Source organism: Pseudorasbora parva, chromosome 19 (assembly GCF_024679245.1).
Source record: "Pseudorasbora parva isolate DD20220531a chromosome 19, ASM2467924v1, whole genome shotgun sequence".
Lineage (NCBI taxonomy): Eukaryota > Metazoa > Chordata > Actinopteri > Cypriniformes > Gobionidae > Pseudorasbora > Pseudorasbora parva.
This window is the reverse complement of record NC_090190.1, coordinates 33959200-34103378: the sequence shown is the minus strand read 5'-3', so window position 1 is coordinate 34103378 and position 144179 is coordinate 33959200. Positions and strand designations below refer to the sequence as shown.

Sequence of the window (144179 nt, the reverse complement as noted above, 5' to 3'; positions counted from 1 at the left end):
AAAGATGTATGCAAAAGAGAATGCAAACAATATGCAATATTTTGTGTTTCCTTATTAATATATCCTTACTTTTTGAGTCAATAACACAACTGCTGCTGTTCATTTTGATAATGTCCCTCAAACAGAGAATGGAGGTTTGAAGTAACTATTATTTTTGCACTTAAATAAAAAAGAGGTTCACATACAGGTACACACATATTCTTCTATATCAACACTTTTGTCATGATGAGACATGAAGTCCATTGACATGAAGCCTAAACTGAACTTCAATCCATACAAAAGAGAGAAAAATGAAACATGTTTCGTGTTCTATTATATAATTATTTATTACAAGTTCATAAAATACTTTAGAATAAACAGTGCAATGTAATTACTGAAATGTACAATGGAACCTTAAGCCAATTTTTTTGCATTTAATTGTCCAGTTAACTAAAACATAATAATTAGCCTAAATTGTTGTGAGTTGGATTCTTTACAGTGCAATTATGAAATGTGTTTAGTGTTGGGTAATGGAACTATCACTTAATAAACTGGTGGCATTTAAAATAAGGGATGCCTAGGACAGAAATTAAAAACCACTGTACAGTAACTCTACCTCCTGTACTTTATGATGTTATAAAGGGTTGTCACCAGCATTCATACAGATACTGCTGAGTGTGAGAGCTTGTGATTTCAGTGCACAGTAAGTACTCATGACAAACTGTTTTGGCTTTATGGTTCTATTCATGTCCTTATTTGTCAAGTTGTAGTGAGCTGTAAACTAATCATCATATACATTCTTTTATAATATAAATGATATGTGTAATTTATATTTAATTAAATCATAAATATAATATAAATACACAAAACTGGATATTCTTATTACAGTTAAGACACGGTCTTAATTTAAATCATGCACCACAAACCTGATGGGAGCAGTTCTAGTGGAAGACAATAATTTAAAACCTTCAGATAACACATCTCTGTAAGTTAAACCCAAATCATGATTTACTTTATGCAATGTATTACTATATTATCATTATACAGTTTTTTTCCCCTCAGTTGAATTAACAATTAAGTTCTCCAAACTAAAATAAGTGCTCTCAAAATGATTAACATGACACAGGAAACACATTATAGTTCCCTTTTTTCGAGGGAACTCGCACTGCGTCGTTGAGTGATGACACTCTGGGGAACGCCCCCAGTGTGACGGCTCTGAAGTATGAATGAAATCAGCCACCAATCTGATTGGTGCAACGTCATGACGTCGTAGGTGACGGCTTACGCGGAAGCTATAGGCGGAAGGCGCCGTCTCATACAACAGACAGTCTTTGCTCTTCAGCGAGGCGCTCTGTGTTGATATTGTTTGTCTATTTACTGTTGTCTGTCACCAATATTAACAGAAAGCATGGCAAGCGAGCAATTTAGACGGTGTGTGCACCCGTGCCCGCGCTTCATTACGGGCTCGGACACACACCAGCTGTGTGTGCAGTGTCTCTGGGCGCAGCACGCTCAGAAGGCGCTTGAGGGTGCTGCCTGCAGCAAGTGTGAGAGGCTGCTGCTCCGGGCGCTGCGCTCACGGCTGGCCGTTTTCACTGAGAGCGGCCAGGCTTGCGAGCCCCGTGGATCTGGTCCCGCGTCTGTTGAGGCAGCGCGGCGGCGTAGATCCTGGGGCTCACAACTGGATCTCGCGACGGGAGGCGGGTATGCTGAGGCATCTTCCTACTCCTCGTCTGAAGATTCAGACGTTCTTCTGCCTCGTGAGGAAGCACGCGCCGCGGCATCTTCCCACGAGGGTGATAACCCAGTGCTGATGCTGTCTGATTCCGAGGGATCAGATCAGTTCAGCCTGGAGGCGGGCGGAGTGCAGGTGAATTCACCTCTTCACTCCCCCGCTCAAGAAGAGCTTGTGGACGTGCTGACACGCGCTGTGGCCAAACTCAACATCGACTGGCCACAGGAAGAGGTGGAAGTTCAGCCTGTGAGCAGGTTGGACGGACGCTTCTTCAAAAAGCATGCCGCCACGCAGGGGCTTGCCGTTTTTCCCGGCTTTACACAACGAGTTGTGTAAATCTTGGGGAAAACCGTACTCGGCGCGCCTATCGAACCCCCCAGTTCTTGATTTTGGGTGTGTCGTGGGTGCGTCCGAGCCTGGCTACGGGACGCTGCCTCGCGTCAAGGAGGCGTTAGCGAGCTATCTGTCTCCCGAAGCAGCAGCGTCCCTGAAAGCCCCTGTTCTGCCCACCAAGCCATGCAGGGACACGTCGTCCCTGGTGGGCAGGTCGTATCGAGCGGCTGGGAGAGCTGGTAGCTGCTTGCACACCATGGCGGTCCTGCAGGCCTACCAAGCTGAGCTCCTTAAAGAGCTCGATGAGGGAGATGGTCCGTCCCCGGGCGACATTACAGAGCTGCGGAAAGCAACTGACTTGTCTCTCCACGTCACCAAAGAGACGGCCCGTGCTATCGGCCGCTCTATGGCTGGCTTGGTGTGCGTGGAGAGGCACCTCTGGTTAAACCTATCGGGGATGAAGGAGAAGGAGAAATCCTTTCTTCTGGATTCCTCGATAGCCCCTGTGGGTCTCTTCGGCGACGCAGTAAATAGCGTCGTCGAGAGATTCCAGGAGGTGAGGAAGCAGTCGGCGGCTTTCCGGCAGTATCTCCCTCGCCGCCAGGGGCCTCCTGTAGCCAGCAGGGAGGTCTCTAGTGGCTAGTCCCGGCCGTCCACCAGCGCCGCTCACAGGCAGGCGCAGAAGGAGAGCGCCGCTTCCCACGCCCCTCCCGAGGGAGCTTGGCAAAGGAGGCGGCGTTCTCGCCAGAAGTCTTCTAAGCCTAATGCTGCGTTCACACCGCACGCGAATGACGCGATTCGCGCGAGTGATTTACATGTTAAGTCAATGCAGAGACGCGAATAGGCATTCTGCGGCGCGAATCAGGCGGCGTAAATGGCGCGATTCGCGCGAATGAAGCGGCAATGATCACGCGAATTGAGCGTTTTGAACTCTTTGAATCGCTCAAATTGAAAAATCTGAACTTTGGCGGATATTCGCGCCGCGTTGACCAATGAGGAGCCTGCTTACTGCTGTCACGTGGTGAAGTGACGGATGGGAAACCCATAGGGGAAAAATGACTAGCAGAACCCCCTCCCATGACGCGAATTCGCGTCTGTTGTGTAGTGAATGTCACACGCGAATGAAGCGAATTTGACGCGCGAATGAAGCGAAAGGATTCAAAATGTTCACACGTCCAACTTCGCGCGAATAGCGCGATTTATTCGCGTCATTCGCGTGCGGTGTGAACGCAGCATAAGGGCGATTTAAGAGATGTCCTTCAGGCGAAGAAGGCTTCTGGCAAGCGGTCCTAGCTGCGGTGGGACTGCTCAGAGCTGGCCCTCCCGGGGGCGGACAACCGAGGTCGTTCCGAATCCGCAGCTCTGGAGAAATCGATGCTGTGCTCCCGCCGTTAACAACGCTTTGGGCCTCATCGATTTCCCACGTACGTACGCCGTTCCAGCCGCCTCGAAATCGACCTGCGGCGGGGCAGCGAATGCGTGTGCACACCGAAAATCCTCCCCGACTAAGCTCTGCCGGGCGGCCGCTTCAGGGGGTCGGGCAGGAGGTTCAGTGGGTACCATAGACCAGCCTCGAGAGGCTGGTTCCCCTAGTAGAATATATCGGCGCATGGTCATGCCTCCCGAATATCTCTGCCTGGGTCCTGAGTACAGTGGGAAGGGGGTACAGACTGCAGTTCAGAGCTCCACCACCAAAATTCAGCGGTGTGGTCTGAACTGTGGTCCCCCCGGCCCAGAGGCAGGTTATGGAACAAGAAGTGCAATCTCTGCTGGTCAAGGAGGCTATAGAACCTGTTCCTCCGCCAGACAGGGAGTCAGGGTTTTACAGCCGCTACTTCATTGTTCCTAAAAAGGGTGGGGGCCTGCATCCAATATTAGATCTGAGGTACTTAAACCGGTCTCTGAGGAGATTCAGGTTCAAGATGGTCACGATTCAAGCAATAGTGACCTTGATCCAGTTCGAGGACTGGTTCGTCACGATAGATCTAAAGGACGCATATTTTCATGTCTCCATCCTTTCTGCCCACAGGAAGTTCCTGAGGTTCGCTCTTTCGGGGGCGAAACGTACCAATATCGGGTGCTTCCTTTCGGTCTAGCTCTTTCCCCTCGCACCTTTACCAAGTGCATGGATGCAGCTCTGGCCCCGATGAGGCTCCAGGGCATCCGTGTACTGAATTACATCGACAACTGGCTCATAATGGCTCAGTCGCTCGAGATGTCGTTTTAGCCCATCTCAGGTGCTTGGGGCTGAGACTAAACACGAGCAAAAGCGTGTTAGTACTCGCCCAGAGGACTACGTTCCTCGGTGTAGTATGGGACTCGACCACAATGCGGGCGAGCATGTCCCCCGCACGGGTTGGGACCATACTGGCGGAGGTCTCAGGGATGAAGCTAGGCCACAGCCGCACTGTGAAGCAGTTTCAGAGACTGCTGGGCCTCATGACAGCAGCGTCCAACGTGATTCCGTTCGGCCTGCTATACATGAGGCCCCTCCAGTGGTGGCTGGGAACCAGGGGGTTCTCCTCGAGGGGAAAACCTTTCCGTATGATCAGCACATGCCTTTGTTCCCTCATCATATGGAAAAATCCGAGGTTCCTGTCCCAAGGGCCAGTGTTAGGATCGTTATGTTGCAGGAAGATCCTTTTAACAGACGCCTCCCTCACAGGCTGGGGCGCGGTCATGGAAGAACGGTTCACGAGAGGTCTGTGGGGACCCCAGCATTCCTCCTGGCACATAAATTGCTTGGAAATGTTGGCGGTTTACAAAGCTCTGAGGAGCTTTCTCCCGGACCTCCACGGCCACCATGTCCTGGTACGATCCGACAGCATGTCAGTAGTATCGTATCTGAATCACCAGGGGGGTCTGAGGTCGCGCCCACTATGCAGGTTGGCGCATCAGATCCTCCTGTGGTCCCAGGGGAAACTGTCGTCTCTCAGAGCGATGTACGTCCCAGGGGACCAGAACCAGGGAGCGGACGTCCTGTCGAGGCAGGGGCTGAGGCCCGGGGAGTGGCGGCTCCACCCCGAGGTGGTGGAGGCCATGTGCGAGAGGTTCGGCCCGGTGGAAGTGGATCTGTTTGCATCTCTAGAAACGACCTACTGCCCGCTTTGATTCGCCCTCAGGCATCCGGTTGCATCTCTAGAAACGACCCACTGCCCGCTGTGGTTCACCCTCAGGCATCCGGCCCCGCTGGGGCTGGATGCCATGACACAGACGTGGTCGAGGCAGCGTCTGTATGCATTTCCCCCGATCGTTCTGCTCCCGGGAGTTCTAGAGCGAGTCTGCCGGGAGGGCATCAGCCTCCTATTAGTAGCACCCGGTGGCCGACCCGAGTTTGGTTCTCCGACATTGTGGCACTGCTAGATGGCCCCCCATGGCAGGTGTAGAGAATGGAGGGTGGACCCAGTTAACTGCGCTGTGGCCTCAGTGCTGGAGTTCCTCCAAGACCGTTTCTCCGCCGGTCTGACCCCATCCACTCTGAAGGTGTACTTTTTCTTCAGGCATTTCATCCTCTGCTTCACGCGACGGCTGAGGAAGCTAGACTGCACCTGCTCTGCCCTGTTAGGGCATTGAGGATTTATTTAGACAGGTCAGCCCATTGGAGCAAGTCGGACCAGCTTTTGGTGTGCTTTGGCCCCCCTAAGAAAGGGTTGCCTGCGGCGAGACAGACTATTAGTAACTGGATCGTCCAGGCTATAGCCACGGCTTATCGGTTGCACAATTTGCCTTCACCCATAGCCGTGAGGGCTCACTCTACGAGGGGTTTGGCCTCCTCGGTGGCCCTCCTTTCGGGAGCCTCACTTAATAAGATTTGTGAGGCAGCGGGGTGGGCTAACCCGCACACCTTTATCAGGTTTTATAAGCTGGACCTCCCGTGACCTAGAGTGCTTGCATCCTGAGTGTGCCTGAAGTGTCAGCTTCACACCAGGATGGACGTGCTTCGGTGTGGCATAGTGGGTATTCGTTCCCCAGAGTGTCGTCACTCGACGACGCAGTGCGAGTTCCCTCGACAATGGGAACGTCTCGGGTTACTTTTGTAACCCTTGTTCCCTGAGAGGGAACGAGACACTGCGTCTCATCGCCACACCTTCACGTAGAGTGCTCGCTTCATCGCAAAGGCTGTCTGTTGTATGAGACAGCGCCTTCTTATAGCTTCCGCGTACGCCATCACCTACTACGTCATGACGTTGCACCAATCAGATTGTTGGCTGATTTCATTCATACTTCAGAGCCGTCACGCTGGGGGCGTTCCCCAGAGTGTCATCACTCGACGACGCAGGGTCTCGTTCCCTCTCATGGAACAAGGGTTACAAAAGTAACCCGAGACGTTTTCCAAAACCAATTGTATATTAATAATACAATAATATAATGCATGAGTTCATACTAATATTTAGAGGGATAGTTCACCCAAAAACTAAAATTTTGTCATCATTTACTCACCCTCAAGTTGTTCCAAACCTGTATAAGTTTCTTTGTTTTGCTGAACACAAAAGAAGATATTTGGAAGAATGTTTAACCAAGCAGAGAGAACAACCATTGACTACCATAGGAGGAAAAAAAATACTATGGTAGTCAATGGTTGCCCTATTTGCTTGGTTACAAACGTTCTTCTAAATATCTTCTATTGTGTTCAGCAGAAGAAAGAAACTCATACATGTTTGGAACAACGTGAACCATTTTTGGATGAACTATATCCCTTTAATATATTCTATGGAACCATTTCTACCGAGTGTATTGTGATAAGTACTTTAGAATAGCTTACAGGCAATGCTCTAAACCATATTAAAAAAATCTAATTAAAAAATAAACAGATCATGGAAAATGTTTAACAGCAATGGGTGATTACCCTTTCACCAATCAACTACAGATTCAAACATACAACTAGATACTAGACAAACATATGAAACAAATGGATAATCTTACAAACATAAGAAAACAAATTAAACTAAACTAGAGACATTCTTTCAAACACAGACTAGACATAAGCACATTCAAACATTACTTCAAGTTCACTGTATTCTACTGAAAAGACTACTTGACATCTTGTGCTAATGAAGCTGTAAGAGCACTTTCTGGAATGCCGTGAATATAAGCTCACCCAGCTCACCCTCGCAATCATCTCGTAGGTTATCCTAAAGTAGTGCACATAAAAATAAATTAAAAAAACATTAAAAAAAAACATTTTGCTACCACAAATGTAAAATTTTCTGAAAAATAAATCAAAATAGAATGCTCCGCGAGCACTTCCTGCCCACAGCATTTCCACTAACGTTAGCTTTATCTCGCGCGGCACAGACGGTTAAGGAGGCATCAATTAAAAAATATATATTTCATACACATACTCCCAAGATCCAAACTGAACACATTTATATAAGACAAACGAGTAACTTAAGTTGCAACATATTGTTACATAGAACATACTCAGAAACGCTATATCGCAATCGTACGTTCAAAAGTTCGGTTAATTTAGATTTCATTAGAATTTATGTTCACAGACAACATCAATTAACTCATAAACAACTAAAACACACGTCCACAAGGTACATTTTCGAGTATAGTAATTAAAACAAACTTCCAACCTACCTTTTTCATCCGAGTCCCGAGAGAGAAAAAAATGGCGGCCGAACAGAACATTTTCCAATTTTCAGACAGGCTCGTGCGTCATGACGTCAGAAAAAAACGTCTGACGCGGGTGTCCTTAAAGGGAAATCTTACTTTGGGTGAAAGTGACATTTTAAAGGGAAATCATACTTTGGGTGAAAGTGAGATTTTTAATCGATCTGAATTTCTATGCGTTCAAGTTGAAAGAGTGTACAATTATACTTTGAGTGAAAGTGAGATTTTGAATCTATCTGAATTTCTATGTGTTTAAGTTGAAAAAGTGTACAATAATCCATTACAATTAGGAAAGCAGAAATACCAAGTAAATAGACTCAAATAGTTGTAGTAATCCAACTTTCACCCAGGTTCACTTTTTACAGTGTAATGAGCACAGAAGTAAACACTTCATCTAGATAGAACATCACTTTATCTGGGTTGCAAAGTTGGGCACCACATTAAAATGTAATAGTTAAAAGGCCCAGTTTATATCTTTGCTTATATTTTGAATCTGTTCATATTTTTCCACTGGTCTTAAACAACAGAGGGTGGTGGAAAAGCAGTTTGTTGTGGTTTTCATGCTCGCAACCTCAGCCTCAGGGAAAATGCAAAGATGTATGCAAAAGAGAATGCAAACAATATGCAATATTTTGTGTTTCCTTATTAATATATCCTTACTTTTTGAGTCAATAACACAACTGCTGCTGTTCATTTTGATAATGTCCCTCAAACAGAGAATGGAGGTTTGAAGTAACTATTATTTTTGCACTTAAATAAAAAAGAGGTTCACATACAGGTACACACATATTCTTCTATATCAACACTTTTGTCATGATGAGACATGAAGTCCATTGACATGAAGCCTAAACTGAACTTCAATCCATACAAAAGAGAGAAAAATGAAACATGTTTCGTGTTCTATTATATAATTATTTATTACAAGTTCATAAAATACTTTAGAATAAACAGTGCAATGTAATTACTGAAATGTACAATGGAACCTTAAGCCAATTTTTTTGCATTTAATTGTCCAGTTAACTAAAACATAATAATTAGCCTAAATTGTTGTGAGTTGGATTCTTTACAGTGCAATTATGAAATGTGTTTAGTGTTGGGTAATGGAACTATCACTTAATAAACTGGTGGCATTTAAAATAAGGGATGCCTAGGACAGAAATTAAAAACCACTGTACAGTAACTCTACCTCCTGTACTTTATGATGTTATAAAGGGTTGTCACCAGCATTCATACAGATACTGCTGAGTGTGAGAGCTTGTGATTTCAGTGCACAGTAAGTACTCATGACAAACTGTTTTGGCTTTATGGTTCTATTCATGTCCTTATTTGTCAAGTTGTAGTGAGCTGTAAACTAATCATCATATACATTCTTTTATAATATAAATGATATGTGTAATTTATATTTAATTAAATCATAAATATAATATAAATACACAAAACTGGATATTCTTATTACAGTTAAGACACGGTCTTAATTTAAATCATGCACCACAAACCTGATGGGAGCAGTTCTAGTGGAAGACAATAATTTAAAACCTTCAGATAACACATCTCTGTAAGTTAAACCCAAATCATGATTTACTGTATGCAATGTATTACTATATTATCATTATACAGTTTTTTTCCCCTCAGTTGAATTAACAATTAAGTTCTCCAAACTAAAATAAGTGCTCTCAAAATGATTAACATGACACAGGAAACACATTATAGTTCCCTTTTTTCGAGGGAACTCGCACTGCGTCGTTGAGTGACGACACTCTGGGGAACGCCCCCAGTGTGACGGCTCTGAAGTATGAATGAAATCAGCCACCAATCTGATTGGTGCAACGTCATGACGTCGTAGGTGACGGCTTACGCGGAAGCTATAGGCGGAAGGCGCCGTCTCATACAACAGACAGTCTTTGCTCTTCAGCGAGGCGCTCTGTGTTGATATTGTTTGTCTATTTACTGTTGTCTGTCACCAATATTAACAGAAAGCATGGCAAGCGAGCAATTTAGACGGTGTGTGCACCCGTGCCCGCGCTTCATTACGGGCTCGGACACACACCAGCTGTGTGTGCAGTGTCTCTGGGCGCAGCACGCTCAGAAGGCGCTTGAGGGTGCTGCCTGCAGCAAGTGTGAGAGGCTGCTGCTCCGGGCGCTGCGCTCACGGCTGGCCGTTTTCACTGAGAGCGGCCAGGCTTGCGAGCCCCGTGGATCTGGTCCCGCGTCTGTTGAGGCAGCGCGGCGGCGTAGATCCTGGGGCTCACAACTGGATCTCGCGACGGGAGGCGGGTATGCTGAGGCATCTTCCTACTCCTCGTCTGAAGATTCAGACGTTCTTCTGCCTCGTGAGGAAGCACGCGCCGCGGCATCTTCCCACGAGGGTGATAACCCAGTGCTGATGCTGTCTGATTCCGAGGGATCAGATCAGTTCAGCCTGGAGGCGGGCGGAGTGCAGGTGAATTCACCTCTTCACTCCCCCGCTCAAGAAGAGCTTGTGGACGTGCTGACACGCGCTGTGGCCAAACTCAACATCGACTGGCCACAGGAAGAGGTGGAAGTTCAGCCTGTGAGCAGGTTGGACGGACGCTTCTTCAAAAAGCATGCCGCCACGCAGGGGCTTGCCGTTTTTCCCGGCTTTACACAACGAGTTGTGTAAATCTTGGGGAAAACCGTACTCGGCGCGCCTATCGAACCCCCCAGTTCTTGATTTTGGGTGTGTCGTGGGTGCGTCCGAGCCTGGCTACGGGACGCTGCCTCGCGTCAAGGAGGCGTTAGCGAGCTATCTGTCTCCCGAAGCAGCAGCGTCCCTGAAAGCCCCTGTTCTGCCCACCAAGCCATGCAGGGACACGTCGTCCCTGGTGGGCAGGTCGTATCGAGCGGCTGGGAGAGCTGGTAGCTGCTTGCACACCATGGCGGTCCTGCAGGCCTACCAAGCTGAGCTCCTTAAAGAGCTCGATGAGGGAGATGGTCCGTCCCCGGGCGACATTACAGAGCTGCGGAAAGCAACTGACTTGTCTCTCCACGTCACCAAAGAGACGGCCCGTGCTATCGGCCGCTCTATGGCTGGCTTGGTGTGCGTGGAGAGGCACCTCTGGTTAAACCTATCGGGGATGAAGGAGAAGGAGAAATCCTTTCTTCTGGATTCCTCGATAGCCCCTGTGGGTCTCTTCGGCGACGCAGTAAATAGCGTCGTCGAGAGATTCCAGGAGGTGAGGAAGCAGTCGGCGGCTTTCCGGCAGTATCTCCCTCGCCGCCAGGGGCCTCCTGTAGCCAGCAGGGAGGTCTCTAGTGGCTAGTCCCGGCCGTCCACCAGCGCCGCTCACAGGCAGGCGCAGAAGGAGAGCGCCGCTTCCCACGCCCCTCCCGAGGGAGCTTGGCAAAGGAGGCGGCGTTCTCGCCAGAAGTCTTCTAAGCCTAATGCTGCGTTCACACCGCACGCGAATGACGTGATTCGCGCGAGTGATTTACATGTTAAGTCAATGCAGAGACGCGAATAGGCATTCTGCGGCGCGAATCAGGCGGCGTAAATGGCGCGATTCGCGCGAATGAAGCGGCAATGATCACGCGAATTGAGCGTTTTGAACTCTTTGAATCGCTCAAATTGAAAAATCTGAACTTTGGCGGATATTCGCGCCGCGTTGACCAATGAGGAGCCTGCTTACTGCTGTCACGTGGTGAAGTGACGGATGGGAAACCCATAGGGGAAAAATGACTAGCAGAACCCCCTCCCATGACGCGAATTCGCGTCTGTTGTGTAGTGAATGTCACACGCGAATGAAGTGAATTTGACGCGCGAATGAAGCGAAAGGATTCAAAATGTTCACACGTCCAACTTCGCGCGAATAGCGCGATTTATTCGCGTCATTCGCGTGCGGTGTGAACGCAGCATAAGGGCGATTTAAGAGATGTCCTTCAGGCGAAGAAGGCTTCTGGCAAGCGGTCCTAGCTGCGGTGGGACTGCTCAGAGCTGGCCCTCCCGGGGGCGGACAACCGAGGTCGTTCCGAATCCGCAGCTCTGGAGAAATCGATGCTGTGCTCCCGCCGTTAACAACGCTTTGGGCCTCATCGATTTCCCACGTACGTACGCCGTTCCAGCCGCCTCGAAATCGACCTGCGGCGGGGCAGCGAATGCGTGTGCACACCGAAAATCCTCCCCGACTAAGCTCTGCCGGGCGGCCGCTTCAGGGGGTCGGGCAGGAGGTTCAGTGGGTACCATAGACCAGCCTCGAGAGGCTGGTTCCCCTAGTAGAATATATCGGCGCATGGTCATGCCTCCCGAATATCTCTGCCTGGGTCCTGAGTACAGTGGGAAGGGGGTACAGACTGCAGTTCAGAGCTCCACCACCAAAATTCAGCGGTGTGGTCTGAACTGTGGTCCCCCCGGCCCAGAGGCAGGTTATGGAACAAGAAGTGCAATCTCTGCTGGTCAAGGAGGCTATAGAACCTGTTCCTCCGCCAGACAGGGAGTCAGGGTTTTACAGCCGCTACTTCATTGTTCCTAAAAAGGGTGGGGGCCTGCATCCAATATTAGATCTGAGGTACTTAAACCGGTCTCTGAGGAGATTCAGGTTCAAGATGGTCACGATTCAAGCAATAGTGACCTTGATCATGTTCGAGGACTGGTTCGTCACGATAGATCTAAAGGACGCATATTTTCATGTCTCCATCCTTTCTGCCCACAGGAAGTTCCTGAGGTTCGCTCTTTCGGGGGCGAAACGTACCAATATCGGGTGCTTCCTTTCGGTCTAGCTCTTTCCCCTCGCACCTTTACCAAGTGCATGGATGCAGCTCTGGCCCCGATGAGGCTCCAGGGCATCCGTGTACTGAATTACATCGACAACTGGCTCATAATGGCTCAGTCGCTCGAGATGTCGTTTTAGCCCATCTCAGGTGCTTGGGGCTGAGACTAAACACGAGCAAAAGCGTGTTAGTACTCGCCCAGAGGACTACGTTCCTCGGTGTAGTATGGGACTCGACCACAATGCGGGCGAGCATGTCCCCCGCACGGGTTGGGACCATACTGGCGGAGGTCTCAGGGATGAAGCTAGGCCACAGCCGCACTGTGAAGCAGTTTCAGAGACTGCTGGGCCTCATGACAGCAGCGTCCAACGTGATTCCGTTCGGCCTGCTATACATGAGGCCCCTCCAGTGGTGGCTGGGAACCAGGGGGTTCTCCTCGAGGGGCAAACCTTTCCGTATGATCAGCACATGCCTTTGTTCCCTCATCATATGGAAAAATCCGAGGTTCCTGTCCCAAGGGCCAGTGTTAGGATCGTTATGTTGCAGGAAGATCCTTTTAACAGACGCCTCCCTCACAGGCTGGGGCGCGGTCATGGAAGAACGGTTCACGAGAGGTCTGTGGGGACCCCAGCATTCCTCCTGGCACATAAATTGCTTGGAAATGTTGGCGGTTTACAAAGCTCTGAGGAGCTTTCTCCCGGACCTCCACGGCCACCATGTCCTGGTACGATCCGACAGCATGTCAGTAGTATCGTATCTGAATCACCAGGGGGGTCTGAGGTCGCGCCCACTATGCAGGTTGGCGCATCAGATCCTCCTGTGGTCCCAGGGGAAACTGTCGTCTCTCAGAGCGATGTACGTCCCAGGGGACCAGAACCAGGGAGCGGACGTCCTGTCGAGGCAGGGGCTGAGGCCCGGGGAGTGGCGGCTCCACCCCGAGGTGGTGGAGGCCATGTGCGAGAGGTTCGGCCCGGTGGAAGTGGATCTGTTTGCATCTCTAGAAACGACCTACTGCCCGCTTTGATTCGCCCTCAGGCATCCGGTTGCATCTCTAGAAACGACCCACTGCCCGCTGTGGTTCACCCTCAGGCATCCGGCCCCGCTGGGGCTGGATGCCATGACACAGACGTGGTCGAGGCAGCGTCTGTATGCATTTCCCCCGATCGTTCTGCTCCCGGGAGTTCTAGAGCGAGTCTGCCGGGAGGGCATCAGCCTCCTATTAGTAGCACCCGGTGGCCGACCCGAGTTTGGTTCTCCGACATTGTGGCACTGCTAGATGGCCCCCCATGGCAGGTGTAGAGAATGGAGGGTGGACCCAGTTAACTGCGCTGTGGCCTCAGTGCTGGAGTTCCTCCAAGACCGTTTCTCCGCCGGTCTGACCCCATCCACTCTGAAGGTGTACTTTTTCTTCAGGCATTTCATCCTCTGCTTCACGCGACGGCTGAGGAAGCTAGACTGCACCTGCTCTGCCCTGTTAGGGCATTGAGGATTTATTTAGACAGGTCAGCCCATTGGAGCAAGTCGGACCAGCTTTTGGTGTGCTTTGGCCCCCCTAAGAAAGGGTTGCCTGCGGCGAGACAGACTATTAGTAACTGGATCGTCCAGGCTATAGCCACGGCTTATCGGTTGCACAATTTGCCTTCACCCATAGCCGTGAGGGCTCACTCTACGAGGGGTTTGGCCTCCTCGGTGGCCCTCCTTTCGGGAGCCTCACTTAATAAGATTTGTGAGGCAGCGGGGTGGGCTAACCCGCACACCTTTATCAGGTTTTATAAGCTGGACCTCCCGTGACCTAGAGTGCTTGCATCCTGAGTGTGCCTGAAGTGTCAGCTTCACACCAGGATGGACGTGCTTCGGTGTGGCATAGTGGGTATTCGTTCCCCAGAGTGTCGTCACTCGACGACGCAGTGCGAGTTCCCTCGACAATGGGAACGTCTCGGGTTACTTTTGTAACCCTTGTTCCCTGAGAGGGAACGAGACACTGCGTCTCATCGCCACACCTTCACGTAGAGTGCTCGCTTCATCGCAAAGGCTGTCTGTTGTATGAGACAGCGCCTTCTTATAGCTTCCGCGTACGCCATCACCTACTACGTCATGACGTTGCACCAATCAGATTGTTGGCTGATTTCATTCATACTTCAGAGCCGTCACGCTGGGGGCGTTCCCCAGAGTGTCATCACTCGACGACGCAGGGTCTCGTTCCCTCTCATGGAACAAGGGTTACAAAAGTAACCCGAGACGTTTTCCAAAACCAATTGTATATTAATAATACAATAATATAATGCATGAGTTCATACTAATATTTAGAGGGATAGTTCACCCAAAAACTAAAATTTTGTCATCATTTACTCACCCTCAAGTTGTTCCAAACCTGTATAAGTTTCTTTGTTTTGCTGAACACAAAAGAAGATATTTGGAAGAATGTTTAACCAAGCAGAGAGAACAACCATTGACTACCATAGGAGGAAAAAAAATACTATGGTAGTCAATGGTTGCCCTATTTGCTTGGTTACAAACGTTCTTCTAAATATCTTCTATTGTGTTCAGCAGAAGAAAGAAACTCATACATGTTTGGAACAACGTGAACCATTTTTGGATGAACTATATCCCTTTAATATATTCTATGGAACCATTTCTACCGAGTGTATTGTGATAAGTACTTTAGAATAGCTTACAGGCAATGCTCTAAACCATATTAAAAAAATCTAATTAAAAAATAAACAGATCATGGAAAATGTTTAACAGCAATGGGTGATTACCCTTTCACCAATCAACTACAGATTCAAACATACAACTAGATACTAGACAAACATATGAAACAAATGGATAATCTTACAAACATAAGAAAACAAATTAAACTAAACTAGAGACATTCTTTCAAACACAGACTAGACATAAGCACATTCAAACATTACTTCAAGTTCACTGTATTCTACTGAAAAGACTACTTGACATCTTGTGCTAATGAAGCTGTAAGAGCACTTTCTGGAATGCCGTGAATATAAGCTCACCCAGCTCACCCTCGCAATCATCTCGTAGGTTATCCTAAAGTAGTGCACATAAAAATAAATTAAAAAAACATTAAAAAAAAACATTTTGCTACCACAAATGTAAAATTTTCTGAAAAATAAATCAAAATAGAATGCTCCGCGAGCACTTCCTGCCCACAGCATTTCCACTAACGTTAGCTTTATCTCGCGCGGCACAGACGGTTAAGGAGGCATCAATTAAAAAATATATATTTCATACACATACTCCCAAGATCCAAACTGAACACATTTATATAAGACAAACGAGTAACTTAAGTTACAACATATTGTTACATAGAACATACTCAGAAACGCTATATCGCAATCGTACGTTCAAAAGTTCGGTTAATTTAGATTTCATTAGAATTTATGTTCACAGACAACATCAATTAACTCATAAACAACTAAAACACACGTCCACAAGGTACATTTTCGAGTATAGTAATTAAAACAAACTTCCAACCTACCTTTTTCATCCGAGTCCCGAGAGAGAAAAAAATGGCGGCCGAACAGAACATTTTCCAATTTTCAGACAGGCTCGTGCGTCATGACGTCAGAAAAAAACGTCTGACGCGGGTGTCCTTAAAGGGAAATCTTACTTTGGGTGAAAGTGACATTTTAAAGGGAAATCATACTTTGGGTGAAAGTGAGATTTTTAATCGATCTGAATTTCTATGCGTTCAAGTTGAAAGAGTGTACAATTATACTTTGAGTGAAAGTGAGATTTTGAATCTATCTGAATTTCTATGTGTTTAAGTTGAAAAAGTGTACAATAATCCATTACAATTAGGAAAGCAGAAATACCAAGTAAATAGACTCAAATAGTTGTAGTAATCCAACTTTCACCCAGGTTCACTTTTTACAGTGTAATGAGCACAGAAGTAAACACTTCATCTAGATAGAACATCACTTTATCTGGGTTGCAAAGTTGGGCACCACATTAAAATGTAATAGTTAAAAGGCCCAGTTTATATCTTTGCTTATATTTTGAATCTGTTCATATTTTTCCACTGGTCTTAAACAACAGAGGGTGGTGGAAAAGCAGTTTGTTGTGGTTTTCATGCTCGCAACCTCAGCCTCAGGGAAAATGCAAAGATGTATGCAAAAGAGAATGCAAACAATATGCAATATTTTGTGTTTCCTTATTAATATATCCTTACTTTTTGAGTCAATAACACAACTGCTGCTGTTCATTTTGATAATGTCCCTCAACAGAGATTTGAGGTTTGAAGTAACTATTATTTTTGCACTTAAATAAAAAAGAGGTTCACATACAGGTACACACATATTCTTCTATATCAACACTTTTGTCATGATGAGACATGAAGTCCATTGACATGAAGCCTAAACTGAACTTCAATCCATACAAAAGAGAGAAAAATGAAACATGTTTCGTGTTCTATTATATAATTATTTATTACAAGTTCATAAAATACTTTAGAATAAACAGTGCAATGTAATTACTGAAATGTACAATGGAACCTTAAGCCAATTTTTTTGCATTTAATTGTCCAGTTAACTAAAACATAATAATTAGCCTAAATTGTTGTGAGTTGGATTCTTTACAGTGCAATTATGAAATGTGTTTAGTGTTGGGTAATGGAACTATCACTTAATAAACTGGTGGCATTTAAAATAAGGGATGCCTAGGACAGAAATTAAAAACCACTGTACAGTAACTCTACCTCCTGTACTTTATGATGTTATAAAGGGTTGTCACCAGCATTCATACAGATACTGCTGAGTGTGAGAGCTTGTGATTTCAGTGCACAGTAAGTACTCATGACAAACTGTTTTGGCTTTATGGTTCTATTCATGTCCTTATTTGTCAAGTTGTAGTGAGCTGTAAACTAATCATCATATACATTCTTTTATAATATAAATGATATGTGTAATTTATATTTAATTAAATCATAAATATAATATAAATACACAAAACTGGATATTCTTATTACAGTTAAGACACGGTCTTAATTTAAATCATGCACCACAAACCTGATGGGAGCAGTTCTAGTGGAAGACAGTAATTAAAACCTTCAGATAACACATCTCTGTAAGTTAAACCCAAATCATGATTTACTGTATGCAATGTATTACTATATTATCATTATACAGTTTTTTTTCCCTCAGTTGAATTAACAATTAAGTTCTCCAAACTAAAATAAGTGCTCTCAAAATGATTAACATGACACAGGAAACACATTATAGTTCCCTTTTTTCGAGGGAACTCGCACTGCGTCGTTGAGTGACGACACTCTGGGGAACGCCCCCAGTGTGACGGCTCTGAAGTATGAATGAAATCAGCCACCAATCTGATTGGTGCAACGTCATGACGTCGTAGGTGACGGCTTACGCGGAAGCTATAGGCGGAAGGCGCCGTCTCATACAACAGACAGTCTTTGCTCTTCAGCGAGGCGCTCTGTGTTGATATTGTTTGTCTATTTACTGTTGTCTGTCACCAATATTAACAGAAAGCATGGCAAGCGAGCAATTTAGACGGTGTGTGCACCCGTGCCCGCGCTTCATTACGGGCTCGGACACACACCAGCTGTGTGTGCAGTGTCTCTGGGCGCAGCACGCTCAGAAGGCGCTTGAGGGTGCTGCCTGCAGCAAGTGTGAGAGGCTGCTGCTCCGGGCGCTGCGCTCACGGCTGGCCGTTTTCACTGAGAGCGGCCAGGCTTGCGAGCCCCGTGGATCTGGTCCCGCGTCTGTTGAGGCAGCGCGGCGGCGTAGATCCTGGGGCTCACAACTGGATCTCGCGACGGGAGGCGGGTATGCTGAGGCATCTTCCTACTCCTCGTCCGAAGATTCAGACGTTCTTCTGCCTCGTGAGGAAGCACGCGCCGCGGCATCTTCCCACGAGGGTGATAACCCAGTGCTGATGCTGTCTGATTCCGAGGGATCAGATCAGTTCAGCCTGGAGGCGGGCGGAGTGCAGGTGAATTCACCTCTTCACTCCCCCGCTCAAGAAGAGCTTGTGGACGTGCTGACACGCGCTGTGGCCAAACTCAACATCGACTGGCCACAGGAAGAGGTGGAAGTTCAGCCTGTGAGCAGGTTGGACGGACGCTTCTTCAAAAAGCATGCCGCCACGCAGGGGCTTGCCGTTTTTCCCGGCTTTACACAACGAGTTGTGTAAATCTTGGGGAAAACCGTACTCGGCGCGCCTATCGAACCCCCCAGTTCTTGATTTTGGGTGTGTCGTGGGTGCGTCCGAGCCTGGCTACGGGACGCTGCCTCGCGTCAAGGAGGCGTTAGCGAGCTATCTGTCTCCCGAAGCAGCAGCGTCCCTGAAAGCCCCTGTTCTGCCCACCAAGCCATGCAGGGACACGTCGTCCCTGGTGGGCAGGTCGTATCGAGCGGCTGGGAGAGCTGGTAGCTGCTTGCACACCATGGCGGTCCTGCAGGCCTACCAAGCTGAGCTCCTTAAAGAGCTCGATGAGGGAGATGGTCCGTCCCCGGACGACATTACAGAGCTGCGGAAAGCAACTGACTTGTCTCTCCACGTCACCAAAGAGACGGCCCGTGCTATCGGCCGCTCTATGGCTGGCTTGGTGTGCGTGGAGAGGCACCTCTGGTTAAACCTATCGGGGATGAAGGAGAAGGAGAAATCCTTTCTTCTGGATTCCTCGATAGCCCCTGTGGGTCTCTTCGGCGACGCAGTAAATAGCGTCGTCGAGAGATTCCAGGAGGTGAGGAAGCAGTCGGCGGCTTTCCGGCAGTATCTCCCTCGCCGCCAGGGGCCTCCTGTAGCCAGCAGGGAGGTCTCTAGTGGCTAGTCCCGGCCGTCCACCAGCGCCGCTCACAGGCAGGCGCAGAAGGAGAGCGCCGCTTCCCACGCCTCTCCCGAGGGAGCTTGGCAAAGGAGGCGGCGTTCTCGCCAGAAGTCTTCTAAGCCTAATGCTGCGTTCACACCGCACGCGAATGACGCGATTCGCGCGAGTGATTTACATGTTAAGTCAATGCAGAGACGCGAATAGGCATTCTGCGGCGCGAATCAGGCGGCGTAAATGGCGCGATTCGCGCGAATGAAGCGGCAATGATCACGCGAATTGAGCGTTTTGAACTCTTTGAATCGCTCAAATTGAAAAATCTGAACTTTGGCGGATATTCGCGCCGCGTTGACCAATGAGGAGCCTGCTTACTGCTGTCACGTGGTGAAGTGACGGATGGGAAACCCATAGGGGAAAAATGACTAGCAGAACCCCCTCCCATGACGCGAATTCGCGTCTGTTGTGTAGTGAATGTCACACGCGAATGAAGCGAATTTGACGCGCGAATGAAGCGAAAGGATTCAAAATGTTCACACGTCCAACTTCGCGCGAATAGCGCGATTTATTCGCGTCATTCGCGTGCGGTGTGAACGCAGCATAAGGGCGATTTAAGAGATGTCCTTCAGGCGAAGAAGGCTTCTGGCAAGCGGTCCTAGCTGCGGTGGGACTGCTCAGAGCTGGCCCTCCCGGGGGCGGACAACCGAGGTCGTTCCGAATCCGCAGCTCTGGAGAAATCGATGCTGTGCTCCCGCCATTAACAACGCTTTGGGCCTCATCGATTTCCCACGTACGTACGCCGTTCCAGCCGCCTCGAAATCGACCTGCGGCGGGGCAGCGAATGCGTGTGCACACCGAAAATCCTCCCCGACTAAGCTCTGCCGGGCGGCCGCTTCAGGGGGTCGGGCAGGAGGTTCAGTGGGTACCATAGACCAGCCTCGAGAGGCTGGTTCCCCTAGTAGAATATATCGGCGCATGGTCATGCCTCCCGAATATCTCTGCCTGGGTCCTGAGTACAGTGGGAAGGGGGTACAGACTGCAGTTCAGAGCTCCACCACCAAAATTCAGCGGTGTGGTCTGAACTGTGGTCCCCCCGGCCCAGAGGCAGGTTATGGAACAAGAAGTGCAATCTCTGCTGGTCAAGGAGGCTATAGAACCTGTTCCTCCGCCAGACAGGGAGTCAGGGTTTTACAGCCGCTACTTCATTGTTCCTAAAAAGGGTGGGGGCCTGCATCCAATATTAGATCTGAGGTACTTAAACCGGTCTCTGAGGAGATTCAGGTTCAAGATGGTCACGATTCAAGCAATAGTGACCTTGATCCAGTTCGAGGACTGGTTCGTCACGATAGATCTAAAGGACGCATATTTTCATGTCTCCATCCTTTCTGCCCACAGGAAGTTCCTGAGGTTCGCTCTTTCGGGGGCGAAACGTACCAATATCGGGTGCTTCCTTTCGGTCTAGCTCTTTCCCCTCGCACCTTTACCAAGTGCATGGATGCAGCTCTGGCCCCGATGAGGCTCCAGGGCATCCGTGTACTGAATTACATCGACAACTGGCTCATAATGGCTCAGTCGCTCGAGATGTCGTTTTAGCCCATCTCAGGTGCTTGGGGCTGAGACTAAACACGAGCAAAAGCGTGTTAGTACTCGCCCAGAGGACTACGTTCCTCGGTGTAGTATGGGACTCGACCACAATGCGGGCGAGCATGTCCCCCGCACGGGTTGGGACCATACTGGCGGAGGTCTCAGGGATGAAGCTAGGCCACAGCCGCACTGTGAAGCAGTTTCAGAGACTGCTGGGCCTCATGACAGCAGCGTCCAACGTGATTCCGTTCGGCCTGCTATACATGAGGCCCCTCCAGTGGTGGCTGGGAACCAGGGGGTTCTCCTCGAGGGGAAAACCTTTCCGTATGATCAGCACATGCCTTTGTTCCCTCATCATATGGAAAAATCCGAGGTTCCTGTCCCAAGGGCCAGTGTTAGGATCGTTATGTTGCAGGAAGATCCTTTTAACAGACGCCTCCCTCACAGGCTGGGGCGCGGTCATGGAAGAACGGTTCACGAGAGGTCTGTGGGGACCCCAGCATTCCTCCTGGCACATAAATTGCTTGGAAATGTTGGCGGTTTACAAAGCTCTGAGGAGCTTTCTCCCGGACCTCCACGGCCACCATGTCCTGGTACGATCCGACAGCATGTCAGTAGTATCGTATCTGAATCACCAGGGGGGTCTGAGGTCGCGCCCACTATGCAGGTTGGCGCATCAGATCCTCCTGTGGTCCCAGGGGAAACTGTCGTCTCTCAGAGCGATGTACGTCCCAGGGGACCAGAACCAGGGAGCGGACGTCCTGTCGAGGCAGGGGCTGAGGCCCGGGGAGTGGCGGCTCCACCCCGAGGTGGTGGAGGCCATGTGCGAGAGGTTCGGCCCGGTGGAAGTGGATCTGTTTGCATCTCTAGAAACGACCTACTGCCCGCTTTGATTCGCCCTCAGGCATCCGGTTGCATCTCTAGAAACGACCCACTGCCCGCTGTGGTTCACCCTCAGGCATCCGGCCCCGCTGGGGCTGGATGCCATGACACAGACGTGGTCGAGGCAGCGTCTGTATGCATTTCCCCCGATCGTTCTGCTCCCGGGAGTTCTAGAGCGAGTCTGCCGGGAGGGCATCAGCCTCCTATTAGTAGCACCCCGGTGGCCGACCCGAGTTTGGTTCTCCGACATTGTGGCACTGCTAGATGGCCCCCCATGGCAGGTCCCTCTGAGGAGGGATCTGCTGTCTCAGGCAGGGGGAATGATATTCCACCCCAGGCCCGAGCTGTGGGACCTCTGGGTCTGGCCCTTGAGGGGACCCAGTACCTAGGGGATGGCCTGCCACAAGAGGTCATAGAGACCATTCTTAGCTCTAGTGCCCCCTCTACGAGGAAGCTGTATAGCCTTAAGTGGAATGTCTTCACTAGCTGGTGTAGAGAATGGAGGGTGGACCCAGTTAACTGCTCTGTGGCCTCAGTGCTGGAGTTCCTCCAAGACCGTTTCTCCGCCGGTCTGACCCCATCCACTCTGAAGGTGTACTTTTTCTTCAGGCATTTCATCCTCTGCTTCACGCGACGGCTGAGGAAGCTAGACTGCACCTGCTCTGCCCTGTTAGGGCATTGAGGATTTATTTAGACAGGTCAGCCCATTGGAGCAAGTCGGACCAGCTTTTGGTGTGCTTTGGCCCCCCTAAGAAAGGGTTGCCTGCGGCGAGACAGACTATTAGTAACTGGATCGTCCAGGCTATAGCCACGGCTTATCGGTTGCACAATTTGCCTTCACCCATAGCCGTGAGGGCTCACTCTACGAGGGGTTTGGCCTCCTCGGTGGCCCTCCTTTCGGGAGCCTCACTTAATAAGATTTGTGAGGCAGCGGGGTGGGCTAACCCGCACACCTTTATCAGGTTTTATAAGCTGGACCTCCCGTGACCTAGAGTGCTTGCATCCTGAGTGTGCCTGAAGTGTCAGCTTCACACCAGGATGGATGTGCTTCGGTGTGGCATAGTGGGTATTCGTTCCCCAGAGTGTCGTCACTCGACGACGCAGTGCGAGTTCCCTCGACAATGGGAACGTCTCGGGTTACTTTTGTAACCCTTGTTCCCTGAGAGGGAACGAGACACTGCGTCTCGTCGCCACACCTTCACGTAGAGTGCTCGCTTCATCGCAAAGGCTTGTCTGTTGTATGAGACAGCGCCTTCTTATAGCTTCCGCGTACGCCATCACCTACTACGTCATGACGTTGCACCAATCAGATTGTTGGCTGATTTCATTCATACTTCAGAGCCGTCAAGCTGGGGGCGTTCCCCAGAGTGTCGTCACTCGACGACGCAGGGTCTCGTTCCCTCTCATGGAACAAGGGTTACAAAAGTAACCCGAGACGTTTTCCAAAACCAATTGTATATTAATAATACAATAATATAATGCATGAGTTTATACTAATATTTAGAGGGATAGTTCACCCAAAAACTAAAATTTTGTCATCATTTACTCACCCTCAAGTTGTTCCAAACCTGTATAAGTTTCTTTGTTTTGCTGAACACAAAAGAAGATATTTGGAAGAATGTTTAACCAAGCAGAGAGAACAACCATTGACTACCATAGGAGGAAAAAAAATACTATGGTAGTCAATGGTTGCCCTATTTGCTTGGTTACAAACGTTCTTCTAAATATCTTCTATTGTGTTCAACAGAACAAAGAAACTTATACAGGTTTGGAACAACTTGAGAGTAAGTAAAGAATGTGTTTGGATGTGTAAGTAAATTATTTTGAAACTATTTATCTTAGTCTGGACAAAGGTGTAAAGCTGAACAAGAAAAAAACATTACATTTTATTAAATAAATGTACATAGCTTACAATACACTTAAAACTAAATTGATATAGTTTTTTTTTCTTACTAGCAAGAAATTGCGTATTCAACTATCATTTCAAGAAATGGCAAGTAACACATTGAATTAATTTGTATTTTATTTATTTATTTATTTTAAAGAAAAGCTGGGGACCGTATTCACAAAAAATCTTAAAGGGTCAGTTCACCCAAAAATGAAAATTATGTCATTAATGACTCACCCTCATGTCGTTCCACACCGGTAAGACCTCCGTTCATCTTCCGAACACATTGTCCATTTCCAGAAAGGGTCCATACATTTTGGTCCAAAAGTAACAAAAACTATGACTTTATTCAGCATTGTCTTCTCTTCCGGGTCTGTTGTTATCCGTGGTCATGACTCCAGAGTTATTAATGACATCAATTTCATTTTTGGGTGAACTAACCCTTTAAGGCTAAAAGTAGCTCCTCACTTAGTGAGGAACTCTTAAAAATAATGGGCATGTCAGTTAAGTTTAGGACTCCTAAATTTTTGCTCTAAAAGTATTTCACTAAGCATTTTAGTGCTAAAACGATCTCCTAAATCTGTGAAATGTTAGGAGTAGTCAAGAGGACTCAAATCACAAACAATCCTAACGGCTGTTGCGGACATTTCTCCACTTTCTCTCTTCCACTTCGCTTCCTGTCTACTCACAGTCCTATCATAATAAAAAGGCAAAAACGACAATAATAATATTTATTTATTAAATAAAAAAATAAAATAAATAAATAATGTCTGATTACCTGTGTCAGTTGTTTCACGTGTTCACACTTACAAATGATCGGATAGAGTAAAAGAGTAAAATAAGCTATTTGGCATGCTGTCCGAGGGGATTGAGGCTCCGAGCTCAGAATTTAGCCCAAACCTGGAGTAACCTACTTCCTCGTATCCCCGTGGCTGGGCCAAAAGTGAGGAGTCAGGGGTGTGGAGGGATGCAGAAAGCAGTCGAGGTAACTAGGCGAGTCAAGTGTATACTCGAGCTGATTAGATAGTGCTCTCTACCTAAATAATAAAGAATAAAACTTTATTTATAAAACATAATTTATATTCTGCAGTCTCTCCAGATGAAGACATATGAAGCTGACATATTTTATCTAAACATATTTTTAATTAGTGACACTTAGCTTTAAAATCTTTATTTGATATATCAAAACAATTATTTTAAAATCTCTATGAATATGGTAACATGATAACTCATTCTACACTATTTCTATGATTAAATCACTGACAGAGACCCACCCCCTATCAGCCAATCACTCTGGGCATAGTTAGTAAGCGTGATGATGACATTATCCATTGCAACGAGGTCAACCGCGTCCTTTCTCTAAGCCTAAGACTTCTCTCTATTCCTTAGTAAAAGTTACTCTTAGCAGCTTTGTGAATAGGTTTTAAGAGGAAACTCTTAACTAAGAACTTTTACTGCTATTTAGTAGAACTCTTAGTGTTAAGATAAAATGTTTTGTGAATATGGCCCCTGATTAATATTTTCTGGTAAAATATACAGGTCCTTCTCCAAAAATTAGCATATTGTGATAAAGTTCTTTATTTTCCATAATGTAATGATAAATATTAAACTTTCATATATTTTAGACTCATTGCACACCAACTGAAATATTTCAGGTCTTTTATTGTTTTAATACTGATGATTTTGGCATACATCTCATGAAAACGTCTCAGGTTACGTATGTAACCCTAGTTCCCTGAGGGAACGAGACGCTGCGTCGAAACACTGTGAGAACGCCTCTGCGTTAATGCGTCGTGAAGCGCCTGTAGAACCATTCCATCGGAAAAAAGATAGATCGTCGGCGTGATGACGTCATCGACCGGAAGCTATAAAACGTCCGTGAAAACAAACAGGAACTAACTTCTGATAAAGCCTGAAGTAAGTGATCACGGACACGCCGGGAGTATGGCAGAGCGACGCAGCGTCTCGTTCCCTCAGGGAACTAGGGTTACATACGTAACCTGAGACGTTCCCTTTCGGGGAACTCGAGCTGCGTCGAAACGCTGTGAGAACGCTTATACCCACATCGCCATAGGACCAAGTGTCTCGTATGTGTGAAGCCGAAGCACACACGGTTACGAGAGTACCTGTGCCCAAACTGCAGATGCCAGGTCTAGTTCATAGAATCTGACGAAGGTTAAAGGAGACGACCATCCGGCCGCGTTACAAATATCGTGGAGGGAAGCCCCCGACAAAAGTGCTTTTGAAGCAGCCATACCCCTGGTTGAATGCGCCCGGACAGCCAGTGGAGACGGCTGCCCGGCCGCCTCATAAGCAAGTGAGATGTTCTCGACCACCCACTTGCTCATCCTCTGCTTAGATACTGGGGCCCCTTTCTTAGGGGGCCCGATACAGACAAACAGCTGATCAGTTTTCCTCCACAGGGCAGCTCTGTGGACATAAGTATCTAGCGCCCTAACAGGGCACAGCAGATTCAATCTTTCCTGGTCTGACGTCGTGAAAGGAGGAGGACAGAACGCCTGCAGAGTGATGGGGCCCCGTGGGCTCGTAGGAACCTTGGGGACATAACCCGGCCTGGGATGCAGAAATGCTTTCACCATCCCAGGCGCAAACTCTAGACATGAGGGCCCTACAGACAGGGACTGAATATCTCCTATTCTCTTTAGAGATGAAATAGCCAACAAAAATACCGTCTTGAGGGTAAGGAACTTATCCGAAACCTCTTCCAAGGGTTCGAATGGAGGCTCGGACAAGCCCCGTAAAACAATGGCTAAGTCCCATGCTGGGACCCTCGAGTGCGTCACAGGCCTCAACCTTAAAGTGCCACGGAGGAAACGTGTAATCAGAGGGTGTCTTCCCAAAGACACTCCACCGAAAGGGACGTGGAAGGCACCCAAGGCCGCCACGTACACCTTTATTGTGGAGGGGGTCAACCCTGCCGAGAACCTTGCCTGCAGAAACTCCAGCACTGTACCAACCGGGCAGTTAACTGGGTCCCACTGGCGTTCTCTGCACCATGCTGAGAAAAGTTTCCATTTCAGAGCGTACAGTTTCCTCGTGGACGGAGCTCTGGAGTGAAGGATGGTCTCTACGACCTCGGCCGAGAGACCTTCCTCTATGAGCCTAGCCCCCTCAGAGGCCAGGCCCACAGTTTCCACATCTCCGGGCGTGGGTGCAGGAATCTCCCGCCCGCCTGAGAGAGTAGATCCCTCCTGGTCGGAATCTCCATCGGAGAGCCTTCCAGGAGAGATATCAGGTCCGAGAACCATACTCGGGTCGGCCAGTACGGAGCCACTAGAAGTACCTGGGCCCCGTCCCGGCGTACCCTCTCCAGAACTCCTGGAAGCAGGACAATCGGGGGGAAGGCGTACAGAGGTAGCCTCGGCCACTCCTGTACCATGGCATCCAACCCCAGCGGGGCTGGATGGGTCAGAGAAAACCACTGCGGGCAGTGGGAATTCTCAGCCGAAGCAAATAGGTCTATTTCCGCTTTCCCATAAACCTTCCATAGGAGCTCCACCACCTCTGGGTGGAGTCTCCATTCCCCGGGCCTCGGCCCCTGTCTCGACAGGCTGTCTGCTTCCTGATTTAGGACCCCGGGGATATATACTGCCCTGATTGACAGCAATTTCCCCTGGGCCCACAGGAGGATCCGATGTGCCAATTTGTCCAAAGGACGGGGCCTCAGACCCCCCTGGTGATTTATGTAGGCGACCACCGACGTGTTGTCTGTCCTGACTAACACATGGTGGCCCCTGAGGTCGGGCAGGAACTGTTTCAATGCAAGAAACACTGCGAGCATCTCTAGCCGATTTATGTGCCAGTGCCGCTGATGTTCCTGCCATAGACCCTGGGACGAGCGACCACTCATGGTCGCCCCCCAGCCCGTGAGAGAGGCGTCTGTCGTTAGCATTACGCGACGAACATGAGCCCCCAACACGGGACCCTGAGATAAAAACCCCGGTTTTTTCCACATGACCAGAGCACGTAGGCATCGCCGCGTGACTTTGATCGTGCGGAGCGGATTTCCCCTCGGGGAGAACCCTTTCGTTTTGAGCCACCACTGCAGTGGCCTCATGTACAGTAGGCCAAAAGGTATCACGTTGGACGCTGCTGCCATGAGACCTAACAGTTTCTGGAACTGTTTCACAGTGACGGCCCGGCCTAGCTTCTGCTCTTTGACGGCTGCCAGGACCGATGCTATGCGTGTTGGCGATAATTGCGCCCGCATAATTACCGAATCCCAGTTCACACCTAGAAAAGTGGTTCTCTGAGCCGGAGAAAGCACACTCTTCTTGGCGTTCAGCCTCAACCCCAGCTTCGACATGTGGGCGAGAACAGCATCTCGATGCTGAACCGCCATCTGTTCTGTATTTGCTAGAATCAGCCAGTCGTCGATATAGTTCAGTATGCGGATGCCCTGTAGACGCAGCGGCGCCAGAGCTGCATCCACACACTTGGTGAACGTGCGGGGTGACAGTGCTAGACCGAAGGGAAGTACACGATATTGGTATGCCTCTCCCCCGAAGGCAAACCTCAGGAACTTCCTGTGATGTGGAAGGATGGAGACATGAAAATACGCATCTTTGAGGTCTATGGTGACAAACCAATCCTCCGATTTGACCTGCGCTACAATCTGTCTGAGTGTAAGCATCTTGAATTTGAGCTTGGCCACCGAGCGATTCAATAGCCGCAGATCTAATATCGGGCATAAGCCCCCATCCTTCTTCGGCACGATGAAGTAACGGCTGTAAAAGCCAGACTCCCTGCTGGGAGGGGGAACCCTCTCTATAGCCCCTTTTTGCAGGAGTGTCTCTACTTCTTGTGCCATTACCAGAGCCTGCTCCGGGCCCACCTCTGTAGGTAGGACACCGCAGAAAGGAGGTGGCTGACTTCTGAACTGAATGGCGTACCCCTTTTCTATTATCTGCAGGACCCAATGAGATATATTTGATAGACGTTTCCACTCGTCTAGAAAATCTACTAAGGGAACCAGCCTCTCGAGGCTGGCCTCTGGTGTATTTTGAGCAACAAGCACAGTGCCCTGAAGCGGCGGACCGGCAGGGAACGACTGACTTGACTGCTCGGGGGCCCCCCGAAGGGGGTGCGGACCACCCTCGGGTGGCCCGCGGAGACCGACTGCGCCCCGACATTGCGGCGGGGTTGGCAGCGCGGCCCCCCGAGGGTGCCGTAGGGAAGCGGGTACCGTTGGCAGGGGTAAACACCGCTTCCCTACGGGGGGAACCACCCTCAGCGTCCTGGCGCTTCTGGCGTCAGGAACGCTTTGACGAGGCCTTCTTGGCGATCAGGACTGTCCGCAGATCAGCCCTGCCCCTCGAAGGCCTCGCCTGAGAGCGCCGCCCCTCGTCCCCGCGCTGAGGGGGAGCTCGAGCGGCGACGCTCTGCTTTTGTGGCGCCCTGTGAGCGGAGCTCGTACTCGGCTTGGGCTGCCTGATGTCAGCGGCAGCCCCAGGGACCTGGACCCGGAGAGGGAGAAACTGCTTTAGCGCCGCAGCTTGCTTCTTTGACTCCTGGAACCTCTCGGTGACAGTGTGTACTGCGTCACCGAAGAGGCCACCAGGAGACAGCGGCGCGTCGAGCAGGAAGCTTTTCTCCCTCTCCTTGATTTCAGTGGGGTTGAGCCATAAATGCCTCTCCGTAGCCACCAAAGCTGCCATAGAGCGGCCAACACATCTGGCCGTCTCCTTGGTGGCCCGGAGAGCAAGATCAGCTGATGTTCTGAGCTCATTTATAATATCTCCCCCCACTTCATCACGTCCATCTAAGTCCCTGAGCAGGTCAGCCTGATAAGCCTGCATTATAGCCATAGTATGCAGGAATGCAGCAGCCTGACCTGCCGCCGAGTACGCTTTGCCCACCAGTGCCGACGTTGTTTTTAATGGTCTGGTGGGCAAAGTCGGGGCCTTCAGGGACGATGCCGAGGAAGGCGAGAGATGGCTCGCGAGCGTCTCTTCTACCTTTGGCATCGCCCCATAACCGTAGTGCTTCAGCCCCGTGATATTGCTATAGACCGAAGTCTGAGGGCTGAACACACGGTATGATGCCGGTCTCCTCCATGACTTTGCCACCTCGGTGTGCAAATCATGGAAGAACGGCAGGCCCCGTCGCTGAGGTTCTGAAGCGCGAGCGGGCAGGAATCTTTCATCTAATTTACTAGATTTTCTTCTTCCTGCCTCAGATCTTTCTATGGGCCAGTCAATATTTAGTCTGGCCACAGCTCGCGTTAAAACCTCAACCAGCCCCTCATTTGCAGGGGACTGAAGTGGCGAATCTTCAGTCGCGATGCTCTCAACGTCCACCTCCTCGGAGCTGGATAGTTGGAGCACCGGCGACTCTCTCGGGGGGGAAGAAACCGCCATGCGTGCTTCCATGCCCCGAGAAGAGCCGCTGGATGGAGCAGGTGAGGGCAGAGATAAGGCAGCGCCCGTCTCTAACCCCTCTGCAACATCCAATTGTGATCCCCACGACTGCAGCCTTCGCTCCGCCTCGGCGGAAGCGGGACCAGAGCCGCGGGGAACACGAGCCGAGGCACCCTCCTCGAAGAGTGCCCGGCGGGAGCGCAGCGTTCTCAGTGGCATACGCTCACAGTGCTCGCAAGCAGCCCCCTCGAGGACTGCCTGGGCATGCTGCGCTCCCAAGCAGGCTACACAAAGAGAGTGTGTATCCCCGCTCGTGATGTAGCGTGAGCAGGGATGAACACACCTCTTAAAGCTGCTTTCACTCGCCATTTTACTCTATCTATTTTATTTTCTCTTTGTTTGTTAATATATATACTGCAATATTTAACAAAAGGGTGGAAAATCTCTGGATATAGACAGACAAAAACACCAAATAGACAGACAGGTTCACACAGATCGCTTGCTGAAGGCTCAGAAGCTAGTTCCTGATTGTTTTCACGGACGTTTTATAGCTTCCGGTCGATGACGTCATCACGCCGACGATCGATCTTTTTTCCGATGGAATGGTTCTACAGGCGCTTCACGACGCATTAACGCAGAGGCGTTCTCACAGCGTTTCGACGCAGCTCGAGTTCCCCGAAAGGGAACCCCAAATTCCTATCTCAAAAAATTAGCATATCATGAAAAGATTCTCTAAATGAGCTATTAACCTAATCATCTGAATCAACTAATTAACTCTAAACACCTGTAAAAGATTCCTGAGGCTTTTAAAAAAACCCAGCCTGGTTCATTACTCAAAACCTCAATCATGGGTAAGACTGCTGACCTGACTGCTGTCCAGAAGGCCATCATTGACACCCTCAAGCGAGAGGGTAAGACACAGAAAGAAATTTCTGAACGAATAGGGTGTTCCCAGAGTGCTGTATCAAGGCACCTCAGTGGGAAGTCTATGGGAAGGAAAAAGTGTGGCAAAAAACGCTGCACAACGAGAAGAGGTGACCGGACTCTGAGGAAGATTGTGGATAAGGACCGATTCCAGACCTTGGGGGACCTGCAGAAGCAGTGGACTGAGTCCGGAGTAGAAACAGCCAGAGCCACCGTGCACAGGCGTGTGCAGGAAATGGGTTACAGGTGCCGCATTCCCCAGGTCAAGCCACTTTTGGGCTACAGAGAAGCAGCACAGGACTGTTGCTCAGTGGTCCAAAGTACTTTTTTCGGATCAAAACAAATTTTGCATGTCATTCGGAAATCAAGGTGCTAGAGTCTGGAGGAAGACTGGGGAGAAGGAAATGCCAAAATGCCTGAAGTCCAGTGTCAAGTCCCCAAAGTCATTGATGGTCTGGGGTGCCATGTCAGCTGCTGGTGTTGGTCCACTGTGTTTTATCAAGGGCAGGGTCAATGCAGCTAGCTATCAGGAGATTTCGGAGCACTGCATTCTTCCATCTGCTGAAAAGCTTTATGGAGATGAAGATTTCGTTTTTCAGCACGACCTGACACCTGCTCAGTGCCAAAACCACTGGTAAATGGTTTACTGACCATGGTATTACTGTGCTCAATTGGCCTGCCAACTCTCCTGACCTGAACCCCATAGAAAATCTGTGGGATATTGAGAAGAGAAAGTTGAGAGACGCAAGACCCAACACTCTGGATAAGCTTAAGGCCGCTATCGAAGCATCCTGGGCCTCCATACCACCTCAGCAGTGCCACAGGCTGATTGCCTCCATGCCACGCCGCATTGAAGCAGTCATTTCTGCAAAAGGATTTCCGACCAAGTATTGAGTGCATAACTGAACATAATTATTTGAAGGTTGACTTTTTTGTATTAAAAACACTTTTCTTTTATTGGTCGGATGAAATGTGCAATTTTGTGTGTGTGTGTGTGTGTGTGTGTATGTGTGTGTGTGTGTGTGTGTGTGTGTGTGTGTGTGTGTGTGTGTGTGTGTGTTTAAATGTAGTCATCCCAGCCAACACACCCATGTGGGGCCCAAAGGGGTTGCACATGGGCTGATGTCTGGGGCCTACCTGAGCTACCCAACTGGGACCCAGCTAATTTTGTCCTCAGTTTCCATGGAGGCCCTACATGGGTTAGCCCATATGGGTTGATGATGGGTCTCTTGATGGGTCTCTTGATGGGCTCATACTGGGCCACATGGGTAACCCAGGTAGCACCCATTTGGCCTGCATGGGTCTGCCCATAAGGGTTAATGATGGGTCTCTTGTTGGGCTCATACCAGGCCGATATGGGTAACCCAGGTCGCACCCATTTGGGGCCTACATGGGTCTGCCCATATGGGTTGATACTGGGCCCATATGGGTAACCCAGGTAGCACCCATTTGGGGCCTACATGGGTTAGCCCAGATGGGTTGATGATGGGTCTCTTGATGGGCTCATACCAGGCCGATATGGGTAACCCAGGTCGCACCCATTTGGGGCCTACATGGGCCTGCCCATATGGGTTGATACTGGGCCGATATGGGTAACCCAGGTCGCACCCATTTGGGGCCGGCATGGGTCTGCCCATGAGGGTTAATTATGGGTCTCTTGATGGGCTCATACCAGGCCGATATGGGTAACCCAGGTTGCACCCATTTGGGGCCTACATGGGTCTGCCCGTTTGGGTTGATACTGGGCCCAAATGGGTAACCCAGGTCGCACCCATTTGGGGCCTGCATGGGTTAGCCCAGATGGGTTGATGATGGGTCTCTTGATAGGCTCATACTGGGCCCACATGGGTAAACCAGGTAGCACCCATTTGGGGCCTGTGTGGGTCTGCCCATAAGGGTTAATGATGGGTGTAGCGAATTAGCTCTTAGGGGAAATATTAATAATTATTTATAACTCATTATGATTAATTATGAATATTTGAATCATTTAAAAAGATTAACTTTATGTAGCTACATTAATATTGAAATCAATCTATCAGTTCATTTGTGAACATTTAGTATTGATTATTACTTAATTCTAAGAAAAGGATATTTTTCATGGCTACAGAAAAAATATTCTTCCATTGTATTTACATAAGTGCTTAGAGTGCATAACCAGATCGATCATTTAAGGGACAATTTGTTTGCAGGCAGGGAGTCAGAACCAAACATATATTGTGCACAAAATTTAATATCTATAAATCACGAACGAGACATGAAACACATACATACACAAAACATACATAGCAAGAGTTGAAGTGAAAGGGGTTAGAACCGGGTCAGTACAGATGGATGAAGTCTAAAGAGTCTAAAACCTTGAGAGAAACCATCAGTGACTACAAGCCCCTTTGTCTGAACAAAGGGGTTTATAGTTTTACTCACTACACAGCAATTTGTTTTGCGTACGATACTTGCATATGGCTTGAGCCGTAGAAGACCGTCCAGGTGGAAATCGCAGGAGAAAGTTCGATGGTTTGGTCTGATGGGTTTTACCACGCATGATTCCTTCCGTGGTGAGTGAAGGAACGACGGTGAACTTGCAGAGTCTCGATGGTCGAAGAAGGTCCACATGAAGTGTTGGGGCCTGCTGGTCCAATAGTCGTGTGTGGGCCTCAGGTTTCTGGTCCCACACAGCACATGGCTCTGTGTATGGAGGCCCTCCCTGCTTGAGCTCAAGGGCCAGCCACGATGATGTGTTGGTTCAGCCAGAGAGAGAAGAGAGAGAGAGAGAGAGAGAGGGCATCCGAGCACCTCTCTTTTTAAGGGAGTAGTCACACCCTGCTGGGGTAGACTTGACCAATGAGATTGTTGGGATTTCCAAGCGGGAAATTCCACTGGAGATTTTATGGCTCTTTGTTTCAAGCTTGAATCAATGGGTCTCTGGCCATTCATACTCTAATTAATGCAACAAACACACACTGCATTCTCTGAATAAGTGACATACATGGAAGTGTAAGTCGTGAAGTGAGCATTAATTTGATAGGAGACATGACATATATGAGGTTACCTGAACTAGTAAGTTGTTAAGACAAAGACAAAAAGATGCAAAATACCATACAGGACAGTTATGTGTTTAAATACAATGTCCTGGGGTGCATGTTCATTTATAGATGGTTTGTCTATAATTTGAGGCAAAAGTGTGTGTTTTACAGCGTGTGTTTTACTCTGGACTTTTCATATGGCCAAATTCTTTTGGGCCGTAAAACGTCTTATCAGATGGTTTCCAGGGTAACGGAGAATCTTTCTCTGTTGTATTGGGGGAAGGTCTGTTACTAAGTACAAAGCATTCAAAACATATTTGTTAAATGTAACTGGTGATTGTGTTTGATTCGTCTTAGTCGCTACATGGGTCTCTTGATGGGCTCATACCAGGCCGATATGGGTAACCCAGGTCGCACCCATTTGGGGCCTACCCATATGGGTTAATGACTGGACCCAGATAGGTTTTATGTAGGGCTCTTATGGGCTACAACGGGTATATATAGATGGGCTAGCATAATTTCTGTATGAGTTATCTTATAGTCAACCCCGTAATACAAACATTACAGGTAATCCTCTAAACCAGTAGTTTTCAAACCTGTCCTAGAGGACCGCCAGTACTGCAAATTTTGTATGTCTCCCTTATTTGACACACCAATTTGGTTCTTGCAGTCTCTACTAATGAGCTGAATCAGGTGTGATAAATGAGGGAGACACAGGACTGATGGTCCTCCAGGACAGGTTTAAAAACCACTGCTCTAAACTACACTAAAATGTTAAAGTTAATCAACAGAAACCAGTAGCTCATGCTATACTTTATCATGCAAGGGTTATTTAGAATAATTTGAAAACGACTAAATTACAGTTACAACTTTATTTGACAAAAGTACCATAAAAAATAATAAAAAAAAGTCCTGACAGACATAATTTGACAAAACTTGTATTGTTTATATATGTACATCTGTACACTTAAAGTTGATGTATTTCACAAACAAAAAGACAAAAACAGTGCGGCTCCTCACTCCCCCATAATCGCTCGCCCAACAGCCCTTTAAAAAAAATTCTAAATAATCAACCATTGTGTCACTTTTTCACATTTAAAGCTTTTTGGTGCCCCACATCTAGTTGATCTTGATGAAATGGTCTGTAGGGTCAGACAAAAACAGATGGCGACGAAACGACACAAACTGCAAAAGAATTAAGGTGAAGATTTAAGTGCCCACTTAATAAGAATCACAAGTGGATGTATTTTAAAAAAAATAAAAATAAATAAATAAATTCGGTTATGGTTTCAAACCTGTCCTTGCGTACCACCAGCCCTGCAGATTTTGCACGTCTCACTATATCTGACACATCCAGGTTTTGAAATCTCTACTAATGAGCCCATGAGTTGAATCAGGTGTGATTGATGATGGAGACATACAAAATGTGTTAAGTATAAAGTAAAGATGCTGGTGTAACCTATTAACAATGACTCAGTATTACCTAACCCTGCAGAAGACATTCCAACTTATTTGGAACATTATTCTAAAGCCATTACTAATCGGAAACTAGTGATTCTGTGCCTAAATAAAATGTATTAAAGATTTATTCAACATTAAACATTTGAGAAAGGAAATATTTCACTTAATGTGTACACTTTTATAATAAAAGCTAAAATGGCCCCTGTATGGCACTGCTCTGTGATCACAAAATAAACAAAATAAAATTGGAATTTTTAAATTTTGATTAGATTAAAGTCACATTAATTGTGTTCAAGTGTCAAAATAACAATACATTTTTTTCAAGAGTGCATATTTGTGTACTATCTTCCCATGTAATCAACCTTTGGAATTGACTGTGTTTGCACTTGTCTTGACTGTGAATGAATTAGACCACTGAATAGCCCATTTCCCTTTCGGGGAACTCTAGCTGCGTCGAAACGCTGTGAGAACCCCTCTGCATTAATGCGTCGTGAAGCACGTGAGGAACCAATCCATCGGGAGATCGATCGTCGCCGACGTGATGACGTCGCCGACGTGATGACGTCATCGACCGGAGACTATAAAACGTCCGTGAACACAAACAGGAACTAGCTTCTGTGCCTTCAGTAAGCGATTTGTGTGAACCTGTCTGTCTATTTGGTGTTTTTGTCTGTCCATTAGAGAGAATTTTCCACCTTTGTTAAATATATCTGATATATATTTTATAACATAAAGAGAAAAAGGAGATTATGGCGAGTGAACAGCATTTCACAGTGTGTTCATTCCTGCCCTCAAAAAATATATATTGCGTGTGGGAAACACACTCATTGTGTATGGCTGTTTGGGAGCTCAGCACGCTCAGGCAGCCCTTAAAGGGGCCGCTTGCGAGCATTTTTTGAGCGGCTTCCGTTAAGAATGCTGCGCTCCCACCGGGCACTCTTCGAGGAGGGTGCTTCGGCTCGTGTTCCCTGCGGCTCAGTCCCGCTGCTGCCGAGGCAGAGCAGTGGCTTCAGTCGTGGGGTTCACACATGGACTTTACAGAGGGGTTTGAGACGGGCCCAGCCTTATCTCAGCCCTCACCTGTATCGTCCAGTGCCTCGTCTCGGGGTTTGGAAGCCCGCTCTGCGGTCTCTTCCTCCCTGGGCGGGGCACCGGTGCTCCAACTATCCAGCTCTGAGGAGGTGGACGTTGAGAGCATCGCGACTGAAGACTCGCCACTTCAGTCACCCGCTAGTGAGTTGAGGTTCTCACGAGAGCTGTGGCCAGGTTAAATATAAAAATAAAAAACGACTGGCTGGTGGAAATATCTGAATCCCATCGAAATCAGAGAAAACGAAATTAGATGAGCGATTCCTGCCCTCTCGTGCAGAGCATCAACGTCCTGCCGTTCTTCCCCGACCTACACACTGAGGTGTCTAGGTCATGGAGGAAACCGGTATCATATAGAGTGTTCAGCCCACATACATCTGCATATAGTAATATATTAGAGCTGAGACACTATGGTTATGGGGTGATGTCGAAGATCGAAGAGACGCTTGCGAGCTATCTCTCGCCTTCAGCTGCATCGTCCCTGGCATTTCCCCTCCGAACCCGTCTTCCTTCGGTGCCCACAGGGGGCCGCGCTGCTAACCCCGCCGCAATGTCGGGGCGCAGAGGGTCTCCGCGGGCCACCTGAGGGTGGTCCGCCCCCTCCTCGGAGGGCATGCGAGCAGTCAGGTCAGGTGTTCCCTGCCGGTTCGCCGTTTCAGGGCACTGCACTCGCTGCTCAAATTACACCAGAGGCCAGCCTCGAGAGGCTGGTTCCCTTAGTTTCCCCTCCGTGGGAAGACGGTACTTACCTCAGCATACGGTACCCGTCTTCCTTCGGTACCCTCAAGGGGTCGCGCTGCCAACCCCGCCGCAATGTCGGGGCGCAGAGGGTCTCCGCGGGCCACCTGAGGGTGGTCTGCCCCCTCCTCGGAGGGCAGGGAAAACAAAAGGAAATCCTGACTAGGAGCGTCAGGACGCTGAGGGTAGTCCCCTCCGAAGGGAAACAGTGTTTACCTCTGCCTACGGTACCCGTTGTCCTGCAGCGCCCCTCTGGGGGCCGCGCTGCCAACCCCGCCGCAATGCCGGGGCGCAGACGGTCCCCGCGGGCCACTCGAGGGTGGTCCGCTCCCCCTTCGGGGGGCTCCCGAGCAGTCAAGTCAGTCGTTCCCTGCCGGTCCGCCTCTTCAGGGCACTGTGCTTGCTGTTCAAAGTACACCAGACGCCAGCCTCGAGAGGCTGGTTCCCTTAGTAGATTTTCTAGACGTCTATCAAATATATCTCGTTGGGTCCTGCAGATAATCGAAAGGGGGTACGCCATTCAATTTAAAAGGCGGCCACCTCCTTTCAGCAGTGTCCTACCTACAGAGGTGGGCCCGGAGCAGGCTCTGGTGATGGCACAGGAAGTAGAGACACTCCTGCAAAAGGGGGCTATAGAGAGGGTTCCTCCTCCCGGCAGGGAGTCTGGGTTTTACAGCCGTTACTTCATCGTGCCAAAGAAGGATGGGGGCTTACGCCCGATATTAGATCTGCGTCTATTAAATCGCTGAGTGGAAAAGAGATGCGTATTTTCATGTCTCCATCCATCAACATCACAGGAAGTTCTTGAGGTTTGCCTTCGGGGGAGAGGCATACCAATATCGGGTACTTCCCTTCGGTCTAGCACTGTCACCCCGCACATTCAGCTGGCGCCGTTGCGTCTGCAAGGCATCCGCATACTGAATTATATCGGATGGCGGTTCAGCATCGAGATGCTGTTCTCGCACACATGTCGAAATTGGGGTGGAGGCTGAACGCGAAGAAGAGTTTGCTTTCTCCGGCTCAGAGAACCACTTTTCTAGGTGTGAGCTGGGACTCGGTAATTATGCGGGCGCAATTATCGCCAACACGCATAACATCGATCCTGGCAGCAGTCAAAGAACAGAAGCTAGACCGGGCCGTCACTGTGAAACAGTTCCAGAAACTGTTAGGTCTCATGGCAGCAGCGTCCAACGTAATACCTTTTAGCCTACTGAACATGAGGCCGCTACAGTGGTGGCTCAAAACAAAGGGGTTCTCCCCGAGGGGAAATCCGCTCAGCATGATCAAAGTCACGCGGCGATGCCTACGTGCTCTGGTCATGTGGAAAAACCCGGGGTTTCTATCCCAGGGTCCCGTGTTGGGGGCTCATGTTCGTCACGTAACGCTAACGACAGATGCCTCTCTCACGGGCTGGGGTGCGACCATGAGAGGCCGTTCATCCCAGGGTCTATGGCAGGAACATCAGCGGCACTGGCACATAAATCGGCTAGAGATGCTCGCAGTATTTCTTGCATTGAAACAGTTTCTGCCTGATCTCAGGGGCCATCATGTGTTAGTCAAGACAGACAACACATCGGTGGTTGCCTGTATAAATCACCAGGGGGGTCTGAGTCCTGTCCATTGGACAAATTGGCACGTCGGATCCTCCTGTGGGCCCAGGGGAAATTGCTGTTCATCAGAGCAGTATATATCCCAGGGGTCCTAAATCAGGAAGCGGACATCCTGTCGAGGCAGGGGCCGAGGCCCGGGGAGTGGAGACTCCACCCCGAGGTGGTGGAGCTCCTATGGAAGGAATATGGGAAAGCAGCCTATTTGCTTCGGTGGAGAATTCTCACTGTCCTCAGTGGTTCTCTCTGTCCCATCCAGCCCCGCTGGGGTTGGATGCCATGGTACAGGAGTGGCCGAGGCTGCCCCTTTCCCTACGCCTTTCCCCCAATTGTCTTGCTTTCAGGAGTTCTGGAGAGGGAACGCCGGGACGGGGCCTAGGTACTTCTAGTGGCTCCATACTGGCCGACGAGAATTTGGTTCTCGGACCTGATATCTCTCCTGGAAGGCTCTCCGATGGAGATTCCGACCAGGAGGGATCTACTCTCTCAGGCGGGCGGGAGATTCCAGCACCCACGCCCGGAGATGTGGAAACTATGGGCTTGGCCTCTGAGGGGGCCAGGCTCATAGAGGAAGGTCTCTCGGCCGAGGTTGTTGAGACCATCCTTCACTCCAGAGCTCCGTCCACGAGGAAGCTGTACAGTTTGAAATGGAAACTTTTCTCAGCATGGTGCAGAGAATGCCAGTGGGACCCAGTTAACTGCCTGGTTGGTACAGTGCTGGAGTTTCTGCAGGCAAGGTTCTCGGCAGGGTTGACCCCCTCCACAATAAAGGTGTACGTGGCAGCCTTGGGTGCCTTCCACGTCCCTTTGGGTTGAGTGTCTTTGGGAAGACACCCTTTGATTACACGTTTCCTCCGTGGTACTTTAAGGTTGAGGCCGGTTATGCACTCGAGGGTCCCAGCATGGGACTTGGCCATTGTCTTGCGGGGCTTGTCTTTGAACCTTTAGAGAAGGTTTCAGAGAAGTTCCTCACCCTACAGACTATCTTCCTTTTGGCCATTTCATCTCTAAAGAGAATAGGAGATATTCAGTCCCTGTCGGTAGGGCCCTGATGCCTAGAGTTTGGGCCTAGTAAAGGCTTTTCTGCATCCCAGACCAGGCTATATCCCCAAGGTTCCTACGAGCCCACGGGCCCCATTACTCTACAAGCATTCTGTCCTCCTCCTTTCATGACGTCAGACCAAGAAAAATTAAATCTGCTGTGCCCGGTCAGGGCGTTAGACGCATATATCCACAGAGCTGCCCTGTGGAGAAAGACTGATCAACTTTTTGTCTGTTTCAGAGCCCAGGAAAAGGGGGGCTCCAGTGTCTAAGCAGAGAATGAGCAAGTGGGTGGTCGAGGCCATCTCACTTGCTTATGAGGCGGCCGGGCAGCCGTCTCCACTGGCTGTCCGGGTGCACTCTACCAGGGGTATGGCTGCTTCTAAAGCACTTTTGTCGGGGGCTTCCCTCCAAGATATCTGTAATGCGGCAGGCTGGTCTTCGCCGCTAACTTTCGTCAGATTCTACGAGTTAGATTTGGCATCTACTGTTGGGGCGCAGGTACTCTCGTAATCGTGTGCGCTTCGGCTTCACACATACGAGGCACTTGGTCCCATGGCGATGTGGGTATAAGCGTTCTCACAGCGTTTCGACGCAGCTCTAGTTCCCCGAAAGGGAACGTCTCGGTTACGTATGTAACCCTAGTTCCCTGAGGGAACGAGACGCTGCGTCGCCCTGACATACTCCCGGCGTGCCCGTGATCACTTACTTCAGGCTTTATCAGAAGCTAGTTCCTGTTTGTGTTCGCGGACGTTTTATAGTCTCCGGTCGATGACGTCATCACGTCGGCGACGATCGATCTCCCGATGGATTGGTTCTACACGCGCTTCACGACTCATTAACGCAGAGGCCTTCTCACAGCGTTTCGACGCAGCTTCTCGTTCCCTCAGGGAACTAGGGTTACATACGTTACCGAGACGTTTCCACCCATGTTCTCATTTCCCATTAGTGAACCAACTAGGTCCCACATGAGGAGCCCAGCTGGGTTTGCCCATGTGGGACCTACTTGGTTCACCCAAGGGGGCCCCAGATAAGATGCCCATTTTGAGCCCATGCCCACTCTGTACCCCTGTAGCCCATGTTTAATTCACGTGGGCCCCACATACACGTGTTGGCTGGGATGATTGCATCATAAAAAAAGAAAATAATAATAATTTTCCTTCTTATTAATCTAGATTTTAGTTTAAAATTCCTGGAGTACTGACACACAAGGACCACTGACCATCATGAGTTCAGGAAGAAATCTCAATTTTATGTCTTGGAATTCAAATGGGCTCAAATCTAAGATAAAGAAACTGAAGCTAGAAATAGAGAAACAAAAATGCCATGTTGTTTTCCTTCAAGAGACACATTCAAATAAAGTTTTAGAGGAGCTTGAAGATTGGAAATCAATCTACACCACACAAACATCAAACCAAAGAGGTCTGGCTATTTTGATAAAAAAATACTAATCCTCAAGCTTATCCAAAACCCTTAATGGACCTCCAAAATGTTATCGAGAAGATTTCAGAGGGCATCTTACTGATTGGAGGAGACTTTAACATTGCTTTGAACCCATATCTAGTCAGAAATTAAAAAAAAAAAAAAAATCACTTACATTTCAAACCAGTTATGAACAGATTTATGACATCATTCCATTTAGTAGATGTGTGGAGAAGGCTTCACCCAGAAGCCAGGCAATATTCTTATGAGCAAAAAGAAGTCATATCAAGGCTAGACTATCTTCTTGTTCCAGAAGAATCAATGCAATATATTAAAACCTGTAAGATTTATACAAAAAAAAAAAAAAAAAAAAAAACACGAAGAAACAACAGTTGACCATCGGCCAGTTCTGTTTGAAATATGCATATCCGACAAAGAAAGCAAGAAGTCAGAAATGCAAAACAAAACTGACAGACAAAATGCATAACTTTAATCTGATACACTCAGTTACTGATACATGCTTGAGCTACAAGCATAAAAACTGGCCAGAACTTGATTTGACAATTAATCCTTGCACACCTCTAATGATTAGTGTCAGGGATATTGAAAGTGCAATTCAGTCCTTGGCAGTGAACCAAAAACATGTTGAGCATCCAGATGGTATGCCACTCACATTCTATGTGAATAACTCATATGCTCTGATTCCATATTTGTGTGCTTTTTATCACAATATACTTGAGCAATCAATGATCATCTCAGAGTCTTTCAATCAGGCTTTAAAGGTATCTAAAACTCATTGGATTTTTAATGTTGACTATCTGATCTTAGCCACCATCATGGCCAGATGGCTTAGTGACCACTTGGAGTCTCACTCAACAGATTACACAGATGACCGAAATAATACAGCAGTGTTGTTTACCTTCAAAAAGGATTTAAAGGTCAGGTGGAATGTCTTAAGGGGTTATCTTGCAAAAGAAATGGATATAACCAAGACAAGCCCACCATTATCCAATACATTAAATATAGACATTCTTAACAGGGCCCTGATAAACAGCGACAGAGGTAAATACAAAATACTGCGCAGGGGTTGCCCTCTGACTCCAGTGCTAATGACACTGTATCTTAAACATATTGCTATTGAAATGATTGAAAAAGTGGAAGACAAAACATCACAAATCTTTATATCAAGAGAGAATGTCATCGCTAGATTCTCTGTTGATGTTGACGAAGTTTTATTGAGGGACTTGGAAAAAAAATATCTACATGTGGCCTGTTTGCTTGTAGATAAAATAAAAAAAAAACATCAGAATGTGAATAGTCACAGTGTCTGGAGTGAAGTTTCTGAGCAATTGGGTCAAATTTAGAAACTATTTTGTACATTTTTCTGTCATGTATCGGAACATGATTTTTTACAATTCATCTGAATGTAACTGGTTTTACAATGCATTATTCCAATTCTATTTGCTGAATCATCCTAAATGATCTTTTCACATTATAAAATTATTTGATTGTATTTGCACCTGTTAAATTTGTGTTAAAGCAAATGTTTGACATTACCATAGCATTTTATTAGCTGTTAATTGCTTTGGTCATAATATATATATAAAGCAATTAACAGCTAATAAAATGCTATGGTAATGTCAAACATTTGCTTTAACACAAATTTAACAGGTGCAAATACAATCAAATAATTTTATAATGTGAAAAGATCATTTAGGATGATTCAGCAAATAGAATTGGAATAATGCATTGTAAAACCAGTTACATTCAGATGAATTGTAAAAAATCATGTTCCGATACATGATAATAAAAATTATATATATATATATATATATATATATATATATATATATATATATATATATATATATATATATATATATATATATATATAATTTTTATTATCATTATCATTAGACAAATATTAATATGTATTATTGATGTAAAAACAATTTGTCTATTTTACAACATTATAATTCTTAAAAATATTAACATTATAGAATAAATAGATGCAAAAATCTGTATTATGACATCTTTGGTCTGCAATTTGTTATAATTAAAATGGTTAATTTGATGAAAAAAATGGTAGTATCTTTCACTATTTTCACTTTTATGTATGACGATGACTTTAGTAAATGGACAATTTGAAATGGAATGGAATTTTAAATTTTAAATTCTAAACAGTTTTGCTTAAGACGGCAATTAAAAAGTTGAACTAAAAATGTTAAGTTCATTGAATCTTGTTGCAATGATTTTTCTCAATTATTTGTGAGATTAATAGATTGTTTACATCCATGTGAAATCGTCTTGTCAACATTTTATGATATAAGGTTGTGTTCTTTTCTGTGGTCAACACATGTTCTGCATATCTGAAAGTCTGAGTCTCTGCATACACTCCAATTCATCAAAATGTAAAATAGTTACAAATTGCAGTGAGAGTGTTGAAAACGTTTAGGTTACTCTTGTAACCCCCATTTCCTGAATGGATTGTGCGATATTACAGGAAGCGAAGGATGCATTTATCTGCCTTCAAAAATCTTTTAAATAACCCTGTTAAATAAATCTAATTTTGAAATACATCTGTTTTATAACCCTAGTCTTGAGGGCTTTTTTCCTGGTTAGTCTAATAACTGTATAGTGCTTTGTGTGTGTGTGTGTGTGTGTGTGTGTGTGTGTGTGTGTGTGTGTGTGTGTGTGTGTGTGTGTGTGTGTGTGTGACCTGGTAATCCCTACGTTATGGGGACAAAATGTCCCCACAAAGATGGCAATATCCGAAATCCTTGTCCTTGTGGGGACATTTTTAGGTCCCCATGAGGAAAACATCTTATAAATCACACAGAAGGAGTTTTTTTTGAGAAAGTAAAAATGCAGAATGTTTCCTGTGATGGGTAGGTTTAGGGGCAGGGGCAGTGTAGGGGGATAGGATGTACAGTTTGTACAGTATGAAATCCATTACGCCTATTGAAAATCCCTATAAAACATGGAAACACGACTGTGCGTGTGTGTGTGTGTGTGTTTTCTTTCATGTTATGAGCAAAGAATATAATGAAGTTAGATGGTCAGAATCCAGCTGCCTTTGGATCAAGAGCTGTTTCATAATTCCAGTTTGTAATCTATAGCATAATTTTGCTGGTGTTGAATATAATCAAGAAAAAGAATAAGAAAAATAGAATAAAAAAAAAACGTGTTGCTATGCAATCAAAATTCTATTTGAAGATTTTTGGCTTAGTACAAAGTTCTGTCAGGACTCACAAGCTGCTTCGCTGACCTGCTGTGAGCTGTGAGCTGCTGATATTAGCCAATCAGAGCAGAGTTCAACATTAATATTCATGATTCTTTCAAATAAGGCAAAAACAGAGCATTACATCCTAGGGACAATTTATAGGGTTGTAAATGGACCTGTAAAACTGTATCTGGACAATTTTTCACATACCCTCTATTTAGATATCAGAGAACAATTTAACATATTGTTTCAACTCCTTCTAGGGAACCTTTAAGGAGGAATGATGTCTGTGAGTGGAGAGAAGAGAGAGGCTGTATTTAAGTCCAATTTATTATGCCCTTTTATTCCCTTAATTTGCCAACTTCCCTCATTTCATTCACTTGGATGTACAACTCCCAATCCAGAAAAAATGCAAAAAAAGTTTTCTTTTTCAGAGGCTGCATTTAAAATAAATGTAATCAGGTTCGACTGTGAAACTGAAACTGAGTTTACACGGACTTGGTTATAAAGGGACCAAGAGAACCACTGTGATTTTACACCTATGTTTAAGACAATGTATACTGACAACTTAGTGGTTATAGTAGCACACAATTCTAAACAATTACATCAGGTTGCAAAACTATTCCCAATTTTACAAAAAACTTACAAACAAATAAAAAAGCCCCTTTGCCTGAAACACAAGAAGTTTGTTGTATTATGCAGTACATAGACATTTTATAATTTAAGTATGTGTGCACTTAATGTAATAAACATCATAACATAGTTAATTAGGGTATAATTAGTCAAGACATCACGATAATCAACTAGCTTTAATACACAAGTTAATTTAATAAATGTACTGATAATATACAATCTTATTCTTTAAATATCTTACCTTTTAAAAGTGCATCACAAACAGTCTGTTATGCGGGAACTCGGGGCGGCTGTTACTTCCGGGAACTATTGAGAGGCCCCACAAGCTGCCATTGCTCTAAAAATCGTTCCGTTAGAGTGAATTGTGTTGTCTGAACTCTGGGTCTACATGGCTCTAGACCAGAGGTGCCCAAACTTTTTACAATGAAGAGCCAATTGGCCCAAAGTGAAAGTTGGATTACACCGATCAGATTGGTCCACCATCAACACGAGAATCTGTGTTGGTCCACCTTTTTCTGCCAAAACTGGTGGTGGTTGAGGAGAGACCCCTGACATGAGTGTGAAGCGCTTTGGGTGTACAGTAGTACATTTGAAAGCGCTATATAAATGCCTCATTCATTCATTCAAAACAGCCCTGACCCATTGAGGCATAGACACCACTAGACCCTTAAAGGTGTGCAATGGCATCTGGAACCAAGATGTTAGCAGCAGATCCTTTAAGTCCTGTAAGCTGCGAGGTGGGGCCTCCATGGATCTGACTTTTTTGTTCAGCACATCCCACAGATTCTCGATTGGATTGAGATCTGTGGAATTTGGAGGCCAAGTCAACACCTCAAACTCGTTGTGCTCCTCAAACCATTGCTTATATACCATTTCCACATGGTCTGCAACAATGCTTAGGTGGTGTCAAAGTAACATCCACATGGATGGCAGGACCCAAGGTTTCCCAGCAGAACATTGCCCAAAGCATCACACTGTCTCCGCTGGCTTGCCTTCATCCCATAGTGATGCTCTTGTTCCCACTAGTGATGCTTTCGGGGGTGCTGACAGGAGTCAGCATGGGGGTGCTCTGATGACATCTCCAACTGAGGCTATAATATAACCTCTGGGTCAATTAATTGATGTGTTTACACACTATATTCACAGCACAATAAAGACGTTCCCCAATAGCGCTAATCAGCGCAGCATGGTGCGCTATCAATGACAGCTGTAACCCAGGGCTTCCAAGCTCTGGCTCCAAGCTCCAAATATATTTATTAATAAACATGATCAAAATGTCTGATTTACTATGTTCTTAGAATAACTGATGTGTTTAGTGATGTAATTTTTTATTTATTTTTACTTATAATTTAAATTAATGCAAAAAAATTACACTCAGGGCCATTTTTTGGGATTTCCGCCTGGATTTGGCCTACCCAAATTGAAAAGCCTTCCATACACACATACAGTGGTCTAGGTTCAAAATGTTGGTGTCATTTTACAGGAAACCCTTTGAAGTTACATAAAACACTGCTAAAAGTGATAAACATGTAAGTATATGTTGTCTGATGGGTCCTGCACACTGTGCGATTTTTCAAAATCCTTTGCGAATGTCCCTTGTCAGACTGTACGAACATGATCCCCGATGTAAGCCATGTCACACTGTAAGATCTCAGTTGTCATTAATGTCAGACTGCACGATAGTTAAGGCGCGCTAAAAACGGACGCGCGCAAGAAAACTCACCCGGAGTTTTATATCATCAATGAATGACGCGTTGGGTGACAGTGAGCTGCATTACACGTGGGACTGAAATGCTGGCTACAAATAAATTTCTAGCTCTCGTTTTGGTCATAGCTTGTCTTGAAAACCTGAGATATTTGACTGTTGTCGTAGGAGGAGTCACACTGCAGGTTTCTGTGCCAAATCTTCTGACACTGCCAGAATTTCGTCTGAGGTCAAATTTGATCGCAGCGCTCATTAATCGGCTGCCGGTGGACATGTCAAACTAGCGACCAAAGACCTCAAATTTTAGTCTAGGATCTGAGGAATCTTTTAGGATTTGCTAAATTTGTCTCAGACGGCCAAATCGTGGGCAAAATCGCACAGTGTGCACCCGGCTTAAGCTGTAATAACCCCCCCAAAAAATAGGCGCTTTTTGATTTTATTTTTAATAAATTCATTTTTGAAAGTGTGTAACTCAGGCCCTGTGTGCTCTAGAAACCTGCAGACAGTTTGGGCTGTTTCCACTAAATTACAGAAAATAGTGGAAAAAAGAATTTTGTCTGTGTCATGTTGTATTCCAGATTTACTCAAATGGGTCTGAAGGGATGACCCCCCTTTTTTTACCCCCCCCCCCTTTTGCCCCTCCCCCCACCCTTCTACCCCATTCCACCACCCCCTCCCACCACCATATACAGTGATATAAAAGCAATATTCCAGTGTCATTAAATTAATTATACATGCTGGAAGCAGCCCAAAGTGTCTGCAGGGTCCTAGAGCACACGGGGCCTGAGTTACACACTTTCAAAAATAAATTTATATTAAAAAAATCAAAAAGCGCCTAATTTTTCGGGGGTTATAACAGCTTACACAACATATACTTACATGTTTATCACTTTTAGCAGTGTTTTATGTAACTTCAAAGGGTTTCCTGTAAAATGACACCAACATTTTGAACCTAGACCACTGTATGTGTGTATGGGAGGCTTTTCAATTTGGGTAGGCCAAATCCAGGCGGAAATGACATCAGAGTAATTTAGTGTAAATACATTACTTTTTGTAAAACAAATGCCAAAGAGATGCATATTTCCAGAAAGTAGAGACTCTAAGCTTTCAAATGGTACCACATATGACATCATAGTTCCTCCACAGACATTTAAAATGGAAAGTAAGATGTCATTTCCGACCCTGTACCGGGTCCTCGGAGTTTAAGTGGTTAAAAAGATGCTTGAGGCAAAAGTTCAAAGCTATTTTCTGGGGGGGAAAAAATCTCACAGTTATTCTCACAATTATCTCATTTTATTTAGTTCAGGTAAAAATGCTCTAATATTTGCACAGCGCATGCCCCTCCATAAACACTAACTCGAGCACATAAGCATCAGTAGTTCGCCTTAGGGGTATTCGATTCCAGATTTTTTGGAGTCGACTCTGACTCAATGTTAGGCTAATGAGTCTTATAGGCTAATGGTCAGGTGATGGCACTCAACGCACACGACTATTGTATTAAAAAGTGTTTGGACAGGAGAGTTAAAGGTACTAAAAATTAATACAATGCATACAATAATGTACTCTTATTGATTCTTGAAGTGAGTTTTTTATTTTTTTATTAATTTATTAATTTATTAATAAAATTATTAAATTTTTTTTTTATTATTTATGGTTAGTTTAATGATTATAAAAAAAAAACAAATCTATATATGTTTGCATTTTTTTATCACTATAAATCACTATAGATGTTATCTGTTTCTAAAGGGAGCTACATATAAGATAAATTCATGCGCCAAAGTTTCTGCGACAGCTCTCTGACGTGGTGTTTTGTTCACTCCTTGCATATATAGTGCTGTCAACTAACATGCGGATTAGAGAATCAGTAAACAAGTGAGCGATTTCAGACACAGCAACAGAGTCGACACCGAGGCTGCTTTCGAAAATGTAGACATCTGAGTTGTTGCCTTGCAATGACTCTGCAGGCAGCATTTGCGCATGTAGGCACCTCACGATTTTCTATTATCCAGTTTTCAGACGCAGCCCACTGACTCCTGTGCTGGAGCTGACCCCGCCTCTGGGGCTATTCAGAGTCTTTTTGAATCGACTTCCCAACACTAGTTTGCTTGCTCAATCGTAAGTTACTGTCATTGCCATTACTACAGCCTAAAGTTTTCTAGCTAAATGGCTGCGATAATTTACAAAACAGCTAATGATGATACTGTATCAAGATGAGGTGGATTCATTTTGTGAAGAGCCACCTTGATGGAGAGCTGAGGATCACCACTAACACCCGCCTCTGCAGTGAACATTTTACACCGGATAGTTTTTCAAACTTTCATCGGAGACAACTGGGATTCACTGATAATCCACTTTTACTGGTAAATTGGGCTGATACCACTATCTCCCGCTCTGGTCTTCATCTCCCTGCCTCGCTGACATCTGGTGCCATCGACGACAGTAGCCTACATGCCCACCAATGAGTGTAATTTCACACTACATGATTTTCAAAACTTTCACACTTTTCACACTGCATGACTATCTGGGAAATTGTAATTAAAAATGATAGCCCGCGAAAAGCTTACAATCCAAATTGTCTATGCGCTGAAAAGGAGAAAATTAAAACAAAGATAGAGGACCAAATTGTTGGGCAGACACGGGGAGCAAGTGTGTTTGCAAAGTAAGTTGGAGGTAAATACATAATTTTGCAATGTGCTGTTGCAGCTGGTCAAACAAAATCAAACATAAAATACTGATATTGTGGTCTATAACACCTACCCGAATTTTGGTATAAATTTCCTTGACAGTTAAGAGATGCGGCTAGCCTGATGTGGTTATACTCAATTCTAGTCAGAATATGAGTCTGATACTGCTCCATTGGGCTTTAATTATGGGGGCGTATTTCAACTGACACAGGAAAGACCGCAATTGGAGAGACCTACAGAATACAGAGCTACAGATGCTAAAGACATCTTTCCAATCGACACATGCCTTGATCACGGTCCTCTGTTCCTCTTTTAAAATGAATGCGCTGTAGATATCTTCTATAACAGACGCGATGGCGGAATCTACACATCTAAGTTCTTTAACAACAGCCATCATTGTTGTAAACTAATTCAACCCAAGCGCTCTTTGATATCATGGCTGATTACATTTCTGGTGATTATCTGTCAATACTCGCCCTGACAATGAAATTGGTCCAAACACTTTCTGTTCGGGCATAATAACTCCTCTACGGATAGTGTCCAGAACGAACTTCCCTACCTAAAAATGTTGTGGGCGGGGCAAAGTTCGGCTGGCATCCAGGCAAGGAGGCTCCAGCTTTCCCAGGAGAGGGCGTGTTTACAGCCCCGACAGTGGACACGCCCCCAGCATTTGAGAGCAGAGAATACAGCTTTTTTTTTTTTCAAGATTTTGATATCCTATTTTATTTACTTAATGTTTTTTATCATTTAAATTGGTCTGTGCTGTGACAAAATCAGAGCACATATTTAATATTGCTTTATATAGGCTTTAATCAAATATTAATATGCAATAGTTAAATATTGTTATTACTTGTAGGCCTTACTATTATTATTATAGCTTTGCTTACATTTTGGACTTGATTAAATTTCAAATGATTTAATAATTCAGGGTGGTGACAAACAGAAATGCAGTTTGTTGTCATTGTCATGCATGTAACCTCACCTATGGGTGAACACAGATATATAAAAGGTGCAACATGCAAAGGAGAAATGTAAACAATAGTCAAACTCTTGCATTTGCTTATTAACATTTCCATACTATCCGAGTCAATAACAAAACTGCTGCTGCTTCTGATGATGATGATGTTTATCATACCAAGGAAAGAGGTTTGATGAATTATCCACAAAAAAAAAGAGAAAATTGCTGTGCTCTTGTACAGATGACTAGCAGTCAACCTTTTTTATACATATTTATCATTTCTACACACTAAAGGAAAAAACTAAACAAAGTGTACAACTGCTATGTGACTCTTATCAAAACCTCACACAGAAATTGTAATGATATGCTTTTGTAAACAAGAAACTGTTCATTAAAAATTAACCTAATGATATCTTTGTCCTGAAGATATTCTTATTTCAGAATCATAATCTTTCTCATGACATTCTCAGAAATGTAACAGCTGTTCAACATCTGCAATAATGAAGATATTTGATTGTTTAATATGCATGCATCATTCATTCAGTTTGATAATCTCCATTTCACCTGCAGGGCAAACAGACCTACAAAGAGCACTGTTTGCTATGACTTCATGTGCGTTCACTTTAGTTTACCCCTCAACCTGTTCCTTTTCTTTTCAGATAGGAAATGTATGAAATGTATAGAGGCAGTATGTATGCTACTGATTTCACAATTATGCTGTGCAATATAAATGCATTAAAAAATGATTTTAATTTGCGTAACACACCAAACAAGTCCGCACCAGTAATGAGACTCATGCCAAAGGAGGCGGGGAAGGCGGGGCTTGGGGTGGTGGGGGGTGGTGTGGTGTGTGTGTGTGTGTGGGGGGGGGGGGGGGCAGAGTGATGAAAACAGTGTATGGGGGAGGGAGGAACCATGGTAAAGAACATTATAAACAAAACATAATCCTGACAACACCCAAAGGTGCATCAGATACAAGACCAGATAACTTACTCTGCTCAATTTGACAGCTGAATCGAAAACTCAGTCAACTGTCCCACATATTATCCTGAGATAAAAGGTAACCTTTCCTTCAAATTATTATGATGCTTAAAGTTTATTTAATGATTTTTTTAGACTAAAAACAATTAAAAAGAAATACATAATAGTATGTTTGTTTCATTTATCTAACATACATTTGACAAAGAAAGACCCATATAGAGCTTTACAACATTAACATTAAATAACCCCCAACTGAAGTGTTGTAATATTGTATTATTGTATTAATTTTTTTTTTTTTTTTTTTTTTTTTTTTCCTATTTCTGCAATGTGATCTTGTGAGAATACCTATGTATTTTAAGTGTGGATCTACCACACAATTTCTTTTATGGCTGGGCAGACACTGAAATGTATGATCATGAAAAACTGACAGTGTATGAAATGTAATTTATGGATTAAACAAGAACAGTTTAAAGCCTAAAAATGCATACAACTTCTGTAATTGTTTAACCATTACTTCATGCAATATTTATTTTGTTTGCTGTGGGACAATGACCATAAAATACACTAAAATCTTTAGAATTCATGCCCAAATGTTTATTACTTTATCACCAATTAAAACTTGCTGTGTTGGTAATGAATGCTTTTGAATGAGATGTGCGCTGTTAAAGTTTATATCAAATTAAGATCATTAGAGATTAATAACTTAAAATTTACTGTGTACCTCATACAAAACTATTGTGGATGCATCCTGGTTGTAAGCCAAAACTTGACATAAACTGTAAACTTATCCCTCAAATCTGCTTGGCGGATTAGAATGTTGTTCCAGGATCAACAAAGATGTTCTGTGTCATGGCCCATTATTATGCCTTTATATTTTATTTTCTTAATTCAGTCCCACTTTATATTAGGTGGTCATAACTATGTACTTACATAAAAAAATGTTGTATTTCAAAACACTTTTGCTGATATTCAGGTGGAATACGGGTAAAATTGAAATAGAATACGGGAATTCAAGTTGATCCGTTTGCAAACAACGCGTAAACAAAATGTACAAAGTGGTTGCGAAAATACACTTAAGGCTATATCTCAGCAATGATTTATTGTATTTACCAAATTCCGTACATGTCATCACAAGCATGGCCAGAGGTTGCACGCTGTGCCACCTACTGATCTAGTGAAATGAAAAATGGGGCTGCAGTTACTCCTGAATATATATGAATATATTTCGGTTAGCCATTTAGAATTTTGTGCTATTTATTTATTTATTATTTATCAGAGACAATGTACAAAATACATTATTCTTACGAAAAGATGTTTTGTACCAGAATTAGCTAATGCTAGTTTCCATCTGCTGTCCTGCTAAAATGGTGCATTTTAAACACTTATGTAAGGATTGGTTTTACTGCTAAGACAAAAGCTGAGATCCAACGCCCTGCAATAAAGCAATAAAACTCACTAATCTCACTAAAAGACTGGAGGACATTGCCCTGCCCTTATGCATATACAGCATTTTGAAATAATCTGATATCTGACTATCACTGTTAGAAAGTTGCAGCTTCCGTGTCTTTTACTTAAATTACACTTTTTGTTGAGTGAGGTGCAACCTCTTAAAGGTATAATATTCACTTTGTTATCCTCTGACTAATATAAAAACTGGCCAGTTTGTGTTCGTAAGCGAGTGGATCAGAGCACTTAGTCTCTGTGCAATATTGGATCCCATGATGAACAAATATGTGACCCATCATGAAAATCAGTGAAACAAATCGCCAGCACTACTTTCGAGCAAAATGAGAAAGAAGCGTCCCCCCCCCCTTCAAAATTCTAAAGAAATAAAAAAATAAATAAATTAAAGTAATCTAATCTAAAGTAATGTAATCTGTAATTTTTTTTTCTTAAGCAATTCAGACATCAAAAACAAACAAGTACCAACTAACCTTTCCATGACTACAGGTAGAACTGTGCATGACCACTCAAAAATGTCGTAATAATCATTATTTTAAGTAGAGGATAAATTAATCTATTAAGTGGAAAAAAGGTTAAAACGTCGTTGTTACTTATTTAAGCTATACACCCAACAAACTTATTTAAAATAAGTTATAATCACTTAATTTTATTAGTAGACTCATCAGAAATATCAGGGTATATACAGCAATCGTTAAGTTAAATTTACTACTTTTTAATACCTTTTTTACTACCGTCAGAATATTTTTTAAGACCATCACGACACTGAATTGCAAGTGTTAATCAGCGACCTTTCTATTATTTACACAGATTTGGACATATATAACAGAAAAAACAATTGATTTATAATCGACACCAGGAGGAAATCTGTTATAAGTTATCATTCAGACACAGTAAAATAGATCTCAGCATTTACAAAGGTTGGTTAAGGAGAAGCGTTACTGCATATACATTTGATTTCAATTAATAATTGGTAATTCAGCTATTCAATTATTTAGTGTTTTTTTTTTCCAACAACAAAACCTGAGCCAAATATTAGTGATAAGTTGTTGAATTTAACAAAATACTAAAAACTAGTGCTGTCAATCGATTAAAAACTTTAACTAGATTAATCACATTTTTTCTGTGATTAATCGCAATAAAAAAGAAATGTTTTTTTAACGTTTTTAATATATTTTTTAATATAATAATTTCACAGTTAATCAAATTAATGTACAAAAAACATAAAGACAGTATATTTTAAATACTTGTTTAAATGGCATCTTTTTTATGAATGAAGGCCAGTATTACTGATATTTATACAGCTACTGATTGTTTTTTTTAGATTTATTATTAGGCTTCAAAAATATAACAGTTATTAATTTAAGTAAACTTAAAACAATGCTAACATAAACCCATAATAAATGTCATGTTTACTCCTGCCCTTCCTGTCTTAACAGTTAAGAAATATACAGAAATGTAATAAAGTTATCATTTATATGCAGTCTGTACTGCATAAACTATAAATTAAATAGTTAATCCTTATTAAAGCTACAAAAGTTATTTAGTCAAGAGCAGCGTGTCTATGCCTTGAAGCAAGTCTAAAATAAAACGTAAGCCAGCCACTTCTGTTGAGCGCGCAGTGTTCTGAGATGATGCCGAACGACCGCTGAATATGACGTCAGCATCAAACACACGCTGAGACGGAGACGAAAGATCTTCGATTATGTGCCCAGATATGCTAAAGCCCATATTTAAACGAACTAACGCGAATGCAGATAGAATTTCAATCAGAATAGGACACCTGATAGTCTGAAAAAATAATACCTAATTTGGAAAAAAATAATACCTCTGAGACCACATTTAACATTTAACATTTTTAATGGCCTTAAATTTAAGAAATGTTGATTTATCAGTTTTTAATTTTAAGTTTTTTAACTTTTTAAAACCCCGCGGACACCCTGAATATTTTACATTGCAAATAATGTAATAACCAACACAGTCTCACCCCTACTCGTCAAATGTTGCCGAACGGTCAAGGGACCCTGACGTCAGCTGTTGACGCACAGGGTACCCCTAAATCGCCATTTTTCGACGTACTGGGTAATCCACTGATTTCAATGAGAAACCTAGGACGTCATAAACAGACGTGTTGGGCATGTGAATGTTATCGTTATGATGGAATATATTGGGTTATAATTTTTACATTATGGCATGTTGGAGTGTGATTCTCAATTTAATCAGCCAGCACAATTGTATTTACATTTATTTACGCTATGATACACGTTTGAAACAGCAGTCAAACCCCACCCCGCCCTAAACCTACCCATTTGCGTATTATATGATAACACAGACTGTAACAGACAACAGGCACACTTTATTGAAAAACTCCAACTATTCCGAGGCCAAACGATTGAATTGTGTGAAGAAAAGACCCAAAAGCAATCACCGTCTCTATCCGCGCCGCGCACCGCGCACCGCGCGCGCCGGCGTCACACTGAAGACGCCACAGACCCCTCGGCGTCACGCGATGGATGAACTGGGAACCCAATTGCTTTCAGTGGGAAACCTTTGGCGTCAACATTAGACGGCAATTCTATCGGTATGAAATCGCGCTGAAGAAGTCTCATTCAGAACACATCGCGATGTTTGGCATCAGATCACGTGTGCCACATGTTGGTGAGTAGTCATACATATTATGTCCTAATATTTGATATACAGTATTTTCTGCTTGTCGTTATCGATCATGTTCAGTCACTGCATTGTATCTGTCATCATCTCCACTGAGGCTTTGCATTTCTTTGCTTTCTAAATAAACACACCTTGCTAATAGGGTGATTAAACACTGTCACGTGACGTGCTATAGACCTTTAAACATTTGTTAATATTTAATAATAATTACTAGTGTAGTTCCAACGTGGCATTTGTAGTAGAAGCACAATAAAAAAAAAAAAAAAAAAAACACTTGTCATGCGTTTACCACAGTATTGGTAGTTTTAATGTGATATTTGTTGTAAATAAACAGTAACCACAACAATTGGTAGTTTTAATGTGATATTTGTTGTAAATAAACAGTAGCCGCAACAATTACCATGCTTTAAATGCATTTTAATGTAAAATCCAAATATTGTTATTTAAATAGTATATTTTATAATGCTATATATTATATATTATGACTTTTTTCTCTCTTTCTTTTTTTTTTTTTTTTACCTGAAAAGACCAAAAGGGCCTCTCGGACTCAGTCAACCCATTCTTGTTTGTGGAGAAGAAATATTTTCAGTAATAAGTAATCAAACGAATTACTGTTTCCCCCGTTACAACGCCATTACCGTTACTGAGAATAACATGCAGCGTTACTAATTGAGCTCACTGAAGCGGTTTTCATCCGAACAGGCGCGCACTCTGTCAGCGGACCTGCAGCTGTGTGTGTGCGTGTGTGTGTGTGTGTGTGTGTGTGTGTGTGTGTGTGACACAGTTGCGACCAGTTACCAGGAGTCAAAGCGATGGCATGTCCAATGACTTCAAAGGTAGCTTTCGCAAACTGGAAGTATAAGTGCTACTTTTCCCTCGTTGAGGTGAAAGGTAAGAATGTTTATGTAACGTGCAACTTATGCCTAGAAGAGTCTCTCCTTGTCGGTGAACGCAATTGATAACGTGAGCTCCACTACCAAAGAATTAGACAGAGCCACGACATTAAAGACACCAAAACTAGGTTTTTCTCGTGAGATAAGGTAAGCCCACCATACAAACAAGACTTGAGAGCACTTCTTGTTAAACTTTTTACTTTTGTGAGTAAGAAAATACTTCAAGCAGGCTACAGGATGTCTACCAGTAGTGTGACAGTTTTAGAATTTTAATGTGCACTACAAAGAGTATGTAAATTAGGCTAATATATTTTTTATTATTATAATTTTCTATTTTTGGTATACTTTTCTTAAGGAGCATCATTTATTTTTAGATTTATTTGATGGCCAGTTGGGGTCTGTGCAATAAATATTACAGTTCTAAACAATCTATTTTGTTTTATTTTTCTTCTATTGTACATATATTTACAGTAATGTATTGCATTTGATAGGTGTCTCTCACATTGTCCCACAGCAACATTAAAATAGTGTAGATTAGTGTACAATGTTTTATTATAATAATTTATTCTATTTAGTGTCCATTTCATTCATTTAACATTTAATATTGGGGCATCTAAGTTATTTTACATATTTGAACCTTTAAAAAAATTATAAACACTTGCCTGTTCTACTCATTGTGAAAACTGGTAAAAAAAAATATTTTTTTGTACAGTAAAATAGTTACTTTCCCTGGTAACGAGTTACTTTTATTATAGAGTAATTCAGTGCCCTTTCAGTCGGTCACGTTCGACGTACGTCAGAACTGACCGACGAATTGGGATCTGACTTTAGAGACCAATCCTACATCGAGTGTGTAAAAACGAGCCAATGAAATTTGGCATGCGATCCACGCATTCCACGCTCCGCCCCACAGCGCGGGTATAAATAGGAAGTGGAATGGTAGATCAGCGCTTTCTACTTCGGAGCTGAACAGTGTTTTGCTGTGTCTACGAAGAGTGTGGAGAATCGAGTCTCATGAGAGAAACTGCCAGTGCTGGTGATATGGCGCGTCAGCGAGTGATTGCTTCACTAAAAAGTGAAACTAAAAGAGCTTGTTGGTTCAGTGGGTGTTTTCCCCAAACACTGAAAAGAGCTTGTTGGTTCGCTGGGCGTTGTTACAAAAACACATTGAGAGGTCACACAGGCTTGCACTATATGGACTGTGTGCAGCAGCGGTCATCTCAGGGCACTTCAGAGCCCTCCCTTTGAGCCTTTGGAGTCAGGTGAGCTGCATTGGACTCTATTAAGAGGGTAGGGGACAAATCGTGCCTAGAATTCGTGCCTAGAATTCGGGCCTGGTAACTCTCACGTTGTCCTGAAACCCCAGCCTGGATACGTGCCCAAGGTACCTACCACTTCCTTCCGGGACCAGGTAGTGAACCTGCAAGTGCTGCCCTCGGAGGAGGCAGACCCAGCCCTAGCTTTTTTGTGTCTGGTCCGCGCTCTTCGCGCTTACGTTAACCGGACTCAAAGCTTTCGGACCTCAGAGCAACTCTTTGTCTGTTACGGAGGCCAGAGACTGTCTCCAAGCAGAGGTTAGCCCACTGGATAGTAGATGCTATAGTCTTGGCTTACCAGTCTCAAGATGTGCCTTTCTACCTTGCAGTAGTGCTAAGTGCCCGTTCTAGTGTCGGCTTGCAAACGCCACTCCCGCCATCTGGGCCGGATACGTGCGTCTATTGTCTCCAGTTATGTTCCCCGGGAACGTCTAACCCTGTGAGCTCCTCCATCACCCCTAGGTCTGACGCTAGGCCTGCACCCGTATGTTTGTGGAACGTGGATATAGGCTGGGTTCCATATATAGCGGTTCCCTCACGGCAACCCCATATGTGTATTCCTCCACGGTACCAGCTACCCTACCGGCTAGCCCCGTGTCTTTCCCTGGAAAGAGCCCACTCTGTTGTCTCTGGGCGTGTTCTTTCCCCCCTACAATTAGGTTGGAACCACCCCAGAGACTGCCATATGTTGCACTACCCTGTCAGGTTAGTGTGTATTTCACCACCATGCCCTTCACGGGCCGTGGCCCTGCAGTGTTCCCTCTCCCGAGACGGGCATGCTTTCCCAGCATTATTGTAAGGCTGGAAAAACCTAGTAGATGCCGAAATGTCTAATCGCTCAAATTAGCATCTGAACTCATTTATACAGTTAGCGTCTCTGTCCGAGACGACATCACACTGAGTGAACCATCTATGAATGACTCTAATTTACATGCCTTTCACATGAAAATTCCCCCAAACTCCTGCTCCACCAAACTTGAGATCACCTGAAATGCACCAGAAATCTCTTTGTTATTCAATCCTCAATCCCCACGATACAGTATTATATGTGTTTGATATAATTTCAAATGTCTCAGTGCGACTGGTACAAATATCTCTACTCCACAGAAGTAACCTAGAACATCCTAAATGTTTTAAGAGTTTAAAGATATCTTTCCTTGGTGTATGGTGGGTGTGGCTTTCAGCCATTTGGCCTCTCTTCCATTCAAGTCTATAGGACTTGATCAATGCAAATTCCTATTGTGAACTCATGTTTACATTTGAAAGAATTTCAAATGGTTCTGGGTATGCATCTGGTTCTGGGTATTTAAGGAAATGTTGCAAAGAGCTCAGGGCTCGATTCTGTAGTCAGGTCGGCCCGTAATGCTGGACGTTTCAAGATAGCCAGCATTATGTAATTTTCAGAAGTCAGGTATATATTTCATTCTTTACTTCAGAGTATTTGATGTTATATGGATTAGGCTACCTTTGAATTGATTATGTAATTGGCATTATACATTTACCTGACTGTTAATAAATTATTACACTTTGATTGATTCTGACTTGCTCTGGAATTATTCAGGTTACGAACGGGCATAATTTAAACAAAGGGTTAAACGGAATAATTAAATGTGTACTTAAACTATTAAATATAAATGACGAAATAACCAAATGGCATTCTAACCTAAATTCTAAATTATGATTAAATGGAGTCAGATAACGAGGAGTTTCAATAAATTCCCTTTTCCCCGCTGAAAAGACGAACGCGCAGCGACCTTCACCCGCCGATCGTTAGCCTCCATTGGGACGATTTGGGCGGCCTTACAAGTTATCCAATAGTCACACTGAGTGGGTCTTGCAGAAACAGCTGTGACTGACCTCCCTGCTTGGAGCCCTGACTTCCGCACCATACTAGACGGTACAGTGGGTGCGCTCAAGCAGGACGCTGGAAGGGCCAGCCTCCTGGCGTTTTCAATAGGGATCCCAATTCGTCGGTCACGTTCGACGTATGACTGAAAGGTACGTCTCGGTTACTTATGTAACCCTCAAGGAGGGAACAGAGACGTACGTCCCGTCGCCAGGTGCTGTGCTTCCGCTAGGAGGCCGAGTCACTAGTCGGCTCCTCAGCAGAAAAAGCGCTGATCTACCATTCCACTTCCTATTTATACCCGCGGGGCAGAGCGTGGAATGCGTGGATCGCATGCCAAATTTCATTGGCTCGTTTTTACACACTCAAAGTAGGATTGGTCTCTAAAGTCAGATCCCAATTCGTCGGTCAGTTCCGATATACATCTCTGTTCCCTCCTTCAGGGAACGAGGGTTACATACGTAACCAAGACGTTACTAACTCAGTTACTTTTTGGAACAAGTAGTGAGTAACTATAACTAATTACTTTTTTAAAGTAACGTTCCCAACACTGTTTATAGTTTATGAGTGCAGCGATACCAAACATGCCAGGTGTCACCTTATGGTTTGTGCAGCGTTGTGAGAACTTAAAAAACATTTGATAATATCATCGAAACCGTTAGTCCAATCAAAATGAAACCAGCGTAGGGTATCCAAGTTAGTTAAACTCAAAATTTTAGCCCAAATATCAAAATTTTGATAGTAGTGGCAATAAAATTCAAACAAATGTGTCCATTTGTCAATTTTGATGTTGTTATTGATATAAATGTATATAACTCCAAAACAAAATGAAATATTGCCACCAAACTCAACACATGTATGGGCTCACTCTGAGGAAACATCCATTATTGATATAAAACATCCATTAAACATCCATTCCCTATCTCGAGGGAACTTCGAGCTGCGTCGAAACGCTAGGGGACGCCTCTGCGTGCCATGTCATGAAGCACTTGTGTAATCAGTCCAATAGCGGGACGATACGTCACGGGCGGGTGACGTCATCGACCAGGAAGCTATAAAGCATGCCCGGACCAAACAGTCACTAGCTTCTGTGTCTTCACAAGCGCTCTGTGTGAATTGTATGTCCATTTATTGTGTGTGTGTGTTCAAAAAAGAAAGAAAGAAAGAAATATGGCAAGTCAGTATAGGTGTTGTGTTCCTCCCTGCCCACGTTACATCACGGGTGGGGATACACACGTCCTAATGTGTGATGTGTTTGGGGCTCGAGCATGCCCAGTCAGCTCTCGAGGGGGTCGGCTGCGAGCATTGCGAGAGACTCCCAATGCGCATATTAAGATCACGCCGGGCACTCTTCGAGGAGAGTGCTTTGGCTCGCGGTCCTCAGGGCTCGGGTCCCGCTGTTGCCGAGGCGCAGCGAAGGCTCGCGTCCTGGGGATCGCAGTCGGATCTAGTGGCGGGGTTAGAGACGGGTGATCCCCTATCTCTGCCTTTACCCGCTGGATCTCATGCCTCAGTTAGCGAGCTGGAAGCACGCTCTGCGGTTTTCTTCCGCTCGCGCTGAGGCACAAGCGCAGCAGCACTCCAGCTCCGAGGAACTGGATGTTGTTAGCGCTAATGATGATCTGCCAAAAGAAAACGACACACACACACTCATAAAAAGAGGTGCTATTGGTGTAACTCGCGCTGTGTCCAGGTTAAGTTTAGACTGGCCGGCCGAGTGTCAAGAAGTTCGCCAAAAAATAAATAAATATATAAATAAAATAAGAAAGAGAAAGAACAATATAATGGCGAGCAGACAGTATGTTTGAGATTACGAGGGGCTGAATCTAGTGGCTCGGATCTCGCGTTTGCCGAGGCAGCGTGTAGATCACGGGTCTACAATATAGATTCTATGACTCGATCGCGGATCTCGCGCTTTACGAGGCAGCGTGTAGATTATGGGGTTGAGTTTAGTGGCTCAGATCGCGTGTTTGCCGAGGCATCGCGTAGATTATGGGTCTGCATCTATCATTCAGAAAGGGCGACGATGTCTCGCGGGGAAGAGACGCTTGCGAGCTATCTCTCCCCCGAGTCCACATCGTCACACAGCCCCACAGCTGCCCACAACAAGCCGGTAAAAAAAAAAAAAAAAAGTCGGCTTTGGGGGTAGGGCATATTCGGCAGCAGATCAGGCGGCCGCCGGTTTGTATACGGCGGTTGCCCTGCAAGCATATAAAACAAGCAGACCTGCTGGGGGATATTGATATTGAGATGTGAAATATAAATATATATATATATATATATATATATATATATATATATATATATATATATATATATATATAATAAATAAATAAATAAATCAAAATGTCCCTCTGGGGCTGTCGGGCGGGGCAGCCTCAGCCGAGTACATCCTTTCTCAAACCTACACCGAGCAAAACAAAGAGAGAGCGTGGCCGCTCGGGGCCCCCCCCCCGCAGAGAGATCGGGGGTCCGGGCGACGCACTCAGCCGGGACCTTCCCGTGGTAGGGCGGATCTGAGGGCCGTCCTTACTGCTAGGAAGGCCTTCGGCTAAGAAGTCCCGACGTCAAAGGCGCAGGACTTCCGATGGCAGTCCCCTCCGGGAGAGTGCGGTTCGCCGAGGCGCCCGCTCGTTCCCGGTGCCATCGGGGGGGGCCGGTCTGCCAACCCTGCCACCGTTGGTGCTTCAGGGCGCGGCGGTCCCCGGCGAACATATATCTCCTTGTCCGCCCGGAAACGTAGCGGCTTGGGGATGTTCGCGCCCTCTCGTGAGGGCCCCGTGGCGGTCAGTTCGGTTGCTACCTGCCGGTTATCCGTTACAGGACACCGGGCTGACCACCCAGGAAAATCCAGAGACCAGCCTCGAGAGGCTGGTTCCCTTAGTAGATTTTCTGGCAGCGTGGAAACTTCTGCCGAATATCTCAGAATGGGTCCTGCTCACATTATAAAAAGGGTTCGGGTCACACCCACCCGTGTTCAGCAGGGTTACTCCTACGGTAGTAACCCCCGAGCAGCCTCTGGTCATGGAACGAGAGGTACAGACTCTTCTGCGAAAAGAGGCTATACACGGGTCCCTCCCCTCTGCAGAGAGTCGGGCTTTTACAGCCGGTACTTCATAGTTCCAAAGAAGGATGGAGGGTTAAGGCCTATTTTTAGATCTGCATCAGCTAAACAAAATGCTCACGATAAAACAGATCGTGTGTCACGTCAGGTCCGAGGACTGGTGTGTCACAATAGACCTAAAAAATGTATACTTCCACATCTCCATCCTTCCGCAGCACAGACAGGTCTTCAGGTTTGCTTTCGGGGGCGAAGCTTACCAGTATTGAGTGCTGCCATTCGGCCTAGCTTAATCACCCCACACTTTCACCAAGTGCGTGAATGCAGCTCTGGCTCAGGTGCGACTCCAGGGCATTCGCGTGCTCAACTATATCGACGATTGGCTGGTGTTAGCATAGTCGAAACAGTGGGCGTTCAGCATCGAGATGCTGTTCTCGCCCATATGAGAGTGTTGGGGCTAAGGTTGAACGGAAAGAAATGTGTGCTGGCACTTATAAGCTGCAGAGCACTACTTTTCTGGCGGTAGTCTGGGACACGAAAATAATGTCGGCTCGGCTATCCCCTCCCAGGATAAAAACGATCCTGGATACCGTGAACCAGATAAAGCTAGGTCAGTCACTCACTGTGAAACACTTTCAGAGAGTGTTAGGGCTGATGACAGCAGCGTCCAATGGGGTACCTTTTGGCCTGCGGTACATGAGACCCTTACAGTGGTGGCTCAGGACCAAGGGGTTCTCCCTGAGGGGAAACCCTTTTTCGCTTGATCAAGGTCACACGGCGCTGCCTACGTGCCTTAGTGAAGTGAAAAGATCCTTGGTTCCTGTCCCAAGGTCCAGTTCTGGGGGCTCCTTGTCGTCGCGTAACGCTAACGACGGATGCCTCCCTAACTGGCTGGGGAGCGGTCATGAGTGGCCGCTCGGCCCAAGGTCTGAGCAGCCGTCAGCTCTCCTGGCACATAAACCAGCTGGAGCTGATGGCTGTGTTTCAATCATATAAAATCAAACACTTCCTCTCAGACCTGCGGGGCCGCCATGTGTTAGTTCGGTCAGACAACACTTCGGTGGTCTCGTATATAAATCACCAGGGGGGGTTGAGATCGCGTCGGGTGTGGAAGCTGACGCATCATATGCTAACATGGGCCCAAGGCAGGATGCTCTCGCTCAGGGCGATGTACATCCCGGGGGTCCTGAATGTAGCGGCAGACTCCCTGTCGAGGCAGGGGGTGATGCCGGGAGAATGGAGACTCCACCCGAGGTGGTGGAGGAGCTGTGGATCCGCTTTGGGCGAGCCCAGGTGGATCTGTTTGCGTCTCGAGAGACGACACACTGTCCAGCATATTTCTCCCTCACGCATCCAGCCCTGCTGGGGCTGGACGCAATGGTACAGACGTGGCCGAGGCTGCGTCTGTACGCCTTCCCCCCTCTGGCATTGCTCCCAGGAGTGCTGGAGAGCGTCCGCCGGGACGGGGTTCAGCTTTTATTGGTAGCCCCGCTCTGGCCGGGCCAAGTATGGCTCGCCGACATTATGTCTCTCCTAGAAGGTCCTCCCTGGAAAATCCCAGTCAGGAGAGATCTTCTTTCGCAGGCCGGGGGGGTCAGTACTGCACCCGCGCCCGGAACTGTGGAAACGGTGGGCTTGGCCCCTGAGGGGGCCCAGTTCATAAACACGGGTCTATCTACTGAGGTGATAGAGACCATGTTGCACTCCAGAGCACCATCCACAAGGAGACTTTACGCACTCAAATGGAGAGTTTTTGTCGCCTGGTGTACGCACCAGGCTTTGGACCCTGTTAACTGCCCGTTCGGTTCAGTTCTTGAGTTCCTACAAGAAAAATTCTCCGCAGGGTTATCTCCGTCAACACTGAAAGTATATGTGTCGGCGATATCTGCTTATCATATTCCATTAGATAATGCATCATTGGGGAAACACCCTTGGGTCATGCGTTTCCTTCGTGGTACTTTGAGGCACAGACCTGCGGCACGCTCGAGGGTGCCTACTTAGGCAGTGGCACCCTCTTGTCTGGAGTTTGCACCAGGAATGGTAAAAGCATTTCTCTTCCCGAGGGAAGGATATGCTCCCAAGGTCCCGACTAATGTGCCGGGACCAGTAATGCTGCAGGCTTTCTGTCCGCCTCCGTTCACTAGTCAAGACCAAGAGAAGCTAAATCTGCTATGTCCGGTCAGGGCCCTAGATGCATATGTCCACAGGGCTGCCCTGTGGCGAAACTCAGAACAGTTGTTTGTGTGTTTTTGGGTCCCCGAGCAAGGGAAAACCGGCTTCAAAGCAGATGCTTAGCAAGTGGATAGTCGAGGCTATTTCGCTCGCTTATGAGTCGGCCGGACATCCTTCACCAATGAGGGTCCGCGCCCACTCCACTAGGAGTATGGCTGCCTCTATGGCTCTTATTTCGGGAGTTTCATTGTCAGAGGTATGTGATGCGGCTTGGTTGTCCTCTCCGCATACATTTGTGAGGTTTTACAATCTAGATGTAGCCTCTACACCGGGGTCCCGGGTGTTTCTGGGTTGATTCACACATACAGACATTTGGGACTCTGGCGGCGTGGGTATTGAGGTCCCCTAGCGTTTCGACGCAGCTCGAAGTTCCCTCGAGATAGGGAACGTCTCAGGTTACGTATGTAACCATGGTTCCCTGAGAGGGAACGAGACGCTGCGTCGAGATGCCATACTCCCGGCATGCCTGTGATCGATTTGTTCGACTTTTCCAGAAGCTAGTGACTGTTTGGTCCGGGCATGCTTTATAGCTTCCTGGTCGATGACGTCACCCGCCCGTGACGTATCGTCCCGCTATTGGACTGATTACACAAGTGCTTCATGACATGGCACGCAGAGGCGTCCCCTAGCGTTTCGACGCAGCGTCTCGTTCCCTCTCAGGGAACCATGGTTACATACGTAACCTGAGACGTTATTGATATAAAATTGCCAAAATCACACAAACAAATTACACAAAAACCTTATTCCATAGTTATTGTGTGTTTATTAGCTTCTTAGTTCACGCATAGAAATGTAGAATAGGCTCGTTCTTCAGAGAGCCAGAATGAGGAAGTAAACACACAGGCATGTCATATTATTGACAGCTCAGTGAGCAAATGAACGCCTGATGACTCATATCTGACGCATATCATTAAGAGAGAGCTATGTGCATGTTTTAGCTCTTTTAGATCGAATAATTCAGTGATTAATGAATATAAATGGTATTCTGTATGACGAAATATTTTGCAAACGTGATAATATGTCAATATTTCTCCAAAAATGAGCACTTTTGAACTGAGCTAAACTGAAAGCTGTTCTTTGTGATCTGTGTGAACACAAATGAGCTGCTGCAGATGAAAGAGAATTAACGTATGTCTGATATTACATTCAAATTATTGTTCATAACGGATCGATAATAATGCACTCCTGACATAAATTAAGAAAATAATGTCACTGCAACCCAGTTTTATCATAAACAGTGTTCAAATATCGAAGCTGGAGTCTTTAATCTGTCTGATGAGTTTGTCCAGATAAAATAAGAGTGTGATGATTAACGAGCAGTGAATGTTGAATAATAGTAATCTGAGGCCGTCTGCGGTCTTTGAAAGGCATGGGGTTAAGCTCCCCTGTCAGTTCACGAGGGAGAGGAGAGATTGAGGGAGAAGCTGCATCCAGAATGATTCTCTCGATCTCAGGGCTCGTAAAAGTCTTTATCAAACAAACACAATGATTTATTTCTCATCAACCCGCGACTGATTGGAATATTATTTTTATATTACACATAGCCCACAAGATGAGACAATATAAGAGCGAACCACCCGCAGACACATACACGTGCTCACACGCGTGCGCCGCCCTTCAGATGTCTAGAGAGAGAGAGAGAGAGAGAGAGAGAGAGAGAGAGAGAGAGAGAGAGAGAGAGAGAGACAGACTTTTAAACACACCTTTATTTATATTTACACTATAAGACATTCCTCATAAGAAAAACTTTTGTTTCATTAGGTCCATTGGTAAATACACACATATATCCATTCTGAGAAACCATACAATCGCATAGTCAAAAGTAAAAATTGCAAATTGTTTACAAACTTTACAAACTTTTTTTAAAAAAAATACACAGTCACATAACCTCATAGATTTAAAACCAGCTTATTTTCATAATCCACAGAGCACAAAACATCATTCAAAGCCCAAATTTCAATAAATCTGTCCACATTATTCATTAGTTTAAAATATGCAAACTCTGCCTTGATTCTGGTTACTGTAAGAGCCTTTAAGACCACCTCAGGACCTATCTCCCCCTCTCCTTTCATTTTTCTCTTCCGGGTTAACCAGATTGCCATCTTTGCTCCTCCAATCACAAAATTAATTAACGAGATCTTTTTTCTGTCTGATGCAACATATTTTGGTCCAAAAATAAAAAAAATCGTTATTAAAACCTACATCCCAATCTCTAAACCACCTATCTAAGACCTGAAACAATTCGCTTAACCTTAAACAATATAAAAACAAATGATCTACCGATTCTTCATTGCCACAAAAAAGACATTCTTTCCCTACAGTGGGGTCAATGTGTGCCACGTGTCTGTTTGTACCTACCGCCCAGTGTACAACCCTCCATTGGAGATCCGCAGTGCGTTTCTCTATAGGAGGTTTGTACAGGGACCTCCAGCATCCTCTAGGGGACGAGTCTGGCCCAAACACATCTGACCACTTAGTCTCTTTGCAGTCTTTGAGCACGTTATAATGGGACACCTTCACGCAAATATTATACAGGGCCTTTTTTGAAACAGTCTCAAAACCTTCCAGCACAGGAGTCCTGAAATGTAGGAGAGAACCTTCCTCTGGCTCTCCATCCACCGCCGCTAAAACTTCCACTTGGGGAAAAAGACTCCCTCTGTTCTGTTCAGGAACCTCATTTTCTTCTGAGCTTTGTCTGAAAACAGAAGATAATGCGGAAACAGTTCCATCCATTATTCTCTTTATTATCCTTGCAGACTTGATTCCTGTTTCGTTGCACATCTCTTTTGGACTTTTCCAGTTTTCACCAGTCTTTAGGTCAACAATTCTTGTACATCCCGCTCTTGCCATTACATTCTGAATGCTTCTGGACTCCAGTGCCGGTGCTGGTATCAGTGGGTTGTTAAAAAGTGGTTCATTCTCTGTCCAGAGTCCAATGTTTGTGAGAACCCTCTTGACCTTAAAAACTGATGTCCATGCTTTCAAAAATGCCTTGTAAAAAGGGGAAACATTCCTCAAGTCCATGTTGGCCAAATTGATCAAAAACAATTGTACATCATACTTGAAGATATTCATTTTCCTCAACACAGCACACGCTGTATCAGCCCAGCACGGCTCCCCATACAGCAATCTTTGTGCTGCTTGAAGTCGGAAAGTCTTTATTCTGTTTTTGATGTCCATCAGGCCTTGTCCTCCCTCCTGAGTGGGTAGAAAAAGTACAGCAGATTTTTTCCAATGCTGCCCATCCCAGAAAAAGTCAACTAGCTTTCTTTGTAGCTCTTCAACCACACATTCCGGGGGATCCAGCACATTCATCTTGTGCCATAATGCTGCTGCAGCCAGATTATTTGTGACCAATACCCTGCCCCTATACGATAGCTGGGGCAGCACCCATGACCATCGAGACAACCGGTCACACATTTTCTCCACCATACCCTCCCAGTTCTTCTGCCTGTATTGATCTGTTCCTAAGAATACTCCCAACAACTTCAAACCATCTCTTCCCCATTTAACTCCACCTGGAAGCACTGGAGGGGTCCTTCCTTGCCAATCTCCTAACAAATATCCTTCGCTTTTACCCCAATTAACTTTGGCTGATGAGGCCTTTTCGTAAATATTTAAAGCATTTGTTAGATTCATGATATCTGTATCACTTCTTATAAAAACAGTGATGTCATCGGCATAAGCCGAAAAGATAATTGGCCTGTTTTCACAACCTTTCACTATAAACCCTTGCAACTTCTCCCTAAGTTTATATAGTAGCGGTTCAATTGCTAGACAGTACAGCTGTCCTGACAAAGGACAGCCTTGTCTTATGCCCCTATGTACAAAAACTGGACAACTTAGCCCACCTCCAACCTTTAACAATGCAGAAGCTCCAGTATATAAAAGTTTGATCCAAGAGATAAAAATCTCACCAAAACCAAAAGCTTTAAGAGTTTTAAATAAATACAGATGATCAACTTTATCAAAAGCTTTCTCCTGGTCAATTGACAGAAAACCCACATCCTCATTATCAGCATTTGCTAGATTCATAACATCACGCACAAGAAAAAGATTGTCAGTTATTGTTCTTTTCGGCACACAATATGTTTGAAAGTCATTAATAACATACTCTAAAAAAAGTTTTAATCTATTTGCAATACATTTTGCTAGAATTTTGTAATCCGTGCACAGCAAAGCCACTGGTTTCCAGTTCTTCAACAGTCCAAGGTCACCTTTTTTTGGCAATAACGAAAGAACCGCTCTTCTACAACTAGTTGGAAGTTCATTTTTTTTTTATAAGAAACTCTAAAAACATAAAGTATATCATCTTTCAAAAGAGTCCAGAATTGCTTATAAAACTCAGAAGGAAGTCCATCAATGCCAGGGGACTGGCTATTAGAAAGTTTCTTTACCGCCTCTGATAGTTCATCCAATTGAACATCCGCATCAAGCCATTGTCTCTGATCATCGGTAAGCTTTGGCAGATCTCTTAGTAGGTCATCCATGCAGTGAATGTCACAGTCTTTTGCTTCAAAAAATTCAGTATAAAAGTTCTTTGCATGGTTTCTCATTTCTTTCGGGTTAGTTGTTAGAGTCCCATCTGGTAGTTTCAAATGTAACATGAGTTTTCTTTCTCCTTCTTTTCGCTCCAAGTTAAAGAAGTATGAGCTCGGAGCATCTATTTCTCTTATTGCGGAAAAACGGGCTCTGATCAGAGCACCTTTTGCTCTTTCATTGAACAGGGATGCTAAAACAGTCCTTTTTTCTCTTAATTGATCCCCTTTTTCTAAGTTTCCTTCAATAATTCCTTCTTCAATTTCAGTTATTTCTCTCTCAAGTGTTTTAATAGTACTCTTTACAAGTCTGTTTGAGTGGACTGTGTAGTTCTGGCAAAAAATTCTTATTTGTGCTTTTCCAACTTCCCACCATTGTACTAAATCTTCATAATCACTTTTTTGCTCTTGCCATTTAGACCAAAATAGCCCAAACTTTTCACAAAATATAGAGTCATGTAATAATTTCAAATTAAAATGCCAATAGTAACTAGAAGGCTGTGACTTTTTTAAACTCATTTCAATCATGCACAAATGATGATCAGTAAAACCAAAACAAAATGTTGGCTTTTAAAACTCTATTAGAATTATTTTTACTTACATAAAACCTATCTAACCTCGCAGCACTAATATAATCATGAGAAGCTTTAACCCATGTATACTGTTTTACTGTTGGGTGTTTTTCCCTCCAAACATCAGATACGTCATATTTCCTTATTAAACTGCTTAATGAATTAGCAGACTGGGGATACGGTTCTTCGCCATTTCGGTCTAGTATGAAATCTAAGGTGCAATTCCAGTCACCCCCAAGAACCATACATGCATTATCAATTTTTTTTTAATTCACTACATAATTAAAAAAAAAATTCTACTCTTTCTGCTCCATTATTAGGGTAGTAAACATTTATAAAAAGAAAGGTAAATCCCATTAACTCCACCTGTACAATCAATATTCTGCCCTTGTCTATCTCATAGGAAGATATATTAGTCAAATTAAGCTTCTTTGAAAATAGAATCGCAACACCTCCACTTAGATTTGAGCCGTGACTTAGAAAGATTTTACCCTCCCACCACATTTTCCATTCTACTTCATTACCCAAGTCGCTATGGGTTTCTTGCAAAAAAAATATATCTATGTGTTTGTTTTGAATAAATTCATACAAAGCGGCTCTTTTACTAGAATTCCTTCCTCCATTGATATTTATTGTCCCTATTTTTATGCTCTCCATGAAAAGAGAAAAAAGAGAAAGACAAGCAATTAGAAGAAAACAGACAGAAAGAGAAAGAAGTAACCTTTGTGACTTATTCATTATGTATACTGCTTTTTAACCCTATCTTTCCTTTTCCGTAATTTCGTCACAATTTTTTTCAGTCTAAATCTTTTCCTCCGACTCAATTCTTCTAATCCAACAGTCTTCTGTATTTTAACTGCTGATCTCGCAAATCTATCAACATCAGGAAAAAAACTCGACATCAAAAGTCTTTCCAAAAGTTTCATCCAAGAAGTCATTAATTTCATTCACTGTGTATAACTGATCATCACCACTCTGAGAAATGATATCAGACATTTCTGAAAGACGTCCTCAGCTATCTCCTCCATTTCATCATCCCTATCATCGACCTCACTTGCACCTGTATGATTATTCCTGTGTCCAGTTTCATCTTCACATTGAGAAACAGTTACCTCGCTTACCTCAACTCTCTCACCACCAGTATCACGATTTTTTACAATTCTTACTTCACAACTTACATCCTGATTATTCTGTGTTTCGTTCATTTCTAATTCATCGCCCTTTTTTCTGTTTCATCTAAGCTCCTTACTACACCATCCTTCTCTTTTGACCCACTCGGTCCTGCTTTTTCATTTGATCCACTCTGTCCTGCTTTTTCATTTAACCCACTCGGTCCTGCTTTTTCATTATCCACCTCATTATTTTCGGTGTTCGTTTTATGAGGGCACACATCTTTTTTGTGTCCTATTTCATGACATTCATAACATTTTAAACTTCCGGTACTTGCATAGAGCTTGAAGGACTTGCCTTCATACAAAGGAAATGTCAAGAACTGTTGAATCTAAAAACATAAATACTTGCCGTCTAAAGGACATGACATGTTTCAGTGACTCATTTTTACATCCTAGTGGAACCATTTTAATTCCACTAGCTATTTTTCCATATCTCAACAATTCCTTCTCAATGTCATGATTTGGTATGAAAGGGGGACAGTTTGAGATCGTTATAAGGCTCGATTGAGACACCAGCGGAGAAATGACAGTATAAACACCACTCACCCAAATGCCGCTCTCAACCAGCCGATTGGTTAAGTTCTGTTCCTTCAGAAAGACCACAATGGCCCTATTCATCCGTGAGGCCGACACAACATTGTCATACCCCACCTGTTCGCCTATCGCCACGAGCACTTCTTCCACCGAGACGCCGGTCTCAGGTACACATCTAACTCCATGGCGGAGTGAGAGAGAGGAGTCACACCCTGCCGAGTGAGTCTCCATCTCAAACACCCGCTGAAAAACTAACAATTCACCAAATATTAACTTTGTGAAAAGAGGAAAAAAGGAAATGTAAAGAAACAAACTTCACAGTCGCTCTCACAGCCACGTTTCTGTCACTCCACAAACGCCCACGCATGCGCACGAGAGATGTGTAACAACGTATAATATATTATAACAATGTATAATGAGTATAATATAAACACATTATGCAGTGTAAAAAGAAATAAACCATTACATCTAATTAGTATGCATAATAAGACTTCAGGTGAGGATTGTGATGGATTCATGGAAAAAGCATAAAAAAATATTCTGAAATTGATACGGAGAGTGAGGTGTGTAAAGAGATTGATTTGAGATATGGGTCTAATTGACATGAGGAAAAAGATAAATCAATGGAAAGTGATGGAAGGTGAGGACCACACTTCAATTATCAAGATGACTAATAATATTTGGTGGAAGTCCCACCATTTGATGATTGTGTGTGTGTGTGTGTTCCCGTATTGTTCCCATATTGGACAAATTGCATTTTAGTGTCGTCTATTAGTTTCTTATAGTTGGCAAAATTTGAGAGTGAGCTATTTATTTATTTATTTATTTATTTATTTATTTATTTATTTATTTATTTATTTATTTATTTATTTATTTATTTATTTATTTGTTTGTTTGTTTGTTTGTTTGTTTACTTACTTTCTTACTTTCTTGCTTTCATGCTTACTCACTTGCTGACTCACATATTTAATTATCTATTGCAGGATGACCATGTATACAGTTGTTACCTTAAAAGACTCAGATGAGGTGATGGTGGTAGCATCAAACTGGCTTACCAAAGACAAGAACCAATGTTACTGGCCCCCATTCAGATCACAAGTAAAATTCTTGGAAGCGGTTCAGAACAGACTTGAGCCTTCAACAGGAAATAAACCATGGGATAAATTAGCTATTCAGTTTCACGCAGCATTTGGTAACAGTTACTAACTTCTGTTTAAATCTTGTATGTCATTTGTACCACTTTTGCTTAAGTTGTCCTACAAGCCCGGAGACATGACATTATATATTATTTCTCAACTGAAATTCGAAGAAAGCATCTGTATTATTTATTTCATTTAATTTCAATGGGTAAGCTGAGTCGTTGGGAAATAAATAGCAATCTGCAATTAAAAAAAAAAAAAAAAAAGATGTAATATAATGATAATATACTGTATTTTCAATGTATTGTATTATCAATTTATGATCTAATATTCAACATATTTCAATGAACTTTAGAGTGTTTAATTTAAGACATTTCAATAAAAATAGCCATTTGTGGAAAGTGTATCTTTTATGACTTGTATAATTCTTGATAATATAATATTTTCTTATCTTATTTTAGGCACTTACGAGCAAGCCAAGGAAAAACAAGCAGCAATGAATGAGCAGACAGAACAGTAAGTAATGGACTCTTATTGCAATCAAGTAGATTTGGAAAAATATGATAAAACTTCTGTCTCTTTCAAAATACATAATAATGAAACGTCTCAGTTATGCATGTACCCATAGTTCATGGGAAGAGGGAATAAGATGCTGTGTCGAAACGCTGTGGGAACGACCTTGCGTGATTGCAAAGTGAAGCACGTATGGAATCAGTCCAATGGCATGAAGTAACATCATAGATGGGTGATGTCATTGACCTGGAACTATAAAGCGTACCCCAATCAAACAGAGTAAGCTTCTGAAATACTTATAGCAAGTTAATCATTGGCATGCAGGGAGTATGTAGGGTGACGCAGAATCTCGTTCCCTCTCCAGGGAATGCTAAACCCATGCTGCCATAAGAGCAAGTGTCCATTCGTGTGAAATCTATGCGCACAATAAGACAAGGGCACCTATGAACAGTCAGGTTCATAGAACCTCACAAATGTGTGTGTTGAGGACCAGCCTGCTGCATTCCAAAAATCCTGGAGGGAATCTCCTGACAATAAAGCTTTAGAAGTAGCCATACTCCTAGTAGAGTTGGCCCGTGCAACCAAAGGTGAAGACTGACTGGCTGACTCATAAGCAAGTGAGATAGCCTCAACCACCCATCCTGGGTGACCCGAAACAAATTAACAATTATTCAGACTTCCTTCACATCGAAGCTCTGTGGACATAAACAGCTAAGGCCCTAATGTAGCAGAGGAGATTTAATTTTAGTTTAGATTTAATTTAGATTTAGTTTCTCATGGTCCGATGTCTGGAAGGGAGGAGGCCTGCAGTACGATAGGTCTTAAAGTATTAATAGGAATCTTGACATGTGGACACATGAAAGTAGGCTTTCTTGAGATCTATTGTGACAAACCAGTCCCCAGACCTGATTTGTGCCACAATTTGGCTGAGAGTAAGCATTTCAAATTTGAGCTTCCCTACAGTGCTGCCACAGATCTGATGTACCAGCTGTAAAACCCAGACTCTGCAGGACCCAATGAGATATATTTGGTAGACGTTTTCACTCCACCCGAACCGAGACTAGGCCTCTGGTGTATTTTGAACAGCAAACACAATGCCCCAAAAGGAATGGCAACAACTGGTTTGACAACCTCTCCCCGGCAAAAAGGCAGGGTTGGCGGAACGCCCCCCAGAGGGTACAGAGGGAAGATGGGCATCTTGTATATGGAGGTGGAATGTGTCTTCCCCTGGAGGGGATTACCCTCAGAAGCCTTGTGCCAGTGGTGTCAGGACATCTTTTTAGACAAAGCCTTCTTCGCGACAATAATGGTCCTTAGATTCGCTCTTAGAATTCACCTAAGAGCACCGTGCTGCCACGCTGAGGAGCACAGGACACAACACTCTGATTCTGTTGTGGCCTTTGTGAAGAGCTAGCTGACAGATGGGGCTGCTCTCCCCTGAGACACGAGCTCGGCGAGGCAGGAATTTCAGGAATGTCACCACCTGCTTTTTCTCTTCCTTAAAATTCTTGGGTTTACAGCATCACCGAAGAGGCCAACAGGAGAAAGTAGGGAGCCCTGGAGAAAGCTCTTTTCCTTCCCTTTTATTCCTGCCAAGTTCAGCCAGAGATGCCACCAGTGATGCCATAGAATGGTCCACTGACTTGGCCGTCTCCTTAGTAGAGAGACAAATTTTCAGCCTGATGTAATTCTCAAAGTTATGCCAGCACTGACCTGTCCGCTTTCGCTCTCGTCTGTTAGCAGGCAAAATTTATATGGTATGCAAGCACGCCTGCAGCCTGACCTGCCACAGAATTAGCATTACCCACCAAAGGAACTTTGAGGGGCGATGCAGACTCAAGGGAGAGATGGCTCACAAGTGTCTTTTCGGCCCTGGGCATTGTCCCATAGCCATGTTGTTTAAGTCCATGAATGCTTGCACGTTTAAAGGCTTTGACACCTCGGTGTAGAGGTTGGGAAAAAAACGGTAAGAACAGACATGGAGGTGAAACACGTGAAGGTAGGAACTGAAGCGTTCATCAAACTTGCTTCTCTGCCTTGATATGTGTTTGTCTGCTGGCCACTCAATACTTAATTAGCGACCGCATGAGTGATCATCTCCACCAGTGACTTCCAGTGACCAGTGTCTGCAGTTGCTCTTGTCTCAATACTTACAACATCCAGATCCTCAGAACTGCATAATTAACAGACAAAAACACAAAGGACACAGATTCACACACAGAGCACTTGCTGAAGGCACAGATGCTAACTCTGCTTTGTTTGATTATGCTTTATAGTTCTTGGTCGATGACGTCACCCACCCAGACATTCGGTCACAGCATTGGACTAATTCAATACATGCTTCATAATCATGCAGGGGTATTCCAACAGTGTTTTGACACAGTGCAAGTTACATAGTGACCAATACATAGTATAGGCTAATTTGTGCTTTCACATCATGGTCATGTATTAGTAATATTGTTATTTTATGTAAACAGACCAGTCATATCAAAAAATCAAAAATCAAATCCCGTGCCATCACAATCTGCACTGTCAGGAATTTCCTTTGATGGTAAGCCAACTAATTTTGTAATCATTTAAATTGAGAGATGTTTTTTCCCCACTGTATCCCCTCCTAAACCAAATTATAATCATAATTTTTCATATTTATTTGTTTAAATGTCCAATTGTTGGGATGTAATATACCGAAGACTACCACAATTTATTTATGTGAATAGCCCTAATTGTTTATATACTGTAAATAAACAAACAGGCAACTCTGGGCCAAAGGTTATCTGACAGCTCTTGTTGTTTGAAATCCTTTAGGATTGTTGTGACTTATGTATAAGTAAAACATGTTGTACTGTTGGTGAAAGTAATTCATCTTAACTAGATGACAAACATATACATGGCCTAACCAAAATGATTTACCTAGAGTGAATTCCATATTCATGGAAAAATAATTAGAAAGCCTGAAAAACAAAACAAACTCCATTTTTCTTTATTTTTAGGCAGTTTGGCCCAAAACGTCCAACCCTCAATAGTCAGCCAAGGTATGCAATTTCTTCTATCAAAGAAATTATTGAATTTTTGATTTCACAAAATTGAAGTGTTTGAATTATCTGACAGGTATTAAAAGAAAACGTGGATCAGGTGATTCACATACCAGTGCAAAGTCACATTCAGGCAAGTTATTCTGAGTATGTCCAATTATTGCCATAAAATACCAGGGGCCAGTACCATGATGGTAGTTGAACAAATTCTGGGTTACAGGATTAATTTCAAGTTGACAAAACCAAACCAATTCAGGCTTTGTTGATACCATGACGCTTATCATTAACTTTCTCTGTCAACTCAGGCTTTAGAAAGTGTGAAAGGGTGACATCAGTAGAAGACAACCAATGATATACCTTGAAACATAGAGGATAACACTTTAGTTTAGGAACCAATTCTCAGTTCTAAGAGTTGCTTATTAGCATGCATATAACTAGGATACTGGCCATTTATTAGTAGCTACTTATAAACCACATATTAATGCCTTATTCTGCATCTAAACTGAATAACTGCCTTATTAACTATTAATAAGCAGCAATTAGGAGTTAATTAGGGCAAAAGCCATAGTTAGTGAGAGTTGGACCCTATTCTAAAGTGTGACCACATAAACTGCGATTCAATTCTCACAAAAGAATCAGCAAGATTTTCTCTCTACTGCTGAAGAAGTATATGAAGTACATACCGTAAATACATTAAAAAAGGAAAAAAACTTACTATATCAGTGCAAGTGAAAATTGTGAAGTTTATATGGTTGATAATATACAGTACACAGGTATACAATTACAACATTTATATTACATATTATCTGTATTTTTTTTAATTTACACTAAATATGTAGTAATAATTGATAAACTGTCTCATTTGTAATGGATTAGGGGTATAATAATTATATAAATAATATATACAAATATATGGTCCAACTTCACATTGCATCCGGAAAGTATTCACAGCGCTTCACTTTTTCCACATTTTGTTGTTACAGACTTATTCCAAAATAGATTAAATTCATTATGTTCCTCAATATTCTACAAACAATACACCATTATGACAACATGAAAGAAGTTTGTTTGAATTTTTTTTCATATCACATGAAAAAAAATCACCTTTCAGCCTTTGCCATGACACTCAAAATTGAGCTCAGGTACATCCCCTTTCCACTGATCATCCTTGAGCTGTTTCTACAGCTTGATTGGAGCCCAACTGTGGTAAATTCAGTTGATTGGACCAAGTTTATTATGTTTTATTATAGTCTTGCATTTTTAAAATTGTTTTTATTTTAATATTGTTTTCAATTTTGCTATACATTTCGGTTTAGTTTTAGTTAGTTTCATTAATGGTTTTGCTAGTTTTATTTTAGCTTTTATTTTGTGAACACAACATTTTTATATATTTAGTTTCAGTTTTAGTTTTAGTAATTATAGTTTAGCAGAATTACCAGAACAAAGACCAAAGCAAGAATTTTAAAGAATATTTTGTATTCCCAAAACCTTTTTTTTATTGTTCTTAAGATAAAATTTAAGAAGTATTCATATTCACGAAAATACTGTTCTTAAAAATCATTGTAAATAACTTCTTAGTTAGGATAACCTCCAACCTATCTTAAATACCCAAATGTAAGATGTTTAACAAATTTATTGGGTTGTTTCAAATATTAAGCATTATAACATTACAGTAGCTAGCTAATTATAATATTTATAACTAACAGTACCATATAAAACCAGCAACCAGCAAGACAATAGCGGACGAGAAACTCCACATAATTTAAAAATACTACTGTTATTGTGTCACAAATAGTCGTTCTACAGGAAAGACTCGGGAGAATAATTTAGACAATAGTGCATTTATTGGTAGCTCAGCAAGCTGATGATATACAAAGCCATTTGGTGTAGGCCCCGTCCGTAGTGCATAATCCGAGGGTATCGGATCTGCCATTCCTGCCTGAAGACGAGGGCAGGGGCCCAGCCGACCCCCCGGGAGGTATGGTCAGGGCCATCCTGGTATGGTGGGGAGGATGGGGGTAATCATCGCTTCAGTATCTGCGAACTCAAACGTGTGTAAGTACCGAGCTTTTATACCGTGAGCATGAGAATATAATTGGATTGAAGTGAAGGCAATAAGTGACGTAGTAATTGAGTCTTCCCAGCATAACTTATGCCAAAGCTTTCATTTTTAAGACTTTTTCAGGCGAGAATGTTCTTGTTTAAAGATTAAATCTGTGATTTATTTATAAGGAGAGCGCCTATTTGACAATTTTATCTAGCGTTTTCCAAGATGTGTGATCCAGGCGATCTGCGGGTGTTCAGCGCTCATTAACCCGCCGAGAGCAGCCTTTCCTCAGCCAGTCCTTCTGACGTTGGCCACGGGCTCGGAAGTTTTAGAGATATGATTTGTCATGTGTAGATCTAACGTCCGATCTTTGGTACCCGAGCAGCATTCTTGATAAACGGCTAGGCTCTTATAATATAGTGATTTTACCGACACGGCACATTAACAACACAACATTTAGTGATTTACTCCCATCAAGCCAGTCACAACGAAAATAGGCTGCACACTTATTATGATATCTACGGTAATCTGCAGGAAGCCCAAAGGGGGAGGCTTTGAGGTGTCTTCAGTAATCCTACCTTTCAATAAAATAAAATAAAAAACGATCGTGTGCTTCATCCTTACGTCATCGCGCAGCGAAACACCGCCTCTACAGCACGTGTAATTCAGTAGCCCCGCCCACCGACTCATGGAGCTGTTCAGATCACTAGTCAGTAGCAATAAACATGTGGAAGAAGATAGCAAAAAATTGTGGAAGAACACAGTTGCTGCATAAGCTTCCTTTGGATCCTAATATTAGGAATGTGTGATACTTCATTTATTTTTAATGAAGTTCCAGCTCACTTGGGGTAGACTGTATACGTGTGTTCGCTTCATTTCACTGCGGAATCATTTGTAAACAAGCCTCAAGTGCTGGATTTGCAGACATATTCGGAATTAGATTAAAACACAATGCTGTCCTTCTATATTGGATCCGACAGGAATGGTGCAACAAACTTATGTGAGTAAAACATCTTTTTTATATGTAGTTATAGTAAACCGGGGGCTGTGTGTTTTCCAGACCTAGCAATCCGTACGCCCATTGGTAGAAATTCTTTCTTGATCTGCTTGTGCACGTGTGTGTCTGTGTGTGTGCGCGGTTCACGCTTATATCGACCGATCCCGCGGGCCATGTAATACAGAAATAATATTCCAATCAATCGCGGGGTGGATGAGAAATAAATCATTGTGTTTATTTGATAAAGATGTTTACGAGCTCTGTGGTCGAGAGAATCATTGCAGTTGCCGCTTTCAAAATAATCTCTCCCTCATGTGAACTGAAGTGACAGGGGCTAGATATGACAGGGGGGCTAAAGCTCATTATATATGCAAATCTTCTCCAATCCTTGCCGTGTGCGTTTACTTCCAAGGCTTCAGTGCTGCACGCCCATCAGAACCCAGCGTTCAGAAGAGAGCCTCAAAACCAGTGTAGAAAATAGCCTATTAATTATTAGTTATGATGTTTCTGAATGTAAAAATCACACAAACGCCATTAGTTGACCTCAGACAACGGTATAAAAAAGAAAAAAAGCCTGTTCATGACACCTACTATATTCTTACATAAAAAAATAAGTACAATGAAATATGAATAGTGTTCATATTATACTGAAATACACTTGCTGATATTGAGGTGGGATATGGGTAAAGTTAGGGAAAAGTGGGGTGGTATGTTTTTTTTCTTCCCTTCATTAAAATCAAGGATGTTTAAAATCAAGAGCAGGGACACGTTTGTGTGCATTTTGGGATTTAACTGGAAAGAATATAGTCTCCGCAATGGCATGAAGCGATGGATTGACGCGCTCGCCAGTGTGTGAAGGAATATACAAGTTCTCTTTTGAGGCACACAGACCTAGTAGATGCTTGGTGTCTCAAAGAACAACACTTCGGTTGTTGTCCCTCTTTGGTTGAATGAAATGTTTGCTTTGCAGGGTGTAGCCTCGTTTGCCGGTTCATGGGTAGCATGTTGCTATGCAAAGGAGTCTTCTCTCTGTCTTGGTGAGCGGCAAGTTTTTTTTTGGCGAGGTTCAAATGGAGTGGCTGAGATTTGAAAAGAGTTTTTGGTTGCTCGAAGAACTTAATGAACTTCGTTGCATCAAAATACTGTAAGTCATTTACCCATCAAACAGATAACAAATAACATATTGCCATATTTGAGGAAGAAGAATTTAGCTGTGGTTAATATCTAACATGCAGAAAGAACTCCACAGATTATATATATGTCAGGCACCTACTGGTGATTAATTTATATTATTGGCAGCAATTTTGAGACCATTGTTTGATAAAACCATGAGCTCTGCAACTGTTGGAACACAATGCAGTCTACTACCACTGCGAGCAAAGTGGATGTATCCTATCGCCGGACTGATCAACCGACCACATGGAGCGTAAATATAAGCTAACCAAACCACTTTCAAAGGCCTTGGCATTAGGTTGTTGGTATATGAGATTGCGATTTGTGTAGAGACTGTTCACCTATGGTCAGCGTATACAGATAGATACATTAGACATGTTATCTGTATTCATATGCTTATTTTACTATTTTATAACAGCACCCAGAAAGACCACAATTGATACCCCAAAGGCTGCTAATTATCCATTCACTGCTTTATCCAATCTGTTGCTCATCTACTTGTCATTTACTTTGTTAACATCCATTTGTGTAGAAGCTTGTAGTTTTTGATTGCTTATTGATTCTTGCTTGTTGATTCAATCTTCTAAGTAGTTTAGAAGTTCTTTCTAGGCAGTTTAGCCATTTTCCTTTGTAGTGTTTAGTGAGTGCGATATTTTACTCGTGTATATCTTTTTTTTGTGAATATATTAATTTTTATTGCAAACTGTGTCATTCTTGTGTCAATAATTAGAGGCTCGACAAGCTCACCAGAATCTCACAAAATCCTTCAGATTGGTCAGATGATAAACTTTCTATAATTTCTATAATTATAATTCAGTCAACAATCTTCCATGATTGTTCTATATATTGTTAAGTAAAATCCTTTGGCTTGTGCTCTGTTATACAGGAAGGAATCATCTGACACTCTCACGCTCACCTTATGGGACGTGTGACTAAAAACTCATATTTAAGACCATAAATCACAATCCACATGTGTAATAGTGTGTGCTAAACTAAAACAATAACCGACAACTGAACAGCAACACACGAGGAACTTAAATACAAAGTGATAACGAAATGAATTGCAGACAGGTGTGTAATAATGAATTAATTCTCATAGCAACCATACAGGAACAGAGAACACAGGAAACAGGAAACAAAGATGAACAGCCTAAAAGACTTTGATAAAGAAACCAACTTATCTTAAGTTAAGTTAACTTAACTTAACTGTAGCCAGGTGAACTGAATACAACAATCAGACACACTGGGAAGCTATGTCAAATGACACAGGCACACAGGCAAACTTGACAAAACCAAAAACACAATATACATGTTACAGCTACAGAGCATAAATTACTATTGTGATGAACACAGCTGAAAAACCTGAGCCACTTTCATGGTATACCTAAAACCCAGGGTTGGCACAAACTAAACTGACCACCTAAACTGGCTTCATCGTATAGGCCCCAGGGATAGTTGTAACACATGATGACGGGTAACACTGTCAGTTTAACCATTTTAAAATTAGGTAGAGTGATGAAATCACTATCATACATTATATCCATCTTCCCAAGTTGACAGTAGAAGCTGTAAACTTGTGTGTGCTAATCTAACAGAATGACAGTACTAAACTGTAAATTTGATTAAGCTAACATGTACAAAATTGAATCAGGATACGGTAGGTTGCAACATCAGTACACTTTGTACTTGACATTATTTACACAGTTTAAGGATTAGGGTTAGTATTTCAGAACATAGTAGCTTACACTACACTAGGCAGCCTGCATTTTTTGCCGCTGCATCTTCCACCGCGTCTTAGGGCCGTGTCTCCGGGCCTGGCTCGGCCTCTGGCTCTGCTGACTCGAGCAGGTTCACAGCTGTAGGACTGCTGCCTGACAGAAACTTCTGTAAAGCCCCCCGCTCTCTCTTCTTTTGTTCCTCTTAATTTTTTTTAACGTTTTGCCGCACCCGAAAGCATCTTGAATGTTAGCCTACTCAAAACACACCTGCCTGCTAGCTTTGTTGTCTCGCTCTCTCTGACCGCCGCTGACATCTCCTCGTACTTAACTGGCTAGCGTTAATGTGACGTGATGTAACAATCTATGGTTAAGATAAACATCGTCACTATTTTTAGTTAATTAATACATATTTAAATAAATTGTAGATAGGACATTTGTACATTTTATTTTATTATTATTATTATTTTATTTTTTTTGTCCCTCTGTCTGGGTCCCATCCTGCCAATCGGGCCCTAGGCACGTGCCTAGTTTGCCTTTGCGTTAATCCGGCTCTGGCTAAATGCTGGAAATGTATTTCAAATATATATTTGAAATAAATAGTTTAAGAAAAAAGTTAGCGCAAAAAAAGTGTTACAACCATCCTCAGACTGCTTATGTGTACAATGTTTGGATGATTATCAATTTTTAATCAAACTATGTACTCTCATCTCTGTGCCAATTTAACAATCTCATTATGAATTCACATACTTTTCCTGAACACAGATTGGGGGAAAACAATATTGTCTATATTGAGGATGGCGAAACAGATCATGACAGAAGTAAAAATAAGAATTCAAAACATTTACAGCTCAAACCAAACAACAACTGAACTGATGACCAACATTTTGTAAGTTTATGAAACATTATGTAAAATATGAGTATAATTTTGAAGAACATGAATTGTTCAGTTACATTTATTTGTATCATGATATAGAGATGCCATTACCACGATGGACAAAATGGATAAAGATAAGAGAAGAAATGAAACCACAGGTGTCTTTGGAAAGACAGGAGAAGGAAAGAGCTCCCTCTTAAATGCAATCTTGGGATTAGAATATTTACTTCCATCTGGTAGTTATGGTGCCTGTACAGCCATTGTGACTCAGGTGGAAGCCAATCTGACCGACTCCAACTACATAGCAGAGATTGAGCTCATCTCTAAACAGGTTCCTCTCTAACATTAATCTTATATATATATATATATATATATATATATATATATATATATATATATATATATATATATATATATATATATATATATATAGTACACTGTCCTTGTTACATACCATAGTAATAACACTAAACTAAATTATGCATAATTACATGCAACAAACGTATTATTAAGTCTTTTGTTTTGTTTTGCAGCAATGGGAAGATGAGATTGCTTCAACTGACAAAAGAACCCAAACAGTTCGAGAAAGGATCACTGCAGTGTATGGAAAGCATACAGAAAAGAAAACACTGGAGGAACTTAAAAAAGATGACAAACATGCTGAAATTGAAAACATTTTGTCTACCACAAAAAAAACGATCTCAAACACTGACGTAAGGGCTAAATACATATGGAGTTGACACATGGTTTAGTTTTCACAGTTTTAGTCCACAAAATATTTCACAGGTTTTCACGTTTCACACCAACAAACAAAATGGGCGCCAAAGAAAACACACATTCATGTGATTGGAGCTTTAAAAACCTTATAATAATACTGGCAACTAGCCCCACTCTCCTATATATTTTTTTCAAATCAACATTTTACAATCACTGATATACTAAATACAAATATTATTTTTATTGATTTTTTGTTCAAAGAAAAAATAATAATTTAGTATTATTTTCTTCAACAGGTCATTGAATTTGCCAATGATGTTGCACGTCACATACAAAACAGTGATTCCAGTCCTGGTGGCTGGTACTGGCCACTTGTGAAGAGTGTGAAGATCAAGATTCCAAACTGTGAAGAACTCCTGGAACACATTGTTCTTGTTGACATTCCTGGGACTGGAGATTGCAACAAGATAAGAGACGACATGTGGAAAAATGTAAACTCTACATTCTTCAAAAAAATTTCAATATGAAAATTCTGTCATGACTTACCTTTACCATCATGTCATTCCAAACCAGTTTGACTTTTTTCTCAGTGAAATATAAAAGTAGTATTTTAAAGAATTAGTGTACCGAGTACAGACTGCTCTTTTTCATGCAGTTATAATGAAGGAGGACTGAGGCTTCAAGCTTTAAAAAGGGCAAGAATGAGGCACTGTAAAAGTATCATAAAAGTGTCTCAGAAGTCAGTCATTATGTACAAATAATCTGCCTTCATGACAAAAGTAATTTCTAATTTATGAACAAATCATTCTGTTTAGTTATGAGCATGACATTATTGAATGGCAGTCAGGCATGTATTAAATCATCATAAACAAATGTGCAATTTAAAGCAATAATAAAGTTTTCCCAGATATGTATGCAATTTATTCTGTTTTTATCTTTGTAATTCCATAGAAACTGAAAGAGTGCTCTTCTGTGTGGATTGCAAGTGGTATCAAGCGAGCAATCACTGAATCAGACCCCTGGGGGATATTAAATCACTGCATTCAAGACTTGGGACCAGGAGGAGAATGCAAAAACATTAACTTCATTTGTACCAGAACTGATGAAATTGATCCAGAAGAATATATAAGGTTAGAATAAAGAGATCTTTGTCAATAATCTTTCAACATAATGAAAAAATAAAATAACATATTCTAAGATTTTTTTTTTAACTCAAATTAATGTATTTTATTTATTTCAGAAGTGTACGACTCTCTAAAGACCAACTGTCTTCAAACAAGGTTTGGTAAATTTACAAGCAATGCTAAGTTCTGTATTATTGTAATGCAATCTTCAGTTCTTTTAATTTGTAATTGTGATTTTGATAACACTTTATTTTACGGTGTCCTTCTTACACATGTTAAATTTACTTACCATAGTAATAACAGTAAATTATACTGTTATATACCCTCAACCAAACTCTAATCCTACCCCAACCCTATTGTCATAAACAGAATGGTAAATGGATTGTTAGATCAACACTTTTTTTTTTGTATAAGATAATTTTTTATTAAAAGTGTCTTAATTAAAAGCAGAGGGGGACCGGAATCCAGGGAGGTAAGTCTTTGTTAAATATCGGTAGGAACTAATCTTATCTGGTAAACACAGTTCTTGTTTAACTTCTAGGATTCAGGAAGGCTGGCTGATCAGCGTGGATGACGGGAACAGATAAGGGAACAGAATACAGATGACAGGAGACAGATCGGGACCAGGTAAGTAGTACATGTGAGTGGAGAGAGTCTGTAGTGTCCTTGGACGAGACTAGACAGGGATTCAAGGAAGTTGTTGGCTTATGAAGGTGAACTGATAAGTGATAACAGGTGCAGATGATTGTGCATCCAAGAATTTGGGTGATTGGGAATTAGTGGGTGGATCTGGTACTGATGGCTGCAGAGGGGGCGTGCCTTGCTCTGTGACACTCCACGGGCAGATCCTGATGTCAGGAGATGACGACGGGGTGGGGCCTCCGCACTGCCTCCTGGAGTTGGACGTGTGCGGAGTCCCACACCCTCTCACTCTGCTGGAACCAGTGGGTGCTGGGACTTCTGAGGGCTCGCCGGACCTGGGGAATAATGGTGGTTGGAAGCCCAGCATGCACTGGAACAGAGTAAGCCCACTGGTGGATTATCAGAGAGTTTTGGACATACTCCGCCCAGAGTAGGAACTGGCTCCAGCTGCTCTGGTGTTTGTGGCAGTCTGACCGCAGGTATCTCCTGATTTCTTGGATCTTGCAGTCTGGCCATTGGTTTGAGGATGATAACCGGATGATAGACTGATGGAGACTCCTAGAAATTTGAAGAATGCTTGCCAGATTCTGAAGATAAACTGTGAAACGCAGTCAGAGACAATGTATTCAGGCAGACCGAAATTGAGGAAGACATGCTGGAAGAGTCTTCTAGTGCTTCAAAGGCTGTGGGAAGACTCTTGAGGGGAATGAGCTTACAGAACTTTGAGAATCGATCAACAGTGACAAATATGCAAGTGTTGGACTGGCTGGGAGATCAGTCATTAAGTCTATTTCCAGATGAGACCAGGGACATTGAGGAATCGGAAGTGGAACCAGCTTGACTTCAGGTAATGAACTGATGAATCTGGTCGTCCATAGCCCATTAGATGGTACCAGCGATTATGGCTGCAGGGAGAATGGGTTCAGGACAGGATGATTCTGAATCTGGTATGTCAAGACGAGATAATGCGCCCGCTTCACAGTTCTTATGTCCGGGACATAAGGACAGTAGATGATTAAGAAAACAAATTGGGTGAAGAATAATGCCCATCTTGCTTGACGTGGATTGAGTCGCTTGGAATTAAGGAGGTACTCTAGGTTCTGATAACTTCTAAAGCTAGTTTGATGACCAGGAGCATCCAATGTCATAGTTTTGCTCCACCGGAAGAAGAAGAAAAAAAGCACATGGATGGAATCATGGAGGATCCCCCTCCGCTGGGAAAGCACCGCTCCAACCCCAGTGGATGGGGCATCAACTTCTGTGATGAAGGGGAGGTCAGAATTGGGATGACGCAGGACTGGGGTGGAGACGAATGCTTCCTGTAGTTTCGTGATAGTGTCAGTGTCTGCTGATATCCAGTGTAGGGCATCAGTTGTGGGGGAGAATTGATTGATGTGACCTCGACCTAGCAGTTTTCCGAGGATTTTGTGTATTGCTAATCTCAGTGGATTTCAGCTTTTAAAGGACAAAGTGAAGGAGGAAGTGAAAGATGAAGTTCTCCGCAGAGCCAGAGTCAATGAGGGCTTGTGCTGTAACAGAAACATGAAGAACAGATGGGTGAGAACAGATACAGCAGTTCTGGTAAGTGGAGCGATTTTAGGAGGGACATGAGTGAGACAATGTCACGTTACAACTAAAGAAAACTAAGGTGAGAACTCAATAGCAGAGAAATGTGAATTTATTAAACATAAAATAAACATAACAAACCAAAAACCCATGAGGGGGCAAAAAAAAAAAATGGTTAAAAAACATACCAACACAGGGAAACGGGAGTTTTAGACAGAACAATGATCCAACAAAGACTGACAAACACGAGGAGTTTATAAAGGGAAGAAATCAAGAGGGAACAGTTGGAAGAAATCAAACACTAACCAGATAACAAGGGGGAGGGATGTGGACCACTGGAACAGAGTCCACCGGAACACAGACCACCGGCACAGGAACCACCCAAACAGAGTCCATCAGAACACGGACCACCGGAACCAAGTCCACCGGAAACACGGATCACCGGAACAGGGACCACCAGAACTAGATTAGCCGGAACTTGAACCACCAAAACTGGAACCACTGGAACGGAGGGAGCCTAGGAATCAGGAAGGCTGGCTGATCAGCGCAGATGAATGGGTGATGGGAACAGAATGCAGATGACAGGAGACAGATCGAGGCCAGGTAAGTAGTACAGGCGAGTAGAGAGAGTATGTAGTGTCCATAGACAGGACCAGACAGGAAATGAGGGAAGATGGTGGCTTATGAAGGTGAAATGATAAGTGATAACAGGTGCAGAGGATCAGAATTCGGGTGATTGGGAACAAGTGGGTGGATCTGGTACTGATGGCTGCAGAGGTTGCGTAACTTGCACTGTTACACCTATAGTAAATACATAATGTTAATTAATCAGTACTTAAATATATAATTACACTTTAACCATGACACCTTAAAATAAAGTGTAACAATTTTTTCAAATTTTTCAAAGCAGATTTTTTATAAATTCAGCTAAGTATTTACTGTGACTTATTTTAATAAAAATCAGAAACCTGCTGTATAAAATATGTAAACTTTAAATGATTAGTTTACTTTAAAATTGTTAAAATTATTAGAATGACTAAATTTAACTCATTTACTCACCCTCAAGTCATCTAGGGTGTATTTGAGTTTCTTCTTTTTGATGAGCACAATCTGCTTTTAAATTAATAAATATCATGATGTTTCCAAGCTTTATAATGGCAGTGAATAGGCTCAAAACTTTGAAGCTCAAAAAATGCCTCCATCCCTTATAAACAGGGGATTAATAAAGACCTTCTGAAGTGAATCGATGGGTTTTTGTTAGGGATATAAATAAATAAATAAATAAATAAATAAATAAATAAATAAATATATATATATATATATATATATATATATATATATATATATATATATATATATATATATATATATATATGCATATTGTGATAAAGTTCATTATTTTCCATAATGTAATGATAAAAATTAAACTTTCATATATTTTAGATTCATTGCACACCAACTGAAATATTTCAGGTCTTTTATTGTTTTAATACTGATGATTTTGGCATACAGCTCATGAAAACCCAAAATTCCTCAAAAAATTAGCATATTTCATCCGACCAATAAAAGAAAAGTGTTTTTAATACAAAAAAAGTCAACCTTTAAATAATTATGTTCAGTTATGCACTCAATACTTGGTCGGGAATCAGAAATGACTGCTTCAGTGCGGCGTGGCATGGAGGCGATCAGCCTGTGGCACTGCTGAGGTGTTATGGAGGCCCAGGATGCTTCGATAGCGGCCTTAAGCTCATCCAGAGTGTTGGGTCTTGCATCTCTCAACTTTCTCTTCACAATATCCCACAGATTCTCTATGGGGTTCAGGTCAGGAGAGTTGGCAGGTCAATTGAGCACAGTAATACCATGGTCAGTAAACCATTTACCAGTGGTTTTGGCACTGTGAGCAGGTGCCAGGTCGTGCTGTAAAACGAAATCTTCATCTCCATAAAGCTTTTCAGCAGATGGAAGCATTTTTCATATCCTTTGAGGATACTCAATATTTTTATGATGACTTATGCTCCCTGTATAGGGTCGTGAATATCATTGGATCATTTGATCGTTTAGGAGGTAGTTTTTAGGGCCCTGAAGTTCCCCTGTTAGGTGGTTAGAACGATTTATAGAAGCACCAGTTGCATGGGCTCCATGTATGAGTTGTTGGTGCTCCTTGTTTGAATCGCTAGTAGAGACTGAGCCGCCGCTCTGGAGCCATATTCACAAAACATCTTAAGGCTAAAACTCTCAAACTCTTAAAATTAATGGGCGTGTCAGTCCTAAGTTTAGGACTCCTAGATATTTGCTCTAAAAGTATTTCATAAAGCATTTTAGTGTTAAAACTAGCTCCTAAATCCATGAAACGCTAGGAGTAGTCAAGAGGACTCCTAAGTCATTAAGACCAAAGTGGTAGAAGTTTTACGAGTTTACACTTACAAATGATTGAATAAAGTAAAACAATATAAGCGTATTTGATGTGTTTTCTGAAGTGATCGAGGGCTCTGGGCTTGGAATTTAGCCAAAACCCAGTTCTGCCCCGTATCCCAGACCGAGAGTGAGATTCCCTACAGAAGGGGGCCTGCTTGTATTCAGCCTACAGCTTGGTTTACCGGGCAGGTTTTGAGCTCCCCTAACTTGAGGGTTGTCTATGAGCCAGAAGCTGCCTGAATCTGATTAGATGGCCGTAGGCCCCTCGTGAGGCCTGTCTTGTCTCCTGAGTGCCTCTGTAAAATAAGTGCTCAGTAGATCCTAGGATCAAGCAGATGAACTCTCCTGACTGGCAAGGGTTTAGAAAGCGCTAAGCATTAAGCATTGAATTGATACCCTGAAATTTTGAATATTCCGATCTAATATGATTTCTGACCTGTAAGGTTGCCAAAATAATAATCATACACTGTTTGTTAATAGGCCAGAGGAGAACTGGCACCCCGACTGAGTCTGGTTTCTCCCAAGGTTTATTTTTCTCCATAATGCCCTGATGGAGTTTTGGATCGTTGCCACTGTCGCCTTTAGCTTGGCTTGCTCAGTTGGGGACACTAAAATTATGATCAAAGTTATTCAACTAATTATACAAATAAAATGTATGAATTAGGTTTTAATTAATTCTATAAACTATAATACAGATCTGCCAACATTGTCGCTATATGATAAATTAAAATAAGCTGATAACATCACTGTTTTCTCCAGAATGACTGTACAGCCAAATCTAATTTTGTTGCAATATTATCCTGTTTCACACTGTGAAGCTGCTTTGACAGGGTTCCCGCGGGGTCTTAAAAAGTCTTTAAAAGTCTTAAATTCAGAAAGTTACATTTAAGGCCTTAAAAAGTCTTAAAAACGCCCAGATTTTCATCCTAAATCTTAAATTTAATTTACCAAAGTCTTAAAACTTTTACTTCCGTTCAGAAACAAAACCTTTTAGTTTTCTTTACCCGACTGCTTCAAGCATTTTTACTCCTTACACTTTTCCTTCAGCTTTTCAGAAAGCTGCGATTGGCAAACGGAAAGCAAGAAATTACCGTAATAAAACATATTTTGGCAAAAAGCGCTATTTGTCTTTAAGGATTTTTTTTAAGCGCGCCAAATGTTGAGGATTTACGGTCAAATAGCGCTTTAATATGCTGGCGCCAACACTCGCATTCTAATAGGGTTAAGCGTAATGTATTCTGATGTACCTGGGTGGGCAGCTGTCAATCTCAGGCCCAACCGTAGATCCGCCCCTATCATAAGTTGGTTGTTTTGTCTGGTCTGCACTTGTGTCTACGCGCGTTTTCAAAGAACGTGGGTCTTTGCACACTGAGTCCGATATTTTCGCATGCATCTTTTCATATTCGTGATCCGAAAAACTCGTCACGCACAGAGATCTTGCACACTGAGTCCGATGCTTATTAATGAATGTGTTACGGAAAAAAACGCAAAACAAGACAAAGTGACGTCTAGTGAGGATGATTTGTTTGTCCTGAGGAGATAATGGGTTCATAACGTTACTCCTGTGATCGCGTAGAGAGGAGAGTTTCCCTATCAAGCGGGATTATCCAGATCGACCGATTCAAAGTTGCAGGCTCAGTGGCTCAGTTTGATGCTTTGCTAGCAATACTGGAGACATATTTAAAAGAAGACCACTAATTTCTGTGAATCAATTGATCCCGAACACCTGGCAGTATGTCTATGGATCCGATCACACACACACACACACACACACACACACACACACACACACACACACACACACACACACACACACACACACACACACACACACACACACAGACAGACAGACAGACAGAGCTTTACAGACCCTTACGAAACAAAAATATATTGCAATATATTTGAAAATATATTGCAATATATTCACATATAACGTTATGGGATTTAATATTTATATTTTCCAATATATTGCAATATATTGAAAGCGGCCATCATTTGTATATTTTCCAATATATTGCATGAATATATAATATATTTTATAATGCCATCAATATATTATTCCATATATTAAAATATATTTCAAGAAAATATATTGGTAAATATATTTTCCTTTCGTAAGGGGAGACTTGATGTGCTATAATTATAGCTGTGATATAATAATATTTGTAGCATTTTTGCTAGAATAATATGTATGGTGGCTCTGAGTTGTCAAAACATCTCAAAATGCGTTTTTACGGATGCGAAAACGCAGAAAATCGAACCTGTTCCAAATTTTTGGAACTTAAAGCTGCGAGCAGCGATGACGGGCCCAAGCCGGGGGCACCGCCACCCCGGTGGCATCAGCTTAACTGTGCACAGAAGGCCAATAGGCATTTAATATGGGAAAATAAATAAAGGGACTATGTCAAAGTAATTTGAATTCACCTCATTAACTGCAGCAACTGGTGCTGCTATGACCAGGAACCACAACACTCACATCTCTGAGATCAATTACATTTTATTCATTAATTTTAATGTCAGATGATGTCAAATGTCAATTTCAAAATGAGTGCAGAATACTGTCCAAATGCTGAAGTTGAGGGGATCCCTCCAGTCGAGCGGTCGGTTGCGATGCACCTGTGTCCTTAGACCGCTGCGGACTGGAGGCATGCCCTGCGTCTCCCCTCCCGGGCGTGTAAGTTCTCGTCCGGCTTGACGGGCAAGGCTTACTCAGCCTGCGGAGAAGCCGCATCAGCTTTGCATGCCATGGCGCTCCTGCAGGTCCACCAGTCCTTTAAACGCCCCTGTCTGTCAGGCCGGCCTCTTCGGCGACGCCATCGAGGACTTTGCCCAGCAGTTCTCGGTGGCCAAGAAGCAGACGGAGGCCATCAAGACCATCCAGCCCCCCAGTCTGCTCGTCGCCGAGGGCGTCCCCCGGCGTCCGCTTCCGCCCCTGCCAAGCCCAAGCAGCAGCCTCCACCCGCAAAGCAGGGTGCCGGACGCAAGGGGGCCGCCCAACCCGTCCAGGGTCCCGCTAAGCCGGCCAGCAAGCGCAAGGGGAAGCGGCCCTGAGACGGGCAGCCCAGGGAGAAGAGGAGCTGCTCTGAGGGAGATGATGTCGGCATCTTTCCAAACCAGGAGTGTTTAGGCAACACTCCGGGCCGCCTCCGGGCCTCCCGAGTCGGGCCAGGGTACTCCGCTTCGCTGCCCCACCCCGGGCACGTCTGTGGTGCCGTTGGTCCTGCTTGTACGGTCTCTGGGGGCCTGGCTAGGTCTCCCCAGGCCGTCTCGCTGGCTCATCCGTACCATCAGACTCGGCTACGCGATTCAGTTTGCGCGCCGGCCGCCCAAGTACAGGGGCATCCTCTTTACCTCCGTGCGAAGCAGCGATGCTCAGGTCTTGAGGTCGGAGATCGAGGTCCTACTGGCGAAGGACGCGATCGAGCCGGTTCCTCCAGCCGATATGAAGACGGGGTTCTACAGCCCCTACTTCATTGTGCCCAAGAAAGGGGGCGGGTTACGACCAATCCTGCACCTGCGAGTTCTGAATCTGAACCCTGCACAAGCTCCTGTTGAGGATGTTGACGCAGAAACGCATTTTTCAATGCATCCGTCCCCAGGATTGGTTTGCAGCGATCGACCTGAAGGACGCGTACTTCCATGTGTCTATTCTCCCTCGACACAGACCGTTCCTGCGCTTTGCGTTCGAGGGGAAAGCATATCAGTACAAGGTCCTGCCCTTCGGGCTGTCCCTGTCCATTGGCTCGTTGTTAGATGCTCGAAGTAGGATTGGTCTCTAAAGTAAGATCCCATTCGTCGGTTCAGTTCTGACGTACGTCTCCGTTCCCTCCTTCAGGGAACGAGACGTTTTTTTCTGTAAAATGAGACCATTTTTATCAATTTACTCCAATGTATGTGGGTAGGGCGAATTATAGAATTATTCCTAATTCTCAAAAAAATGCAAAATGTGCTGCAGAGCTGAAGTGGATAAGGTGGAATAACATTCATAGCATAATACTCACTACTCACTACTCTTGAGTACTTTTAAAAGGGCTACTTTTTACACTTACTTTGAGTAGTATTTAGGACAGTTATTTTTACTCTACTTGAACTACATTTTTTGACAAGTAACAGTACTTCTACTTGAGTATGCTTTTTCAGTACTCTTTCCACCACTGTCTGTCGCATCAGTTACTCTTTTTTCGTAAGTTGAATATGGAAGGTGGTATGGTAGAAGATAGATATTTTACTTTATAATGTGTTAAATATGAATATTTTTCTTACACAAACCCATTGATTCGCTTCAGAATGCCCTTATTAACCTCTAGGAACCATGTGGAGTATGTTTATGATGGATGGATGGACTTTTTTGAGTTTCAAACTTGTGAGCCCCATTCACTGCCATTATAAAGCTTGGAAACATCAGGATATTTATTAATATAACTCAGACTGTGTTCATCAGAAAGAAGAAAGTCATATACAGTGGGGAAAATAATTAATTGATCCCCTGCTGATTATGTAAGTTTCCCTTACGAAGAACTGAAGGGTCTACAATTTTTGTGGTAGATTTATTTTAACCGATAGAGACAAAAAAAAAAAAACTCAACTCATTGTGTTTGGAGGGAGAGAAAATTTGACTATGACCCCAAGAACACCATCCCTACAGTCAAACGCGGAGGTGGAAAGATTATACTTTGGGGCTGTTTTTCTGCTAAGGGTACAGGGCGACTTCACCGCATTGAGCGAGCGCTGGACAGGGCCATGTTCCATAGAATCTTGCACAAGAACTTTCTTCCCTTAGGCAGAACACCTAAGATGGTTCGTGGATGGGTCTTCCAGCATGAGAATGATCCGAAACATGCCACCAAGGCAAAAAAGGAGTGGCTCAAGAAGAAGCACATTAAGGTCATAGAGTGGCCTATTCAGTCTCCAGATTTATATAGGAAATCTGTGGAGGAAGCTGAAACTTTGAATAATTCGTTACATTTACATTTATATAGCGCTTTTCTAGTCACTCAAAGCGCTTTAAATAGAAGGGGGAATCTCCTCAACCACCACCAATGTGCAGCACCCACCTGGATGATGCAACAGCAGCCATATTGCGCCAGAACGCTCACCACACACCAGCTGATTGCTGGAGAGGAGACAGAGTGAGTAAGCCAATCATTATATGGGGATTATTAGGAGGCCATGATGGACAGGGGCCAATGGGCAAATTTGGCCAAGATGCCGTGGTTAGACCCCTACTCTTTATCGAAGGACATCCGAAGGACATGGGATTTTTAACGACCACAGAGAGTCAGGACCTTGGTTTAACATCTCATCCGAAAGACGGTGCTCTTTGACAGTATAGTTTCCCCATCGCTATACCGGGGTATTAGGACCCACACAGACCACAGGTTAAGCACCCCCTGCTGGCCTCACTAACACCTCTACCAGCAGCTACCTGGTGTTCCCAGTTGGTCTCCCATCCAGGTATTGACCAGGTTCAGCCCTGCTTAACTTCAGTGGGAAACCAGTCTTGGGCTACAGAGTGATATGGCTGCTGGTTAGTTGAGGTGATAAGTGACAGCCAAGAAACCTCAAGTATTAAGAGAGGATCTGTATAGTGGAGTGGACTAAAATCCATCTGTGATGTGTGCAAACCTGGTGTGCAACAGCAAGAAACCACTTACCACCATCTTACCAATGTGCTTGCCAACAAGGGTTTCTCCACCAAGTACTAAGTCATGTTTTGCTTGGGGATCAAATGCTTATTTCCCTAACTGAAATGCATATCAATTTATAACTTTTATGTAATATGTTTTTTCTGGATTTTTCTCTATCCATTAAAATAAACCTACCATAAAAAGTATAGACCATTCTTTTTTTTCTTTTTTTTTTAAGTGGGCAAACTTGTAAAATCAGCAGGGGATCAAATAATTATTTGCCCCCATTGTACACCTAGGATGTCCTGAGGGTAAGTAAATCATGGGTTCATTTTCATTTTAAAGTGAACCCATTAAGTTCATTTCAATCCATGTTAAAGGGTTGAAAGCTTGACTTAAATCCAGCAGTTGCTGTCTTCCTAAGAAATTACACTGCATTGCTCTGCAAAAATGCAGAATCTGATCTGAGTCACAGGTTAATTATATTCCCAACTAGTTTACATAGTTATCTTGCTCACTATCATCCACTGAATCAGATAACACTTACCGGGACTTCATCTGATTTGTATCATAACTTTTTTCAGACCTTGAAAACAGGGTGCATACTTCATAGAAACAAATGTGCAAAGGAACACATGAAAGGGGCGTTTGCAGATCTTGAAAACATGGTACACATGTAAACTTCCACATTCTTATTCTTTATAAAACGTGCCTTGCCTTACCTTGCTTAATCTTATTCTTATTCTTTTTTTAGAAATTAAAAGATAGATTCATCACAGATGTTTTCACTGTCAGCTCCAAGGCATACCTTGATAAAAATCCACATCTGGAAACTACTGAAACAGGTAGTCAAGTTGGTGAACAAAAGTTTGTTCATGTCATATTACTATCTATTCATTTAAATATGGACATTTTGGCAATTATCTGTAGAAATCCCAAAGCTGCAGGACGTTCTGAAGAACACTAACAGGAGAATCAACCTAGAAATAACCAGAGATTATATCAATCAGGCAATGGGAGTTTTGTCCTTCATAAAAAGTTTACAACTGGAAACAGATGAAAACATGGTATGAGTCAGAATTACTGATATTTCACTTACAAATGTCCTCAGAAGTCAGCCAATAATTTTACTGTCTTTTTTTTCTGTTTTAGGCAGAGATAAAAACTGTAGTCCATAAAGATTTGGAGGAGAACCTAGAGAAGGCACTGAATGAGTTGAATCATAATTTTGACTCGCCTACTAGGATTTTGGATCAATGTCTCTTAAAAGGAGCAGAGGAATCTGTGGAACTGTGTGTTGCAACCGCAAAGTCCTCAATTGACTTTGTAAGTTTGATTCTGTTGTGTGTGGAAAATGTGAAAATGTTTGAAAAACCATTTTTCTAAGTGCTGTTATATATATATATATATATATATATATATATATAATTTTTTTCCCATTCTAAATCAGGTTGCACCTGATGATAAAAGGGGATTCCATAAATCCCTTCAAGCAATGTACAAGAACAAAGGATACCATTGGCCAAAAAACTGGAATGCTCCCCTAGATCTAAACATGATCTTGGCCAAACACATGCATGACAACATCGATACAGAGTTCAATTCAATTTTTCCGTATGTTCTGCTGTCATTCCCTACACAAACCTTAGAATTGAGAAAAACAACAACAACAACAACAACAACACACATTTTTTTACAGTGTTAGGTCAACAGTGTATTTACAATATATATAAGCACATCTACCTCAGCTAGTGGTATAGATATACAAATATATTCTGACTCTGGCTCAACTCTGACTCTGATATTTAAGACAAAATAATGCAGGTGACCTGAAGAGTCTAGGATGACTAGATTTTACCTATTCATATTTTATTTGGTATTTATTACTATTTGATCTTGTCTAATGTAAATTCTACCTTTTGTTTTATTGTTTTGTTTTGTTTATTACTACAGTGTTGATGTCAATATCAAAACAGGGATATCAGTGCAAGAACAGATTGATAAATTCAGTATCATCCAAAGTTGCACTGTTTACCCACCATCTTCCATGCTATACCACATGGAAAACTTCATCAAAACAGAGGCGAGTTGTCTTTAATTTTACTTCCATTGATTTCTGTCTACAGGTAACTCTATACCAATGAATGATTAATGGTTAGCAAGCAACAAAGTGCCTTTATAGCAAATCTCATTCACTGCCTCAAAAAAATAACACATTTTCAAATCTCTAGTGTCAAAACACAAAGGCCTTCTCAAGCAGAAATGCTCTTTTCTGCTAAATATTTTCCTTTAAAATAGAGAGACATGATTGGGTAACAGTTCACTTCTGCTTTGTTGTTTTATTTCCAGTTCTGATCTCTCTCTGCTGTGTTTTCTACAAAAGGGATCCTGTTTTATACCTAGTGTGAATTATTTTATTTTCAACAACAATGATCATGGCATTTTTGTTTAGGCCTACTAATGTATTTATTACATAATAATAATAATAATAAAATAATAATAATAATAATAATAATAATATGTGCTTTGACCCTCTAAAAAGGAAACCAGAGTGAAGTCAATGCTCAAAAGAGAAGTTGTTTCTAGAAAGAAGAAAATCTACTCATCAATCCAAACAACAATTCAGAATCAAATGACTCCTGGCTATGAACGTAAGACAGTATTTATAAAAACAAAAACAAAAAAACTCTCGGTTACATATGGTATCCCTCGTTCCCTGAAGGAGGGAATGGAGACGTACATGGGACGTCTCCAATGAATTGGGATTACTTCTGGGTGCCCCTATCAGCTTCGAGATATAGAGAACGGGCCAATGACTATTGGTGTGCGCCCTGCAGCGATGGCATCCACGGTCCCGAAGTGGCTACATTTCAGCTGGACCACCTGGGCATGGAGTCTCCACTCCCCCGGGAGCCCTGGCTGCCGTGAGAGCTTGTTGGCCATGCGATGGGAGCTTAGACCACCGTTTGTTGATGTACGCAACAGCCATAGTGCTGTCCATACATACCAGAACGTGATTGAATTGTAGTGCTATTTTTAAGTGGCCCAGCGCAAGATGAACTGCTAACAACTCCAGGCAATTGATATTCCATTGTAGTTGGGGCCTGTCCACAGACTTTAAACTGCAAGCCCGTTGTACGTGACACCCCCAGCCAGTGGAGGAGTCATCCATGGAGACAACAGCATGCCTGGACACTTGTTCTAGAGGCACTCCTGCCCGTAGAGATGAAGGGTTCGATTATGGGCAGAAGGTTTGGTGGCATCTCTCCGTCACTGAGACATGTAGGGACCTGCAGTGCCACGCCCATCTCGGCATTGAAGCGGTCTCATATGGAACAATCCGAGCGGCATTACTGCAGCTGTGGATCATCAGAAATGCACGGGTGGAATGACGACTTGAAAAAGAAGCCTCCTCTCTAGTTCTCTCTCTTTCTCTCTCTGCTGAAGCAGGAAGAATGGCCACCTCCACGACTTTCGTGAAGACACGGGGTGACAGAGACAGCCCGAAGGGTAGGAAGCAGGAAGTCTTCTTCATCAACATCGTATTCAGGTCCGAAGTGAATGACATGCGTTTATGCTCGCGCTGCGGGGCGGAGCACGAGATGAAAGTCTTGCATGCCAATATTTATTTGCCTGTTCTCTATATCTCGAAGCTTATAGGGGCTCCCAGAAGTAATCCCAATTCGTTGGTGATGTCTGGGGGGTGGGTGGGGGTCATATCTGTTCATTTCAAAACTTCTAGGACTTTACTTTTTTCCCCCTTATATAATTAATTACTTTTTTTTTCAGACTCGCAGACAAATTCTATATTTGTATTGGCTATGCTAAAGAATATGAATGAGCATTAAATGTTACCTATTACAGAAGCTGCAAAGTTTAAAGGAAAACAAGCCATGAAGAAGAGGGAAAAAATAATAGAGGACACAATTAAATCGTTAAAAGGCAACATGTTCAAAGATGCACAAATGGAAGCGCTGAATGAGTTTGAGCTCTTAAAGGTATTTGTATTTCACAAATTCCCAATATTGTTTCAACATATATAATTTGCTGCTCCCTTCTGAAGATATTTACAAACAATATAAAACTATTGAATTTTTCTATATACATTGACTATATATTTGTTGTTTCTTTCTGAAGCGGTATATATGGAAGACCCTTGAATCTGAGCTAAAGGAATCAGTGGAACGCTCACATTCACAAACCAGCACAACCCCCTTGATGGGTAACAAGATATTTCAATAACAACAGCTTTTAGAAGTTTTGATGCTTAGTAAATTACTTGCATAATTATTCTGAATAATTTCCTTGTAATAAATATGAATACATACATTTCAAAATCAGGTTTAACACCCATAATATGTCTTTTCTAGATGTCTCCAGAGAGATTGAAAAGCTGGATTTACTGTCAAAGCAGCTATCTGACTGAAATCATAATTTAAATACGAGGACAAGAGAAACAGCATCTCAGCATTTTCAGTTATTTCTAGGATAACGGCATTTGTATGATAGCACTGTATGAAGCATATTCTTAAAGGGGCCATGAACTGAGAAATCAAACTTCCCTTGATCTTTTGACATCTAAGAAGTCACTGTACTATAAAAAACATCCTGTAAGTTGCAGAACTTAAAACTTTCTTGTTAGTTTAAAAACAGATAATATTGATGCCAGTCTGTCAAAATGACAGAAGAAGATCAACGCCAGCTTCTACATCACTTAATTTTACGCCGATTTATTTTACACTTTAGAATATGGTATGTTGTTAACAACACTGAAAACCCTAATAAGTTGATTGAACTCGATTGATTTGAGTAAACTCGTTCCCTCAATTGAATTGAGTAATGGAGTATCCCAAAACTTGTATATTTAAGTTCACTTAAATTGGTGCTCACGTTCACTGTACTTAAATTATTAAATTCACCAAACTAGGTACAGAGATGTACTGGGTACACAAGTTCAGTATACCATGCTGGATACAACCATTCAAAATTTCAGCATGCATTGCAGCATGAATAAATTATACATCTGAATTGTGACACATTTTCTTTGATTCTTACTATTTGCTTTTACTTTTGCTCTTTTGTTCTGATGTTTTTGTAGCTTTTTTATGTTCAGAGTTGATCTGTTTATCGGATTTAAAAAATAAAATAAAATAATTGTCACCATTGTAGAGATTCATACACAGTTTCTTGATGCCATAGATTTAAACATTTTGTGCACAAAAAATAAAATAATATATTGTTCAATTACCACAAGAGTAAAGAATCTCATGGAATTTTGTATTAATATTTCATTAAACTCTGCATGAGATCAGGGATTCTGCCAATACATGATGATGTTATCATCGTCAATGATTAAACAACATCACTTGATGATATTTTCTCTTGACTTTGTGTTTCTTCCCAAATGTGTCTTACAAACACAAAACAGCCAGAAAAATATTATATTATACAGTCAAGGGTCAAGAGCCCAACTAAAGCAAACACTTATCTCCATCATGGTGACTTCCAACGAAACTATTATTTTCATTAAAACAGAAATAAAGTCAGTCTGGTTAGTTATAAGTTAGTTCACATATTATTATTATGTTTAGTAACGTACAAATTTTTACTTACGATTTTAAGATTGCACACAATTAAAAAATCTCCATCTTAATTTAAATCAGCAACAGAAAAGGACCGCCTTTTGTAAATGTCCTCCAATCAGTGAATTAGTTATTGTTGCCAGACAGAACTCCTTGCATGGCCAATCACATCAAAGCAAGACCAGAGTGAGCTATTTTAATTATGATTTTGAGTTCATTCAACTTGAAATCTTAAGTTTATATTTTTTGTAGGTTAACAAGTTATACTAACTAATATTTTTGAGTTTTTGGACTAAACTAGTAATATTTAGTCAATATTTTCTGAGGGGAATTTTGAGCCCCTCAGCATTTGCTGCCTTTCCATATGGACTGTTTTATCAAGCCTAAACACATCTGTTCTACTGTGGCGTCCCAGGGCCAAAGCCTGGCTCCTCACCAAAACTAAGCGGGTTCTAGCCCGGATGTAACATGAATTTGGATATTGCTTTTTGAAACACTCTATTTTCATTAGAGGATGCTTTAGGTAGGCCAGTCTTAGATGTTTACTCACAGGCCTGCATTGCATTTACATGAAAGTTAGACATTGTTGAAAAAACTTGATTGTTATTGGAAGATTGTTTAGTGAGTCCAGTAGGGTGCTTATACACTAACCGAATGTGGGAGAGAGTTGCTATAGTTTGAGTACACTCTAATACAATACAGGTGGTAACTCATTCTCAGGGGCATTTTGAGCCCCTCAGAATTTGCTGCCTTTACATATGGAGCGTTTTATCAAGTCAGAACACCTCCATTCTACTGTAGCTTCCTATGGCTAAAGCCTGGCTCCTCACCAAAACTAAGTGGGTTCTAGCCAGGATGTAATGTGAATTGGAAACCTTTTTTTGAAACACTCGATTGTTCTTAGAGGATGCTTTAGGTAGGCCAGTCTTACTTGTTTACTCACAGGCCTTTATTGCATTTACATGAAAGTTAGACATTTTTGAAAAAAAAAAAAAACCTTGATTGTTATTGGAAGATTATTTAGTGAGGCCAGTAGGGTGTTTTCACACTAGCAGAATATGTGGGAGAGAGTTGCTATATTTGAGTACTCTGTAATGCAATACAGGTGGTAGCTCATTCTGAGGGGCATTTTGAGCCCCTCAGCATTTGCTGCCTTTCCATATGGACCATTTTATCAAGCCAGAACACATCTGTTCTACTGTAGAGTCCCAGGGCCAAAGCCTAGCTCCTCACCGAAATTAAGCAGGTTCTAGCCCGGATGTAACATGTATTTTGATATTGCTTTTTCAAACACTCGATTTTCATTAGAGGATGTTTTAGTTAGGCCAGTCTTAGTTTTTTACTCACAGGCCTGCATTGCATTTACAAGAAAGTTAGACGTTGAAAAAACTTGATTGTTATTGGAAGATTATTTAGTGAGGCCAGTAGGGTGTTTTCACACTTTTTTTTCTGTATTCCCACCGAAACTAAGCAGGTTCTAGCCTGGATGTAATGTGAATTTGGATATTGCTTTTTAAAACACTCGATTGTCATTAGAGGATGCTTTAGGTAGGCAAGTCTTAGTTGTTTACTCACAGGCCTGTATTGCAGTTACATGAAAGTTAGACCTTTTTGGAAAAAAAACTTGATTGTTATTGGAAGATTATTTAGTGAGTCCAGTAGGGTGTTTTCACACTAGCAGAATATGTGGGAGAGAGTTGCTATAGTTTGAGTACTCTGTAATGCAATACAGGTGGTAGCTCATTCTCAGGACCATTGAGTCCCTCAGAATTTACTGCCTTTCCATATGGACCGTTTTATCAAGCCAGAACACATCTGTTCTAGTTATGCAAGAAGTAATTGGTAGTTCTACATTAACACCCAACTATGGAAGCAAGATTAACTAGCAGTAAGTAATAGCTAATTTAGTACAAAGGTAGTTCCTTGGTAGATACTTAATTATTACTAATTATATATATCCTCATTGAGAACTACTTGTGAACTATGACCAATAAAGGAAGAATTACCAATGAATTAATCACAAAAGTTATGTCTAAATAGTAAACAAGTGTGTGTTTTTATTACTCTTAACATTGTCATAAAATTTCAGAAACGTGTGCCTCAAATGCTATATTTGGTATATAATATTAATAATGATAATTTGTTTAAAAATGTAAGGAAGTGATGCTGACATACCCATGACTGTAATAGCTCACTATTATGAGCTCTATTGAGTATCAGTTCAATATGTCTCAGACTCCAAAGACCTACCTTTATGTTACAGTAGGACTTCTCTTTAGGATATGAATATAAAAACTGAAGTTATCTTGTCATGAACAATTTGCATCCTTAATGAAGATTGCAGCATTTATGTTCCAATAAGCTCAAAACCACATGCTCCAGATTACTGTTACAATTCATCAGTGTGAGTGCCCGTGATCACCATCAGAGGGCACTCCACCCCAGACTGTCATTCCATCACAAACTACATTACCCATAATCTACATTACCTTTCCCTGGACTCATTAGCACTCACTGTTTACACCTGTGTCTCATTACCTCTGCCTATATAAGCCTGGTTATCTCTGTCATTTATTGCAAAGTCTTGTTTAGTGCCAACTGCATTTCTGAGCAGTTCCCTGGTTTCATGTTTCTTTGTTCTTTGGATTTCTTGCCTTCTCTGTGGATTACCCTTTTGCCTCTGTGCCTTGTTTTGTTTGCCTGATTGAACTGCCTACCTGTGTATGACCTTTTGCCTGTTTTATGGACTATGACTTTGGATTACCGTTTAATTAATACTGCGTGTGGATCTTCAACCTTCTGTCTCAGAGCAGTTTGTCACAATTACAATGTTAGAATATCACTAGTGCTTCACAGAAATCTATGCCTGTACACTGTAAAAACTTCAATTAATAAAATGTTGGAAGAGCAAAAAAATATGTTGAACTAATTTTCTTACTTGTGCTTAGTTAAGAAGACATATTATATTAAGTATGCAGAAATATATTTAAAAACATTAAATGAATTGATATTTTCAAATCCAGTTAATATTTAGAATTTTAAATGTTGACTGGACTAAATGCGAATCCAGTCAACATTTTATATAAGTAAGCTATATGGCCAACACAATATTTTACACATAATATTATGTAACAGTGGTGACCCCCAAACTACAATTCATAATTCAGTGTTCAATAAATTTTTTTTTTTTTTTTTTTTTTAATCAAACTTGTTCGGGCGCCAGGCAGGTATAGGCCTGCCAACAAAAAAACCCGGGATAGTTTTTTAATAACCACCCGTTACGTTCAATAACCTCAAAATATTCAGACTTTTGTTTTTTTTCACGTTTTTACTTAAATGGGTTTACACCCAACAAACACAAACATCAAACTTAGTTGGATAAATATAAACAATACAACACCAAAACAGAAAGACCAGAAGACAATTGCAGACACCGCTACTTATTCTTTTTGTTCGTGGTTTGTATTTCAATCGGTGCAGATATGTCACAGTTCATGCCATAAATTCACATGTCCGTTTTAAACCCCAATTTGTCTTTGAAAACAACACTAACAAAGAAGAAGGTCATAGAAAGGAAATAAAATCAAAACAAAATGAATACAAACAATAAACTCGATCAGTCTGTATATGTTTGGAATCGTGTGCGTGTATGTGTGTGCGTGTGTGTGTCGGAGAGTGAGCGCGTCTGTGATTGGGTGCGTGTATGTGTGCGTGTGTACGGAGCCCCTAAAGGGACTTGGTGGAGGAATTTTTTTAGATGGGGAGGTATTTTTTTTCTCTAAACCTTTTGCGTTCCCTCGCAAAGACATTTGCGTTCCCTCGCAAAACTTTGCATTCCCTCGCAATACTTTGTATCTGGGCCGTTGTCTCAGGACAACGTGAGAGTTACCGGGCCCGAATTCTAGGCACGATTCGTTGACCGAAAGTACGTGCAGGTCCGCTATCCTTTTGATAGAGGCCAATGCGGTCATAGAGTGCCCCGTCCCTGAGAAAGAAGGTCCTTCCTCAGGGGAATGGGCCAAGGAGGGGCTTTTGTGAGGAGAGTTAATTCTGGAAACCAGGTCTGGTTGGGCCAGTAGGGTGCAACTAACAACACCTGCTCCTCGTCCTCCCTGACCTTGCACAACGTCTGTGCAAGAAGGCTCACTGGGGGAAACGCATATCTACGTAGGTCCCGGGGCCAGCTGTGTGCCAGTGCATCTGTGCCGAAGGTACCCCCGGTCAGGGAATAGTACCACAATGGCAATGGGTCGAGTCCAGAGAGGCAAACAGGTCTACCTGTGCGGCTCCGAACCGGTCCCATATCAGCTGGACCGCCTGGGGGTGGAGTCGCCACTCTCCCGGAGGTGTCGGCTGCCGAGAGAGCTCGTCGGCTATTTGGTTGGACGCACCTGGGACGTGAATGGCCCGAAGCGACCTCAGCTGCTTCTATTGCAACTGTTCAGCTCACATGTTGCATGTCTCCTTCATCTAAAGCTGGGTGCACACTGTGCGATTTTGCCCACGATTTGGCCATCTAAGACAAAATTAGCAAATCCTAAAAGATTCCTCTGATTCTAGGCTAAAATCTGACGGCTTTGGTCGTTAGTTTGAAATGTTCATCGGCAGCCGATTAATGGTTCGGGGGCATGCTCCCCCGATAAAATTTTGATTTCTATGATCTACATATGTGTATTTTAAGATGTTCTAAAGGCCACGAACAATTAGAAAAATTAGATAACAATAGCTTGAAAACCATGTCACTCGGCGCCGCTGCGGATTGAAGAACACAGTGACACAAAGACTAAAAGACGGGACGAAGCTGTAGCCGAAGCCTCGCGCCAGTTATGTTTTAAAGGTTAATCACATATTTTTTTAGGGGGGGCTGAGGCATAAGTTTATAAAAAAGGGCCCAGTGATGCCCATGGTTATGACAGTATTACTTGATCAATTTACACTAAACAGCTATCTCTGTTGTGATCTGCACCTGAAATAAATGAGCATGGCGTGTGGTCCATCCAGTACTAATATTCAGTGTAATGTTTTGCTCAACGTTATGATAGAGCGACCAGCTTAGTTGAGAACAAGTAACCAATTAGCCTAACATATCTGTATATTTCGCTTTCTTTTTTATATTTACTCTTTTTTCCTTTTACGATACTGAGCCCCTGATGGCTTTGACCTTTTCATGATGATGAAACTAAAGCATGGATGACGACGTTCCCTGCCACCCTCTAAATTATCTCATTTCATTACAGCAGCGCCACTATCACCATGGCGACTTTACTCCAATAATCGCTACTAATCATAATGCCTCGAAATAGAAAAGTATGAAATATTAATAATTAAATATATATGAAATAACTAAAAAATCTTGTTGGGGCAGGGGCTCACTGGCGCCCCCCCAGCTGTTGGCGCCCTAGGGCACCGCCTAGTTTGCCTATGCCTAGAAATGGCACTGTTAAGGATGCACTATAATCTAACAACTGTTCTTTGTCAGTATTTTTACCAGAGCAAATCATAACAAAATATAAAAAGGTCCTTAAGTACCTGTCCAAAAGAGCAACCAAAACGGAGGCATACCAAAAGTGCGGTGCGGATAGGAAAACTATTGTGGATACATCTGCCATTGCCGAGTTGGAAGCCTGTGATATCACCGCATACAATAAATTACGTGCTGCCATTCAAAAAGGGCAGAAGCTGTCTGACTTTGCAGACCGCTGCCGACAATTGTGCACACAGGAACCAGTGTGCAGTGCCATAGAGGAAAAAAATAAAAATGGAGAGCTAATAGACATTCCACAAAAAAATAAGTAACATGTTGCCAGTAGCTGTATGTCCATTCATATGAACATTATGTTCATTCTCACAATCTAATTGTTGATTTTTTTTAAATTTATTTTTATTTAGCCATTATGTTTGAGTCAGTTTCTCATCACACATCACACTGTGTTGAGTTTTTCTTTCCAAAATACATATTTTGTTTAGTTTATGCCTAGGTTTCATTATTGTTCATAATTTAATTTAGAATGTTTAATTCAGACATTATATTTTGCACAGTGCTTTGTTCTTGCACGCCCAGATGTGCATTTTGCGTAATGCCCTATTTTCTTTTATTGATTACATGGAAATCTTTCAGTGCATATAATTAAAAAAAAAAAGTTAGACCAAATCACAGCAGTTGTTTGTTGTATATAGGCCTTGTGGGGTGACATATTAGTGAGGAGTTAGTCTTTCACTTTAAAATAATGGGCCACATCACTAGTAGTTCCTGTGGGATGACACTTAAGTAATTAGTGCGGAGTTAACATGTTTTTCACAAGTAATATGATGTTATTTAATTTTATATTTGACATACTGTACAGGCATACATTTCTGTGAAGCACTAGTAATATTCTAACATTGTAATCTGGAGTATGTGGTTTTGAGCTTATTGGAACATAATTGCAGCTGTCTTTATTAAGGATGCAAATTGTCCATGACAAGATAACTTCAATTTTTATATTTATATCCTAAAGAGAAGTCCTACTGTAACATAAAGGTAGGTCTTTGGAGTCTGAGACATATTGAACTGATACTCAATAGAGCTCATAATAGTGAGCTATTACAGTCATGGGTATGTCAGCATCACTTCCTTACATTTTTAAACAAATTATCATTATTAATATTATATACCAAATATAGCATTTGAGGTACACACTTCTGAAATGTTATGACAATGTTAAGAGTAATAAAAACACAATTGTTTACTATTTAGACATAACTTTTGTGATTAATTCATTGGTTATTCTTCCTTAATTGGTCATAGTTCACAAGTAGTTCTCAATGAGGATATATGTAATTAGTAATAATTAAGTATCTACCAAGGAACTTTGCTTTATTATTCAGTTCTTTGTATTTTTTATGTTGATTAGTCTTCCTAGGTGTATTTTGTTTCCTTGTCACTGTTGTTAAGCTTGTTTGCCTCTGTGTAGGGGAGAACGGTGTAATGTGAGACATCGGGTAATGTGGGACACCCCCTGTATCTGGTCAACAGAACACATTTGTGGTCATATGACTATGTTTTCAAGCCCCTCCAATTTCCCCTTGGCCATAAAGGAGAGGACCTCATGGTACTGGCAAGCATGTTTGTTTTGTTTTGTTTTTTTGCAACAACAAAAAAATATTTTTTGCACGTAAAAGTACTTAATCAACTGTTGTGCCAAAGCAAATTGATTCAGGTAGAAAAACTTATATTATAAATGTTGATGAACAACAAAAATATAAAACCATGTGATAATGCTTGCTAAAGATTAGCCTGAATTGTTGAGAGAGATTGTTTTTTTCTTTTCTAAAAAATGTGGTGGTGGGGTAAAGTGAGACAAATGTGCTTAAAAAAAGAATTGACCAATCCCCATGATTCCTCTGTTACTAGTCTGACATTAGTTCTGAAATGTGTGGTTGTCAAAGCTAGCTGGGATTCAAACTGTTACAACATGTGGTGTTGCTTTGGCCCAGCCAAGAAATGGCTGCCTGCTGCAAAGCAGACAATCAATAATTTGATTGTACGGGCTATAGCCATGGCTTATCGGGTGCAACTTGCCTTCACCCATGGCCATGAGGGCGCATTCTACCAGGGGGATAGCCTCCTCGGTGGACCTCCTTTCTGGGGCCTCGCCAAGAGATCTGCGAGGCAGCGGGGTGGACCACACCGCACACCTTTATAAGATTCTACAGTCTGCATCTCATTGAGACGCCTGGTGCCAGAGTGCTCACGCCCTGAGTGTGCCTGGACCCCAGAGACCTGGGCGTTGGTGACTCAGTGTGGCATAGTGGGTATTCGTTCCCCAGAGTGTCATCCAAAGACTACACAGTGCGAGTTAACCCATACGGAAATGTAATATACAGTCTTGTTCAAAATAATAGCAGTACAATGTGACTAACCAGAACAAGGTTTTTAGTATATTTTTTATTGCTACGTGGCAAACAAGTTACCAGTAGGTTCAGTAGATTCTCAGAAAACAAATGAGACCCAGCATTCATGATATGCACGCTCTTAAGGCTGTGCAATTGGGCAATTAGTTGAATTAGTTGAAAGGGGTGTGTTCAAAAAAATAGCAGTGTGGCATTCAATCACTGAGGTCATCAATTTTCTGAAGAAACAGGTGTGAATCAGGTGGCCCCTATTTAAGGATGAAGCCAACACTTGTTGAACATGCATTTGAAAGCTGAGGAAAATGGGTCGTTCAAGACATTGTTCAGAAGAACAGCGTACTTTGATTAAAAAGTTGATTAGAGAGGGGAAAACCTATAAAGAGGTGCAAAAAATGATAGGCTGTTCAGCTAAAATGATCTCCAATGCCTTAAAATGGAGAGCAAAACCAGAGAGACGTGGAAGAAAACGGAAGACAACCATCAAAATGGATAGAAGAATAACCAGAATGGCAAAGGCTCAGCCAATGATCACCTCCAGGATGATCAAAGACAGTCTGGAGTTACCTGTAAGTACTGTGACAGTTAGAAGATGTCTGTGTGAAGCTAATCTATTTTCAAGAATCCCCCGCCAGGTCCCTCTGTTAAAAAAAAGGCATGTGCAGAAGAGGTTACAATTTGCCAAAGAACACATCAACTGGCCTAAAGAGAAATGGAGGAACATTTTGTGGACTGATGAGAGTAAAATTGTTCTTTTTGGGTCCAAGGGCCACAGGCAGTTTGTGAGACGACCCCCAAACTCTGAATTCAAGCCACAGTACACAGTGAAGACAGTGAAGCATGGAGGTGCAAGCATCATGATATGGGCATGTTTCTCCTACTATGGTGTTGGGCCTATTTATCGCATACCAGGGATCATGGATCAGTTTGCATATGTTAAAATACTTGAAGAGGTCATGTTGCCCTATGCTGAAGAGGACATGCCCTTGAAACGGTTGTTTCAACAAGACAATGACCCAAAACACACTAGTAAACGGGCAAAGTCTTGGTTCCAAACCAACAAAATTAATGTTATGGAGTGGCCCGCCCAATCTCCAGACCTTAATCCAATTGAGAACTTGTGGGGTGATATCAAAAATGCTGTTTCTGAAGCAAAACCAAGAAATGTGAATGAATTGTGGAATGTTGTTAAAGAATCATGGAGTGGAATAACAGCTGAGAGGTGCCACAAGTTGGTTGACACCATGCCACACACACAGATGTCAAGCAGTTTTAAAAAACTGTGGTCATACAACTAAATATTAGTTTAGTGATTCACAGGATTGCTAAATCCCAGAAAAAAATAATGTTTGTACAAAATAGTTTTGAGTTTGTACAGTCAAAGGTAGACACTGCTATTTTTTTGAACACACCCCTTTCAACTAATTGCCCAATTGCACAGCCTTAAGAGCGTGCATATCATGAATGCTGGGTCTTGTTTGTTTTCTGAGAATCTACTGAACCTACTGGTAACTTTTTTGCCACGTAGCAATAAAAAATATACTAAAAACCTTGATTATTCTGGTTAGTCACATTGTACTGCTATTATTTTGAACAAGACTGTACGTGATCATGTTTGGGCTACTTGATGAGCATAGGCAAAAACACAGACATTTGAAGCAGTCTTACCGCCTGCGGTTCTAACATTGGGACCTTTATCGTTGGGACTGCTCCATCCTTCAGCATTAGGCGATCGGAAAATCCGGCGTCGAGCTGGGCCTTGTTTATGAAACAGTCGGCACCGAAATGCAGCGAACAGATATAAACATTCGCGCAACTCAGTTGCTGATCCGGAAAAGCAAATTACATCCACTGTTGCATTAACGTGGGGTTTTTTGGCAATCTGTACAGGACTGTCTTGGTCTGGCAACCAAAAACACACTTTTTTGGTGACATTGGTAATTTCTTGAAGTCACATCACCTGTGCAGCGCAGCCTACGAGCCAGCGCTTTGATGGGCGTAGCCTGTTACTTTCGCTCTCTCCCTCTCTCTCTCTCTCACGCTCTTCCGGTAGAATTGTCCGTACGGCCCATACAAGGAAATTCCGAAATTTTAACGTCAAGTGGACCCATGATCGAAAAAAAATTGCCAAAACTTATGACTAACCGGAAGTAGTATTTTGACAAAGAAATACTCCCATCAAACGTCCACCTTTACTTTTGAAACTTTGTCTATGTTTAGTATGGGATTCCAAGTCTTTAACAGTGTAAAAAGATCAGTATGCATGAAACAGCATTTCACCCCCCCTTTAAAGATGGGAAGAGAGCACGTGAAAAAAACCCGTTGATGCTGCTTCTGCACGAGGACACTAACGTGGCTCGTCTCTATAAAACTAAACTATAAAAGCAGCAGCCTTTCAAGCAGCAATAGCTACTGAATGCGTTTTTCGAGACATAAATAACGTTACATAATTATACAATAATAATCCAGATTAATATGTGTGGTGGTGCAGGACACTTACTTTCGGTGTTTTCTCTGTTAAAACAAACTCCGTGTCTCAACCGCACCACGAGCCTAGTCTGTGAGAAGGTTTAGGCGCGTTATATATGCGTATAAAACAATGTCATAAAAAACATGTTTCAAAATAGGCCAAAAAAAAACTTACGTTCGGTGTTTCCAGTTTACAACCACCCTCCTCGTAAGCTCCGTGTCGAGTCAAAGATACCGCATGTGAGAGGTTGTCTCGTTTAAGCGGGCAGAGCATTTAAATATCGTATATTAAATAAAATGCATATTGTAAATGAGGTACAACACTATTACGGCGTTTCCGTTAAAAAGCAACCGCATGGTCTGCTCCGCGCTCGTCAACGAAAATGCCTCTATGAAAGCTGTTTATCCGTGGACAGTCCATAAATAGTTATAAAACAACATGATGCTATAAAATGCATATGTAAATGCGATAGAACCATAGGATGAAAGTTGAAACACAAAATATCAGCGTTTCCCCTCCTTTTATTCCGCATCGCGCGTCAAAGAAAATGGCGTCTTTGAGAAGAGTTTCAGCTTGTTTCAGCGCCGAAATGTCCCGGATGTAATTATACTCTCGGTCAGTGTTATTAATATTTAACTCTACATATGTTCACCAGCCACAGGGTGCGGTTTACACTAGCAGTGTTAATTCAACACCAGAAAATTAACAATTTACTCTAAGAGCCCTTAACACCAAGAATTCAACACTGGAGATTTTGCTGTGTGATTGGCTGCATCACTCACCGCTGTATCTGTGATTGGCTACACCACTCACCACTGTAAAAACACGCTGTAAATAGATGCAGTTGACGCTCTCCAGAGCACGGACAGAAATGTGAAAATCTACTAAATCTGTTTCGCCAATATTATTACTGTGTTAACTGAGGGAGCTTTTGCTTGCGTTTGAGGGTGCTTACGGGGTGCTATTTACGGAGGTGCTATTTACGGAGCACCCCCGTAGAACCGGGCCTGTGTTGCTGCAATTCAGAGCTTAACGGCATAACGTTATAGCAGCTAAAGATAAGGTGACCAGATGTCCGATACCAAAACGGGGACATAATCCCAAAATTTTGGAAAAAACGGGGACATTTTTAGTTTGACTGTCAATCTGATTGAAATACATAGCCTACAAGTTTTATCTTTAAAGAGCAGAGAGTTTTTTTTCTGTATTTTCCCGGAGGCAAACAAAAACGGGGACTGTCTGGACATCCTAAGCTAAGATATCTTTTAAAATTCAACACATTAGCGCAAATATATGATATTAAAAAGTTAATTCGGTTATCCTATAATTGGGCCTATTCTGCGCTACACTCAGGCTATTTGCAGATGCGGCTTTAACACAGACTGGTGCGCAAATAACAGCCTGTAACTGCTATCTACTAGCAAACAGCATTTCACTTGCACGTTTAAGTAATAAACAGTAAATTAGAATAAACACATACAAATAGATGTACATAATAAACACATAGAATTAACACATAAAAACTTACGTGTGATCGCCTAGCTCGTCAGATAAATCTGCGTTGACAGCTTGATTATTTTTGCCGCTTCCGATTGAAGTCCGTAGTACGGATGTGGGCCGTATCTGCAATACGACAGTCAAGCGAGACCCAACGTTCACTTGGCGCTGTCTTAAAACGGACCTAAAACGGAGCTCAAACGGACCTGTGCTGTAACGGCCGTAACATCACAAAATGTTGCTGTATAGTTTTTAAACACTAATATAGCTCAGATTAATGACAATGCATTTATCTCATGCTCTAGATAGGAAAAAAATATGCAGACAGGTAGATGTTGTTTTGAAAATGTTTATTTCTTCACACAGTTTGAGAAAGTATTTCGGATGTGGTCCACATCAGGCAGTCTCTGTCAAAACAGTGTTGGCTCAAATCCGTTTTGCAGATATGGGCCAGAACAGTTTTTAGCCCTTTTTTAAATGCAGTCAGCTCAGATATGTATCACAGATTGGGGCCACACCAGTGTAGCCTATGTGAAAACAGTATCGGCTCAGATTCATATTGCAGATCTGAACCAATTCAGTGTCAGACACAGCTAATGTCTTTCGGTTACCTATGGAAAAAGTGATCTGGGCCAGATCTGTAATATGATATAAATACTGAACTGATGGCAGTTAGAATGTTTAAGCTGAAACCTCTATCTGGCACGGATCTGGTTCACAATCAGAAAACGTCTCTAAGATAGAAACGGAGGCAAGGGGCTTAAAACGGATCCGGGCCAAATGTAATTGCTATCTGGGGACACTCGTATATATTCGGCTACAGTCTGGAGCCCTGCGTGACGCGACTGACTGAACGCAGCTGCGGGACCGAATATAGTCTACTTGTGAGTCGATGCTATACAGATACTATCGTCACATTTTTAACATTTCAGTACTTGGTACCGAAGTACCAGTAGGCTACTTGTAACATCCCTACATACAACCATGTTTATTTTTTGTAAGGGGATCATGGTTCTGTGTAATCACAAACTGTATTAATCTATCGTCTCACATGCCTAATGTTACCTAAACTAACTCGAGTCAGCTGAGTACATTGCATCGGATTCTGAGGTAAAACTTTTGTCGTCTTAACGTCATGTAAGCTTAAGAATTGTTGCCGCGAAGAAAAAAAAAAACTATAATTATGCTAATTAAAATGATTATTAATGAAAATATATGAACTTATCTTAAAACATCTGCGACCAGTGGCTTTGCCTTTTGCATTGTCCTTTCATAATGACAGTTTGGGAGCGAATTTAAACGAATCAAGGCGGGAAGCACGTGAAACAACCAAGCGCTGGGTAGACTCAACCAAGCATTGCGACCCAGCAGGTTTAACCCAACGACTGGAAATTTGAAACTACCCAATGGTGTTTAAGATGTGATCAAATAAACCAACAAAAATTACCCAACAGTCTTAACCCAGCATTTTGGGTTAAAAAATAACCCAGCATTATTTAGAGTGTATAGTGCAGTCAACTGACATGCGGATTAGAGAATCAGTAAACAAGTGAGCGATTTCAAAAAACATCAACAGAGTCGACACCGAGGCTGCATTCGAAAACGTAGACATCTGAGTTGTTGACTCGCAATGACTCTGCAGGCAGCATTTGCGCATGTAGGCACCTCACAATTTTCTATTATCCAGTTTTCAGACACAGCCCACTGACTCCTGTGCTGGAGCTGACCCCCGCCTCTGGGGCTATTCAGAGTCGAGGAATCAACTCTTTTGGAATCGACTTCCCAACACTAGTTTGCTTGCTCAATCGTAAGTTACTGTCATTGCCATTACTACAGCCTAAAGTTTTTTAGCTATATGGCTGTGATAATTTACAAAACAGCTAATGATGATACTGTATCAAGATGAGGTGGATTCATTTTGAGAAGAGCCACCTTGATGGAGAGCTGAGGATCACCACTAACACCCGCCTCTGCAGTGAACATTTTACACCGGATAGTTTTTCAAACTTTCATCAGACTCAACTGGGATTCACTGATAATCCACTTTTACTGGTAAATTGGGCTGATACCACTATCTCCCGCTCTGGCCTTCATCTCCCTGCTTCGCTGACATCTGGTGCCATCGACGACAGTAGCCTACATGCCCACCAATGAGTGTAATTTCACACTACATGATTTTCAAAACTTTCACACTTTTCACACTGCATGACTATCTGGGAAATTGTAATTAAAAATGATAGCCCGCGAAAAGCTTACAATCCAAATTGTCTATGCGCTGAAAAGGAGAAAATTAAAACAAAGATAGAGGAGCAAATTGTTGGGGAGACACGGGGAGCATGTGTGTTTGCAAAGTAAGTTGGAGGTAAATACATAATTTTGCAATGTGCTTTTGCAGCTGGTCAAACAAAATCACACATAAAATACTGATATTGTGGTCTACAACACCTACACGAATTTTGGTATAAATTTCCTTGACAGTTAAGAGATGCGGCTAGCCTGACGTGGTTATACTCAATTCTAGTCAGAATATGAGTCTGATACTGCTCCATTGGGCTTTAATTATGGGGGCGTATTTCAACCGACACAGGAAAGACCTCAATTGGATAGACCTACAGACTAGAGAGCTACAGATGCTAAAGACATCGTTCCAATCGACAAATGCCTTGATCGCGGTCCTCTGTTCCTCTTTTAAAATGAATGCGCTGTCGATATTTTCTATAACAGACGCGATGGTGGAATCTACACATCTCAGTTCTTTAACAACAGCCATCATTGTTGTAAACTAATTCAACCCAAGCGCTCTTTGATATCATGGCTGATTACATTTCTGGTGTCAATACTCGCCCTGACAATGTAATTGGTCCGAACACTTTCTGTTCGGGCATAATAACTCCTCTACGGATAGTGTCCAGAACGAACTTCCCTACCTAAAAATGTTGTGGGCGGGGCAAAGTTCAGCTGACATCCAGGCAAGGAGGCTCCAGCTTTCCCAGGAGAGGGCATGTTTACAGCCCCAACAGTGGACACGCCCCCAGCATTTGAGAGCAGAGAATACTGCTGTTTTTTTTTTTTTCAAGATTTTGATATCCTATTTTATTTACTTAATGTTTTTTTATCATTCAAATTGGTCTGTGCTGTGACAAAATCAGAGCACATATTTAATATTGCTTTATATAGGCTTTAATCAAATATTAATATGCAATAGTTAAATATTGTTATTACTTGTAGGCCTTACTGTTATTATTAATAATAATAATAATAATAGATTTTATTTATAATGCACTTTTCATTCCGAAGAATCTCAAAGTGCAACAAAGGGGGGGGGGGGGGAAATAACAACAAAAAAATGAATAACAAGTAAAAATATAGAATACTACAAACAATCAACCAACACAGAAAACAGAACAGAAACAGAGCTGATGGTGAACAGAAACAGAGCTGATGGTGAACAGAAACAGAGCTGATGGTGAACAGAAACAGAGCTGATGGTGAACAGAAAACAGCTGATGGTGGAAGTCTCTGTTAGCTCCGCAGCACACTGTGGTCCACTCCATGTTTCAGATTTCTCCCAGCGGCAGTGTCCCGATGACATCGCTGAGGCACGACAGCTGAAGACCAGATGATGGGTCTTCTTCATGATGATTCAAACGATGGGGATCGCTGCAGCACCATGCAGGAGGCAGAACATTCCTCCGGGCACTTCTGTTGACACACCGGGGCCGGCGCAGATGTCGCTCCACGGTCGCAATGCAGGACGGAACAGCGGCGCAGCCGAGAAGCAGAACATCCCAACATCATGCCTGACACCGACGACGAGAGCCCGGATGACGCTAGCCCGGTGCAAACTTCAGCCACCATGCAGCTTAAGCCCAAGGGAGACCACCAGTGAGCACCCGCGGCGAGAAACATAAAATGTCCTCCAAACCAGAAACCAACCGCAGCAATTCAAATGTAAACATTAGAGAAGCGGTTGAAAACGGCGAAACGACGAACAACGACTTCTCAGTGGCTGCCAGCAATCAGCAACAGTCCCAATTGTAGCTCTGACTGTTAGACTAGTCACAAACATAAGGAAATAAAATAAAATGTAAATCTAATAGTACATTAACATGATTTGTTGTGGGTGGAGAAGCGGCGAACAGACGACGCCAGCGTCCTCTCCCCCACGTTGCCTAGCAACCAATTATTATTATTATTATTATAGCTTTGCTTACATTTTGGACTTGATTAAATTTCAAATGATTTAATAATTCAGGGTGGTGACAAACAGAAATGCAGTTTGTTGTCATTGTCATGCATGTAACCTCACCTAAGGGTGAACACAGATATATAAAAGGTGCAACATGCAAAGGAGAAATGTAAACAATAGGCAAACTCTTGCATTTGCTTATTAACATTTCCATACTATCCGAGTCAATAACAAAACTGCTGCTGCTGCTGCTGATGATGATGATGATGATGATGATGTTTATCATACCAAGGAAAGAGGTTTGATGAATTATCCACAAAAAAAAAGAAAAAAAAGAGAAAATTGCTCTGTGCTCTTGTACAGATGACTAGCAATCAATCTTTTTTATACATATTTATTATTTCTACACACTAAAGGAAAAAACTAAACAAAGTGTACAACTGCTAGTGACTCTTATCAAAACCTCACCTTGTGTGTGTGTGTGTGTGTGTGTGTGTGGGGGGGGGGGGGGGGCAGAGTGATGAAAACAGTCTATGGGGGAGGGAGGAACCATGGTAAAGAACATTATAAACAAAACATAATCCTGACAACACCCAAAGGTGCATCAGATACAAGACCAGATAACTTACTCTGCTCAATTTTACAGCTGAATCGAAAACTCAGTCATCTGTCCCACATATTATCCTGAGATAAAAGGTAACCTTTCCTTCAAATTATTATGATGCTTAAAGTTTATTTAATGATTTTTTTAGACTAAAAACAATCAAAAGAAATACATAATAGTATGTTTGTTTCATTTATCTAACATACATTTGACAAAGAAAGACCCATATAGAGCTTTACAACATTAACATTAAATAACCCCAACTGAAGTGTTGTAATATTGTATTATTATTATTATTATTATTATTATTATTATTTTATTTTTTTTCCTATTTCTGCAATGTGATCTTGTGAGAATACCTATGTATTTTAAGTGTGGATCTACCACACAATTTCTTTTATGGCTGGGCAGACACTGAAATGTATGATCATGAAAAACTGACAGTGTATGAAATGTAATTTATGGATTAAACAAGAACAGTTTAAAGCCTAAAAATGCATACAACTTCTGTAATTGTTTAACCATTACTTCATGCAATATTTATTTTGTTTGCTGTGGGACAATGACCATAAAATACACTAAAATCTTTAGAATTCATGACAATCATCCAAATGTTTATTACTTTATCACCAATTAAAACTTGCTGTGTTGGTAATGAATGCTTTTGAATGAGATGTGCGCTGTTAAAGTTTATATCAAATTAAGATCATCAGAGATTAACAACTTAAAATTGACTGTGTACCTCATACAAAACTATTGTGGATGCATCCTGGTTGTAAGCCAAAACTTGACATAAACTGTAAACTTATCCCTCAAATCTGCTTGGCGGATTAGAATGTTGTTCCAGGATCAACAAAGATGTTCTGTGTCATGGCCCATTATTATGCCTTTATATTTTATTTTCTTAATTCAGTCCCACTTTATATTTGGTGGTCATAACTATGTACTTACATAAAAAAATTTTGTATTTCAAAACACTTTTGCTGATATTCAGGTGGAGTACGGGTAAATTGAAATTGAATACAGGAATTCAAGTTGATCCGTTTGCAAACAACACGTAAACAAAATGTACAAAGTGGTTGCGAAAATACACTTAAGGCTATATCTCAGCAATGATTTATTGTATTTACCAAATTCCGTACATGTCATCACAAGCATGGCCAGAGGTTGCACGCTGTGCCACCTACTGATCTAGTGAAATGAAAAATGGGGCTGCAGTTACTCCTGAATATATATGAATATATTTCGGTTAGCCATTTAGAATTTTGTGCTATTTATTTATTTAATTTATTATTTATCAGAGACAATGTACAAAATACATTATTCTTACGAAAAGATGTTTTGTACCAGAATTAGCTAATGCTAGTTTCCATCTGCTGTCCTGCTAAAATGGTGCATTTTAAACACTTATGTAAGGATTGGTTTTACTGCTAAGACAAAAGCTGAGATCCAACGCCCTGCAATAAAGCAATAAAACTCACTAATCTCACTTAAAGACTGGAGGACATTGCCCTGCCCTTATGCATATACAGCATTTTGAGATAATCTGATATCTGACTATCACTGTTAGAAAGTTGCAGCTTCCGTGTCTTTTACTTAAATTACACTTTTTGTTGAGTGAGGTGCAACCTCTTAAAGGTATAATATTCACTTTGTTATCCTCTGACTAATATAAAAACTGGCCAGTTTGTGTTCGTAAGCGAGTGGATCAGAGCAGTTAGTCTCTGTGCAATATTGGGTCCCATGATGAACAAATATGTGACCCATCATGAAAATCAGTGAAACAAATCGCCAGCACTACTTTCGAGCAAAATGAGAAAGAAGCGTTCCCCCCCCCCTTCAAAATTCTAAAAAAAAAAAAAAAAAAAAATTAAAGTAATCTAATCTAAAGTAATGTAATCTGTAATTTTTTTCTTCTTAAGCAATTCAGACATCAAAAACAAACAAGTACCAACTAACCTTTCCATGACTACAGGTAGAACTGTGCATGACCACTCAAAAATGTCGTAATAATCATTATTTTAAGTAGAGGATAAATTCATCTATTAAGTGGAAAAAAGGTTAAAACGTCGTTGTTACTTATTTAAGCTATACACCCAACAAACTTATTTAAAATAAGTTATAATCACTTAATTTTATTAGGAGACTCATCAGAAATATCAGGGTATATACAGCAATCGTTAAGTTAAATTTACTACTTTTTAATACCTTTTTTACTACCGTCAGAATATTTTTTAAGACCATCACGACACTGAATTGCAAGTGTTAATCAGCGACCTTTCTATTATTTACACAGATTTGGACATATATAACAGAAAAAAGAATTGATTTATAATCGACACCAGGAGGAAATCTGTTATAAGTTATCATTCAGACACAGTAAAATAGATCTCAGCATTAACAAAGGTTGGTTAAGGAGAAGCGTTACTGCATATACATTTGATTTCAATTAATAATTGGTAATTCAGCTATTCAATTATTTAGTGTTTTTTTTTTCCAACAACAAAACCTGAGCCAAATATTAGTGATAAGTTGTTGAATTTAACAAAATACTAAAAACTAGTGCTGTCAATCGATTAAAAACTTTAACTAGATTAATCACATTTTTTCTGTGATTAATCGCAATAAAAAAGAAATGTTTTTTTTAACGTTTTTAATATATTTTTTAATATAATAATTTCACAGTTAATCAAATTAATGTACAAAAAACATAAAGACAGTATATTTTAAATACTTGTTTAAATGGCATCTTTTTATGAATGAAGGCCAGTATTACTGATATTTATACAGCTACTGATTGTTTTTTTTAGATTTATTATTAGGCTTCAAAAATATAACAGTTATTAATTTAAGTAAACTTAAAACAATGCTAACATAAACCCATAATAAATGTCATGTTTACTCCTGCCCTTCCTGTCTTAACAGTTAAGAAATATACAGAAATGTAATAAAGTTATCATTTATATGCAGTCTATACAGTCTATACAGTCTGTACTGCATAAACTATAAATTAAATAGTTAATCCTTATTAAAGCTACAAAAGTTATTTAGTCAAGAGCAGCGTGTCTATGCCTTGAAGCAAGTCTAAAATAAAACGTAAGCCAGCCACTTCTGTTGAGCGCGCAGTGTTCTGAGATGATGCCGAACGACCACTGAATATGACGTCAGCATCAAACATACGTTGAGAGAGACGGAGACGAAAGATCTTTGATTATGTGCCCAGATATGCTAAAGCCCATATTTAAACGAACTAACGCGAATGCAGATATAATTTCAATCAGAATAGGACACCTGATAGTCTGAAAAAATAATACCTAATTTGGAAAAAAATAATACCTCTGAGACCACATTTAACATTTTTAATGGCCTTAAATTTGACAATGTTGATTTATCAGTTTTTAATTTTAAGTTTTTTAACTTTTTAAAACCCCGCGGACACCCTGAATATTTTACATTGCAAATAATGTAATAACATATCTTATTGCATACACTTTTGATAAGGTGTAAAAAAATAATAATAATACAGTACAGAAAGATTAGTTAGTAAGAGAGTATTGCACTTTGTTTCAAAACCAAAATTAGTTTAAAGGATTGTAAAGGTAAAATTAACAATTTGTACCATAAAAAAATCTATAAATAATAATAATAATAATAATAATAATAATAATAATAAAATGGTTTATATTCACATAAAGATCTTTTCTATTTACCACTGCATTCTCTGGAATACTATAAAGACGAGATCTGAAAGCACTCAAGGAATGTCAAAAAATAGAGATTACATAAAGCATTATAATATTAATGCAGACTCATTATTAATCTGCATTATTATCAATTAGGCATATCTTTCAATACCCAGATAGCAAGCGGATGTGGGCCACTTCAGGCAATGATGCGGCACTGCAGGCCTTCTTATGGCCCGGATAAAATGTATGTGAGCCTGATGTGGCCCACAAGTAAAATGGCAAATATGGCCCAAATATTTTAAATCACATGTGGGCCTTTTAAGGCAAAGATGCGGTACTCATGGCAATGTGTAATCTGAATATGAGCCTAAAGTGGCCCATGTGATAATTAATGAATATGGCCCAAATATCACAAACCAAATGTGGGCCACCTATGGGAATTAAAACTAACTGTTGCCCAGATGTGGGCCAGTTCTGCTTCATGGGATTTGTTCATGGCTGACATGTGGCGTTGCTATGGCTTGATTGTGGCCTAAATCTGGCAAACAGGAGCGGACCACCCAAGTGCCATCATTCCACGTGGTATGTGAGCCAAAGCAAGGTGTTAGATCTGGGCCAGAATTAAAATGAATTATTGCCCAGATGTGGGCCAGTTCTGCTTTTTGTGTTTTGTTCATGGCTGACATGTGGCGTTGTTATGGCTTGATTGTGGCCTAAATCTGGCAAACGGGAGCGGACCGCCCAAGTGCCATCATTCCACACGGGTAGTGGGCCAGATGAAAGTGTCAAGTGTGGGCCGGATCTGGGCCAGAGCAATTTTGCTATCTGGGTAGATTAGCATAACACTATATAATATATTTACAACCCATATTAAAGATGCGTCATCAGATGCGAGATGAACCGAAGTGTAAGTGCGTCCCCGCAACTTTTGCTCGGGATCCCGGTTGGGAAACACTGGTCTGTATTGATTGACACCGCGCTGGTTTGTTTAGAATTATATGAGCGCCGTGACCGCGTGCTGCCGCGTGATGAAGGCGTGTCGCAACTCTGTTATTCAACTGTTCTGGTTTTAAAAGCTATGTCATACTTAATGAGCCAAAATGCAATAAAACTTGTTTTACGGTCGAATGCAACGCGTGTGTGTGAGTGAGTAAGAGACGCGCAAAAGGGCGGAGAGAGAACTTAAGGAAATGCAGCTAAACGAATATGCGTGGGTCTTTTAAATAGCGTAAAAATGAATGAATGACGAATGTGGCGGCCGTTATTGATTATGTGGCAGTCCGCCACCAATTAGTCTATGTGTGGGAAACACTGTTTGGCCTCTGTTTAAAGTATTCCCATACTTTTGATATTCGCGGTCTAGGTTTTTGTGATAGAACCAGGAGCAGAAGTCAACATTACGCAAGATGAACGTCTGACACGACGCGTCGACGAATTTCACGAACGTCGACGTATTTCCGTAGTCGACGTCATCGATGACGTCGACGCGTCGTTGCAGCACTACTTCACACAAATCAATCATTTGTCCTCAGAACATTTGGAATATTTGTATATTGCAGTCAGATCTGCCTGTTATATCCTGTATCTTATATCATATAATACACAAATGGGTAGGTTTAGGGATGGGATGGGGTTGGGTTACATGTTCAAACATGTCTAAAAAGAATAAATCAATTAAATGTCAATACAATTATGCTGGCTGATTAAAAAAAAAAAAAAAAAATCACACTCCAAAACCCTGCTCGTAGAGACACCTATGGATTCCTTTAGCATCTTTATTGTGATGTGGAAGGCACATTTTGACGCCTTGGGAGTGAGAATGGGTTGCAAATGCTTACAATGTTTCTGATTTATTTGAAGCTAACAGGTGGAAATAATTAGATAACGAAGAATGTGTCTGACTGTGGTATCACATGTGGACAGATTTATGATAGAAGTTGTTTTAGCATGTATTTTCATCAATAACAAATAACTAAGTGTATGCAATTTGTTGTAAATAGTTTTTAATCTACATAAGCTATTTCTGTCTTTTTCAATGTTCCATCAATATGAGATAACACAGAATAAACCACAAATGCATGTGACATTTACCTTGCTTTTGCCTTTTTTATACAGATGAACTCTTAGTGAAATTGGATGGCAATGTGACTATTGGGTGATATTACAGTCCTCAGGGGAACCTTTAATTGGTGTAAAAATTCACAGACTGTACAGAATCAGCAGGTTAGAACAGATTTCATAGCATGCTTTTGCTGGCTCTTGTTTGGCTCCGTTTTTGGGGGGTTTTATACTGACACAACCTGTTCAAACTCACAATTGGATCTTCTGTGATTTTTTTTTACAGTGTGTCATGACACTTGTAGTGTACTGACTGAAAGGGAACTACTATAAACAGGTTCAGAATTAATGTTAATAATGCATAATATATAAATAATTCTAAAGTGAATGTATTAGTAACCCACTAGTAATAACTCACATTATTCTATAGGAATTACAAATTATTTGGATTGGTATTCTAAAGTGAAAAGCATAACTCTGTAGTAATTACTGAAATCATTGTAAACATTGGAGGATTGTGTAAGGTAAGGAATTCTGGAAATGAAGATAATGTAAACTGATAACAACGTGACATTTCCTTTCGACTGTTTTGTCAATAGAAACTCAGCACACTTATGAAGAACTGAAAGTAAAAGTGTGGCAGGGTAAGGAAATGTCGAGAGATCAGGAAACAATGATCAAACAGCACTAATCTGCTCATCTTGACAGCTGAATTGACGACAGTCTCCTGTCTTTATCTGGAGATATAAGGTAACTTTACTTTTAAATTATTATGATGCATAAAGTTGAATAAAAATAATAATAAAAAAAAAAACATTCCAAAGAAATACATAATAGTATTGTTGTTTAATTTATCCAACAAACATTTGACAAAGCAGAAAAAGGCACTCATTAAAAGGTATATACCATTAAAAAATAACTGAAGTGTTGTATTTTATTAGTATTATTAATTATTATTATTAGAATCCCTATGCATTTTACATAAAGTGTATATATATATATATATATATATATATATATATATATATATATATATATATATATATATATATATACACTTTATGTAAAATGCATAGGGATTCTAATAATAATAATTAATAATACTAATAAAATACAACACTTCAGTTATATATATATATATATATATATATATATATATATATATATATATATATATATATACACTTTATGTAAAATGCATAGGGATTCTAATAATAATAATTAATAATACTAATAAAATACAACACTTCAGTTTATATATATATATATATATATATATATATATATATATATATATATATATATATATATATATATATATATATATATATATATATATATATATATGTGGTACTATCACACATACAATTACTTTTAAATTTGGGCAAACACTTTAGTGACATTTCAACAGACACTAAACATATGATAATGACATATTAAAAACATATACAGTTCAATTTATGGATTATAAAATGTCTAAAATGAATAACGTTTGTTTAACCAATTTTATCATGTAATTTTTATTTTGTTTGCTGTGGCACAATGACCATAAAATACATTAAAAGCATGACATAAAATTATAAATATTAATGAATATAATTGTATTTGTGATCTGTAATCTGAGGATGTGGTCTTGTGGCTTCTGATTGCTGCTGCTTGCATTTATGCTCTCTTTCTCTCTTCCTCCTCTCTCTTTTATAATCACTAGGCCTATTGACACACATTATCTCTACATTTACGCACATTCTGTTTGTGTTCAGATATTTCCTGCTTGTGTTGTTACATTACTTGCATGAATTGTTCATTCTTTATTGTACACGTTATAAGATTTCCCCTTTCTAGACATTTCTTTATATTTCGCAGTTACTCAGTTGGCAAAAAAAATGCTCTTCTCGCCTAGAATTTTTTTTTACCTGTACAGTTCACCACAACATCATCTTTACAGGATGTGGTGTACACACGTATGTGCACAGTGTGTGCTTTTTGGCAACACACACTGTTGCCAAATCCAAGCCAAACTTAAAGATAAAGAATATAACAATAGGAAAGCAATATCTCTGGACACCAGAATGTGTAAAACTGTCTCAGTAATTCTCTCAGAATACAAAATCAATCAATCAATCAATCCACCCTACCCTCCATCACTCTTTGTTTTGACAGGGACTTGTGAGAGCAGAGAGCAGATCTGTCGATGGCTACAGAGACAATACATTTTATGATCTGGAATGTTAATGGACTTAAACGAAACAGGGATACGAAATTTCAAGAACTACAAAATGCGGACGTTGTTTTCTTTCAAGAGACGCACATTAAAGAAGGAGATGAATATATTATAGAAGGTCTTAAAAATGAGTGGCATGTTTTCTACACAAAGTATACCTCCTCTAGCAAGGGAACAGCCATCCTAGTCAGGAAAAGATTAGATTTTGAATGTATAAGGGATGAAAAAGATAACTGTGGAGCTTATGTTGTGTTGAAATGTAGACTGGGTGGTCAGCTGTACACTTTGGTTAGTGTTTATAACCATGAAACAGACACAAAAACCCTTGAGCATCTTTCAAGTTACCTGCAGTCAATGACCACAGGTCTGCTGGTGATTGGTGGAGATTTCAACACGGTTCTCAATCCATTTATCGACAAAAACAGTTCAAAAGAGGTGACAGACAGCACAAACCACAGAAATCTGCGCCGTTGTGTGAATAAGTTCCTGAAATCTCTTCAGCTAATAGACATCTGGAGAAGAAAGAACCCTGTAAAGCAGGACTATACATTTCACAGTCAAGTTGTGTCCAGGCTGGATTACTTCTTTGTTCCAGAAGAGTGTATGTGGCGAGTCAGAAGTTGTGAAATCAAAGACTCAAAGATGCGTGACCATCGTCCTGTTTACTTGGAGATCAACAATGTTTCCACAACCCTTTTTCAGAAAGATCCGCAGATCAAATATGTTTTCCAATGGCTGAAACTAAAACAGGATCTTTTGACAGATGAGACAGGTTCATCACTGGTTAAAGGAAGCTCACATGCACTCAGTGAGGTTGACATTCTGTCAGCTGTACATTCTCTTCAAGTGTCAGACACACCAAGACCAGACGGCATCCCAGTTTCCTTCTATAAGGACAACATTCAGGATCTAATTCCACACATAAAGACACTCTATGACAGAATCCACAGCGGTTCATTTAACTGCTCTGAGACACACTTTAATGAAACTGTGAAAAGTCCACATGATGATAATCAACACTTTTTTAACGTTGACTACCTCATCATTGCAACTATTCTGACAAAACGTCTAGATGATTTCTTGGAGTCTCAGACAAAGGGTCGTGTACCAAAAAAATCAGCTACTCTAATGATCACCCCCAAAACCTTCTGCACTGAGATGAGGCTGTCTTGTATTAAGGATAAAATAGAAGAGCAAAAACGGTCAAACCCGACTCTGTATGAAGATTTCCTCATTGTGAAAAACCTTCTCAGAGATGCTCCAGAAGTCGATACCAAATCTGTAGATGTTTCGATTGAGAGAGACAAACTTCTGGATCAGGGATGCCCTTTGACGCCAGTTCTCATTACACTGGCTCTGAAATGCTTTGCCTCCGCATTAGCTGGGACTTTAAAACAGAATGACATTCTGGTTTTCAAAGAGAGCGTGATACTTTGCATCCAACCTGAGGATCTTGAGGAAGTAATAGCTGCTGTGAGGAACAGAGATAATGAAGTCTATTACATTATAGATCTATCCAAAGGAAATGTTACTGGTAAACAATTAAAGGGCTTAGGAAATGAGTCTAAGGATGGGGAATGGAATAAAAGGATGACAGAAACACTTGTGCATAACACAGAGGAAGAATCAGAAGGAAGTTGGTCTAAAATGGAAAAAGCGAATACAGAGAGGAGATTGTGTGAAGAGCAAGATTTTTGGTCAATTATAAATGAGGAAAAATACATTTTGATGGAGGGTGTTGAAAGGTGAGGATTATAAAACCGACCAAGATCTCATTTGCTGATTGGTTATTAATAATATACATATCTTGCATTCAGTGCGATTTTGCTTGTGCCCTAATTTGTGCAACTAAAGTAGCCCAACTACTTAGTCGGGCTGTCCCCGACTAAGGATTTACAAATTGGAATAAGAATTTTCGAATCTCTCTATGGTCGACCGATAGTCAAATCATCTGTCTGTGTGTAAACCATAGACCGGAAAAAATAAACGGTATAAACGGGTTGGGAAGGGCAGGATACTAGTCAGCAGGAGGCTAAGACTATTTTTATTTTACTTTACACAAGGCACACCGCCACCACTTTTAATAAAGTGATCAAAACTAGGCTAACGTTTACACTACACATTCGTAAATTAACCGTTCTCTCATAACATTTAAAAGCCGCGATCGAAACACAGAACATCACACAAATATATAAAAGAACATTTTGATAAATAAACCTAAAAACAATGCTGCCTAGTGAGGAAAAGAACACTTTGTGTGTTTATATGCATGTTCTTAAGCCGATTGTGCCTATAGGGGATCGCACACCGGACTGAAGCTCAGCGCCGTGTCTCAGGATCTCACACCAGGCAGACGTGAACATTATATACGCGCGAGCTCAATTTTGAATCGACTTCTCACAGAAGAGCTGCACGATGAGTGTATCTTGTAGCACAGGGTGAAATCAGTATGTACATTAACGATTTGAGGTAAATATACATTAAATCGCCGCTGACAGGCGTCGAATGCCGGCGTTGTTGTATATGGGTTCAAATTTTGAAGTAACGGCGCATCCGGTGCGAAGCTCAGTCCCCTTAAAGGGATGATCCCTCGGCGCCGAGTCCCGCAACACGTCTTTATAACACTAATATTGAGCACCCCCATATTGCCAAAATGGTATGATCCTCATTTCATAACACCCACGAAGATTCGACCATGAGATCAGTGGTCGAATCCGGTCCTGCATATCGATGCATCGAATCTTCGACTATTAGGGGTCACCCCTAAGCCCAACCAATCAAAAAAAGAAAAAAATGAAAGCCTTGTTTCTGTGTATTTTGTCAGATTTTCATCCTTCCCATGACTTTAAAATTATTTGTTTTTTTTCAACTTTTTATTCAACTATAAAATTAAGCATATTCATTTTTCAATCAGAACTAAATATAATTCGTTCCCCCTTCACTAGACTGACCATGTATGCAGTTGTTACCTTGCAAGACTCAGATGAGGTGATGGTGGCACCATCTAGCTGGTTGAGCGCAGACAAGAAACAAAGTTACTGGCCCCCATTCAAATCACCAGAGAAGTGCACGGAAGCTGTTCAGAACAGACTTAAACCTGAAACTGGAGGGAAAACATGGGAGAAATTAAATATTAGCTTTCATAAAGAATATGGTAATGATCAGATCTCTTTTTTAAAATATAGATTTTTTAAATTTTCATTTAATTTCTCAAATAATATAATCAAATATTTGTTTTATCGCAGACTCTTTAGAGAAGGCAAAAGAGGCGCAAAAAGAAATCACAGAACATAAAGAACGGTAAGTAACAGACACTTGCACTTTGTTTCCAAAAAACAACATTTGTTTAAAGGATTTTATCTTTTAAATGGTCAAAAAATTTATTTGTACTATTTTGTTAAATTTTGTTTATTTTAAAATAAAGATCGTTTCTACTAGCCACTGGATTCTCTGGACTAAAAAGACAAAGACCTGAAAGCACTCAAGGAATGTCAAAATACCCACTTCCTTCCACACCACCCAGAATGTCATCTGATGGTGAGATCTTTTTTCATAATCAGTTTGAGAAGTTATTTTATTTTTTATTATTATGACACTACTCATTTTATACAACAGCCAAGGATGAGCTCCTTCAAATGATGAGAGACATCAAGAGAACGGTTCAGGAAAACTCTACCATGCTAAAGAAACTACTGAAAGACAACACGGTCTCTGAAGCCCCCAGCAGTACCAGCTTGCCCACTAAAGATGTTAAAATGAACCTAAATCTTCCTCTTAGAACCATTGAGGATGTGAAAAGGACTGAAAATGAGCTCACAAATGTAACAACACAGCAAAAATATGTGAGTCAACACAGCATTTAAAGAAAGACATAATGTACAGTCAGCTGTAACTTACACTCTGACCTGTAATGACTGTAAAGGGTTTATTTTGCATGAATGACAGCACATTATCCTGCTTATTCCACAGCTAAATAAATAAAATAAATAGACATTACACAGAGCATTATAATATTAATGCAGACTAATTATTAATCTGCATTATTATTAATTAAGCATCCCTTTCTATTGATTTGCATAACACCTTTGTACGTATAATACGGCATAAAGTGCGTATCGTAGGCACGCGAAAGACCGCGTACCATATGCACGCCAAATCTCATTGGGCCTCATTCATGAAACTTCTGTAATTTGTGTGTAAAATTGACCTTTACGAAAACTCTCCTCCAGATTCACAAACGCTTCGTATACCACGGATTCGGTTGTTAAACGTGTGTATATTAGTGAATTCCAAACATGTGTAAATAGGATGCGCATGCACACTCATTCATAATTAGCATAATCCCCGCCCATGAATTACAAATGCAAATGACGTGACCAGGAAAGCTTTGGACTCTTCTAGACTTCTTTCTCAGGTTTGGCTCCAGGATTTGGCATAAATGTTAAAGAGACTAAGTCGCCATTTGACTAGTAATAAATATTAAATTATCGTGAGTCCACCAAAGCATGCTTTAGCCAGCTAAACACCTGGTGCTCTTCTGAAAACGGCCAGCTGGTGGCGCTTGAAAGCGCTTTGCAAGGGCAGCGTTTTTCCCATAGACAGTAAAAGAAATGGACGGAGGGATCCCATTGCCTTCTACGGCATTAAGTGATGTCAGTATAGGAGCACTCACTTCCTGATGGCTGAGCGAACTGCGCAGGCTCAGACTGAGCTTGACGACGTAGATGTGACGTGAGCCTCCTGTCTGACAGCTGTAGGTCTTCTAGTAGATGTGGAAAGTGAAAACTGAATCACGTTGTTTAAATATTTTCTCCCATTGCTTTTGGCTCACTATGGGCTTCTTCCCATTCTTCCCCCTTGACTTTATCAGACTTTATGTCTCCACGTCCCCCCGATTGTCTCATAGACAGTAGAAGATTGCCTGCGAGCATCTCCTCAGGTCTATACGGTAATTTCTCAACTGTGCGACAGAGTCGCGTTGGTTATGACGCAATAGTTAGCCTATTTTTACAAAAACAGCTTCTACGGGGCGATAGTGTAAGATACAAGGTAACGGAGCCTTTTATGCATTGTCGTGTTTTTTAGAAATAAACAATGGACAAATGGAGTCTTTAAACGTCTCAGATGTAAAGTTATTCACTGTCAAAGTGACTCAAAAATGAATGGGAGTCAATGGGATGCTAACAGCAGGTGATGGCTTGGTTAGCAATGGCAGCCCCTAGGGGTGGAACGCTTTCCGAGCGCTAGATTACCCCCTTGGTTTTTCCAGCTGAGATACTTTGGTTGCTATGATACAGAATATCCATGGCAGTAATGTGTTACTACTAGTATCTCATTTTGAAGAATATTACTGAATTTAGAAAAGCAGTAAAAAGCAGTATTAACTTCTCTATTATTGTTGTTTGTTGGTGTACAAGTGGGATGATTGGTCGGTGTAGTTTTTGTCCCGCCCCTCCTCCACCGTGATTGGACGGCCTGGTAAAAAATGACAGTGACGAGCGCTGCCTATTACCCAACGTTAAATAGCACAAACAAAACAAAACAAAAAAGACGGGCAAATCAACTCTTGAAATATTATTATGGTAGGCCTGCCCTACATAGTGCATCAAAATGCAATGTCATCAGTTTGCCTAAATTAGAACACAGAACGTTCAAATGTTTTACGCACCATTTACACGTGGTAGGGAGCACGTGTGGTGTGTATATTTCTTTCGTACCAACTAACATTTTGAAAATACGAATATTTTCGTGAATCCGGATATCCACGTCAGAACAGCTTTACGAACGATTTACACACAAATTCGTTCTGCTCGTGTTTCATGAATGAGGCCCATTATGGCGTATACATTCCATGAGATTGCACACTCATACTATTTATACGCTTTTTTGTGAGATTGGGCTCCAAATTTAATAAAATATTTCATAGTATTTTCTTCACAGGTACAATATTTGTCAAGGCTTGGAGGTTTTGGGCCCAAGGATGTGATTAAGAATATTATGCAGCAAGTCCTAACAGATGATCTGGCAAGTGAGTTCAACTGGCAGGGCAGAGGAATTGAAAACGCCTTCTCTAAACTCAGATTAACAGATGTAATCCGAGGTAAACTCACTTCTGCATGAACACTTCCCACATATCAAGAAAGTTGTGTATTGACTTATGTTTTGTCTGTATCTGTAAATTCAATCTCTTGGCGAACTCTGTGATGTCTGCCAGTTTGATTTTAAGAGTGTATAAGAGCAGTTGTGAGTATGAAGTACTAACCTCCAACGCATTTCCAATTCATTCTTTGAGTTTCCTCTTTCAGATGCTGCATCAAAACAAAGTGTATTGAGGGCAGACTGTGAAGCTGAAATAAAAAATTATCTATGGTGCACAGGTGATCGAATTAGTCGTAAGAGACCAAGAGCTTGTGGAGGTGAGTGAAAATGACAACCCAGGCTCATTGGAAATACGTTACTCTGCCTACATTTTTGCAACACCCTAATTATGTACCTCCAGGTATGTTTACCTGCACTTTTGGGGTAAAACGTCCACCGGAGGCGCTAAGTGGTAATATTTTTTTCTCCATTCCAGATGCACAACATGACACCATGACTGATCTCACAGAATGAATATTTATAGCATAATTTTATATTTTGGAGTAACTAACTCCACTCCTACGCTAAACCTACCAACTCTCAAAGATAAAAAATGTAACAGTAACAGGCAAATAAATGTACAGTCACATGTATTTATTGCAAAAACTGACCAAAAAAACAGTATAAAAGTATTAACTCATGTTGCATTCCAAGTCTTCTGAAGTCATACGATATCTTCATGTGAAGAACAGAGTTGATCTTAATGTTTTAGTCGTTGAAATGATGATCGCGCTCCTTTGCGAACAGAACACACACGCACTCGTTCATTCATTTTTCTGATTCAAATGATACACAACAAGTTGAATGACGCGATCGGTCACGAGACACACGACAGCCAATGGCATTTTACAATCAAAGCTGACATAATGACGCAATTGGTCACGAGACACACGACAGCCGATGCTGTCAAAGCAAGGGGGTAATCTAGCGCTCGGAAAGCGTTCCACCCCTAGGGGCTGCCATTGCTAACCAAGCCATCACCTGCTGTTAGCATCCCATTGACTCCCATTCATTTTTGAGTCACTTTGATAGTGAATAACTTTACATCTGAGACGTTTAAAGACTCCATTTGTCCATTGTTTATTTCTAAAGAAACACGACAATGCATAAAAGGCTCCATTACCTTGTATCTTACACTATCGCCCCGCAGAAGCTGTTTTTGTAAAAATAGGCTAACGATTGCGTCATAACCAACGCGACTCTGTCGCACAGTTGAGAAATTACCGTATAGACCTGAGGAGACGCTCGCAGGCAATCTTTTACTGTCTATGAGACAGTCGGGGGGACGTGGAGACATAAAGTCTGATAAAGTCAAGGGGGAAGAATGGGGAGAAGCCCATAGTGAGCCAAAAGCAACGGGAGAAAATATTTAAACAACGTGATTCAGCTTTCGCTTTCCACATCTACTAGAAGACCTACAGCTGTCAGACAGGAGGCTCACGTCACATTTACGTCGTCAAGCTCAGTCTGAGCCTGCGCAGTTCGCTCAGCCATCAGGAAGTGAGTGCCCCTAGGTTGACTTCATTCTTTCGCCGTTGACGTCAATGGGATCGCTCGGTCCATTTCTTTTACTGTCTATGTGTCAAAGCTGACGTGACGTTTCTTCCGGTGGCAATATTTGAAATTTATTATAATCTTTGGCGGATGGACTCGACGTTACTGATCCCTTTTGGGGATTTTCTTCACACAGATCAATCGTTTGGCCTCGGAACACTTGGAATATTTGTACTTTCTGAATAAATTATGTATGCAGTCGTATCTGCCTGTTATATCCTGTTTTTTATAATACTCGAATGGGTAGGTTTAGGGAAGGGTTTGAGTTACACGTTCAAAATGTGTCTGAATATATGTGTGTGTGTCCACAAGGTAGATGGATTTATAAACATACAAAATAGTTTTTTTTTTAAATGTAAAAATGCAGAATGTTTCTTGTGATGGGTAGGTTTAGGGGCTGTGTGTGTGTGATGGGTAGGTTTAGGGGCTGTGTGTGTGATGGGTAGGTTTAGGGACTGTGTGTGTGTGTATGTGCGTGCGTGTGTGTGTTGGGTAGGTTTAGGGGTAGGGGCAGTGTAGGGGGATAGAATGAATCCGGCATTGATAAACACGCTAAAAAGCGATTATGCGTCTTGATAGCACGCCAAAATGGCATATGAATTGGCGTGTCATACATACATCATTTCATGAGATCAGTCTGGGAATGGAAAAAAAAATATTACCACTTAGCGCCTCCGGTGGACGTTTCACCCAAAAAGTGCAGGTAAACATACCTGGAGGTACATAATTAGGGTGTTGCAAAAATGTAGGCAGAGTAACGTATTTCCAATGAGCCTGGGTTGGAAAATTATATTATGATTAAGTGATATGTAATATTGTCCTATAAGTTGATCTTTCATGGTGGTTTAGTCAAGGCATACCAAGTTCTCCTTAAGTTGTCTAATGATCATTGTATACTTTGTATAACTATCTCCTTCCCCTGCAGGTGCGACTTCAGAAGTGACTTCTCCATCAATGCTGGACAGTACCTTTCAGTCAGAGATGGGAATGTCTTTTTTTCATGACTAAGTTTTACCGCAGGGGAGCCGCAGCTCATTAAATATGCTAATCTTATCCAATCCTAGCCATGGGCATTTACTTTAAGTTCATTTATTTAAGTCTTCAGTGCGCACACCAATAAAATGTAAGTTTAAGGAGTTACATTTAAGTTTTAAACTTAAATTTAATTATTACTGGTAGGCCACCTGTAGCATACATGAACCAACGAGACCACAGCAGTGAGGGTGGTGACTGCTGCGTCCCAATTCGCCTACTTATACTACGTCCTAAAAGTATGTACTCTTTTTGTGAAGAAAAAGTATATACTTTTGAGTGTGTAGCAGAAAAGTATGCAAGCTTCGGGACATACTACTTCGCCATCTTTAACGGACTCTGACGCTTAGTTACGAGCATCCCGTCACCATTTATCTGCCCTGTCAATCATCGTCAGATTCGTCACAGTTCAAATCCTCCACATGCAGATTAATCTCCTACCATATCGGAGAGAAATGTAGCCGCTCGTTGATCTGCCATTTGTGGGTCTTTAATGCAGAGATTCTCCTCATGTGTTTGCAGTTTAAATATAATGATGCATTTAAAAGTTAATGGCCAAACATGTCATTACAAAAGTTCACAATGCTGCTGCAGGTGAAATATAATGTGGACAACACTGAATAAATATATTTTTGTCAGGTTAAATATTGATAGGGTCTCTCAAACCCCTTTATCTAAACTTCTCTACTTAACCATCGAACTCGCACATCCGTCATGTTTGTAGTTTTTTAACGCTTTTCATCCGCGTTTGTAGTTCTAATCGAATCCTCGTCCAACTCGCAATGGGTTGTGGGCAATATCAGCCGTTAGAGTGCCCATCGATCCATACTGTGAATTCGGACCGGAAATAGTAAACCATCCGGGAATCTTTGGAATACTCTTTTCAACATACTACGATTTGGGACATACTAATTCTATTTTCGAATACTATTTAGGATGGATAGTATGCGAATTGGGACGCAGACATAGGGATTGCTGATGAGTGATAACGAGGGGGATGGTTTGCAGGTGCAGGAAATTTAGGAGTGTGTGCAGGTGGTGAGACAATTCTGGGAAGTGTAGTGGAGCACAACCTGATGCAGGGTTAATTGTAACATAAATGGTTTTCTTTCCAAACTTTCCACACATGCCAGCATGACAAAACTTAGTAAATGTAATAGTTGCCATATCAAGACAAAAATCCAAAATTAAAAAAGCTTTGGAGGCTATCACTAAAAATGTATTTAACCATAGCAAAAGTATATTTCTTTTAAAGTTATTTTTTTTATCTCTGTTTTTGTGTGTTTAATTAAAATGAGACTGTGAATCTGATACTGAGACTCAGCTGCATGTTTTTATTTAAAAATCTACTTTCAACACTTATTGCCAGTGCAAGCCCAATATATAATGCAGATATACCGTAATTGTTTATATAATATTTTACTTTTTGATGAGATGTTAAATTAATGTGCCTCCAGTGTTCCCTTTTACAGAATAAAGCATATACAGATGAATTAATAAATACATCTTTATTGTGTTGCACTTTGAAATACAATGTGACCTGTCAAATATTAGGCTACATTTTCAATGTAGAGTACAAGATTTCCTTAAAAACTATATTATTGTCAAATGTGCCACCAATAATGTCAAAATTTTTATTGCGAAGTATTTTACTTGCAGCTTGTATAGATGGATATATAGAAGCTATAGAATTTAGACATATACTGTACACTGAAAAAAAAGTGCGTTGGATTTACATTATTTAATTGTGTACATTGGTCCCACATGATTCAATTGTGTATAGTTTAAGTTACTCAATTAAATAGTTTTATATTGAATTTTATATAGCTCCTGCCATTATTCCAACATTAAATTTCATATATTCATTAAGCCACTTCAATTTCATAAACTTAACATTATACAACTGAATTACAGTATTGCATATAGTTGACCAACTTCCAGCTTACGATAGTAATAATAATTTGTTACATAGCGCTTTTCTAGGCACTCAAAGCGCTTTACATATAGAAGGGGGAATCTCCTCAACCACCACCAATGTGCAGCACCCACCTGGATGATGCGACGGCAGCCATATTCCGCCAGAACGCTCACCACACACCAGCTGATTGGTGGAGAGGAGACAGAGTGATGAAGCCAATCAGGATAGGGTGAAGAGGCCATGATGGACAGGAGCCAATGGGCAAATTTGGGGATTTTTAATGACCACAGAGAGTCGGGACCTCGGTTTAACGTCACATCCGAAAGACGGTGCTCTTTGACAGTACAGTGTCCCCATCACTGGGGTGTTTGGACCCACACAGACCACGGGATGAGCACCCCCTACTGGCCTCACACCTCTAACAGCAGCTACAATAGCACACATTCCCGCGGGTACCCGCATAAAAGTGGCTTAAACGGGTGGATTATGACATTTATAAAATTCACGGGCGGGGATGCGGGCGGATAATTAACTCTGTGCGGGCGGGTAGTAGCGCGGATGGGCGGATGAAAAATATGTGCAATATTTCTGTGGCAAAGTGAACGCGAGAGCGAGAGAGAGACCAGGGCGTGATTGTGAATGAGCGTCACCTGCGAGCCACACCGGTCTCGAGTTCTCTGAGGGAGCTCGGAAGCATAAGGACGAGAGATCACCAGACCTGGATTTGACGTTGAGTTGTGTTTATGTTTTATTATGCGTGTGCGCATGGGAGATGTCCATGAAGGGCTACTCACGTTACTTTCGTTTTGTTTGGTTAAAGTCTTTTAAATGTTCGCTGGTTCCCGCCTCCTTCTTCCCCCATCCAACATATTGTAGGCTATTACAATTTCTATGTCCAAATTACCATTACACATACACGCAACAATGATATACCATTTGACCCATCACGTCACCACCACTGCGACATTGAAACTTTAGTTGATGCCTCTCGTAGCGCAGAAGGAGCGAGCGTTGCAGGAGTAGCAATGGATGAAGTAAAAGTAATGCTGGTGAGGCGAGTAGCTATATGAAATTGTTGACAATGAGTCTAAAGGCACTTTTGCCTGTTTCATTAATAATAATAATAATAAATTTTATTTATAATGCACTTTATATTAAACAAAATCTCAAAGTGCTACAGAATTTAAAAACAAAAACAAAACAATCAACAACAATAAATAAATAAAACCGAAAAATAAAATAAAATAAATTAAACAAGTAGCAAGTCAATTAAAAGTCAATTAAAAGCTCTGCTGAAAAGGTGGGTTTTAAGACCACGCTTAAAAGTATCTATAGTCTGTGGAGTCCGCAGGTGGTCAGGGAGAGCATTCCACAGACTGGGGGCTGAAGAGCAGAATGCCCGATCCCCCATAGTACGGAGATTGGCTGTGGGAGTTTTGAGGCGATACAGCGAAACAGAGCGGAGGTTACGAGTGGCTGTTTGTGTGGTGAGGAGTTCCTTGAGATAGGAGGGAGCATCACCATGGATGCACTGGTGGGTAAGGAGAGAGATCTTGTACTCGATCCTGAATGACACAGGAAGCCAGTGGAGTGATTTTAGAATGGGGGTGATGTGGTCGTATTTGCGCACCCTCATGAGAATCCTAGCAGCGCTGTTCTGAATACACTGCAGCCTCTGGAGATTTTTGCTAGGGATGCCAATAAGGAGCGCATTGCAGTAGTCCAGCCTGGAGGAGATAAAGGCATGGACAAGCTTCTCCGCATCAGCCAGCGATAGAATGGGACGAAGTTTGGCAATGTTTCTGAGGTGGAAGAAGGAGGTCTTACACAGGTGTTTGATGTGCGCTTCAAAAGTAAGCTGTGATTCCATTCTGACCCCCAGATTCGTGACTGAAGTGGAAAGAGGAATGACCTGATCAGAGAAAGCAATGCTGGTGATAACGGACTTCTGGACCTGAAGTGGAGTGCCGACTAGGATAGCTTCAGTTTTGGAGCTGTTTAGCTGCAGAAAGTTTTGCTTCATCCACGCCTTTATCTCATCCAGGCAAGTGATCAAAGTGGATGGTGTGAGGTCAGCAGAGGGAGATGAACTTGTCCTAAAGTAAAGTTGAGTGTCATCAGCATAGCAGTGAAAAGAAATCCCATGCCGGTTGATGAGACGGCCAAGGGGGAGCATGTAGAGTATGAACAGGGTGGGTCCGAGCACAGAGCCTTGAGGGACACCGCAGGTGACATTGTGTGACAGGGATGTAGCTTCTCCTAACGCGACATATTCAGTTCTCCCAGTGAGATAAGAAGAAAACCAGTTGTGGACCGAGTCAGAGAGACCAATGGTGGAATGTAAACGGTGAAGGAGGATGTTATGGTCAACTGTATCGAAAGCTGCAGTTAAGTCCAGGAGGATGAGAAGGGATGGGGAACCAGCATCTGCCGCCATCAAAAGATCGTTTGTGACCCTGACCAAAGCTGTTTCTGTGCTGTGTCCTGAGCGGAAACCAGACTGAAATTTCTCATAAAGATGGTTATGCTCCAAATGGACCTGAAGCTGTGCAGCAACAACTTTTTCCAGCACCTTAGAGAGGTATGGGAGGTTGGAGATGGGCCTGTAGTTGTCATTAACATCTGGGTCTAAAGTAGGTTTTTTCAGAAGTGGTCTGATGATAGCAGTTTTAAGAGATGAAGGAACATGGCCAGCCTGGAGGGAATTATTAATAATCTTGGTAATGAATGGACTTAAGACACTGAGGTTAGATTTTACCAAGGCTGTAGGAAAAGGATCCAGTGCACAGGTGGATGGTTTCATTTTTCTGATGATGTCCTCAACCTCGAGCTGTGTGATGATGGAGAAGCAGCAGAGATGTTGGAAGGTCCCTGGCTGTGGATCAACAGACGGGACAGGCAGAGCGGAGGTGCTAGATAGGAGCAAGTGGATGTTGTCTACTTTGTTCCTAAAAAAGGTCATGAACTTATTGCACCTCTCTTCTGTGGCTTCTGAAAAAGAGTGAGTTTGCGGTTTGAGGATGTGATTAATAGTGGAGAAAAGCTTCTTGGAGTTTCCAGGGTTATTGTTGATGATGCTAGAGTAGAACTGTGACTGAGCATCTCTTAAACACCTTGCGTAGGCCTTCTGATGATCTCTATAGGCTTGCCTATGAACAGTGAGTCCTGAGAGCTTGAGACGCCTCTCAAGTACACGCCCAACCGTCTTCATCTTCCGCAGTTCGCTGGTGTACCAGGGTGCTGAGCGCGAGAAGGTGACCATTCTAGTTATGACAGGTGCGTGAAGATCTAGAAGGCTGCTCAGAGACTTGTTGTAGAAGTCAACCGACTCAGAGACTGAGGAGAGATCAACAGAGGAGAATTGCTGAAGGTCTGTAGTTAAAGAGTCTTGGTTAATCTTTTTCAGGTTCCTGAAGCAAATTTGACGGGAATCTTTGGTAAGGGAAGAGGGGCGTGGCAGCTCCAATGAGATGGCCTGGTGGTCAGACACACCCAGATCATACACCAAGAGGTTTCTAATATGAGGAGAGTTGGAAATGACCAAGTCCAGAGTGTGCCCCCTAGAATGAGTGGGTCCATCCACATGCTGTTGGAGATTGAGGCAGTCCAATAATTGCAGAAACTCAGCTGCCAGGTGGCAGGAGGGGGTATCTACATGAATATTAAAATCTCCTAATATTAAAATGTTGGCAGAAGTAGAGCAGAGTGTTGTGAGAAAGTCATGCATCTCAGAGATAAAAACTGAATTTGTTTTTGGGGGCCGATAAATGAGCAGTATTGTCAACGAAAAAGGGGGTTTACATTTAATTGAAGATTACATTTACATTAGCCCATTCATGACGATGTTGATGTTGAGAGAGGTGTAGGATAAAAAAATAAAGCATTTTAATTTGAATGTTTTAGCGTGTGTGATTTATCGCGGGCACGGGTCGGGTAACGGGCCAAATATTAACGGGTCTGGGCGGGTACGGATTTAATTTTGAAATTTTCACGGGTCACGGGTCGGATCTGGTGCTAAACCTTGCGGGTACGGGCGGGGGCGGGTCTCCAAAAATGGACCCGTGCAGGACTCTGCATTAGCATCTTAAATGCTATTACTTCGCAATGATAACCCACAATAATTTAAATTGTTCCAATAATTCCAACATAATAAAATATTAAACTCTATTAAACACAATAAAGTTTTTCTAATTTTGCTCAAAAATACATAAAAAACACATTTACAAACATTCACAAACATTTACTCGCTCTTGATTTAGCCATATGGAAAGCATTCTGGGAACTAACAAGCCCCGCCCACTTTCAGTTAATGCAACACAACATATTAATGCAACACAACACGAACAGATGACGTTTGACTTAAATTTTACATATATTTAAGTGGATAGAATACAATCAAATTAAGTTTGGACAAAATGTATAGCAATTGTGTTGCATTAACTAATTTGAATCATTAAGTAATTAGAACAAGCAGTAAAAATCATTGTTTTCAGTTGTCTTAAGAATTTAGATAAGCACTGTACTACTCTGGGTCTCATTGCTGACAAATACTGTACAACACATTTAAAATGATTTTTCATGTAGCCTACATAATTACATAGCAGCTTTTTGTATGTATAAAATGCCAAAGTCCTGAAATATGAATTTATTCCTAAAGACTATTCACTTGTTTTTCCATAAGAGGGCAGCCTAACCTCAAAAAATTAATACAGTTCATCACTGGAGGGAGTTGAGCACTGTATATGTTATGTGGAACATAGTACTACAAACATAACTAAAACATTGTACTTTATAATTACATCAAACATAAATAACTATTTATTGTTTGAAAATTTGCAACAATATAATTTGATCACTTTTGGTATAGTTAGTAGGATGGCAAAAGGCACAGGTTTATATGAAGTGGCAGGGTAAAAGGTTAGGGTCTGTGCTGCTGTTGACCACTGACAACTAAGAGCACAAATATATATTCGACAAATGAATCCTCTCTGCTGTATATAAAAAGGACTGCTGTCTATTGGCCCTGAATCATGTGACCTGTCTGAACTCCTTAAGGAAGGATATCGGATTTGTGGCTCTTAATGCGTCTAAACACCTACATATCAACGACTGTACAAACATGTTATCTAATTTAGAATAGATTATATTACACAAGATTGTATAGCATAGACATAGCAGTAAAGACATACTCTGAAAATTGCCCCCTAATGCATGCTGTCTAATTTAATGTAGCCTATAGTAAAGGTAAAGCTAAAAATGTAAATATGGAGCAAATGCGTTTATAACTCTGATCTTTCCTTTTTAGTTTTTAAACGCATTTGCTGATAAGAATCACAGAGAAGACCTATAAGTCCATTGTCAGTGTAATGGACACTAGAAAGTAAACGTCTCTCTCCAGACAGTGAATGCATCTATTGAGCACTTTGCATTTAGCTTCAGATTTCCTTTCAATGGGCTCGTCATTAAGCCCTCCTTACAACACAATATTTCACCCCGATGGATCGAAGCGGTTGACCATTCTTTATGTCGAACAAGGTGCCCCTCTTGCTAGAAGTCATTTCATTTCCACAAATGGCTGCATCACACTGTGACGGTGGGTTAAAAAAGGTGTTTAAATGGAGTTGAGTCTATTGATCCTGGAGACCGCACAGCTTTCACTGGCCTCGATATGACACCAGGAAGGACTCGGAGACCACTCTATTGATCAGCCTTGAGTCAGTGTGGTGGTTATATTGAATCGTCTTCCTCAGACTGTCACCCGACAGGTGCCACACTGAACGTAATTAACCAAAGTGTGCTAATGAACTGTCGGAGATGAGACTATAGCATGACAGTAGGGGTCATGGCTTATATATATATATAGGGTTTATATTATATATACATTATATTTATTATATATACATATATATATATATATATATATATATATATATGTATGTATAGGGTTTATGCCAGTCATTGTGCCAGTGTCTCAGGCTCAAGTCCCCATTGGGATAGAAAAATATGAGCACACACACGTTCATGTACACAAACAAACAAACACACTATTTTGAGTATTAGAGGCTTTCTTTTTCATAGAGATGAACTTTACCCTCAGATCAATGATGCCTACGATCAATCAGTTCCAAAAATAAATACAAAACCTGTCTGGATTGAAAGAAAACAAGCTGACAAAATAAGTGAACCCAATATTATTATATAGCATGACGCGATTTATAAGCTTTTTTTGTAGGACAGTCTTTTTTTTTTTTTTTACCTTAAATGCAAGTTACAAGCATTTCAAAAAGAAATTCCTGGTTAAATATTAAAGTAATAGTGTGATCATTTGTGCATTTGCTTCCATACTTTATTGAATAATGACAAAGTTATCCACAAATAATGCAGAAGGTGCACACGCTTCGATCAACGAGGACTATCACTCAGTTCCAAAAAGATACGCAAGTGAAGTGCAAGTCCTAACTGAAAGAAAATCAAAAATATGAAATCCAAGATTTGGTGATAATATATAATAGCCTGACAAGCCAGACCCACATCAAGATGTTTGGTCTGGAAACTCACCATTGACAGGGCTCAATCTGAGGGGCGGGATAAACGGTTGTCTTTCAAACTCCCTCTGCACGTGATAGGATAGCGCTACAACCAACCAGAGCAACGAAGGTGAAACAGAGCTTGTTGATAGATTAAACATTCGCCGTATCCGGTCGGCAAAACTCAGAACACATCTTCCCTTTTTAAGAATGACTTCAGTGCCGTTCTTTGTTCTTTTCTCAGAGAAAAGCTTAACTCCAAGTCTTCCAGAGTCGCGGTCAAAGCTGATTCGAAAGACCGCCGTTCGCCAGTTTCTGTGTTTAGAACAAGCCTGCAGTCTCCCTCTCATTTACTGAAGCTTTCGCGCCTCGATCGCCCCCCGGTGACCGGTCCCAAATAATAAAATTACACTTCAAATATTTTTTCCCCAAAGTTAGTTTCTGTCACTGAAGGCAGTTATCATCACAATGATTTCATTTCAGGTGTTCGTTTTTAAAATAAGTTTAGTTTGAGTTAGTTATTTGATGCTATAAAAACGGGGGGTGTGACGTCATGATTGACAGCTGAGACTGACGGCTTCTCTGAGTGAAGTTGTCACTGAGGCACTAACGGACTTTTTTTGAAATTTTTGGGAGCAGATTGGAGCTTTAGCTTTAATTTCTACATTTCCATAACTGTTTATTTAACACCAACATAATTAATTGTTCTGCATTTGCGAGAGTGTGGGCGGGCTTTTGATATCACAGCTGTACTTCCTGCTGTACTTCCTGCGCTCTACTGCGCAACTCCGGTCCCGAAATCGCTACTGCGCAGACTCGGTCCCAAGATGTCTGGGCCGTGCAGGCCGCCTAAAAGCTTCAAATCTGCCAAGCGGAAACGGATGATGTTGAGTCGTCCATATTTTTTTACGGTCTATGGTTTAGAAGCACGCAAATCCAACTCGGCCGGCGTCATTATGGCCCCGCCCACCAACTTTAGACACGATGTGATTCGCCAGGCAAGAATTTGCCATTTACAGCTCAGAAGGGCATTGAGAGTTGCAAGACGACACTCACGGGCAGATAAGATTTGCTGCCGCTAGGGTGCGTCTAGATTTCTAGGTTAAATATATAGGGAATATAGTCCAACGAGTGATTACAAGCAATTTTTAAAAGGCTGGTTAATTTTGGTCGGGAAGACCAAAGGTGTTACAGGGTTTTCAACACAACACAAGGGTTAAAAAATGATAATTACAAAACAGTATTTTACTGTAATACAGTACAACAAATATATTACAGCAGTATCACTATAGTAATAAGAAAAATTAAAGGGTAAAATGTTGTCCTGAAAAAAAAATTATCTAAAGTGTCCTAAAACATTACATACATCACAATATGCAATTATGGAACAGAAGCATAATCCATGAATATTAATATTGTGACTGCTACTATTATTATTTCTTTTTGTGTTTTCTTTTTTGATGTGTAGAGCTCATTATCACACATCTCTCTTTTAATTTTGCTTCGTTTTTTCTCTAGGTTTATTTC

At 42.0% G+C, this 144179-nt stretch overlaps 2 protein-coding genes across 7 annotated transcripts; both read left to right on the top strand.

The window, feature by feature from the left end:
- The first annotated feature begins 51366 nt into the window (after positions 1 to 51366).
- Positions 51367 to 103731, top strand: LOC137048218 (nuclear GTPase SLIP-GC-like). Of its 6 annotated transcripts, XM_067426273.1 has the most exons (22): positions 51377 to 51486; positions 72686 to 72894; positions 73303 to 73357; positions 75832 to 75905; positions 76345 to 76386; positions 76463 to 76519; positions 83084 to 83207; positions 83295 to 83526; positions 83729 to 83908; positions 84209 to 84403; positions 84864 to 85042; positions 85153 to 85192; positions 95871 to 95954; positions 96041 to 96131; positions 96217 to 96353; positions 96439 to 96612; positions 96737 to 96900; positions 97240 to 97369; positions 97829 to 97937; positions 99151 to 99284; positions 99424 to 99508; positions 99657 to 103731. In XM_067426273.1, exons 2-22 carry the CDS (start codon positions 72687 to 72689, stop codon positions 99710 to 99712), a joined length of 2550 nt encoding a protein of 849 aa, XP_067282374.1. In that variant the 5' UTR covers positions 51377 to 51486; position 72686; the 3' UTR covers positions 99713 to 103731. The 6 variants fall into 6 exon arrangements, with proteins under 6 accessions (XP_067282375.1, XP_067282378.1, XP_067282374.1 ...); XM_067426274.1 differs by lacking the exon at positions 72686 to 72894 and having other exon boundaries at positions 51367 to 51486; XM_067426277.1 differs by lacking the exons at positions 72686 to 72894; positions 75832 to 75905 and having other exon boundaries at positions 51367 to 51486.
- A 20161-nt stretch (positions 103732 to 123892) lies between these two features.
- Positions 123893 to 134403, top strand: si:dkey-266f7.5 (uncharacterized protein LOC100006143 homolog). Its single transcript, XM_067426173.1, has 8 exons — positions 123893 to 124012; positions 128429 to 128637; positions 128729 to 128783; positions 128908 to 129020; positions 129099 to 129325; positions 131424 to 131583; positions 131789 to 131899; positions 134101 to 134403. Exons 2-8 carry the CDS (start codon positions 128436 to 128438, stop codon positions 134181 to 134183), a joined length of 951 nt encoding a protein of 316 aa, XP_067282274.1. The 5' UTR covers positions 123893 to 124012; positions 128429 to 128435; the 3' UTR covers positions 134184 to 134403.
- Positions 134404 to 144179: the final 9776 nt, after the last annotated feature.

What these genes read in the sequence shown, in the direction of transcription:
- LOC137048218 (XM_067426273.1), top strand. Translation starts at nt 72,687, where the DNA reads ATGACCATGTATACAGTTGTTACCTTAAAAGACTCAGATGAGGTGATG. An exon ending in GAGACGACATGTGGAAAAAT is followed by an intron (nt 84,404 to 84,863) that starts GTAAACTCTACA and finishes GTAATTCCATAG; the next exon opens with AAACTGAAAGAGTGCTCTTC. An exon ending in TTGCAGATCTTGAAAACATG is followed by an intron (nt 95,955 to 96,040) that starts GTACACATGTAA and finishes TTCTTTTTTTAG; the next exon opens with AAATTAAAAGATAGATTCAT.
- si:dkey-266f7.5 (XM_067426173.1), top strand. Translation starts at nt 128,436, where the DNA reads ATGTATGCAGTTGTTACCTTGCAAGACTCAGATGAGGTGATGGTGGCA. An exon ending in ATCACAGAACATAAAGAACG is followed by an intron (nt 128,784 to 128,907) that starts GTAAGTAACAGA and finishes TTTAAAATAAAG; the next exon opens with ATCGTTTCTACTAGCCACTG. An exon ending in ATTAACAGATGTAATCCGAG is followed by an intron (nt 131,584 to 131,788) that starts GTAAACTCACTT and finishes TTCCTCTTTCAG; the next exon opens with ATGCTGCATCAAAACAAAGT.